This window comes from Mytilus trossulus, chromosome 7 (assembly GCF_036588685.1).
Source record: "Mytilus trossulus isolate FHL-02 chromosome 7, PNRI_Mtr1.1.1.hap1, whole genome shotgun sequence".
Classification (NCBI taxonomy): domain Eukaryota; kingdom Metazoa; phylum Mollusca; class Bivalvia; order Mytilida; family Mytilidae; genus Mytilus; species Mytilus trossulus.
Genome location: NC_086379.1, coordinates 79032869 through 79177047, shown reverse-complemented (window position 1 = coordinate 79177047; position 144179 = coordinate 79032869). Strand labels below are relative to the sequence as shown.

The following is a 144179-nucleotide window of genomic DNA, read 5'->3' as shown; positions in this document are numbered from 1 at the left end:
CGTTTTAAGGTGCACTAAACATTTTCTGCGGTTCTCTCATCTCGGCTATTTACCTGTGTAAAAACGTGTCTGATTTAGTCATAATTTCAAAATCGTAAAGGACTAACTTTTCAGCAATATTTAATTCAGTATGTCTCTCTGGCAATTCACAGGTACAGTATCCCAATTACAATAGCCTCGTTTCCTAATTTTCGGCGTTTCATAGTTTTTGATGTTTCCCAACTTTCACCAAATGCTAGTTGAATCCATTGTTAATATATGTATCATTGTCATTTTGCTGTTTCTTCTGTTACATATTTTGACATTGGATAATAAATGAATTGCAACATGTAAAGGTTTTTGTTTAAATTTTGTGTACTCCATTTGACGTAGCATTCCATGTATCCATGGTTAATGAAACATTTTTAACATTTATCAGTTCAACAATCCGATTGTCCTTTTGTTCATCATACACATCATCTATCCTATTTATGATTGTGTTCAGCTATGGTTCTTTATATTCTGGAATCATAATTTTCATTAGATATAGAACACTTCTTGTATGAAACTAAGTGGTAGATAATCCTTCACAATCATATCCACGTTTTTTGAGATTATACAAAACTGGTTTGGGAGAAATCTCTATTTTACTTATTGCTTTAATTTATACTTCAGCAGGATATTTAGCTTTACTATGATGTAACCTGTTAGTTTTCCCCCAACAATAAGTCAGTCAAACTTCATATTAAACATTGACATTTTATATTTTTATAGTAAATACTGTGTTTTAAAAATTTCCAAACGGCCGACAACTCAATGGAGGTTAAAGCGAGACTTAGATAAGCTGTTTTGGCGTAGGTGGATTCAGCGTAAAAAATGTATTAGTTTGTGAATACTAGTAGATCCGTTTATGGGGAACTGTTCAACTAGGTATTGGTCAATGATATTTGGTATGCAGTTAGTTAAGCATTGGCATGTCGCATTTTCATGGAGATTATTTGGCCTTGCCCTCTCGGTCATGATCTATTGACTATGAAATTTTTGCCTTCTTTACACATGCCAACTTTACGTGTACTAGTTAGTGATACTTGTAGTAGAATATTGATATGTAGTATGTAGATGCATAAGTGCGACAGCGAAGTATCGACACTTTTCGATTTCATAAACGCTACTCCGTATTCAACTCTCTCCTTGTGTTATGTTCTATCGACTATGAAACTTTATCTTATCTTGCATATATAAATGTATAAGTTTAATTAAATTAATGGGAACCACTAGTGGTAGGTCAGTGATAATTGATATGTAGATGCATAGGCATTGGCACCTCTTATTACCTTGAGGCTCCTCTCAGACATGATTTATTGATTTTGATTGTTTTGTATAGTTTACATGTTTAGTTTGTGATTCGATCAGTTTTAGAATAGTTCAGATTGTCCGTTGCTGTGTATCTTGGCATTTGTTTTTGTTGTATTTCAGTGCTTATGTATCTTTGTTTTCATGTTTTAGTTGACGCATTTCACTCGATTTTAGTTTGTGACCCGAGTATGTTTTCTTGTAATCGGTTTGTAACTTTTGAACAGCGGTATACTACTGTTGGTTTTATTAGAGAAGCCCTTAATGTTAAAGCTAACGATAATTTTATGTAGATTTATTAGCATTTGCATGTCTCTTATTCGTGTGATTATATGGCCCAACCCCCTCATCATGGTTCATTGATTTTTATACTTATATTACAGATTACAAATTAAAGTTTGTGTTTAGATTATTGTAGAGGTAACCACTTACGATAAGTCAATATTTATATCTTGGTAGGGTGACCTTCTGCTGTTGTTTATTATATGGTCGGGTTGTTGTCTCTTTGACACATTCCCCATTTCCATTCAAAATTTTAGTTTTATAAGCATTTTGATATCTTTAATCTTATTGATGGTACTGGTTCCCATGTTTTAAATAGAAGCCATGCCTTCAATAAAACCGAATGGAATTTATTGTTTAGTGCGTCTGCCTTAGATGTATTGTCTTTAATTTATTATAAAAAAAAGAAGATGTGGTATGATTGCCAATGAGACAACTATCCACAAAAGACCAAAATGACACAGACATTAACAACTAAAGGTCACCATACGGCCTTCAACGATGACCAAGTACCATACCGCATAGTCAGTTATAAAAAGCCCCGATAAGACAATGTAAAACAATTCAAACGAGAAAACTAACGGCCTGAATTATGTAAATAAATGAACGAAAAACAAATAATTTACATTGAATGTTGATACACCACTACTGTCTTGTTTTCTTGACTGCAATTCTCCAATCCTTTGGTGATTCATCTTTAATTTATAGTAAATTTAAAAAAAAAAATTCTGCTACCAAGTTGAATTTTTCGAAAAACTACGGATTCAATGTGGTGGTGGTATGTCTAAAATACTTGATTTGAGCGTCACTCATAAAACTTGTGTAGACGAACCGCGCATTTGGAGTATTAAATTATAAGCCTTGTACCTTTGATAACTAAAATAAACTACACAGATGTTCTTTTAAGAACGAAATTTTAAATTCATCTACAATCAAAGACGTGTGCTTTACAGAGAGTCATATAGTAAAGAAACATATCATAACCACATTACGGTGTAATGTCCCTTCTGGACATTTGAAAGTACCTACTATGTATTGGTTACCACAACAACACAAAAATCAAGTAAAATATCGTTTCATCCCGGCCTCTAGTAAGTGTTCAACAACTAAACTTTCAGTGCTTTTAACTAGTTTTCTAAATATACTGTCGAAATTTACCAAAAGAAACTTACTCTTAATAATTCCCTATTGTTAATTTTCGAACGGTGATGTTCCTTTGGTACCATCTTGCGGTGTTTATATTTTTTCGCAAATCGTTTGCGTTCGTTATGCACGTGTCTGTTGTGAGTTTGTAGACTTTAACGAACGTTATCTATGTACTACTGATAAATACTTAAGCCAGGGAGTTCGTAATCGCACATTACTTAAACAGTTTACTCAATTTATCGTTTGAAGTTTGGTTGTACCTGTAGAAAACTTATTTCAAACACATTTTTATCGAAATTTTGTGTACCGTGCCTGAAAATTCAGATTCCTGTTAAACTTTTTGTTCCTTTGAATAAACTTATTCTAAAAGGATGTTAATTCAACACTGTCATTATAATTTTGAATATTGCATTTATTGCTTTTTATATTGATTTTGTTATCAGTAAATTAAACGCAAACAAAATATCATTGTTATATACATATGCACTTTCATGGATCTAAAATCTGTCGATTCCTTTATCTTGGCATTGCACAATGTTTTGTTTCTCTGACTGCTTATCACGTCTTTACACAAAATTCATTGGATGTTGGGTGTGTACTGAAAGATAACTTAGTGTAAGATACATGATATGTATTATTGGCTTTTAACTAGCAGTCAGTAAAATCACACAAATTCTGAACTTTGAGGAAAAGTCCCTAATCAAATGGCAAAATCAAAAGCTCACTCACATCAAACGAATGGATAACAACTAACATATTCCTGATATGATAAAGATATTTTCTTATGTAGAAAATGGTGGATTAAACCTTGTTTTATAGCTAGCTAAACCTCTCACTTGTACGACAGACACTAAATTCCATTACATTGACGATGTAACAAAAAAGCATAAAAAGACATAGATCCAATTAAACAACCTCATTATTTTATTCTACGATTTTATTTATCTATGTAAAATCCACCCATAAAGAGATAACAGATTATAAGTACTGGGACCGAATCCATACCCTGACAAGTATAGAGTCACATTAAATGGATATCACGAAGAAAAAAACAGAATAAAAAATAAAAGTAATATTGATAAATAAAAATAAAAGAACTGCGAGTACGCTCAGATCTGTACTTATTGTCTATTTGTTGTTGAGATAGTCAAGTACCAATCCACGTCCACTCTGCGTTTCTATTTTCACATTTCTATTTGTATCCATCTAATGAGTTTAAGCCTTTTCAACTGATTTTAACAGTTAATTCTTGAGTTGCACTGTTGCACCACTGTCCCAGGAAATGAGAGGTTTTGGATGCTACTAAGATGTTGAACTCAGTATGTATGTGACTGTCCAATGTCAGGAGCATGTAAATCAGTGGTTGACATTTTTTGCGAGTTACATGTTTGTTTTAAATATATGATTTCGGAGCGTTTAAAGCTGACTATGCGGTATATTATAGTATATTATTGAGGGCCGTTCGGTGACCAAAAACTGTTACTTTCTGTATCATAACGTCTCTTGTGAGTCGAGGGTTTTCGCATTGGCAATCATACTACATTTTCGTTAATATAAATAAGACAGCAATTATAATTTATTGACCAATTAAAAATCCAGAAAATGTTGAGTATCCGTATCCGTGAATTATCTGTTGACTCTGTCCGCCCATGTGACGGACAAATACAACATCGCCTTGGATGCACCAAACTACCGTGTTAATTGTTGCTGATATTCCTGAAGCAGATCCATAATTGCTACCTAAGATTTGTTGATTTCTTACTATCTGGGCATGTAGATTTCCAGAAGGGGTAAACATAGTAAGAGAGAAGTGATAAAGTCCCGTCCTTGGAATAGTAAACACCCCTGTGCTGTTGTTATAGCTGTGGGAGGTATCAGTTATGATTTTGTCGAAGTCTATAATTTGTAGCTGTCCAAGAGTTGTGTGGGAACTTAAAGTTGTGTAAAACCCGACAGGCGTACTAGTTGAATTTGCTGAAAGGAAATAATATTCACATCTGTAATAAAACTAAGAATAAATCAATCAACTATTAGATATAGACACAAAATATGCAATATACTGGGCTTTGGTTTGTTCTTTGGTTGTTGTTGAGTTATTTTACTGATGTTGTTTTGCTTTGTTTTACTAGCTAATAGAGAACAAATGGAATGACACTACAACAGTTAGGAGAAACTACCAAACATTTGAGTCAGTATATATGCATCATGTCAAATAAAGCTTAGACGACTAAATATTATCCAAAGACTAAGTATTGGCTTTTAGTCTTGTAGTACATGTAAAATATCTACGGATTATTAAACGCTAGGCTATCCCATGCTTTATGTCTACCTGTGCGAATTTCAAACGCTCAATATCACACCAGTACATTTAAACTTCCATCCTCTATGGGTGGATTGTACATAGATAAATAAAATCGTATGATATAAGCAAAATGAGAATGTTAAATTTGATGTGTGCGTTTTTGTGCTTCTTCGTTACATTTGTTGTTTTTATAGTTATTAGGACGATAACACAATGTTGACTGGTCTACCCCTATTTTTGACATTTTTACCTATTGTGTCTGTTTGTTTTGTTCACTCAACTTTGACAATATAATGGAATTAGATGCGACTGTCATACACGTGAGCGGGTTAACTAGCTATACAACCAGCTCCAATCCACCATTTTCTACCTAAAAAATGTCTGTACCGAGTCAGGAATAAGACAGTTGTTATCCATTCGTTTGATGTGTTTGAACTACAGCATTCAGAGCAAATCTGACAAAAGGGAAAAAAAACGTTCATCAAGTTAAGATCTATCTGCCCTGGAATTTTCAGAAGAATTTTTTCTCATTTTTTGGTTATCTTAAATATTAACAAAGATATAGATATAGATAAACTGTAAACAGCAATAGTGTACAGCAAATTAGATCAACAAATACATCGAAATGGCGAAAATGGTCAATTCACCACTAAAGGACTTATTTCCCTTTATAGTAATTTTTTTTACAATTTATTTACAATTTCTTTAATACTAAAAAAAAAACTGCTCTTCTTAATCTACTGGGGCAAATATTGTCATACTTGGCAACAATTTTCTATAGTGCACGTTGATTGAAAAAAGTATCTTATGATTCTGTCTTTCAACCAACATGGCCGACTTGGCTAAAAGTAGAACATAGAGGTTTAATATAAAAGTCTATAGGAATAGTTATCAAAGGTACCAGGATTATAATTTAATTCGCCAGACGCGCGTTTCGTCCACACAAGACTCATCGGTGACGTTCAGATCAAAATAGTATGTATAAAGCCAAACAAGTACAAAGTTGAAGAGCATTGAGGACCCAAAATTCCAAAAAGTTGTGCCAAATACATCTAAGGTAATCTATTCCTGGGATAAGAAAATCCTTATTTTTTTTTAAAGTTTTGTAACAGAAAATTTATAAAAAATGACTAAATAATTGTTAAAAAACAATTTAAAAATTGATAAGTGGTCTACAGTTACTACTCGGATTTCAAATGTCTGGCTTTGAGCGTTCCGGGTGAAGGTAAATACAGAAAAGCGCTTCGGACACATTAAATTATTACACCTGTTGTTTTCAATACTTTTCTATTGTAAGAATACCCTTAGATGACCTGCTTTTAATTTAACTACTGGGCCAAATTAAACAAAATATGTCTCAGTCTTTATTAGGGTACCATACTATTTATTATCTTTTTAAACCTTATTTTACATGATTTTTTTTAAGTCCACGGTAGATACATGTGAGCGACACAGACTCTTGAGAGCATGTAAGCTGTAAGTAAGAGCGTTTCTTGATGTGTTTTGGTGTCGAATAGTGGATTCTCATAGAAAAAAAAAAAACAAGTAGAAAAACATACAATTTATGTTTTGGCGCTAAAATAAAAATAGTATTAGATTAGGGAGTACCTACAATGGTAAGAAAAGGGGGCAAATGACACTAAGTAGGCAATCAAAATCATGTTAATATCAAGATTGAACATGTAATTTTTAACTTAAATATACAGTATCTTGTGGATTAATAGAATCCATTCCCCTTTTCATACATATGACCTACTGAGTTAGACTACTTACCGGGTTTGTAATAACATGAGCAACACGACCGTTGCCACATATTGAGGAAGATTTGCTTTCCCTTACAGAGCACATGAGATCACCCCTAGTGTTTTGTGGGGTCCTGTTGCTAAGGTTTTAGTTTTCTATGTTGTTTCTTGTGTACTATTGTTTGTCTGTTTTTTTTCTGTTTTAGCCATGGCGGTGTCAGTTTGTTTTCGATCTGTGCCTTTGAGGGTCCCTGTGATATATTTTGCCCTGTTTTAGAAGTGTGAAACATTGAAAAGCAGAAATAAAATTCTCTTTATCAACTCAACTTCACATAGTAACTGTTAAGGATTGATAGTGTTACACTCACAAAACGAATCCAGTAACGAATGGTTAGATATGGTTCTGGAGTCTTCAAAATCCTATTATTACCTTTTCAACCCCGCAAAACTAGTTGAAATCCTGACTTTGTATGTTGACCGTTTCCTTCAAGGCTGGTATTTGACTATCTTTTCCCGTTAAAGAAGGGGTATATGCGGTTTTGGAAAAGTAAAACTTCTAAAGCATGAGCAACCCCTCCCCCGTAAAACTAGTTAATACCTGACTTTTGAAGTCTGTTGACTGTTTCCGTCAAGGATTGTATTTGACTATCTTTTTCTTGCATTCTTAATTCAAGTTGATGAAATCGGTAATCAACATCATTTGCAAGCAGCCTACGATTTTCCGACCATACGAGTGAACACAAAATAAAAAAGACACACAATCTGAAACATGCCATTTTGACAGAATAATCCTGTAGACTTTAGAATAAGATAAGAAAATTGATAACAGTTGATATGTAGATTTCCCCAACTAGGTAAATTGCGGCTAAGATATGAATTATAAATTTTCTCGGTCAGAAGTTCGTGGAATCAAATCCTTTTCATTTTTGTGATAGATTGTGTATATAGACTCACTAGTAGTTCAGTCAATTTCAATCTTTGCTGCGATGGTCTGACATTTTAAAATACTAACAGGCCTCTTGAATATGACGCCGATTTTTGATAAATTAGATCTTTTGTTCTTCCTAATGACACTGTTGTAGTTTTATTGTGGGTTTGGAGCACAACTCAAATGGAGTTAAAAACAAAAATAATAAACAATGCGTCTCATTATTTTTTAATTTTTTGTCTAATTTTTCTAATTTTTCAGGATTTTAAGGACTATACCCTCCATACACTGATTCGATATTTGTCCCGTTTTGTCAATTGTATTTTGCTAAAGATTATGTAGAACACTTCAAAAATAAATTACTGGAAAAATCTGCAGATTTTGTATGAAGGTGGTTTTTAATACCGCCGAAGTGAAAAGTCTTTAAGACTAAGCTAATGCCACCAATTGATCAGATATAAGAACTTGGTGCTTCGAATGATTTTAACGTATCATAAACAGTGAATTTACAGGGAAAAAAAACATGTTATTTCATGTCGTTTATACAGGACTCATAACTCGTACCTAGTGTCCGAATCAAACCAGAAAACCAGCCTTTATAAATTTCATTCGCCGAAGGGCTTTTCTGGATTTAAATTCCTTAGAAAGTCAAAGTCGAATATCTAAAGAATACAAGAATACCAAAGATGTTTTAAGAACGAAACAGTTGAAAAAAATACCTTAAATTTTAGGAATACAGTACAGAAATTAAAGACCCATATCCTCAAAAGTATAAATCTACGTTTTGATAGCCATAATGAATTTGACCATATTAAAACTAGAAAGTACCTCACAAAAACTCATAAATAAGCTATATAGTAGGGTCAATATGTAAAAAAAAATGTTTAAATTCAGTTCAAAATGAAACCTGTGACGTCATTTTGTAGCGTAGTGTTATTCTGTAGTTGACAAGGCAAGGTTATTTTGTATATTTGATGTAAAGATTCAGCGTGCTGATGTTTGTTTATTATTTTAACAACGTGCTATATTGTTCTTACATTTGTCTTGATGGTATTATTAATATTACTTTGACTGTTGGATTGTTTTCTGTGATATACACCTAACGTGGCTTTGTACTTATACAACCCGTCAATTTGTTTGTATTATCTTTCATTTTTGCTGGTGTGTTTTGTAAAAGCAACTTTTTGTGTTTCTTTGGTTCTTATAACGTTACTCTGTACTTTGAAAGGTCCTGTCAGTATGTTATTGCTCTATAAAATGTCATTATGTTGTCATTTCAATGTTATATTTAACTTTGCCATTAAAGTGCGAGGTTTGGCATGCCATAAAACCAGGTTCAACCCACCACTTTTATTCCCCTTTAAAAGTGTCCTGTACCAAGTCAGGAAGATGGTCATTGTTATATTATTGTTCGTTTCTCTGTGTGTTTTCTCTTATTTTGAGATATTGAGATAAGACGTGGCACGGTACTTGTCTATCCCAAATTCATGTATTTGGTTTTCATGTTATATTTGTTATTCTCGTGGTGTTTTGTCTGATGCTTGGTCCGTTTCTGTGTGTGTTGCGTTTCGGTGTTGTGTCGTTGTTTTCCTCTTATATTTAATGCGTTTCGCTCGGTTTTGGTTTGTTACCCCAATTTTGTTTTTTGTCCATGGATTTATGAGTTTTGAACAGCGGTATACTACTGTTGCCTTTATTCATGATATATTTCTATTATAATTAAGAAAAAAATGTTGAACCACAAACGTCAAAATTATTCATTCATGCAGTGGAATGAATCATTAGTGGATTCTTATAAATTCTATAGAACTTTTGGACTATTTTAAATCTCGGACTATTTCTTAAATTAATTCTTACATAATTTTGAAGTTTCAACACTGTATGCTAACATTGCCAACGTGAAAATTTAAATTGTTTGTAAACATTGAACGACAAAAATATGTGGTATAAATATTCTGACGTCAGACACAGCAATGAATGCGTTTTTAATTTGATAGATGGATTTCCACGTGACTTCCGGTCGGCATGGTCAAGCTTTTTCTGCTGCTACAAAAAGTCAAGAAAAGATAAGTTTTCTGTGTGTTTTTGTCAGTTAGTTGTCAAACAAGTCAAACATTTTTTTTCCGGGAAATTTGAAACTGAATTTTGAATATATATATATATATCCGTAATTGACATTGATTAATTAACTTGTAATTCATGTCAGTGAATAAGATTATAAAAGAATAAAAAAGGGTTTATAACCTATTTAAAAGGCAGGGCCTTTCACGAGATACCGTACTATTCACGGATAGCAAGGGGTTCAGTCTAGATAGAATAGTTCCAGACAGCATCAGTGACAAGTTTCACATAGTAGCAAAGAGTGGAGCTACAGCTTCCAATAATGAACATCTAAAAACCCTTTTTGCAAAACTAGAAGAGTTGAAAATTAAAGATCCAATCATTTTAATCTGGTGCGGAACTTGTGAAATAACAACAAAGGGGAAATACATATACTTAAGGAACTACCCTTATCAAAATATAGAGACAATACTCACAGGATACAGAGATTTAAGAGACAAAATATTGGCAAAATACAAATATGTCACTATAATCTTTCTGGATTGCCCTTACTACTCGATAACAATCTTTAACAAAAAAATCAGAGATAGAGAAGGGAAGAAAAACAAAGACAAACTAGATCAAAACAACAACCAAACAAAATCAACAAACTTCTCCCTAGCAGTGAAAAAGTATAAGGGTACCAGAATTATAACAAAAAAGGACAAAAACAAAAGGCACTATCCGGCACTGGTAATCGGCAAGACAAAAGGGTATAGATCAGTAACGCAAGCAAGTAGCCTGGATAAAGAACTGTGCTATCAAGTAGACTACTACAATAGACAGCTAATATTACTAAATAAGAAGTATAGAGCACCTAGATTCTCACAAGACCAAATAATATCTAATAAACCCAAAAACAAAACCAGGGTGAGATATAGGAAAAATTATAAACTACTGTCAGACGGCATCCATCCAAATAGAACAATAGCTAAACTATGGGTTTATAAAATGGTGGAACTGTCCCTAGAAGTGTCTGAAACCTGTTAAGGAAGTATCAACAAAATAGGGAAGCCCTGTTTTTAGTTGCATAAGGTAACGGTTATTATACAGATATATATTAATAATACCAGACAGGGAAGCCTTGTCTAGGTACAGTAAATATAAGGGAGGTAATACAGAATAGGGAAGCTCTGTTCTGCAGATATCGTAGTGAAATATTGTCTCTATAGATAGGTAAATAGTTCCGTAGACAAGGAAGTCTTGTCTCCAGATTTAAAAGGTATAAGCATATTCTAACAGAGAAATAATAGTAATAGGGAAGCCCTATTAACTAGAGGTAAGCATAGTTTTATTTAAGAAGGGAACAAAACAAAACAAAAAACAACAACTAAAAAAACAAGGAAGCCTTGTTTTCTGAGCGAAGGAAAGGAATATATATAACAAGGAGAAAATTAAAAAACAAAAAAAACAAAGGAAGCCTTGTTTCTTTTATTTTTAATAAAGAGGTCAGTGCTATTAATCAACTCTAGGAGGATAAGGAATTCTTGTCCTATTAGAAAAGGGAGATAATTATTGAAGAAACAGGGAAGCCCTATTTCTATCATTCGAGAGTGCAGTCTATGTCAAACGGATGAGGAAGCCTTGTCCCGATAAAAAATAAAACGCACGATAGTGAAGCCCTGTCAAAATTAGGATAGTCTAGCTTCATTCGACAATCAAATATAGTCAAGGATAGGGTAGCCTTGTCCTTTAAATAAAAAAAAACAAAAAAAAACTTAAGATAGTCTAACTTCGGCTGAAGTACAACAATCAAGGATAGGGAACCCCTGTTCTTTAAATTAAAACAGTACAAAATAAAATACTTCATAAGAAATTGGTGTAAGGAAGCCTTATACAATCTCTCAGACAGATAAAAAAAAATAGGGAAGCCCTATTTTATTTAGTTAAAAGTATGACAACTTGAAAAGGTAGTACAACAGGTCCCAAATCGTCACAAAAATTAAATCAAGACGAGGGGGAAGGACATGCGCTTAATGTACCAAAATCTTCAAAGAGCCAGAGGCTCAACTTATGGAATGCCAAAGGTGCAAGGAACATTTTTGCATATCCTGCCTAAAGAAAACAAAAGCGGAATACAGCATGTTATGTAAAACAGATGCAATGTGGTTTTGTGGAAAATGCAGGATAGTCATGGAACAACACGCAGTTACCGATATTGAGATAGAAAAAAGGTGCAAACAGATAATGGAGAGTTATGAGGAAAGAATTACATCACTCGAAAAAACAGTTGAAAATAAATGTGACGAGGACAAAGTCAAGCAGATTATTTGTGAGGAAATTAAGAGCTGCAATGAAGAGATGGTAAAAATGATGGTAAAAGAGGAAGTGAGCAAAATAGAGGCACCAATCACAGAAGAAGGTTGTGACGAGGATAAAGTGAAAGCCACAATAACAGAAGAAATAAGCAAGATACAAAAGCCAGATATTAAAGGAGATAGTGACTCCACTAACAGCGAGATAGATAAAGCAGCGAATAAAATATAACAAGGAAGGAGATTGTTACAAATGTCCTCGAAGAAATCAATGAGAGAAAGTCCAGAGAAAATAACTTGATCATCTTTGGGATTCCGGAAATAGACGAAGAGAACAAAGAAGAAAGAAAAAACACTGAAAAAGAAAGACTAAATGAGCTATTTAAAGATTGCAAAATACAATTGGATAAGGAAAACTTGAAGACAATTAAAAGACTTGGGAAATTTAACAAAGAAAAACTAAATAGACCAATCCTAGTAAAATTACCAAGTGCAGAGCCTAAGATAACCCTATTCAGAAATATACACTACATAAAAACAAATCCAAAATATGCAAAAGTGGGAGTTAGTAACGACCTAACCCAAGCAGAAAGAGAGCAAGAGAAAAGATTATGGGACCAAGCAAAAAAACAAACTGAGGAAGAGATTTCGGGGGACTACCACTTCAGAGTAAGGGGCCCACCTTGGGTAAGGAAGGTTGTCAGATTAAAGAAGCTAGACTCCTAAAAGGAAAAAGAGGAAAAGAGGATGTAAATAATTTTAATGGTAAAAAGGTTTTTAAAAATGTAAAAACAGATAATTTTACAGTTTTACCTAAATTGAGCTGTATATACACAAATGCAGATCAGTTATTTAACAAGCTGCCTGAACTAATAGTACGAACACGAGACGACAAACCAAAAATAATTGGTATCACAGAGGTTAAACCAAAAAATAATCGTTATAAACCAGGAATCTCAGAATATTCTTTAGCCGAGGTATCTGACTACAACATGTTTGGTAAAAACCTAGACGTCGACACAGGCAGAGGTCTTTTATTGTACATAGATAAACAACTGGACGCATCACAGGTCCATATGAATACAGAATTCCAAGAAAACTTATTTATTAAGATCAATTTAAATCAGTCAGACCAGCTATTATTAGGCTTAATATACAGGTCACCATCAAATAGATCACAGGAGTACACTAAACAATTAAATTTACTCACTACTGAAGCGTGTAATAAAGGCTACTCACATATCTTAATAATGGGAAATTATAATTATCCAGAAATAAACTGGGATAGTTGGAATTCACCAGGTGATAGTACAGAAAGTAATGAATACAGATTTTTAGAAAATCTACAAGAAAAATTTCTTATTTCAACATGTTACAAGACCAACAAGATGGAGAGGCACCAATACACCACATACCCTGGACCTGATTTTAACCAATGAGGAGAATATGGTCTCAAATTTAGAATACCAAAGTCCACTAGGAAAAAGTGATCACTGTACCATGAAATTTGACTTCAATTGCTACACAAATGTTAAAAGCAAACCTAAATTAATTAAATTATTCAGTAAAGGAAACTACATAAAAATAAAAGAAGAATTAAATAAAATTAAATGGCCAGAATTACTACAGAAAGAAAATGATATAAATGAAAACTGGAAATCAGTTTTAAGTATAATTCAAGATATGGACAAAAAGTATATACCAACAAAAGAAAGGAAACAAATCGGTAGAGGGAAAAATAATTTCCCAATGGACAAAAACACCATAGACAAAATTAAAAGGAAAAACATCTTGTCAAAAAAGATTACCCATAATAACGACCCAGAAGTGAGGAAGGAATACAATAAGATAAGGAATCAAGTAAAAAGTAGGGTAAATAAGTTGAAGAGGGAATATGAGAAAAATCTATCAGAAAAAGCTAAAGAAAACCCTAAAGCTATCTGGAGCTATATCAAGTCAAAAACAAAAACCAAAGAAGGAATTGGGGACTTACATTTGGATACAGAAGACACAAAATCAGATAAAACGGAAGATAACAGCAAAAAGGCCAAATTACTAGTAGAATACTTTTCCAGTGTCTTCACAAACGAAACCTGATGGCGAGGTACCATCACCAACGCCTGTATTAGTAATTAATGATATGCCATATCAAAAAATTAAGGAAGAAGTAGTGCTGAAACATTTAAATGCATTAAAAATAGACAAATCTCCAGGGATGGATAAACTACACCCCAGACTGTTAAAAGAGATCGCTGAATCATTTGCAAAATTTCTATGTATCATTTATAATCAATCACTTGAAAGTAAGACCGTACCCAACGATTGGAAGAATGCTATGATAAGTGCAATATTTAGAAAGGGTAATAAGTCACTAGCCAAAAACTATAGACCAGTCAGTTTGACATCAGTAGTATGTAAAATAATGGAGAAAATATTACGTGAATTTATAATAGAGCATATGAAAAAGAGCAACCTATTCTCTAAAAAGCAATATGGATTTATTGCAGGAAGGTCAACTGGTCTCCAATTATTAGAAGTGATTGATAAATGGACAGAGGCACTAGATCAAGGATTAGACATAGACTGCATTTATACAAACTTTATGAAGGCCTTTGATAAGGTACCACATAAAAGGTTAATAGCCAAAATCAAAAATCTAGGTGTCCATGAAGATATAGTAGGGTGGATAACGAGCTTTTTAGAAGATAGGAAACAAAAGGTCGTAGTGAATGGTGAAGAGTCAGACTGGGCTAACGTTACATCTGGGATACCCCAAGGATCAGTATTAGGACCACTCCTATTTGTTTTATATATAAATGATCTCCCAGACCAAGTAGATTCTGATGCATACCTATTTGCAGATGACACTAAGATCTTCAGAATAATTAAAACACAAAATGACAGACAAATTTTACAAGAAGATCTTAAAAAGATGGAATCCTGGAGTGACAAATGGCTACTAAAATTCCACACAGAAAAATGCAAATATATGAAAATAAGTAAGAAATCTAATAGCACTGACCATCCACCAATATATAGCCTACTAAATCATCCTATAGCACAAGTTAAAGAGGAAAAAGATATTGGAGTTCTCATTGATGCAGAACTCACATTCGAAAACCACATTAGTGAAAAAGTGGACAAAGCAAACTCCATATTCGCAGTTCTTAGAAGAACATTTAAATACCTGGGAATAGAGACATTCATGCCACTATACAAAACCATGGTTAGAACACACCTAGACTATGCCAGCTCAGTATGGTCCCCATACAAAAAGAAAGATATAGACAAAATAGAAGGTGTCCAAAGAAGGGTAACAAAACAACTACCAGGGCTAAAAGACATGAGCTACCCAGAGAGACTAAAAAAACTAGGCTTACCTACATTATCCTATAGGAGAATAAGACGAGACATGATCGAAACCTTTAAAACAATGAACGGATACTACGACAAAGTAGTTAGCTCATTTTTAAGAAAGGCAGACGATTCTCAACAAAGATGTAGTAGTAGGACCAACAGTAATAAAGTAGTTCATCAAAGATTCCAATCTAATATCCGTAAACACTATTTCTCTGTTAGAATTGCTAAAACCTGGAACAAACTACCAGATAAAATAACAAAGTCACCATCGATAAATGCATTCAAAAATCGATTAGACAAATATTGGTCAGACGAAAAATTATACTATAATGACTATAGAGCAGAAATATCCGGAAGTCACGGTCAAAATAGTATAAGAAACACATTAAACTACGAGTCTGGTGAAGAGGAACCTTGAGGGATCCTGTACTGGAAATCAACTATAAGTAACTATAAGTAAGTAGTAAGATGCCTTTGCGCTCTTTTGAATTGTTTCTTTTAAAATTGTATCAGGATAATGACTGCTGTACACATATTTTGACTATTTTATTTATTTTGTTTAGTTCACGCATCATTGTAAATATAACGGGATTTGATGACACTGTCGAACAAAGTGAGAGGTTTAACGCTATAAAACCAGGATTAATTCACCATTTTCTACATTTGAAAATTCCTGTACCAAGTCAGGAATATGAAAGAGGGGCGAAAGATACCAGAGGGACAGTCAAACTCATAAAATCGAAAATAAACTGACAACGCCTTGTCTTAAAATGAAAAAAAAAAAACAGACAAACAATAGTACACATGACACAACATAGAAAACTAAAGAATAATATGACAGTTGTTGTCCATTCGTTTTTGATGTGTTTTGTCGTTTGATTTTGCTATGATTAGGGACTTTCCTATTTGAGTTTAGTATTTTTGTGATTTTACTTTTTTTTGTACTGTTTTATGTGGTTCTGTTTCTTGTTTAACGTGTTTATTTTTTTTCTGTGGTAAGTCACCACTTCGGTGTAATAAACATCAATTATTTGTTCTTTTTTATATAAATTTACTGTATGCAAAAGTAAGAAATATTCTAAATTCTAAGGACTTCCTTATCCCAGGAATAGACAACCTTAGCCATATTTGGCACTACTTTTTAGAATTTTGGGTCCCCAATGATCTTCAACTTTGTACTTGTTTGGCTTTCTTTACTATTTTGATCTGAGTGTCACTAGTGCGTCTTATGTAGACGAAACGCACGTATGGTGTATCAAATTTTAAGCCTAGTACCTATGTCCTATAATTGTAATGTTTATTTGTATTTTTTTGTCCTGAATGTTCTTGCATTTATTTGTACTGTAGTCCTGTCATGTATTGTTGTCATTTTAATGTTATATTTAAACGTGTTGTTTTCGATTTTTTAACATTGAAATAACAGCACGAGGTTTGGATAGCCGCAAAACCAGGTTCAACCCACCATTTTTTTTTCTTAAAATGTCCTGTACCATGTCGGGGAAAATAACCATTGTTATATTATAGTTCGTTTTTTGTGTGTGTTTCATTTTAGAGTTGCGTTCTTGTTGTGTCGTAGTTCTCCTTTTATATTCGATGTGTTTCCCTCAGTTTTAGTTTGTAACCCGGATTTTGGTCTTTCTCAGTCGATTTATGAATTTTGAACATCGGTATATTACTGTTGTCTCTGTTTTTCTAATGGAATGTCCAGCATGCGAGCAATAACGACAAGTATGGTTGAAATCGGCTTTTAAAATGTAATAATATTTTTTTTAAATCGAAACATAGAAACATGGAAAAAAGTCAAATTACAAAAATACTGAAAATTGAAAACGGAAAGACCCCTCTTTCTTGTATGCCAGTCGCTACTAATCGCTGTGCATTGTTTTGTTTACTTTTGCATTTTGTCCTTTATCTATATTTTTACTATTTTGTCTCTTTTTGACTGGCGCGGGTATCTAACATCCAGCTTCTGTTTTCATGTCTGATGCAAGTAAGTCCGAAGGGGCGCTACTGTCGAATTTCGCTAATTAACATACGAAAAAACATTTTTAAATTTTCTGTTTACAAAACTTTGAATTTTTCGAAAAACTAAGGATATTCTTACCCCAGGAGTAGATTACCTTAGCCGTATTTGGCACAACTTTTTGGAATTTTGAATCCTCAATGCTCTTCAAATTTGTATTTATTTGGCTTTTTAACTATTTTGATCTGAGCGTCACTGATGAGTCTTATGTAGACGAAACGCGCGTCTGGCGTATAAAATTATAATCCTGGTACTTTTGATAACTATTATCCATAAAAACATATAAAGCAAGATACCCTAAATGCTGAAGAACAAATACATGTTTTATGCGTAAACAACTCAATTACTCTTTTAAATTACTAAAACAATAACTTGTTAAAGTTTTATCTGATCCTATCACTAAAAGACAGTTATAGGAATACGTACTCTTGTCTATCTCCTTCATCTCACTCGAAACATATTCAATCGGACGCGCGAAATTTATAAAGTGTCATTTTTATTGACCATACGATTTTTTCGTGTAAAAACTGTGAGAAAACAAATGAATGATAATTCAATTTTAATTTTAATTTACTTAATGGTGGATATATGGTATCGTTTCAGTTGTTTTTTTAACCTGGTTTTAATTTTCACACAACAAAAATATATATGTCTCTCTCTAGGACATATATTTAGACTAATAAAATCACGAATAAAAATAATAGCCTTTGAAATTCAGGTTTCAAATGTTTGCCAAATAAGTTTTTTTTACAAGCACATCCTAGACATACCTGAAGGAAACCCTTTAGCCTTATTACATTAAACAAATTCATTAAAGATTTATTTCCGAATACTGTTTAAATAAAATGAAATAATAAAAATCTAATATATATTTCAATTTTCATAATCACGAAACCTTGAGGCGTTTTATCATTTAATCTGTGTAACAGTCATTTGTGATTCTTTATTAAATACATTCCTTTATTAATTTAAAATTTCTTGCCACCAGCACATTTAACAAGTTAAAATTTCATAATCCATGTATGACCTTTCTTGATTATCTCGTCAAATGGAAGTTTTATTTCTCAGATGAGATGCTCTTTTTTTGCGAGAATTTCAATTGTGCGAGACTATATAACCTTAAGCCAATAAACTAAACCATTTGTAAAGAGAAAGCGCAGTCTTTAGTTTTACAGTTGTTAAAAATGAAAGAACATACCAAAGGTGAAGCCAAACAATTAAATCAAGAACGAACTAACAATAGATATAGGAAGATGTGGTGTGAGTGCCAATGAGACAACTCTCCATCCAAATAACAATTTAAAAAAAAGTAAACCATTATAGGCCAATGTACGGCCTTCAACACGGAGCCTTGGCTCACACCGAATAACAAGCTTTAAAGGGCCCCAAAATTACAAGTGTAAAACCATTCAAACGGGAAAACCAACGGTCTAATATATTTATAAAAAAAACCCGAGAAACACATAAAAAAAGCCATGACAAAAACTAAAAACGACCATATATCAACTAAAAGTGTATGTTCTACATGTGGAACCCTGTGTGTTGCTCATATAAGTAGACACACGATGACAAGTTTAAATTCGGTAGGGTAAATTCGAGAAAAAAGAATGGTATGAATGCAATTAAGACTGTTGTCATTTTAGTGTTTAATTTAACTTTACCATAAAGTGCGAGGTTTGGCTAGCCTCAAAACCAGGTCTGTACCCGGTCAGGAAAATGGCAGTTGTTATATAATAGTTCGTTTCTATGTATATTGCATTGTCGTTTGTTTTTGTAGCACTTCAGTGTTCTGTTGTTTCGTTGTTTTCGGGGTTTTTTTTGTTGATGTGTTTTCATCGGTTTTAGTTTGTAACCCGGATTTGTTTTCACTCAATCAGTTTATGACTTTTGAACATCGGTATATTACTGTTTCCTTTATTCGCGACTTTTTTTTTTAACTTGGAGCTTTCTTTTGATAATTCCGACCATCCTTAGAATGCGGAAACGTTATGACTATGAAAATAAATGTAGGCATTATGTTTTATGGTCTAAATGTCCTTAGTTCTTGTATCAGATTAAAGTTTTGGTTTGATGTAGGCTGTGCTAAAATCAACATGTAACTGAGTACATATGTTGATTATGAACTTTACTTTTTAAATAAATTCCAAATTGGCAAATTGGCCGTACTTTAACCTATACTGGTTTACTTTTTAAATTGTTATTTGGATGGAGAGTTGTCTCATTGGCACTCACACCACATCTTCCTATATCAAACTAGATTTTTTTGTCACGGTGTCTTTTCGTACTACCATTGAAATGTGATCGTACAACACACATATCAAGTTAAAGTCTTGTTACGTTTGGTTTTTTAGTTTAAGGTGAAAGGAAAATTCAATGCTCTGCTTACTCAATCTGATACTCCTATACACTTAAGTTTTATAGTTTAAGACTTTTTTTTTTCATTTGTTCTCTCATTATACATTTAAACCATCCTTTCCTAAAAAAAAATGCAGTCGTACTCATTACTTCAGTGACTAGTAAAAAATGAAAAAAAACAAAAATACCGAACACTACGGAAAATTCAAATAAAAAATCCCTTCACGAATGACAAAATGAATAGCTCAAACACGTCAAACTCATGGACAACAAATGTCATATTCCAGCCTTGGTATAGGCATACTCTTATGTAAAAAGAAACGGTGAATTAAACCTGGTTTTATCAACCTTGAAGATGTAACACAGTAGATTAACTACTTAGAAAAAAGTCTTAAGAAAAACTCCGTATTCACGGGTAAATTAGGTCTTTAAATCCTGACAAAATCATACCGAACCAGACATATCATGTTCCTCTATATCAACCAACGGAATAATCAGAAAACAACTGTCACATTCCTGTCTTGGATCAGGCACTTTCTGGGGAAAACTCGGCCACTGAGGCCCACAGATAACTCAGAATATTCAAAAATATGCATAATTATATTGATAAAATTTCAGTGAATCGTGAAAAGAAAAGATAATATTCACGATATGACGAAAATATTAATTAAAAAACTACAAATTAAACATTTTCTTATAAACTGAAACGTACACCACAAATATTAACAGACAAATTGTTTTTCTAATTATGTCTCAAAAAGTCTAATAAAGTTCTTTGGTTGATGTTGTTCGGTTTTTATGGTAAGCCATATGTTACATCACCCGGCACCAAATAAATGTTTGTAATTTGTAATTAATACAATAAAACGTTTCCAGTTCATCACTTATAATGTTGTTTTTATTTGAACAAACTAACACGTATCAAGGGGAATCAAGTGGTTGGGTGTGAATACAAAACGTTTTATATCATAAAGTAGCTTTTTATACGTCCTGTTTATTTAATTTAGTCGTCTTTTGGTGTTCAGCTTAAAAACGCATCCAACACATTATTTTATGAAATAACTCGAGGTGGTACACCATAAAATGTGTAAGCTAGCCCACAATTTAATGTCTTCGAGCTGATAATATCTCACCCTCTTACAGCGAACTCGTTGGTTGACGGACGTTTATTTCTTAGTCTGTCCTACGGATGACAGCGAATTGAACGAGATTGGACTCTTAATGACATTAATACAGATAAAATGTGTCCAACAATCCCAAATGTATGGAAAATTATTTTTGATTAACAGGTATCGTTGACACCAGAACTAATGCGGTAATGGGTTTTAAATCATTTATTGGCTTATAATCAAATGGAATCACTTACAACTATCAACTGGTTTATCTAATGATATCACTTAGAATTTATATATAATGAGATAGGTCTTGATATAATGTAATGAATCTTGATTATCTACTATATTATATTATTTCATTAACTATATCTGGTGCTAGGATGCCTTGAAATTCTTCAGTGTATGTTATGCTGTATAACTAGAATAATAAAAATAGCAACCATATTGAACCTTTTTTGCGAAGAATCGAGTCTACAGTTTTCATGCTTTGTATGATGTGACTGCCTTAATGCGATTATCGATCAGATATATATTTTTTTACCTATCCAGATCATCTATCCCCATACAAGTGTCGCGTATTTTAGAGTGTGTTTTATACGCTGTAACCAACAATTTTTCCCGAGCGATTCATTTTCGCAAAATTACGGCGAGTAGGAAAATAACGCGAATATTAATCGTCGCGAATTTGTAAAACTTGGATCTTACCTCATTGGATTACATCAAGTAATTTGAAAATCGCGAAATTGAATCGCCGCGAAATTGGTATGAAAGGACCTAACGCGAAATATTGTATCTGCGAAAATAAGTTGGTTAACAGTATATATAGTTTTTTTTTTTTATAATACTATGTGTGTGTATATTTCAACTTAAATATACCCAACACAATGGTTTGTCCAATAGTACCACTAATCTTTGGGTTTGTCCAATAGTCAGGGTGTTCCTGATAATAAGATGCCTGTAATCTAGTTTATATTTAAAGTTGACATTAATCTTTTGTTTCTCAAACGTTGACGCAAACACAAAAATAAAAAATCCATAAAGCCAACTTAAAAATAATATTTTAGATTCATAAGTTATTTGATGCTGAGGTTGTTCGAAACTCGTTAATCCATTTTAAGATGAAAATCGTGAGAACTCAAAACGGTGCAAAACCTGATACAACGACAACGTAACTTTAGGTGTCTTGCTATGCCTGCACCAACCGCCATATAAATCAAGACCAATGACCAGCCAACATTTCACAATTAGATATAATTGGAAAATAATTAAGGAAATGGAATGGTGTCGGTTGGTTCCCAATCTGCTCCAAACTTCGTTTATTGGAAGCAGGAAATATAAGTAGTCCGTAAAAAGAGAAAGAAACTGTTTCCAACATTTTAAACTTTTTGGGATTCGAGCGTCACTGATGAGTCTTTTGTAGACGAAACGCGTGTCTGGCGTTTATACTAAATTTAGTCCTGGTATCTATGATGAGTTTATTTACAACCACTGGGTCAATGGCAATGCTGGTGGAGATTTATTTCCCCGAGGGTATCACAAGCCCAGTAGTCAGCACATTTGTGCTGACATGAATTGTCATTGATATGGTTATATTTATAAATTTACTGTTTACAAAATTTTTGAATTTTTTGAAATACTAAGGCTTTTCTACCACAGGCATAAATTACCTTAGCTGTATTTGGCAAAACTTTTAGGATTTTTTGTTCTTTAACTTCGTACCTTATTTTATCATTTTAAACTTTTTGGGATTCAAGCGTCACTGATGAGTTTTTTTGTAGACGAAACGCGCGTCTGGCGTTTATACTAAATTTAGTCCTGGTATCTATCATGAGTTTATTTCCAACAAGCAAAAGAGTAAAAAAAAATATCAACTCACCTAAAGCCAAATTGAAATTTCTATATAAAAGTTCGCTTGATGTATTCAATTCTTGTAAGATGATGTTTATATAAAATATCAATGAAAGATTGTGTAAGTGGTAACTTCCAAAATAAAGGAGTTCCAATTATTGCTACTTAGATATGGCATAGAGGCGGGTGCATGTCACACAATTGTCTAGTTTTACAGGATAGTAACCAGTTGCTAAAGTGAGCTTTCAAATGGTGAAATTAGTATAGCGTTCATTATCAGGAACATGTCTGTAGATTCGTATTGCAAAAGGTTTAAATAAAGATTGATTAATTATTAGCTTTTAAGGCATACAATTGTATTTTCAAAATTTGACATGTTTCGTTTTCAGTGAAATTTGTTTTTTCTTACTTTATTCAACGTCTTTGATTTATAGAAGAGGTTTTTATATTTTAAAGTAGAGTTTATGTTAGGTGGTCCTGACGTTATTGCAGTTTTGTCAAATACGCTTTTGGAAACCTGTATCTGGTGTTTGAGAGTATATCTGACAAGCAAATCAAAAAAAGTATGTATGATACAACATGAATTGTTATTTTTCACTTAAGATTTAATGGATATTAAAAACTTTTGAACTCTTTTAAATATCATTAAGCTATTTTGACGAGCTCTATTATTACGCGGAACCAGGTTGCGAGGGGTGCAGAATTTCGTGATCAAAGAATATACACGGAATATACCAAGTCGAAAGCCAATACTAGGATCAATATGTAAATTTTGTGTTGTTTCTGTTTAACTCGGAGATAAAAATATTTTCAACAGCTAACAAATATTAAAAACCAACTGATAATACCCGACCACTGTCTGTAATGCATGTCGTGATTGGAAAACGGATAAGACTCCCTTTGTGGTTTAAACAATACTTGATATGCGATAGTATAAAAATGGCGTTATCATTTCTTAATTATAAAAATTATTAACAAAACAGTGATCAATTAATGTAAATTATACTTCATCGTGACATATTGCTTCAGGTAAATTGAAGTAGTTACCAGTTCCCAGGGGACCAGTCTAAAGAACTACTCCATTTATCGGTCCTGTTCTTATTGTGTAGTGACTATTATCTTCCTTCTGCCTAAAAGACTTAGTAAACATGCTTGACTTATGCTTATTATAGTAGCCTAATGAAAGGAACAAATTATGTCTGACTTCTGTGTTTGTAAATGTATCTTCAGTCCCTAATCTAATACCCTGACTACATTATTTTAATGAATTTATGATTTGGGAGCATGATATCTATAAGACTTTGCAGATGCTTTCATGTAACGTTGGTATTCCCATGTCGGCTTAGGGTAGCAAACGTTCTGTATATTAATTTATTAAATGTAAAGACAGCAAATTACATTATGCCTCGTTAATTTGTATAGAAAATCTAAAGCCTATTAATACGGCATCCTTTAGTAATCTGATAGAGGGAGATCTATTGAGAATTAACGGGAAACGGGCCGTGAAATGTCATTTGACTTCTGAGGGCTATGTTATGGCAATATGGATTATTAAAACTCTATATGAAACAAAACTAGATTGATTAATTTAGTTTCCAACGCAAATTCAATAAATACATATCTTAATTTAGTTATAAGTAATTGTATCAAATTCGTATCCAGCATCCACCATTGGGTCTGGTATTCAGGCAAGCTAAAAGTGCTTTAAATTCCAAATGAGCCGAATGGCTAATCCTGAATATTTTACGCATATACATTCATGTCAAATGATCACATCGTTGTTATAAGGTTGGGGTTGGGGTTTTTTGAAAAGAAAATGTTTGTAAAACGACTAGGAAATAGATAAGGCAAATAAAATAAGAAGTTGTGGTGTGATTGTCAATGAGACAACTCTTCGACAGAGACTAAATGACGTATAAGCTAACAATTATAGGTCACCGTCACCGTACGCTCAAAGTTACTTATTGTCATACTATTGTCGCAAAGGATAAATGAGTAATTGAATATGTTTGATATTTCAAAAAAAAAAAGATAAAGATATGATACAAGTATAAAATCGATGGTTGTAGCATAGGATATTATATATAAATGAAAAGTCTAAGGCCGCGTTCACACCAAACGCCGTGTACAGTAAACATGTTTACATTTGGTTTAATGTGATGTAAGCTAGTTTCACATTAAATTTGTTCACATCTATACACCTTGTTTAGCTACCTGTACACACGATTTGTTCACACTTGTAAACTATATGTCATTTAAATGTTCATTACGTAGAACCGAATTTAAATTTTCGAACATCTTTTCTTGCAGATAGGGAATGACCATTTGACTTTAAAAAAAAGGGGGATGGATTTTTCAACAATTTGATTAAAAACCAATCGGGTCATTCAGATGATTAGAATGAACAAATATTCTGAATCCAAAGTTTTCCCATACATTATAGTATTAAATATTGAATTGGTACCATCGAAAAAATCCAACTAATTTTAAACTTTCGCGCGAGAAAAATTCTGACTCAGAACCCCCCTCCCCTCTTTCTTTTTGTGAGAAAAGTGGTTGCTCTTTAAAGAAAGTCATTTTGGATGATTTGCATTTAAACGCAGGCTCGCCGTCAGCGTGCTTACAGAAGAAGAAAAAGAATTGCGATGTTAAGGATCACTACATTTATATCTTTTCTGTTTGTTTCAAATTCTCCAAGGAGTTTTTGTCAAAGGGAGGGGTAATGTTTTTTTTTTTTTATTATTTCTAATTGTATTTTAACGGATCTGAGATACTACACAAACAAACAATTAACTTCACCCTTTTTTCAGTAATGCATGTATGAGTGAATCGTTGTTTGAGTATAAAGACCAGTGGCAAATATTTCTGTCAGTGTGTACGTCCAATCGATTCGGGAAGACCTTTTCAAATGAATCATGTGTTCGGCAATTATAATGGATGAGTCTTGATTCGGGGTTAATAAGGCTGCGTAAAGTGTTTTTATAACAAATAAATATATAAAATTTAGACAAATAGTTCTGCAAAGAACTTTATTTATAAGTGTCATAAGTATCAATTTTATATAAAAAATGTTTCTTTTTTAAATATACATGAGAAAATTAAAGTTCTGAATGCCTAGTTTTGTGTACTACACTTAACCTACACAAGGCCTACATCGACTATCGACTGCATGTAGACAAAACATGATTTACACTACATGTAAACATTAAGTTTTATCAATGGGAACGTAATTATGTTTAGTTTATGTGTGAGTTACACTAATACAACACCGAGTTTAGGTCAATGTGAGCACGGCCTTAGTTTTTGATAAATAGGCAATACTTTTTGTCTGATACTTAAACAAACGTTTTGTTTATTCTGGAGGATATTACCCACCAAGTAGCCAGTAATACTTGCGTATATAAGCATGATTAAGATCGTGGATTAGCATGGCGGGTAGTACATGCACAGCTGGAAATGTTTACCCCGTCGACGAATACAGTATCGCTCCTTTAGGGGTTAATGCGATTCCTCCATTTTTAGTGTGTAGATATAGGAAGATGTGGTGTGAGTGCCAATGTAACCTTGATTTGTCTCTTCCTAATCATTTCATTGTCATATAACGATTCTAAAACTAAGATGCAACATCCTCATGTTAAGTTTGATCTTATAATATATAAACGATTTGATTTTTTTTAGCTGCGATATGTTTGACAATTTGCTATCCATAGATCACCAAAAAAGCAGTCACCAGAAAGACATCTATGTCAAAATAAAATGGCTGAACATGGGAACATACTGGTGATATTATTCTTCTTACATATTAAAATATATTATTTACATATATACGGCTAAGAATAAACTTTCCGCACAATATTTTTGCAATTGACAAACGTAGTTTAATTTTTTTTTTAAACACACTTTTACAATACTTCCTACAAGGTTAATAAAATAAAAAATGATCGGCTTTTCAATACAGAAAAAACATGTTCCTATCGATGCTGTTGCCAAAAACCAGTTGATCAAAGTTGAATACCTATTTGAAGCATTTTAATGGTATATTTGTGCTTATGAGTTCGTTTTTAAAAACAGTCATTGCTGTACGACTGTTTTGACAATTTAACATAATATGTCCAGGCACTTTCACAACTTAGGTCGTGCTTTAACAAAATTGGAATGAACAAAACTGTGTTAAAGAATAGACAACTCCTTTGTACTCTTTTTGCAAGGCATAGTATCTAGAATACAAGTTATAGCTTCCATCTTTTTCAAATAATATATATCTACAAAATTAACTCTAGCTTACTGTTGGACGTTAGTGTTTATATATATTCTTGGCAAAATTGTATTATTATTTGATGTAATCTTTAATTTTGAATCAAACGAGCAAAAGAAAATAAGGATATACATGATGTATGAAATCTTAAATATGTCCAGCAGCCGATATTAGAGTGTTGGACGACATGCTTCTATATCATCATTACTGTGTGCTTGCTTTCAATAACTACGTGCATTCGTAGATACGGTTTACTATTGCTAATTATGTTTTTGTTTTTACTGGTACGTGGGTTTTTAGTTCTGTATTATACAATTATATAAAGCTTAGTTAATTTCCTTTTGCAATTTTTAGTCGTTGTCAGTCCACAAATGATCGAGAGTAAACGAGGGGTTTTTACAGAGTGAAAGAAAATCATAGTTTTTACTCCGCCCCATACTCACGTGTCAGTGGTTGTCCTGTGTCATGTCTTTATGTTGTTGTAATTTTAATGTCCTTATTTAGGCCTTTTGTTGTTCTACTCGGATGGATCGTTATGTGACTGATTCTCAAGTAAAGTAAACTCGGGGAGAGCCAGAGCTTAACAAATTGTATATGGGCATTTATCTCCTGATGTAAACTATGTGTTACCGTCTTGTGTTGGAGGTTTGCTGTCACATTAATGTTCAAACACAAACCATGAACACATTTTTTTCTGAGTGTAGCGTTTTTAGTGTATAGCCCCATGTATCTTAAATTCATTAAACAAAAATGTTTTCTTTATATCAAACATGTATGTAATGTCTTACTTTTCATTTAAAAAAAGAAACAATTGTTATACAAAATGGCTTTAAATTGAGTAACATTACAATTTTAATCTATATTAATGTGAACAAGCCATCATGGTTTACGAATATATATACATTCTTAATATGTATATTTTTGCATTCAATTCTGGTTAATATACATTTTTCTCTTTTTGTTGATCAATAAATCGACATTAATCTGATAAAATTATAAACGATATAATAACATTATAGAACGCCATTATAACATTATAAATATGAAACAAAGATGTAGGATAAATTATTTATCCCATTTCGCTTTATAATTTAATATTTGTGACAAAGTGCAGAAATTCCCCTAGTCTAGCTATAATAGGAGTTGTTTCTAACGTCAAACTAATTGTGTCCAATGATCAGTCATTCGTTTGCATATTAGTCTGAATTCTTTACTAATTCAATTTTATTTGTTCCATAACAAAAACAAATTGCTCTTTATTCCCGATGTTTTCGCAAGTAAACTGGCTTACCGTGTCTTAGAAATAAAACCAGATTAACAGGTACCAGTTTATATACTTGTGTTTTTATAATGGCTTTTAAGTTTAACAATGTGATAAAACTGCATATTTCTGACTCTCTGTCATGCTTCATATTTCATATTTTACAACAAAATGTCATTTAAGGATAGAATTATGCCTTTACTAGAGATTTTATTCATGTAAATGAAGTTTTATTTTTTGATAAATGTCGAAGAGTTTCACAAAGGCAAACTAATGTAATCTAAAAATGGCTGATATTGTTTTATTTCTCTTTAATATACCACGACATTACATGTTGATTAAGTGTACTTTAATAAGTTTATTCACAATGCATGTAAGGAAACCATATTTCTTGTGGTTTTTTTTTTCTATAATATCAAGTACAACTCTTTTTAGTTTTGTTTAAAGACGTGAAAGTGTGAGGTCTAATATTAGTTTGCTAATTTTATAGTTTCTAAACTTTCAAAACTTTATTAAAGAAGAGAGGCGAAAGTTACCAAAGGGACATACAAACTCACAAATCGAAAAATTAACTGACAACGCCATGGTTGAAAAAGAAAAAGACAAACAGACAAACATAAGTATACAAAACACAACATAGAAACATAGAGACTAAGCAACACGAATCCCATCAAAAGGGGGGCCTCAGGTGCTCCGGAAGGGTTAGTAGATTCTGCTCCACATGTGGCACCCGTCGTGTTGCTCATGTCAATACAAACCCGGTGATAAGTCTAATTCTGTAGGTTACATTCGCGAAAAGGGAATGGGACTACAGTTACGACAAAAGAAAAATACATATATCCGCAAACATCTGTGAAATTGATATTTCATAACGATCAACCAACTTGTGATGGCGTCCGTAAGATTTACGAACAGATGATTTCAATTTCACCCTTTGGAACTCTTGTGAGCAGCAACCCTCTAACAAGGGAAGTTACTGGTAAACAGATGCTACATATATACTTGTCGCCTGTTAAAGACTGTAGTTTTTAAAACATTAACTATCCTGGTGTTTTATAGCGTTGGGTTGTGGTCTCATTGGAGTTATTCATTTGTTCATTAGTACTGATTGCAGAATAAATGTAATCCTATCTCAATAAATATTTGAATGGTGAAAAATTTGTACAAGAATTTTACACGTCATTTTTTTTCTCTCCCTCTTTTTTACTTCAATTCCTATAAAATCTTCAAGGAACTCCAATTTGGTCATCTAAAAGGTGTCTTTTTCAATTTAGATTTTTTGCATCTAAAGATTGATCTATTGTTATACAGTATGTACATAGCTGTCTTTGTAGAACTTTCGAAATTATCTGTTTATATAGACATCACTTTTCAATATGCATATTTTACATTTTTTTTTCCTTTACTGTTTTATAAAGTTCTATAAATATGTATAACAGTTTTTTATTTCTAATGTCAAGATTCTAGCTTTTCATTGTTCAACGATTTGAATTTTAATAAATAACATCATTTCTCTCAAAAGCCTGAGTCTATAAATCATATTGTGTTTCATTAATTTTATGCCTTTATTTGATCAAGTTTAAAGTATTTTTCTAAAGGATCTTTGAAGCAGTGAAATTGAATTTTATACAAATTTCATTCCTTAATCCGTTTTCGTACATCTTATAAATGTCTTTTGATATTATCATTAATAAGTATAATTATAATGAATCTGATGATGCTAAATAGATTTAGATAGCTGTCCTCTCTATTGTTACATTGGACGAAAGTTTAATAAGATTTGGAAAAGCAATATGAAGTAGTAATCCTCTAAAAAGATGAAACCTTATTTGTAAATGACATAAGAGGCCCTCAACTCCCTAAGCAGATTACGTTTAGACAGGAGAATTCTAGTTTATATTATTATTAAGATGATAATTACCCGGATCAACGGTTGGCCATGCTTCATTATAAGCCATCAAAGGAAGTTTACACCTCAAAAACAATCTGAATTTATTAGGTAGTCAAGTATACTTACTAATCAACTTGAGAGGAGGAATCAAGGAAAAATAGGATTTCTTTATTTATTGGCTTTTATCAACCCATGTTACTAAGAGTTCTTTAGACACTCAAACTTGGTATTTACTGTACAATTACTACACGTTTTGTTAGTATAGATTTTATGTCCTCTTAGAAATAGTTAGAGGGTATTGTTTTACCTGCTATCGCCACTTCTTTCTTATCGAGGATATCTCGTTTGTCTAGCTTTTCTTGTAATTTCCTTTCAGTCTTTAGATCTACATTATAAAATTTTGTTGATATCATGTTTATAATAACAGTATCAAAGAAATTTATACAAGATTAAGAATTTTATTATGCTCCTCCTGGGTTGTTGCTGTAATGGCATATAGTGTCCGTCCGTCTGTACAGTATCTCAGTGTATTTTGTTACATTCTACTCATCTTTTGTATGGAGTATTGATTTGTTTATTTGATGGTATTTTTTATAAAGTTGCCCTGCGCTGTGCCGTGTTGTCGACTTTTATACCTGTCCAGGGCAAAATCTTACTGTTTTACACTACCTTGAAATTAATGTATCCCACCTGAACATAGACGTTTCCTCACTGTTTAATACTTTTTACTATATCGCATGTTACTTCTTTTATTTTTGATGGTGTGTTTTGTTTATGCGACTTTTTGTACTTCAATGGTTTTTATAACATGAATTTGTCAGATGCTTGTGTGTTTTTTTTTTGTAAAACTGCTCGTTTTAAGATTGTAACACAGTGATGACTGTTGTACCCATATTAAGTCTGTTTTGTTCACACATCGTTGTAAATATAACGAAATTTGATGAGATGGTCGTAAAAGTGAGAGGTTTAGCGGTATAAACCCGGTTCAATCCACCATTTTCTGCATTTGAAAATGCCTGTACCAAGTCAGAAATATGACAGTTGTTGTCCATACGTTTGATGTGTTTTGTCTTTTGATTTTGACATGTGATTAGGGACTTTCCGATTAAATTTTCCTCGGAGTTCATTTGTGATTTTACTTTTTTCTTAACAGTTTGAAAAACAAGGTTTTAACATATACCATATCTTTCAATTATACGAGATCCCAATGGTTGACTGGGATTATATAGAAATGTTGTCATTCATATTTTCTAATCTGTCAGTGTAGAACAAATGTTAAAACCATCCGTATTTTTTGCCAAAAGGAGGTACGTACAATGATTATTTTAAAAGAACCTTTCAAACCTTCAATATGTTCATATGACTGCTCGAAATCAGGAGCTTTTTTAATGGTTGTCTTTTTACTTTGTTGAACGTATATCAATTATTGTGCCTGTTAAATTGATTTACAAGCCTAGACTCGGGGCGGGGCGATATATATCTTAACATATTGTAAATATAATTTTATCTTTTGTCGAATAACGTTTGCCAACCTTAGCGTTTCATTTCAAGTTATATAGTTTCGCGAGGATGCTGTCTTATTCTCTTACCAGACCATTATTAAGAATCCTTTTTTGTATATTTCGCTTCATTTATCTTTTTCCTTTAGTATATAATGCCATTATCATAATTATGAAATATGACTATACTTATAGATTATAACATGTACTTTTGCATATCTGTCATGGTATCATCCCTAGACCCCATGTTAGTCCAAGGTGTTAGCCGAGGAGTGATAACAGATCCCATATGGAAAAGGACATGTTATAATCTATTTATAAAATATCAGAATCAGAATCAGAATCAGAATAATTTATTATAGTGTCACATACCAATGCTGAAAAAATATGAAGAATCTGATTATTCTGTCTGGCTAGATAAGACATGTGTTGTCATCCATTGATATATCAGCTTTGCACATAATCAGTTCTGCTGTAAAATTGGTACTGTGAGTGTTGTTACCCAAAACTTTTGGACCGTAGAACAGTTACACAACATAGCTGTATCGGTCCAAAAGTTTTTTAATGCATAACTTGTATTTAAATTCTTATTTCAATAAATAAAGTTATCCTTTATTTCTATAATTCCTCCCCTCAAGACTTCTTGCTTTGAACAGGTACATTATTTTTACTATCTTAGGATAATTTTCATATTGCAGGAAAGCTTTACACTTAATAGATAAAGAATTCAAAAGTTGGCAATTTTCATATTGCAGGAAAGCTTTACACTTAATAAATAAAATAATTCAAAAGTTAACATTTTTTCAATAAACTTTTGATTTTTTACCTGTTTTTTTATTTTAATTTTTATTTATCAATATAATTTTTTAATGATTATTATATTGGCAATACTCTTGTTTACAAAAAAACATGTCAATTTTTTCTGCAAAATGTTCAATGATGATAACTAAAAATGATATATGCAACGTTATTGACCACAGGTTAGGTTTGTGAGAAGAAAGCACATGGCCATCCATATTATTTTGGATGCGTAAAATTGTTTTTGTAAATTGTTAATAATAATCGTAAAACATTATATGAAATTTCATTATTACATTAAGAAAACAAAGAATAGCGTTGATATTAAATGACCCATTTTAATTTCTTCTTTTACTGTTCATTTTATTTTTATATGAGGCAATTATTATTCCTTTTCTGTAGGTCATACAATTACCACTTCATGATACTGAATCAAATGGAAGCCTTTATGTGAAATTCAAATCTAAAAATAAAGAATTTTTATTTTGATTCAGCAACGTGAAATCTATTCCAAAGTTACAAGAAAATATTAACAACGATTCTATAATTATTGTAAAATAACGTACAAGGGTTTCTTGTTAATTGTGATCCCGAACGTTCTTGACTTTATATAACTTATTTACTGGAAATATTTCTTTTAAAAAACACTAGTTTTAAAAGGAAGCTAGATCGACGGAGATTATTCTGTTTTTCTATTTTATGTATTATTATTATTATATAACTGTTTGTCTACACAACATAATAAATAGTCTTTTGTAAGAGCTATTCGATATATTCATTATATTTATACTTTGTCTAAGAAATCAGACAATATACCTGCAATTTAGAGAAGAAGCTGGTAAAATTTACTCTTATTTCCAACTCAATTTTCAGTACGACTCTGGTATCATTTTGGTTTGTTCCTTTTCTTCTAATCTAATTGTAGTGCTTGATATTCCATTAAGGAATTGAATGTTAAACTAAAATATAATATAATTACCTAATCTTCAGTGATTTACGGGATGGTAATGTAATACCACAGTTATTGACAAGTAAAACAAAAACAAAGTATTATTTTTGTTCTATTCAGCATCAGTTATTTCCTAATTCAATTATTAATCGATGAACACGTGTAAGACAGTGCGTTCGTGTTGCCATTCTTCCTCCGGTAAACCCACTTTGTCAAGCACATTTGATATGTCACCAATGATTATCCTCGTAATCATATGGTGGGCATGGCTTAAAGCCTGTCTTTGACTGTCTAATTGAAGATTACATGCCATAAACTGAATTACTGAAGATGTTTGCAAATCGGAATCAGCAATATTACAAATTATGATAAAACACTTAGTGAAGTAAGACTCACTGATGCTTGGAGATAGTGAGTAAATTATATTATCTACGGAGAAGAGATCATTCTTTGGAGTTCGCCATTTAAGGTAAGGCAATTCTTTATCTCTGACAAAATAAATGTGATCTTACTTTGTGTTTAAACATAATTCAGAAATTATTTTTTTCATTTTCATTTCTTCACTTGTTCCTATACAAGGTAGTTACTATAATTTTCTTTGATGTATTTTAACTTTATTTTTAATCCTTTTTAATCATTCTGAAAGTGATATTTTAACTATTTTTTAAAGAAGTCTTTTGTTTACAAATTACAAAAATCATTTAAAATTATAGAATTTTACGATTTATTTATGTCAATATTAGTTATCTAATTTGTTGATTTTTTTTTATTCAGGTTGTAAGATTTGTTGTAAAGATGTTTTGCTTTCACTGTCCACCAAGCTTCCACCCAGCCGCTCGTCAATATGGTATGGATCTAACACCTTACCAACATCACCACAATCCTTGTAAGTATTTACTCATTATACTTTTTTTTAATTCTTTTTTTTAATTACACTTTATTTTCTTGTATTATTCTTCATACAGTAGTTAGTGTTTACAGGAATCATCATTGATATGGTCATTGTAAAAAATATAACTGTTTACAAAACTTTTAATTTTTCGTTTTACTAATTATCAATAGTATCACAAAATTAAAGGATTATCTACCTAAGGGAAAGAATATATTAGCTTTACAGGGCAAAACCTTTCTGAGTTTTTGTTCTTTACACTTCGTGCTTTATTTAGCCTTTTTTATTCGGGCGTCACTGCTGATTTTTTAAAGACAAAACGCGAGTCAGGCATACAAATTTCAATCTTGGTATTTATGATGATTTTGTTTAATGTAGTTTCAAATCTTCAACCTTGTCCATATATTTTCTGTTAGTTTCCTATGGTAATTTGCAGATCTTTTCTAAACTCTAATAGGTGAAAGCGCTTCTAAATCAAAATAATTAAATGATACGAAATACAAAATATATATCAATTCGAATATTTCAAAGGCTCCTTTGAGTGATGACATTTTAACCAGAAACGGTTATCACAAAAAACAAAAGTTTCATCTCTTTCTTTGGTATACTGGTGATTCGGCTGCAGTTTGTCTTTTTTCCCTTTTCCTATTTTCGTAGTTTCCTTTTACTCTTTCATTTGTTACCGTATATGCAATATCTGAAAACATAATCTAAGAAAATTTGAGTTTTCTAAATGTACTAACTGCATAAATAACTGGACTGTTTTGTAAGGTACGATTTCACACAAAATGGCATTTAAAGAGAAAGTTTTAGAATACTTAGTGGAAAGTAGAAACAGTAAATCGAAAAAAGATGAATGATCGCATACCTTTTTATCTACTCAATTTCATTTATACCTATATATGATTTTTTATTTAATTTTACATTTTCGCATTTTCACAACTTTTGCTCATATTGAATACTTTCAGTATATCATCCAAACATTTAAATTCAAAAACTGTTTTTTTTTTTAATTTTGTTTGTTTGTTCTTCATAGTTACATGTATTGTATAAACTAGATAGTGTAAAGGGGGGGTTAAGAATAATAATAAAAGGACATGTTATGGAAGTACCCTTAAAGTCTCATCATCTGCATCATCATGTACGACCCTAAAGTCTTATTCACATTGCTATATTTTGTTTTGATAACAGAAGTAGAAAATGTATTTATTTGAATAAGAATAATTTTATCATCAGTAAAGTTCGTGTCTTGATATATGTTGTCTGTACCAAAAAAAAATCGCTAGCTTTTTATCGTCGTCTTCTAACTAAAAGGAGATGCTGTTAATAAGAACATCCCGAATTTCGAACAGCGGTTTACTATTATTGCCTTTATTTATGTTCCCTGTATGTTAGAACATTTGCAGCAGCTCTGTGAGGGTTTCTTAGGTAACTTGTCGCAAGTCCATTTCTAGTCATTTCCAACCTACTGTTTTTCCTGGATGTATCTTAAAAAGTAAAATCACAAAAATACTGAACTCAGAGGAAAATCAATTAGGAAAGTCCATAATCACATGGCAAAATCAAATAACAAAACGCATCAAAAACGAATGGACAAGAACTGTCATATTCCTGACTTGGTACAGGCATTTTCAAATGTAGAAAATAGTGGATTGAACCTGGTTCTATAGCGCTAACCCTCTCACTTTAATAACCGTCTCATCAAATTCCGTTATATTAACATGATGCGTTAAATAAACAGTGAAGACCTGTTGGTGACCTTCTGCTGTTGTGTTTTTTTATTTTGGTCGGGTTGTTGTCTCTTTGACACATTCCCCATTTCCATTCTCAATTTTAGTCACAATTAATAAAATAGTCAAAATATGGGTACATCAGTCATCATCGTATAATAATTTTAAAAGGGGACAATTTAACCGAACACAAAAACATCTTCTATCTACGAACACATTAATTGATTTGAGTGTCTGACGTCAGAATGTGATGCCGTTCATGTTCCTTTGCATTAATAGAAGTATTTGTTCCTTCATGAATGTATAGAAAATATTTGGCAATTAGCAACAACCTATTAAATCGGAGAAAACTATTGCAAATGAGGTTTGTCCAATATCAACCGAATGTGTTTAACTAACGTAGTCAACACCATAAGTTCGTGAAATCTTGCTTTATAATAACAATAAAATTCCTAAAATTAGTGAAAAATTTGATATTCAAGCATATTATGATATTTCACCCTTTACACTTCTTTTTCGATAGAATCTTGATTGTACATGGAGTCAACGGAAATAGACATCAAAATGGCAATTTTAAACAAATACGATATACATACAGGTTCAGATAAACGACAACAGTTGAGACGTCACCAACGTTCACACATGAAGCCATCTAGTTTAATTTGAAACTTATTTAATACATTGCATAGGGTATCACTTTTCTTAAATTGAGTGAACTACGAAATCCTTCATATCTAATTTCTAATTCATTTGTTAGGATAACGTAATCCCAGGGGTCCTGTGGATAAGGTACTTTATTTATTCGAGCAAAACCTAGGCATAAAAAATATTTATTTCCAGCTTTTTTCCCAAAGCAAGTGTTCGTCATATTTAACATGATAAATGTTGTTCAAAACAAAACATCGAAAAAATAATGATAAAAATTGCCAGGAGCACCAATTTCATACAAGTAAAATTATGTTCTAGAAAAGTATGGACGTTTTAATATAATTTGTCCACATCTCATGGGGTATAATTCAATAACAAGTGAATGAAAATATAGAACTTAAATTGAGTATACAGTCAATAAGAAAACAAATATGTAATGTAACTTAACTTGTTTTACATCGTACCGTGCCCTCATTAAATTTCTTTTGGGTTTTTAGCATAAAAATTGGTTTATCTTTACTGTCGGTTATGTTTTTTTTTTTTATTTTATCACAGAAAATTTAACGATTGAAACATGAAGAACATGAGTTAGAAAAAAAGAAAACAAAACAAAATACTAAACTCCGATGAAAATTCATGAAGGAAAGTCACTAATCAAATGGCAAAATAAAAAGCTCAAACACACCAAATGAATGAATAAAATATTCCTGACTTGGTACAGGCAGTTCTTAATATAGAAAAGAGCGCATTAAACCTTATTTTAAAGCGAGTTAAACCTCTCGTATGGTAGTCTCAAATTCCAAAGCCAATTTTAATTTTTAACTTTTAATATATTTTGTTTGAATTCATGCATGATTTCTATACATTTTTGTTCAAAAATGATATTGAAATGATTAACACAATTGACATGTTTTACCCCCTTGTCTGTCTGTCATTTTACTCTGGAGACTATAGCAGTCTCAATTTTACTCAAGCACAAGAAGCGATTGCGCTCTATATTACGATGATATTTGCATCGCAAGTTAAGTGATATTCTGCAAATAGCTACCTAACCTGTACTTTTTTGTTGCAATCTTTCGACAGTTTCACACACAAATATTCGTTCAACTTCTTTGGTTAATTACAGTATACCATTTGACCCTGAGCATGACATTTGTAAATACTGTATCGTATACCGAGTTTTTTTAAGCGATTTAGGAAACTTACCAGTATTGACACCATCGTGTACATGATTCTCATTAGATTAAACAAGATAAAGAAAATATAACTGTCAACAAAAACCGTTGTTGTTGTTTAATTCCATTCAAAGTCCCTGTAAAAATGTGCAGGTATCTACTTCCATTATTCAAACATCCTTGGAACAAGAGTTTATCAAATGTCTTTACTAATAGAGAGAGGAAAGCTAACAAAGGGACATTCAAACTCGGAAGTCGAAAATAAACTAACACCACAAAGACAAAAAGAAAAGATGAAAGATAAAAACAAAAAAACAAATAAAACAACAGCATAGAAAACACAGCATCGGAAACTAAAAACTGAGCAACACGAACCCCACAAAAATATCAGACTTGACCTCAGATGCCATTGTTCAACATGTGGCATCCGTCGTATTGCTCATATAAGTACAAACCAGTTGAAAGTCTCATCCTGTAGGTAACATATTGGGGGAAAGGAGGACAGGGTTATGGATATGACGATTGGAACATATTAGTTGCTATGTTCGAAGGGATGATTTTAACTTATAACTCTTTGTATATCAGCTTCCTTATGACAAATACTTGATATAAATGATATAAAGGATATAAATCTAATTATAACCTTTGTCACATAATTACTATGCATATACGTTGCAAATAAAGGCAACAGTAGTATAACGCTGTTCGAAAGTAGTAAACCGATAGGAAAAAAATCCGGTTTGCAAACTGAAACCGAAGCAAATACATCAGCTATAAGAGGAAAATAACGAAACAACAGAAACAATAAAGTGCAACAAAGAACAAACGACAATGCATCACACTCAGAAATGAATTAAAAGATACCAACTGCCATTTTCCTGACTTTGAACAGGAAATTTTAACTAAAAATGGCGCTTTAATGGCATTTTTGAATATAACACTAAAATGGCAACATTACATGACAGGAATACAGTACAAATGAATGCAAGAACTTCAAGACAGTGAAATACACAAATAAACAACACATGATATACCGTATAGCGGGTTATTTTCGCGGGGTGTTAATTTTCGTTTATTTTCACGGATAGAACAAAATCGCCAAATTATAATCCGCCAATTTAAAAGTGCACATGCAAAGGTATTGATAAAAGTTTAGAATCCGCCAAAATAATAACCGCCAAAATATTTCGTAGACCTTCATCAATGAAAATCGCGAAATTTTACACCCGCGAAAATAACCCGCTATACGGTATTTCGACACGCTAACCACAAAAGAAAAACGAACACGTAAAACAAACTGAAGAGCACATACAAACAGAGCAAACGTGTGTAGTTTCAACGATTTTTTAGCACTACCTACTCTGTAGCAACTCACAATCAAAATAATCCCTCGAGCAGAGCTCTCGGGATTAAACTGCTGTCTCGGGTTGATACAGGTGCAATATTCTCTATATTATAACGTGTAAAATTAATTTGGAGTTTGAAATGAATGTGCGCATATTACTTTCCCTCAAAGCTCTTCAACTTTGTCCTTGTTTTGCATTATAACCATTTTCATCTGAGTTTCAATGATGGGTTTATGTAGACGAAACGCACGTCGGGCGCATTAAATTATAAGCCATGTACCTTTGATAACTATATTCTTACACAATTGTCCAGTAAAATATACACATATGAACACTCCTCTGAGTTAAATTTTATGGTCATGTCAACTTATATTCATGAGCAGTCAGAGAAAACTGTCTGTTGGTATTTCCTTTATACGAGAATATAATGACTTAATTTAAGATAATATGATTGAATATAATTACAATATTCGATTAGTTTCTCGTTATGGTTTTGAAACTTTATCCTATAGTCATGGTAGTGTTTCCTTTACAGTATAAAGTAGTACATGTTATAGAGATAACTTATATTTGTAATATACAATTAACTTCAATCTTCCTAGTGTTATGTGTATATGTGGTTTCAAATTGTATAAATAAGGCGTAATTATATATATTAAAAAAATGATAAATCCTCTTCAATGTTTATAGGAATTAAAGTGTATCTTCATACTATATTTCTATTTGTTTATTTCAATTATCTGTAAATAACAGATAAAATGGTTATTTAAAAGTACTCTTTTGGCACGTACACACCGGTTGACACAAGTGGAAAGCCCTGCTTTTCAGAGCACCTGCTTTTATTCCTGGGTTTTGGTGGTGTACCTGTTACTCATTTTTTGTTTTCTGTGGTATAACTAAGGAATTTTGATGGACATCCCACTTAGTTTCCAATCTTATCTTTTTAACCTAATATGAAACTAATGAGAACACATTTAATTTCGTTAAGTACTTATGCCATACCCAGTCGAAATACAGTAATCGACAATGAAAAATAAGTTAACAATTTTGTTTTATATGTTTGTTGTGTTAAAGACCTTTTTCTATACCGTTCTAAAGAAAAATAGTGCCTACTCATGGGTATGATTTAGCAGGGAAAAGTGTATAAAGAAATAACATAGATTTATCTATTGTTAGTTGTTTTGTGTGTGAAATAAGGTAAAGTTCTTTTTTTTTACCGTCAAGAATTCTTCAGCGGTTTGATTATTTCGAATTATTTGATCCATGATAAATAAGTTTCGAGTCTGAGGTATTTCATTCACGAAATCCAATGTCGCACATGATTCAGTCAAGTATAGATTGAGAAATATATACGACAGAAATAGCTTTTGGTTTTTTTTTTCTCCATAAACTCACTAGATTTCTCATCACAACACACTAGCGTCTTCTAGACCAACCAAACTCTCAGAAGGCGGCTTTTCTGTGACAATTTGAAGCTGGAGCTTTACAGAGTCTAATCTACGTCGCTGTTTGATAACAAAACATATATTTTTTCTGAGGAATAGTGTTTCCAAATGTTCTATTGCAAAAGTAACAAGATGTGGTCTTGGGGAGATAATTTGCACCATTGTCTTTGCAATCTTGTTTTATAGATTGGTAATGCAAATGACATTTTCTAGCATTGTAGGAGATCATAGTTTCACAAGTGAAAATAAGTCTCGAGTTTTTAGGCTTTGTTCTTCTTATTAAGTTCAGAAGTATTTAAAATCCAGAGTGCCAGTTAAAAGCAAGTCTAGCTGGTTGTTAATTTATTGCCTAAGTTCATTGTCTTATTTTTTCTTCTAATGCTTTGAACTATTGTTATTATTGAAATGATTAACAAATTCCTGCGACATTTCGTTTCTGTAGGCAATAAAATTATGTTGCTTTTTATCACTAATGAATTCACTATATTGATATTTTATAGTATTTTATCCGGCTTCGCTTCTGATAGAGCTTTTAATTCTACTCTTTGTCAGAAAAAAAGTGTCTAGAACATATTGTGGCTTGTGTTAATTTCGATAGAAGCTAATATTTCTTGGCTATCCTAATATAATTTATCTATTAAATGAATCCTGGTCTAAACACGACGTTTAGCACGTTGTTTTATTCAATCAAAGACCAATCGTTAAAGCATCTCTCACGCTACAATCCGTATGCTGTGACAAATAGATCAAACTAATTCCTTCTGGCACGCAAGCGTGTGCAAATGGAGAAATGTGATAGGACTTTAATCATATTTACACACACTATTAAGGTATCCTTGTTGTAAGAAATCTTATAACTCCCATCGGTTCAATTAAATTACCTTTGAAAATTTAAACCTTGTAAGACACAATTAATGTAATGATGACTGTGAAAATGTCATACAAAAGCCGGAAACCAGAAAGCACCTGCTTTCAGCTAATTAACTCAACAGGAATTTCTTACCTGTCAGAATCATACAGTTCACAGATGCTTTGATAAAAATTAAACAGTGCATATGAGCTTTGAACGGTTCTAGGTTTTCTCTTAGATTTCAAATATCAAGGAGTGAAAGTAAATATTTCCTTTGACGTCTTTGTAATGTAATCTAATTAACGGGACTTTTTCATTTAATTAAAAATTCTCGTTCACTCTGACATGTTACTTTACTTTACCAGAAACCTACAGTTTTATATGTCTCTGTTTGAACATAGAAATGTCACGTCTTCTACGTGTACGTGTATATGATATGTAGGTTGGGCTGGGAATCATAAATAGAAAAAAGACCTTACCCGGCCAGTGAAAAAACCCAAATATTTTCTTAAAGAAATGTGGAAGATACTAAAAGGCGTACTCATAAATCGTTGACAAACCGATAACGTCGTGTCAAAAACAGAAAAACGATCAGAAGAAAAACAGCCATTTACAAAACACAACATAAAAAAACAACACGAATCTAGCCAAAACAAGATTGATCTCGGTTTCTCTGGAAGAAAAATCAGGTCATTATATAAATCTTTATGATAAATAACGCTTTGCGAACATTAATAAGATCGCTTTGTGACGAAGGCTGAATGATTGTTAGAAGTAATATCGCAAAAATGCTAAACTCCTAGGAAAATTCAAAAAGGAAATTCCTTAATTGAATGGCTAAACCAAGGGCTCAATGAATAACAAAAAACAAATGAAATTAAATTAGTTATTTTTTTTGTTAATTTTAGATTCAGGATATGGTTTACATACAGAGTTCCAGGATGACAGTTTTGCAAGACGCAAACAAAGAAGAAATCGTACAACTTTTACTCTTCAACAGGTATTCATTTTTCTACCGAGCATAACTATGTATCTACATGATCTCTTTATTTTTATGACCATTCAGTGAACATGGAGATTCGATATTGTGAGTGGGGCATGATGACAAATGTATGCATAATCGAATATTTCTAGCACATATGTGTCTCATTATGTGAACTTCTGTGATAGAACTTAGAATAATTATTTTGAAGATTTGTAAAACAATTGTAGATAAAACGTATCTCTGACGTAGTGTGCTAAGAACAATTAGACACAAGAACAAAACATCAACAATGAATATGGTATCAAATACTTATTAGATATCAATTACATTGAATCGATCAAGTATCACTTCTTCATTTAAAAGAAATAAATAGTTTGTTGAGAAATGAAGATTCTATGAACGGGTTTACAAATATAATTGTTTTGTAACATGACCTAACGAAAAAAATAATTAATATTGTCAGATGTTATTACTCATAATATACATAGAATATGTTTAGTCCCGAACTCTCTGAATCAAAGGTTCATTTGTTTAATTCAGTATATAATGCAATTTTTTAAAGCATCTTAGTCCTTTACATTACTTCATTTTGCATGTTGAGACAACGTGTCACAATTTCCGGTTTGAAATGTGACAGGTTCATATGCAAAATATTTTAATTAAAAGTTCGAACCTAGCGTTCATCTGGTTTGTTTTATTCTTCTTAGCTTGAGGAGTTGGAGAAAGCATTTGCACAGACTCATTATCCAGACGTATTTACACGAGAGGATTTAGCCATGAGAATAAATCTAACAGAGGCAAGAGTTCAGGTATTAATAATAATAATAATAATAATAATAATAATAATAATAATAATAATAATAATAATAATAATAATAATAATAATAATAATAATAATTATTATTTTAATGTTCCAATTTTTCTTAATATTACCAATACAGTAGAGCTTATTTTTATTTCATTTCACCGTTTGCAAGTTATGCCTTCAGTCTTCTTTTCAAATCTTTATGTTTTACGAACCAAAACAATGCAGGATGAGTACAACGCTTTTTTAACAAGTAGTCGTGTGCCATTGCAAATCAAATAATGTTACATTGTATATTTGAGAAAATGTATGTAGTTAAGTAAAGTTTTCTTTTGCATATCTTTTTGGCGGTTTATCTAATTTTATCTATCGTCCTTTATTGATACGGTGAAATGACGAAAATAAGAATTGTACCACTATCGCCGTCCAGTAATTTTTATCGAAGAAAATGTCCTATTGCCATTATTTGGGGAGGGGTATTTTTGCATCTTTATATGACCGCAAATCAGATCCAGAGATTCAACGATTTATTTGTTTTTTTTAAATGAAGGTTTGGTTCCAAAACAGAAGAGCTAAATGGCGCAAAAGTGAAAGATATACTGGTCAACCTAAGCATAACAAAACTGAGATGATAGATGTTGGAAACGAGGAATCACATGACACAACAATAAACCCTTTGTCAGACGATCAAAGTGACATTGACCTTGAAAAAGTAACAAGCTCTGAAATTTGCGTTGACATGTGTCAGTCTGATGACGATCATGACGATGAGTTTTTGAATGAAGAACCGGGATCAGTTGAAACGGCAGAAAATAATTCTAATAGTGCAGAAAAAACAAATGAATTGGAAAATGAACACTTTCAAGACGAACATAAATCAAACGACATATCACAAGAACCAGACCATTCTAGAAATGACAATACAGAAGATGAGACATCATCAATATGTAATGATCAGTCATCGGCAAGCACATCTAAAGACAATGATATCAAACCTCCGACCCCTCCAGCTCAGTCATCATCTTTACGGACGGGACTTAACTTCCTGTCAACACCTCAGCATATGTGTCCTTCGTCATCACTTCTGATGAACATGGCAAACCAATCACAAGACAATATCTTTCTGCAGAAACAACAACCATTCCTGCAAACATCTTTCATGCAGACATTGATAGCTCTCAATAATAATGCCAGCACTAGGCCTCCAATGATGCCACTTATGGAAGGGTAAGTCATATATAAACTTTTATAACAATTATATTTTAAGCTGTAACAACACCCGTACACTGAGATCACAAAATAAAGTTGAGAATCTTATATTTGCAAAATGCATATGAAATAGAATATATATCAGAAGACATTTCCAATGTCGTTAAAAGGGAAGTATAAAATTATTTTTTTCATTCTATCTAGATGTTTTATATATACATCAAGTTTAAACATAAAATGTTCCTATGTTGTTCCTTGAACTCCGAAAGATTTTTTATTTCCAAATCTGAAGCCTTTTTAGAAAAGTAATTTGTTATACTAGTATCTATCAGATTTATAGATATTTCTTAGCAATTGGCGTTGGGTATGCTCTACTGCTTTACACTCAGTAAGACGACCTGGTTGCATATGATTGGTTGTTATTATCATATAATTGGTTCGACTTATTGTTTGTCTTTTGCTCTATAACTAAGATTAGCAATTTCTTGACGTCTCTAGACGCACCATTCTATAAATTGTTTGCAAAGAAAGTGAATAATTCATTAAATTGAAAGACAAATTATTGTAATCCCTTCATCAACACTTCATATGTCAATTGAACACGAACTGTAGAATTAAATTTATATTTACTTAGCCATTGAATGTGTTTTTATGAAATTGCCGTCTTACAAGATTATATTGTTAATTGGTTTCGTTAATTTTGAAAGTCGATGACCTAACTTTCTTAATTAAATGATAAGATTAAAAAAGAGATGACGAGTTGCTTAATAATTATGTAAATACTTCATATCTTTCAGAAATCAGTACAAAAACTACTTTGAAAATTACTTTACACCACGACATTTTCTACCAACCATGACTCATCCAGCTTTTAAAGGTAAGACACTTCACAAAGCAGAAACAAATTCTTTAAGAGACAAAAAATCAAACACCGCTTTCACAAAAATTCAAAAGAGTTCAGAACATGACTATTCACTATGGAACCATACATAAACAAGTTTTCTCTGTCGGAACAACTTATAAACTTCTAGATTTGCGGGTTTTTATTGTTATACTATTTCAAAAATTCACTTCTTTCTATATCGAGATTTGTTGTTTAAACTTGCGTTTTTAGAAATTTTCCTGACATCAGAAGTGAATTTCTTTTTTTCTTTTTTTGTGGATCCTGTAAGTAAAATTAAACATAATTTTGTAGTACTCATTTTTAAATGAAAACAACACGTTCTACATTTCATGCGTGCACAGCGCATTTTATTGATATCTGTAAATTCTCTCCAGTATCATCTCTGGTGTTGTGGGGTCTCATATGCCACCCATATTATATCCAGATTTTGATATGATTCAGTATGTGAAAACTGGTAACGGTTGGGATTGTCTTTAGTTTTCACAAATTGAGGAATATGGAAGAATAAGTTATGAACTATGAACTATTCTAGGACCATAGAAAAAGCTTTCAGTAAACAAATATAACATAAGTAGTTTTTGTTTGGAAGAGGTAAATTATGTGCTAATATGATTCTCTTTTTTAATGTATTATAGCGGCTTGTTTACCATTTTGTGGATGCTGCAATAAGAAACCAGAAATATCAACACCAATGCTACAGCCAGATCAAAGAACATCTAGTGTAGCAGAACTACGAAGAAGAGCCAGGGAACATTCCGAATCACTATGTACGACACCGATACATGAAAACCATTGAGCTGGAGTACTATTGATATAATATAGGCAAATCCTGGTACGATCTTTTGTTAAATTGTTAGTGGTACTGGAAAGACGTTGATGAATTCAAAAACCATTGCTGTGATAGAAAATGTAAAAATTGGGCGAATCAATGTACACCCACAGTTGTGTATAAGCCATTTGCTTTAATGAACAAGTTTATGGTTAAATCGTGTATATTTAACTTTAACATATTGAAAACAATGTCATTTCGAATATTTTTGAGAAAGATAATTTAGATAGATATTTTCCATGAGTTATTTCTATTGAGTATTTGATATTTGAAATTGTGTAATTAATCATAATATGTATTGGATATTAAAGTGAAAATTAGTAAAAAGGTATTTGTTTTATTGTCCTATAGATGAATCAGATCTTTTGTTTGTTTCTTTTGTGTATTTTGTTTTCTCCGGAGTAAACCTTGAGGACTATATAGGAGAATTAACAACCGGTCGTAATGACGTACAATAGTATTCTACTTATGCGAATGTCATACAAGTGAGAGGTATAGCGCTTTAAAACCAGGTTCAGTCCACCATTTTCTACATTTGATTTTGCAAGTTCCAAGTCAGGTATATGACAGTTGTTGTCTATTTGTTTGATGTGTTTTATCATTTGATTTTTCCATTTCATTATGGACTTTCCGTTTGGACTTTTCCTCGGAGTTCAGTATTTTTGTGATTTTACGTTTTACACCCATTTAAGGGTTTGTTACTTTTCTATCTAATGTGATATTTTTGTGCGAAACAAAACATCAGACATTTGCAACAAAAGTTAATTTTGTCTGTTTTCTCTACGCCCTTTTCCTTTATAGTTTCTTGCGTTTTATATCCATGGCTTGTGGTCAAGAACCGAATATAGAGTATTGCAGAAACTTGCAGACTGGAATCGTTATCAATCATTTACTATTTAAAAAAAAAAATCAAAATCACAAGAAGAATCATCAGTGTTGCCTTCAATGCCCCGGCTAGGGCTAATTCCAGAAAAAAACCCATGATGAACGTATAATCCAAGATAAAATGAGGGAATAGGAGGATCTTCGAGACTGGTTGTGTCGAGTGTAAACTTCGTCTACTTGGCATGCATCACTCGGCATACGGCAGATAAGGTCAGAATGTCACGATATAAATAAAATAGATACCGAACTCGAATACAAGGGAAATTTATAAGGGAAAGACCCTTATAAAATTTAAGAATACATAAAACGAATTGAAAACAACTGTAATACAGGTATTCCTTATTTGGTGCAGGCATTTCGATTTCCCTATGTGGAAAACAGGTTTTACAAAAGTACAAAGGTAACCAAAAGTTCATAATCAAATGGCAAAAGTAATCGCTCCAACACATCAAACTAATTAAAAACAACCGTCATATTTCTAGGTACAGTCATTTATTGTAGAAAATGACGAATTAAAGCCGGGAACCCAGTTGGTAAGTTTCAAATCGGGCGACTATTATGGTATCTTTAGATCCAAGACAACAAATAAAGGCAACAGTAGTATACCGCTGTTCAAAAACTCATAAATCCATGTTCAAAAAACAAAATCAGGGTAAAAAACTAAAACCGAGGGAAACGTATCAAATATAAGAGGAGAACAACGACACAACATTAAAATGTGACACACACAGAAACGGACTAAGCATTAGACAAAATCCTATGAGAATAAGAAATATAACATCAAAACCAAATACATGAATTTGGGACAGATAAGTACCGTGACACGTCTTATAGTAATGTGAATTCACACTGGTAAGTTTCAAATCGGGCGACTATTATGATATCTTTAGATCTAAGACAACAAAAATAGGTGTCGAAAGATGAAATACCAACACATTGTATAGGTGAACAATTTCATAATTCGATAGAGAGAAAACAAATCTGGGTTAAAACCGTTCTTCTTTATGTGGCACTTTAGTATAATTTTGGCCCATAATAATAGATACTTTTTCTCGTCCTTTTTCTAAAAACATGTTCATTGAAAGGTACCAAGACCTTTTTGATAAACATTCTATATTAACTGCTCAACTAATGCACGATTGTCTTGAAGCACAGATTCTGAGTACTGGCGGTTTTTTTTTTTCATCTTAACAGCGCGTTATCATATTCGTGTGCTTGTCATTTTGAATATTACTTTAACTGTTAAGTCTTTTTTTTTGTGATATCTATTTGGCATGGCTCGATATCTATTTGGCATGGCTTGAAACTTACTAGTTTTTGGTGGGGTTCGCGTTGTTTATTCTTTAGTTTTCTATGTTGTGTCATGTGTCCTATTGTTTTTCTGTTTGTCTTTTTCATTTTTAGCCATGGCGTTGTCAGTTTGTTTTAGATTTACGAGTTTGACTGTCCCTTAGGTATCTTTCGTCCCTCTTTTATCATCCCCTCATTGTGTTATTTTGCTTTGGTATTTTTTTTTCATTCTTGTCTTTCATTTCTGCGTATGTGCTTTGTCTATATTCTTTCTTGTGTTTCTTTGTTACATTTAAAAACAAAAAAGATGTTATATGATTGCCAATGAGACATCTTCACAGGATATTAATATTACTCATAAATTAACAACTCTTTTTTTGTTTTGATAGTGATGAAGACTATAACACCATGTTTACTGTTGTACATTTGTGCCTATTATACCTTTTTTGTATCGTTGTCAATGTAATGGAATTGTAAGTGGCTGTCATACAAGTTGGAGGTTAATTTAGCTATAAAACTAGATTTAATCAACCATTTTCTACATATGAAACTGCATGTACCAAGTCAGGAAAAGCGTTTGATGTGTTTGAGCTTTTAATTTTGCCCTTTGATTTTGGACTTTCCGTTTTAAATTTTCCTCGGAGTTCAGTATTTTTGTGATTTTACTTCTTTGTAATGATGAATGAGAAGATGCAAGCATTATCATTTACTCCACTCTCTGCAAATAGATATTGTCACTGAATGATTCAAAGTGTGTTGATACTTTTGGTCGTATCTCGGACAATGAACGGACGTACTAGTAAAGGATACCACATAAGTATTGTAATTTGCTTCATAGTAATGTGCAACCAAAAAATTTCAGTGATAGTTGGTAATTGTGGTTGGTTGAGATCTAAACCTTGAAGACGAAGTTAGTTGTATATAAATGAAAAGTACGAACGTATTGATTTTCAGTAAATTCAAACCAAATTGGATATTTTTGTTATAAACATATGCACATTCACGATTCTACAATATGTTGAAACATTTATCCTGTCATGAGGTCGTGTTTTTTCTCCGACTTTTAGTGAGTCATTACACTTAATTAATTGGATGCTGAATGTATCCCGATTGATATTTTACTTTGCGATACGTGATTTTTATAAGATGTTTTGGCTTTACACGAGCTGTCAGTAAATAAACTCATCATAGATACACGGATGTGAAATATTGTATGCTAGACAAGCGTTTTGTTTACAATGAATTCATCATAGATACCAGGATTGATATTTCATATTTGCGCCAGACGCGTGTATTGTCTTAGAGAACTATTAGTGACGCTCGATTAAAAAAATGTTAAAATGGCGAAACAAAGTACGAAGTTTAAAAGCATTGAGGACCAAAAAGTTTTGCCAAATACAGCTTAAGTTTATCTATTTCTAAGGTAGAAAAGCCTTAGTATTTCAAAAAATCTAAAGTTTTGTTAGGAATTATTATTTATGTCAAAAAGTTTTGTAAACAGTTAATCTATAATTATGACCATATCTATGATAGTGCATGTTAAAACAGACTCATCGTTGAGGCTCGAATGAAAAAAAGTGAAAAAGGCTAATCAATCGGTACGAAGTTGAAGAGCATTGATGACTAAACCTAAAAGTTTGCCAAAGTCACCTATGGTAATCTATTCATTTGTAGAAAAGCCTTAGTATTTCGAAAAATAATAAAGTTTTGATAGCAATGATTATTTATGTCAAAATTTAAGTACTGACTTGTGGACTATCAACTGCTAGTACTCTCATATTTGTTATTTTTGTCTTCTTTGTTATAGAGGCATGAGGAATATGTGTGTTAACGAAAGATTTTTCCTAAGCCCTAGAGGAAAGAGTTTAATAGTAACTCTGGTTTCAATTGCTGATAAAATAGGCGTTCATGAGTTCGAAAGACGTGATATCTTTTGTAGGTCCAGCAGGATATGAGGCACAATTTCAAGATAATTGATATCTTGAGTTGTATTTTGCATTTAGAAAATGTATTTCTCTTTTCCATTATTACAAGTACCAAAGTATTAAACGTTATAGAAAAAATCATGAGATCTCAAATACGCGATTAGGGAAAATACGAATTTTAGACATCGGCGAACTATTGTTACTTTTTATATAATGGAATACAACAAGAAACCAAACATATGAATTTGATTTATCATTTGTGCAATGTAGTTTTAAGTGCTTTACTATGGTGCTCAAAACTTGTTAGAAGTTCGTCAACATCAAATTTTGATAAGCAATAAACAAAAACTAATACAAAATTGGACTAATATTCCAGCTAGAGGGAGGACAGTTTTACCTGTACTTTTTTTAAAATTAAGTTATGAAGAAAAAAGTGTTTTAAAATGAAAGAAAGAAAAATGCATGTAAAGTCGTGATTTTATTTTCATTGATTTTATGTGCTTTCTATATTCATCTATTTGAAAAACAATCATTTATCAAAAATCTATTTAAGAAAATAAATATAGATTTAATCCACTATTTCCTACATAAGGAAATGCCTGTACCAAATCAGGAATATGACAGTTGTTTTCCATTCGTTTGGTGTGTTTGAGCTTTTGATTTATAATTTGATAATGGACTTTCCGATTTGAATTTTTCATGAAGTTAGGTATCTTGGTTATTTTACTTTTTACTTTGTCTTGACCTTGAATATACAATTTTTTTAGCAAACTTTAGAAATGTGGAATTAGTTTGCACGTACAACAGGATTTAGCCCCATATCAGGCTATATTGGCCATGTGTGTCTGGGTTTTTTTTCGAAGATGTCGTCTATTCTACTTTTTCAACTTTAATGATCACATTATTTATGTTAGCTGATTCAGAGGCAACTTTAGCTTAACTATTTGGCACAACGTTTTGGAGTTTTGAATCCCCAATGCTCTTTAACTTTGTACTTGTTTGGCTTTATAAATATTTTTATATCAGCGTCACTGATGAGTCTTATGTAAACAAAACGCGCATCTAGCGTACTAAATTATAATCCTGGTACCTTTGAGAACTATTAGCATCAGAGAAAAGTAAAAACTGGTTGTAAATAAGGTGTATATTCATTGAAGTAATTATAATTGGAGAACTTGTACTTGTCATTTTATTCTTTTCTTTACGAAAAAACAACAATTATTAAGATCGAAAAAATAGTTAAGGGTTTTGAAAAAATGCATTTGAAACAAATAAGACATCGGATAGTGCGAGACGTTTGAGATCATTGATAGGAAGTTGCCATTGTTTTTAAATAGTTTGCGCTCTTCATGGACATTTGCGCTTTAACATCTTACATTTGAGATTTGGTTATTGGATTAAAAGGTTAAAAAAAGTTATTTGATATCAAAATAGTGCTACTTTGTGTTTATATACAGCAAAAAAGTTAAATTATAAAAAGCCTTTAATTCATCACAGGTTAGATTTGACATGATACATGTAGCCCAAAAAAATGAACACATTTTGCATGTGTGATTTAATCTAAGTATCTGATTTTTGTTCCACATCTCAATTATATTTTTTATTTATTTCTTTCAATTCTGGCCTAGTATCACAGTTATTGTCCTTCGATTTCAATCCGTCGTGAGGACAACGCTTTGCTAGCCAGTCATGCATAAAATTATTCGTAGGGGAATTAGAGTATCTCTATAAAGACACTTTGGTCATGAATTCAAAAATGAAGCAGTGGTTTTAAAAAAGTAAAACCTTGATTTAGCTGAACTGTGAAGATAAATTAAATGCTCTTCAACTTCGTACTTTATTTGGCCTTTTTAACCTTTTTGGATTCGAGCATCACTGATGAGTCTTTTGTGGACGAAACGCGCGTCTGGCGTATATACTAAATTTAGTCCTGGTATCTAGTTTATTTAAAGACGAAATTAACATTATTTTCAGCTACAGCTGTTTGACTTTTCTATAATTGAAATATGATTTGATGTTATTTGTCCAAAAAGTATTACTGTAAAAAGGTGGCATATGTTATAATTTGCATTTATTGTTTGTTAGTAAATTCATTGGTGTCGGTTTATCCATTTGTCTAATTATGACGTAGTTGACAAATTGTTGTTCTACGAAATCGAGAGTCAATGATTATGCAATTTTCTATCAGATAAATTGCAATTTGGAAACATCTAGGGTCTTATGGGGCTTTATATCCATCATACATCATCAGCAAAAGAGTATTTAGTATTCAACGTCTTAGTCTGAAAGAAATGTATATAACAATTTTCTTTCTTAACATATACACTCTTTACATTCCTTAGACAGTCCCAATGATGGATTATGTAATAATCGGATGGATAATGTAATAATTGGAATGATTATAACTCCTTGAAAATTACATGTAAAAGTTAATAGGTATGCACCGCAATTTTCTGGTAAGTATGGTACATGTGTATCGAAATTAAAAGCGCAAATGTTCATCTTGTTATGAGCGGTCTTAAATAAAACAATTCAGTTGTATATTTTTGACTTATGCCGAATCAAAAATATTTTTTCGTATCTTATCTTATTGTTCCTTTCGATATTTCTTATTTTTTTTTCCCAATTTAAAAAAATCATCAAAGACAAAGATATTGTACTTTAACTTAGGTTTCCTGTTAAAATTGAATAATCTCAATAGTTGTATAGACTAGCATTCAGAAACTGTATCTGATAACTTATCCTTTAAGTACAAACATCAAATGTTAAATGCAATTATCTTATAAAAGTTGACTTGTTTGGGTTTTAAAACTTAACAGTAATGCTCTAGCAAATACAAAACAGAAGCAAATTCTATCCCAGACGAGAAATAAATTGTATTTTAAATGTTATCTCAATGGGAGTAAATGTAATATTAGCTTGGTACGCTTCGTATTTGATCAATTTGCAATTTCAAGTAGGTTCATAACTAAAATGGTATTTTCTAATTTAGCCCCGCTTAACATCCCTAATCTAATATGTTCACTCACCAACTAAAGACATTATGTTGGTTCTGTGAATTAGAAAATTTATCATCTCTAAAGAGGCATTAATAGAGTTGAGCGGACAAACACAAGCTGTATGTTTAGTTACTGGTTCTATAGGGATTCCTTAGCTTATTAGGTACTTTACCACACTTCGTATCGTTAGGCACAATTTTGGTTCTGACTAATAGAATGAAGAGGGATTTTTCTGCTTGAAGGCATTGATTGAGAGAAATCATTTAGCATTTGATTATTATCAATAGATTGGATAGCAACATTTATCAGTAATCCCATCGTTGGAGTATTTCCCCTAATTCGTCTAATGATTGTTGATAGAATGTGTAAATACAATTTATGTTTCTGATGAATACTTCACTTTCTTATTTTGTTAGGTTTCGTCTTTATTACAACAGATACGTCAGCTCAATATTTTTTATGATTGTCTTTATGAGATTTCAAATTTCAAATTGTTTTTTGTTGCGCTTAACACTTTATAATGCACTTAATATTCTAATCTGCTAATTTTCAATCAAATCTCGTCATGTCAATTTATTCTTTTCATTTCTTTATCTTCGTGCAAAAGATTTATGCATTGAAATAGGGATAGCTAATATTCATATTTGAATTGGTTGTTCATTTAATCAAGGTATTTTTCGTCAAAAAAATATTGTCTGAAATGTAACATTAACTCCAACTTATTTGTAACTTTTAGAAGTACTGTATAAACAATTACGATGCTAATTATAATATCTTCTTAAGTTGATTAATTAAAAACAGTGTCGAAAAACTAAGTCGAAAGATATCGAAGGGACATTGAAAGTCACAAGTCGAAACATTCTGCTAACGCCATTGCAAAATACTAAAAACATCCAAAAGAATCACGACGGTATACAAAACACAACATAGAAAATTAAATAAGTTGTTCTCTTATTTAATATTTAAAATTAAATTTCAGTCAAAAGCATATTCATTTGTAAAATAGAGGTAAAGATGAAAGAATGCCTGCAATATTAGAAAACAGCACAACGTCTAAAATCGAAAATTTACTGCACTTGTTTAGGTGCTGCCTGCCTGCACCTTTTTTGGCTGATGGTAAAAGGTTTTGTTGTATATCTAAGTTTTAAAAATAGAATGTTTGTTTTACTGTTAAAACTGCTTGATATACTATTTTCTAATGATTTGACACAATTTGAGGTCTATACACTTTTCATTAGAAATATGTATATACTGAAAATCATTTCATTAAAAATTGAATAAGGTATCTAAGTTTAAGCATAGCATAAACGACAAAATCGCAGTGGAATTGAATAGGAATGGATGATGACAATGAAACAAACAACTCTACACAGTATCTAAATGGATACTCAGACATCGCCAGACAGACAGCCAACGATGCCTGATTGGTAAGGGGTGCGTAACTTCTTCAGATTTTATTCACCAACCAGTTCTTGTGGGAAGTTAAGAATATTTTTGTTTTAGTTGAACACTAAGAAAAAGAAAGTAAGATAGGGTGAATGCCTAAACAGCCTGTAAATAGATGATGTATGTACTCTGTGCTCATTAATATATCTGTTGTACGTGTTCTGTACAACCGTGAATTGTGCGAATTTGATAAAGTATAATTATGCTTTATCGAAATGTCGGAAATGGAACCCGAAAAATGAACGGTTCTCAAACAACTAGTAAGTAATCGTTTTCATTGCAAGCGATTTTGAAAAACATTAAATAAGTAGTTGAAAAGTAAAATCACGAAAAATACCGAACTCCGAGGAAAATTCAAATCAAAATCCCTAATCAAATAGCATAAAAGAACCTTAGTGAGCGCGTGCACATACCCCACGTCCCCACATTGTAACTGGAGAAATTAATTAACTCATCATAGATACCAGGACTAAATTTAATATATACGCCAGATGCGCGCTTCGTTTACAAAAGACTCATCAGTGACGCTCGAAACAAAAAAGTTGAAAAGGCCAAAAAAAGTATGAAATTGAAGAGCATTGAGGACCAAAATTCCTAAAAGTTTTGCCAAATATAGTTAAGGTAATCTTTGCCTGAGGTAGAAAAGCCTTAGTTCTACAAAAAATTCAAAAATTTGTAAACAGTGAATTTATAAATATAACCATATTAATGACAATTCATGTCAGCACGAAAAGTGCTGGTTACTGGGTGTGTGATACCCTCGGGGAAATAAATCTCCACCAGCAATGGCATCGACCCGGTGGTTGTAAATAAACTCATCATAGATACCAGGACTAAATTTAGCATATAAGCCAGACACGCGTTTCGTCTACAAAAGACGTTTGAATCCAAAAAGGTTAAAAAGTACATAGTTGAAGAGAATTCTTAAGATAAAAAAATAGTGGTAATTTCCGGTCGATATGCACATCTACATAGTATGTCTTTATTATCTAAAAAGGTTTCATAAAATTCTGTTTATGGTTTTAGAGGAGTTGTGATGGCATGAAAAAGGACTGATGGACTGACGGACGGACAGACATACGGACGGGTCAAAAACAGTATACCTTCGGCAACTCCGTTGCGTAGGGTATAAAAATCAAAAGCTCATGTTATTCGATGAAAATATCTTTGGTATTGCTTTACATGTGCATATCCGGATCAATTTTAGTTATAAGTCCACCTCAGGTATCTTGCATTATAGCCATTACCCCTACCTGTACAATTTGAGCGCAATTGTTCTTTTCATTTAATATATTTAAGACGACTTCGTTAACTGAAGGTAGATTTTTCATTTTGGCCAATAGTATGTTAATAGTGTTCAACTGTACGTTATTTGCTATATCTTCTTTTCGAATCACGCACATTGAAGAGTAAGTTCATATTTGAAAGACCATAGGCAAATATTTAGAAAATAAACACACGCATCAAAAAGAAAAATCACTAAAATACTGAACTTCGGGTAAAATTCAATCGAAAAGTCTGTAATTACATGGCAAAAGCAAATGACAAAACACATCAAACGAATGGACAACAACTTCATATTCCTGACTTGGTACAGACATTTTTCAAATGAACAAAATGGTGGATTGAACCTGGTTTTATAGCACTAAACCTCTAACTTGTACGACAGTCTCATCAAATTCAGTTATATTTACAACGATGCGTGAACAAAACAGACATTATAAATAAAATATTAAAAAATATGGGTCATCACTGTGTTACAATCTTTAAACAAACATCTTTACACAAAAGCACAAAAGCATCTATCATATTAAAAACACATTCATTGTTTCGCGTTTCTGACGTCAGAAAATTTTAACGTCACATAGAAAGAAAATTTGTTGGTCAATGTTTACTCAAATAAAGGCAACAGTAGTATACCGCTGTTCAAAACTCATAAATCCATGGACAAAAAACAAAATCGGGGCAACAAACCAAAACCGAGGGAAACGCATTAAATATAAGAGGAGAACAACGACACAACACAGAAACGGACCAAGCAACAGACAATACACCACGAGAATAACAAATATAACATCAAAACCAAATACATAAATATGGGATAGACAAGTACCGTGCCACGTCTTATCTCAAAATTAAGAGAAAACAGAAACGACGTTAAAATGCAACACACACACAGAAACGAACAATATTATAACAATGACCATCTTCCTGACTTGGTACAGGACACTTTTAAAGGGGAATAAAAGTGGTGGGTTGAACCTGGTTTTAAGGCATGCCAAACCTCGCACTTTAATGGCACAGTTAAATATAACATTGAAATTAAAACGATTTTAAAATTTCACATGGGGAATGTTGGCATACAGAGTTAAAAATTCAAAAGTATGTAAGATTTCATTTCAGAAATAGATCGAGATTTAAACTTGTCCACAATTTCTTTTAATTTTAAGAATTCACAAATGGTTAATACCACTCAGAATTCAAAAACTTTTGTCTGTTGTCGTTCAAAGTATTTTCCAATTTATAATAGAACTATAACATAATGACATATAATAGAACAATAATATAATGACCGGATCTTTTTAAGTAGAGAGTCACGTTATAAGAATTAAAGAAACACAAAAGGTCGCATATACAAAACCATCCAGCAAAAATGAAAGAAATACAGACACATTGGCGAGATGTATAAGTACCGAGCAACGTCAAATGGATATCACAGATAACCAAACAATAAAAGTAATATTAATAATAGAACAAAGACAAATGAAAAGACAAGATAACACGTATAGCAAGGACGTTTAGCCTTACTATCTTATGTATTGAGATCTCCAAGTTGGAAAATTGTCGCACACATTTTTGTTTTTGTTCGTTACTTATTGGACATGAGGGTTTATATCTTACTTGTGGTATCACTTACTCCGAAAATGAAAGTAATTTGTTTTTTTAACTTTTATTCTTGTAAACTGTTACAAATCGCAGTTTTATTTCCCTAAAAGGATATTTAACTTAGTATAACAAAATAGTGTTCGAACCTCAAAAGCACAAATGTTGCCCTTTTCTGAAAACTTAATTCAAGATTAATTTTTTTTTTAATGACCCTGAATAGAACAAAAAAAGGCCGAAGGAATTTTTCTATAGTATCTGATTTGGACTCTATTAAACAAGGTTCACCATATAACCAATCATGACAACAAAGTTCTGTGATTTGGGATAAACTGATAAGACTTGTTTTGAACAAACGCTGAGATAGAGTTACATAAAAAAAAATACCTTGAGGAAAAAGAAAACATTTATTCCAAAAGTTTAAAGCTGACTGTTTTTGAAAAAAAAAATGTTGTGAGATATATAATTGTGGAATATTAGTGTCTTTTATTTACCCCAACCATAGATATATCCTATATTTCATGTTGTAAACTTGTAATTTTCAAAGACTGGTAGACTTGAATATACATACTTGTTGATTAGAAAAGAATAAGTATACATAGAAAGTATACATCAATTTTAATTATTTTTGTTATAGAATTAAATAAATCATGCTAGATCATTTTTGAGAGTAGAATCGAAGTTAGTTGTTAGATATTTAAATTAAGACTGGTTAATGTCATAAACGGCGCTAATTGGGACACGTGATAGGTCCCAGTGGCTATTCCGTCCATCTTTTCCTTCGCCAAAACTCGCTGTAATCGAGTTACAACACGAAGCGACCGGTATTAATTCAATAGTAAAACACTATTCCTCATTTAGCTTTCTGCTTTAACTGAATATTCACTATAATTTGGTGCACTGGAAGAGAAATTTGTCACATTTTGCAAAAGGAATTGGTTAATTGGCCGTCCAAAGGTCTAAAATTATCCCTGTAATTTATTAAACTCATAGTAAAGTAATTGGAATTGTCTCATTTTCAGGCGTAATTTATGGGTTTTCTAGCTCTAAATGAATTAGACACCTTAATTAGTTCTAAAATCTCTGATGGGTAAATTTGTTTAAATTATTGATAACATAGTTGTTGTGTGGTGTTCAGTCGGACTTTATTTTATTATTCACATTAACTATTTGTTGCCTTAAGCCAAATTGATGTACGGGAGAAATATAGTGGACAATAATGTAATTGCCAGACCACAAAATGTAAAAACAACTGTGAGATGGAATTAACGCGGGAATATTTATTGTAGATAATGGCAACTGGTACTTTTGATATAAGTGGAATGACGGGAACCTTTTATATAGAAAAGACATTGTCTATGTATCTTTCTTCTGTTTGACGTATATCAAAGACATGACGTCAAAAAGTGTAAATTACAAAACACTTTCATATTGATGGAATCAGGTCATCGGAATATGTTCACCCGTGACAAGTGTCATCCCGACCCTTGTATAGCTAACTACGCGGTTATAATTCGATTTAACTAAATTCAATATAAAAATAAACGATTTTTTTGGCAAATTAGTTATTATTGTTGAATATAGAAAAGGAGCGAGTTATTATCCAGCGAAATTTATTTCTCACTAGTACTTGAACCTATTTATATTGCTGTAAATAATTCAACTCATCATATATACCAGGATTGAAATTGTGTTTATGCGCCAGACGCGCGTTTCGTCTACAAAAGACCCAACAGGGACATTCGAATAAAAAAAGTTAAAAAGGCCAAATCATTGTTTTTGTCCTGTTCAATTCACTGTTTTTTCATTTTGAATTCTCCACTTAAAATATTAGTCCCCTATAACATAAGGTTGATAAATTGTGTCAAGAATCTAGACAAACATTTTGTTGTCAGCTTCAAATTGGAATCGAATTAATTTGAAAGAATATTTTCCGATGAAATATGAGAATGATTTGTAGAATATTGAATAAATCGTTTAAGTCCATGTTGTGTGTGTGTGTGGAGGGGGGCGTATTTGACCCCACGAGTTACCAATGAAAATGTTACAATTTCGTAACACATACCAGGATAGGTATTAATACATTTTTGTATCACACTCCGTTTATGTTTTATGAGAAATATTGCTTTATGAATGCATCAACTACATGGGGATGAATTTTACATAATCTCATCACAGTTCCGAACAGTTAGTATATCTTCGTTGCAGAAGAAGGCTTTATATGCATTACAACAAATAAATCTGCAATCAGAATTTTCAAAGGAACATTTAAGAACTTTTGTTGGATGAGATTATGCCCCGGGAGGTGATGTGCACAGAGTCAACAAGTCATAACCGTCAACCGATTTAAACACACCATCAAAAGCACGCAATTTATAAATCCATGGCATCTAAAGAGATTTTGCAATTCAGAAATAATCAATTCAATTAGTTTCATATGCTTTATCATAAAGATTTATAACAAGACGTTATTAAATTGTAGGAAACTAGTGAGAGCATAAAAAAGACTTCTAACACTTTATAGAATGCGATTTGAAACGAGGTTTCCCGTTTTTTTTTTTATGTACAGTAGTTTAAGAAGTCAATGGTTAGGCGCTTATCTGGTAACTTTAAACGATAGCTCAAAAACAACAGCAAATCATACAAAAGGGTGTTCAAAACATATGTCCCCATACAAAAGTATAAGATGTCAAACAAACAAACAAATGAGGTCAACTCCGTCTTTACTCTCTGGAGAGTTTCCTTCAAATTTTTTGATTGCAGGTTTATTTAAAGTCTTCTCCTGAAACGAAAAATAATGTATATATATTATGCTAGTTTATTAAAGTTGTGAATGTTCTCTTTGAAAGTTTCTCTTTTATTAGACTGATTTTTTCATTCTGTTTATTTTTATGAAGCTCTTCCATTGAAAACAAGAAAATAAATATTAATATTGTTATCATTTGGAATGGGGCATCAGTAGTTTAAATGAATACTAGTATACACAATTGAGAGAAAACGTATATTCCTCATTAATGCTGAAATATAGTACGAGTTATTAAATTAAGATACATAAAAGGTGTATTGAAGTTGATACAATTTTTTTAATTCTCTGGAAATCGTGTTTTGTTTACAGAGACAATGTCATATGCAATTAATCCTCAAATGTTGTTCAATATCCACCAAGTTATATTTGTTTACCTTTACAACAGCACTTTATTCATTGTTTATTTGGCTGCGAAATTTTGATCTAGATAAATTATTTTTCATACAACAGAAAAACACATACACTATAATTGATAATTAATATAGTGAAAATTTTAGTATTCGTTTTTCATTATTTCCCAATTTAAATCAATCATTCTTTTTCAAGTCTAGTTAGACAGACCTTGCAGAAGTGTGAACTAAAACCTAAAGTGTGTCATTTTCTTTCAAACGTCTTTTGAAAAAGACAAAAGGAGATCTATTTAAATGTAAGAATGATATATGTTACAGTACTCCATTAATTTATAGTGCATTAAATCAAACTGAAACAGAATGAAGATTAAATTTAATAAGAAAGTAATCTTATTCTGTCCGTCTTATTAACAATCCTTTATTTAATGTATCTGAAGAAAATTTTGTCTTTTACCAATTATATCACTGACCCTTACCGTCTTCCCGTCAATCAAGCTACATCTCGGGTCTGGATTGTGTACACCACACAAATTATTGTTTTAAAATATGATTTTCTATAGTCTCTGAGGCGATTAGTCTTTATATAAAATATAAACCCAGAAATAATTGTGTTAGCTTCGCCAATAAAGACAGTAGGGAATGAAATATGACTGGCATTCTACACGATTATTAAATTGTTAGCCTGCTTGTTCTTTATCAAGATTCTAAATTAACTCGATAATACAATCTAACTTGAATAATTTCTACTAATATCCACTTATATTCGTTTTGTTTATTACATCACAGACTTTATCAATATATCTTCCAGTCTATGAAATAACTCTATAGAAGTTATTTTTGCTTCCTTTTTTGTAGTTTTATTTTCTCCTTTTCACCTTGTTTGTCAATACTGCAATTTCTGTCCTTAGGAAAAACCATTAAACTGCGGGTTTAGCTCATCAAGCATCAGTGTTCATTTTATATGTTGATCATAATCTATTGTATTCCCACCATTCATAAACTGTTACTTACATGTTAATAAATTATCGTTCATGTAATTTGTTTTCTTATCACTGACAAAAACTTATCGTGCCACCGAAGTGACGGTTTCCTGATTTTACTCCGTTAGAAACTCTCAATTTCACGAAATTAAAGACCAAGACTGCTGTATACTGCTGTGACAAAAATGGACCTGAAAGAAAGCAAAATAAAGGCAACAGTAGTATACTGGTGTTGAAAAGTCATAACAAGAATAATAATCACATAGAACACACAAACAAATAATATAAAAAGAGAGGCGAAAGATACCAGAGGGACATCCAAACTCATAGATCAAAATCAAACTGACAACTCCATGGCTAATTAGTAAAAGACAAAAAAAATAAAATAATAGTACACAATACATAACACACACAATACATAACACATACTAAAGACTTGGCAAGACGAACGCCGCCAAAACTGGGGATACTCTCAGGTGATATCAGATCCCAAAGAGATGACTTGAGATGGTTTTAGCATGGTTTGGCGATTATTATTAAAGAATATTGTTTGTTTTTAAGCCATGGCGTTGTCGGTATATTTTTGATCTACGAGTTTGACTGTCCCTCTGATATCTTTAGCCCCTTTTTTTGGGACAGAAGCAGTTAACTAGTATGATGTTGCCAGATATTTCAATCCGTTATATCCCATGTTAATAGCAGTACTTTCATTATCAAGTTCCCCTACCTAAGTAGCAATATACCAACTTCACCTGCAAATTGGATATATATTTTCCAACTCTGTTGGCTAGTGATACCCTCGGGGACGAAACGCCTACCAGCAGTGGCATCGATCTAGTGGTGTAAATCTAGGTACTACCAACAGGCACTTGTCTTAGAAATTTTCTTTCTTTTAAAGGTATATAGGAGGAATAACGTTATTGTGATACTGTGTTATTCTTGAATTTTGTTTTTTGCTTATGATCTTTGTCTATGAGCCTTTTTGTGTTTTCTTTTTTAACCTTTTTGTTTGTTTAATAGTGATTAAGATATCCCAATATTGATTGCTGTACCCTTACTTTTGACATTTTTACCTATTATGTCTGTTTATTTTGTTCCCATATTGTTGTCAAATAATGGAATTGTATGCGATAATACAAGCCCGGGAATATCGGTCAATTTTGGAGATATTTACTCCGTATAAATGCGCTGCTGGAATGTTGCTTAATAGAAATGGATTCACAATTTGGAAGCTGAAATCCTCTTTTGTCATAATTTTGTTTTAAACATTGTCAATTTCTAGATTTAAGTTAAGATATGAGGAAGACTTAACTGCTGTATTTTTTATCTCTAGTTGAATGGATGCGTTCAACATAGTCACCAAAAACTTGACTTATTCAGCGAGAGAACATCACGTTCACTTGTCGTTGCAATTCTGTTAGTATCATCAGACCTATCTGTATTGCTAGCACTTAAAGCTCAACGGAGTACTTCTCTTTTTTTTCTTTTAATTTTGACTATTAATTATAAAAACTAAAAGATGCATATGATTGTCAATGAGAACAAAAAAAACATTGGTAATAGTTATCAAAGGTACCAGGATTATAATTTAGTACGCCAGACGCGCGTTTCGTCTACATAAGACTCATCAGTGACGCTCATATCGAAATAGTTATAAACCAAACAAATACAAAGTTGAAGAGCATTGAGGATCCAAAATTCCAAAAAGTTGTGCCAAATACGGCTAAGGTAATATATGCCTGGGATAAGAAATCCTTAGTTTTTCGAAAAATTCAAAGTTTTGTAAACAGGAAATTTATAAAAATGACCACATAATTGATATTCATGTCAACACCGAAGTGCTGACTACTGGGCTGGTGATACCCTCGGGGACGAAACGTCCACCAGCAGATATAATAATATCTTAAAATTAGTTTTTCAAGATAGTAATTCTCTTCAATTTTTTAATCGGTTGCTCTTTTCACTTCTTACAAAAACTGTTCGATAATTGATTTCGGTGCTACTAACAAAAGGTTAACCCCTTACTCGTAGCAGTAAGTGCTACGAGTAAGGGTTAACCTTTTGTTACTAGCACCGAAATCAATTATCGAACTATTCATAAATACTTTTTTCTTTCGACTTTGTTTGCTTAATTTAATCCGTTTGTTACCCGCTGTGCGAAAATTCCACTTAATATTTCCTATTCTATTTTTTAGCCAATCTTAAAGTTCAATTTCTTCTCCTGTACTATTCGGTTGATATTTGTTTCATTTACATGAATTACTATTGATATTGTTATATTTATAAATTAACTGTCTACAAAATTTTGAATTTTTTGAAATACTTAGGCTTTTCTACCTCAGACATAGATTACCTTAGCTGTATTTGGCAAAACTTTTAGGATTTTTGATCCTCAATGCTCTTCAACTTCGTACTTTATATGACCTTTTTTTACTTTTTGGGGGTTCTAGCGTCACTGATGTGACTTTTGTAGACGAAACGCGCGTCTGGCGTATATATAAATTTAGTCCTGGTATCTATGATGAGTTTATTTAAGGCATTCTTAAAATGACAGCGAAATCTGAATAATTTCGTCAGGTAACGTTGATAAAATTGCCAATTAGTCAAAAGACCCTATTTATTGATCTACATTATTATATAGCTATAGGAAGATGTGGTGTGACATTATTATGTCTGTTTGTTTTGTTCACTCTTTTTTGTCAATAAAATGAAATTGTATACGACTGTCATAAACATCTGAGGTTTGGGTAGCTATAAAACTATGTTTAATCCCCAATTTTCTACTTAGGAAAATGTCTGTACCAAGTCAGGAATATGACACTTGTTATCCAGTTGTTATATGTTTGTGAGCTTTTTACCTTGTCATTTGATTAGAACGTTTGCGTTAAGAATGTTCCTCGGACTTCGGTTTTTTCTCACTTTATACATCATGAAAAGAAATTGAAAACAGCTTACCAAACGGTGAACATTGGGAAAGGTAGGTTATAGACTCACAGATAATGTAATCTAACAAAATACAAATATATACCCAACTGCACATATAGATGTTTTAAAGATATCCGTAGTTTTTGAATGAAGGTATTTTAGAGATGATAAAGGATGCTCAAAACCCAGAGGTATAATTTTGCGAAACAAACAAAAAGAAAAGTGGCGAAGTCACCTATAAGACAACTTTACAACATACACCACTGAACAAGAATTAGAGTGAAAATTTCCACGAGGAGAACTTGAAAAGTGTAAATGATAGACACAAGAAGCCAGACTCATACAAAAGACAAATACAAATACTAGTACGTGAAAGCATTAAGAGTTTGTACTAATATATCCTTTCGAATAAATTGCGAATCATTTAATTTATATATCATTATAAGCATCAAATGCCATATAACTGTCAATTTGATTACTATTGACAACCGGTATACCCCATGGTAAGAATCTGAACATATGCTACAATACAAAGAACTTGAAACGAGAACGTTTTTAACTCGAAAAGACTGGATTCTGATTAAGTACAAATATTAACACACTTGCAAAAAAATAAGTAGTATGCTACGGATATTCGTAGTTTCTAGTTCGTGAAATTAAGGAATGATAGAAATTGCTGGGGAGAATATGGCGAAGGTTCAAATACAAATCAAATTTGGTCCTGGTATCTATGATGAGTTGATACACCCTGGATTTTAACAATCTATAAATTATTATAAAATTACCTAAAGACGATATACTATAGATAAACTTAGTTTTGAATTATAACTTTTTGTAATGTCAGCTGGGGCAAAACATTCTTGTAGTTTTGACAATGTAAAAAATCAGAAAGTGTACTAGGATTGTACCCTACATGCCACAAGACAAGACATTGGCTGTAGACCAAAAAATGGAAACTTGAAAAAAAATCTTTTTGTTTATGTAATAGAGAAAGTGAGGAAATTTAGTATGATCAGTTGCAAAATTTTAAAAGCCATGATAACATAGTCATATAATTCCTCAAATGTTTAAATTGTATGTGTTTTAAATACTTATATGGGTAAGATATATTGTAAAATTCCTGTGCAATATTCCTTGAGTCAATGATCAGTTTCCTTTGCTTGGTGACAATAACAATCAAAACCAAGGAGTTAACAAAGACACACAAAACCGAAAGACATTGACATTAACAGTTGATAAATAGATAAATAAGAAACAACACGAACTCCAATAAAACAGGGAGTGAAATCAGGTGAAATCAGTATGTCCCTTCACTATTTTTTACTGGTTGCTGTATTAATTTCTTACCAAAATGTCAACAATTTGTATTAGATTTCAGTGATAGTAATCTATACCCCTTACTCGTAGCTGACAGGTACGTGGAAACCACTTTTTTTCGCGCAAGTGTGTTAGGTTAACTTAATCTTTTGTTGTCCGCTGTGAATCAACGTATTATATTCCAATACCACTTTAGAGACGAACTGAATCCCGCTTCCAAGTACGGATTTTTTTCGCTGTGTTAAAGACCAATTGGTGGTCTAATGATCTTGTCTTCTCTTTAGTTGGGTTGTTGTCTCTTCATTTCATTCCCGGATTTCCATTCTCAATTTATTTTTTCCAATCTCAGGGACTTATAACTTTTTACCTAGGAGGGGGAGGGTGGTCATAATGTGAGGAGTCATGTTTTTTTTCTGTTAGTGGATAAAGGGGTTTAAATATAGGCAACAGTAGTATACCACTGTTCAAAATTCATAAATCGATAGAGAAAAAAACAAATCCGGGTTACAAACTAAAACTGAGGGAAACGTATCAAATATAAGAGAACTACGACACAACAGAGACACAACACCGAAACGTTACACATGTGTAGAGAAACGAACTATAATGTAACAATGGTCATTTTCCTGACTTGGTACAGGGCATTTTATGAAAAAAATGGTGGGTTGAGTCTGGTTTTGTGGCATGCCAAACCTTCCTATTCAAACATATCATTATGAATTGAAAGCGAGAGAATCAATTTCATCTCTCATGTAACATTTGTTAACTTTTGAATCTTTTTAAAAGTATATCCTTCGTCAGTATGATATTGTTATATTATATGTCATAATGATATATTTCTATTATCAATTACAGTATACGTTGAACCACAAACGTCAAAATCATTCAATCGCGTAGTGGAATTAACTATTTGTGGATTCTTATAAATTCTATATATAACTTTTGGACTAGTTTAAATCGCGTTCTATTTCTGAAATTTATTCTTACATACTTTTGATTTTTTAACCCTGTATACTAACATTGCCTATGTAAAATTTAATTGTTTGTATGCACATTGAACGACAAATGTATGTGACGTATAAAATGTTCTGACGTCAGACACTCAAATCAAGGAATGTGTTCGTAGATAGTAGATGTTTTTGTGTTCTGTTAAATTGTTCATTTTAAAATTGTTATACGATGGTTACTGATGTACCCATATTTTGACTATTATATTTATTGTGTCTGTTTAGTTGTATCAATGTAAATATAACGGAATTTGATGATGTCATTAAAGTGAGAGGGTTAGTGCTATAGAACCAGGTTTTTATCCACCATTTTCTACATTTAAAATGCCTGTACCAAGTCAGGAATATGACAGTTCTTGTCCATTCGTTTTTGATGCGTTTTGTTATTTGATTTTGCCATGTGATTATGGACTTTCCGAATTGATTTTCCTCTAGGTTCAGTATTTTAGTGATTTTACTTTTACATATAATATGTGTCAAAGGTAAGTGTTTTCCGTGTTTTGATAATAGAGAGGGACCACATTTTTCTTTAATTATTTAGAACGGATCAAGAAAATTTTATATGATTGATTTATAAATGACCGGCAAACCTCCTAGGTAAGTTTGAATCTTTTTTTCCCGCTTTGTAACATTAATATGTTCAATTTCTTGTCCTGTAGTTTACTCTATGCATTTGAGAGGTGAATGAGAAATATGTAAAACAAGTCATGTAATTGTGATCCAAAAAAGGAAAAAAGAAAGATTTCCAATCACAGAACAAAGATTGCCACGAGGAGAACTCGAGGAAAGATTATTAATTGACAAAAAGAAGCCAGATTTTATCAAAAGACAAATATATGCGCAATTAAATTAAGGGTTTGTAATAAAGTTATCGAATGTAGGCTTTTTCGAAGTGATGGCAAGTACTGAAAACAACTACTGTTATAATATAAACATATCAAACGTAGAAAGATAGTTTATCAAACTTCTATCTTCCACCAGTACCCAAAATGGCAAGAAATTAAACATATCTATCACACTGAAAACTTTACGGAAGGTAAACTATAAAATCGAATGGTTGGATTATAACTAAGCACAAAAATAATATACAACGGATATTCGTAGCTTCGAGTTTCTGCATTTAAGGAGACGAAAGGGCTGACTGAAGTGATAAAGAACGCTAAATATATGCAACAGTAATTTATCGATGTTTAAATCTTATAAATATATTAAAAAGAAACTTGCAATAACATAGAGAATAGCAAAACTACAAAACGGATTAATACCTGCTGTGTGGACGGATTAGCGTCATCCACAATGTAAATCAACTCCGTTTCGATATCAATGCTCAAAAACATTGGTTTCTAGCATCAAAAGAAAATATTTAAACATACAAGAAGAGGGTATTCTAAAGAGATATGTAGTTTCAAATCATACATTTTCGGAGTGATAGAGACTGATGAAAAAACAACCATATAGTTTTGACAATATGAAAATAAAGAAAATCTTCTAAGATTGTCAGTGAGAAAAACCGTTTTATGTACATTATATAAATATATATATTTATTACCAAAGTCTATATAAACTATAGGTATATATGAGGTGTTTCTAATGAAACGCAGTTTCGAATTTAGTCAACTTCGAGGTGATAAAGACAGCAAAAAACTAACTGTCTATTTTTTAATTAGAAAATCTGGCAATGTCCTTGGAGATTAATGATATGAGAATTGTCTCCCAAATGCCACAGGGTAAGAAACTGACCATAGACTACCAAATGAAAAACTTAAAACAAAAATAGCCTATCGACTAAACCTGGACTCTATCAAAAGACAAATGTACAGATTTACACAGACGGTCGTTTCATAGAAATGTGTGGTTTCGAATTAAGGCTATTTATGACAGAGAATGAATGCTTAAAAACGGAATCGTTTATCTTGAGAAGAATAGTTACCAAAGGTACCAGGATTATTATTTATTACGCCAGACGCGCGTTTCGTCTACATATTAAAACAGTTGAAAAGCCAAACAAGTACAAAGTTGAAGATCATTGAGGACCCAAAATTCCAAAAAGTTGTGCCAACAAAAAGAGGAAATGAAGTATGGTTGCAAATCAAAAACTTAAAAAAATGTCTTTGTGCATTAATGTATAGTTGATCTCTCCTTAGACTTTGAGCATACATAAATTAAGTTCTCCAACATCTAAATAATCAATATGTAATTCAACAATAAAAATTGTTTCAAGATCAAATCGAACTTCAACAACTTCAAATCATGATATCCAACGAGCACAGTTTAACTCTTATTTATAGCATCGTACAAACAGATCTAATTATGAAAACTAAACGTTTAGCACGTAACCATGAACATGAGGCCAAGTTAGGTGAACATTGTCAAAAGAACATGTTATTCTGACAATCATTAATCAGGCAAATAGTCTACATTCTGTGTAAATGTACTTCTGCTTGGTCTTTTGTTAATAGTGGCTCATCGGTAATCATAACACCTCTTTGTGTGAATCAACGAACCAAGAAAAGGAAGTCAAGGTTAGATGAAAACTATCAGTACAGCTTACAGTCAATCTATAGTTCATACAATGTATTCAGCATCTGAGTAACTGGCCTCATCAGGAAAACTATATTGATAATGGAATAAGTAAAATGAGGCCAATGACAAAGAACATATGCCTGAATGAAGCCTCACACCATATGGTCTTTGTTTCCCAGATATGGATTATCAAGCTTTTGAAATAGGAAGCTGTATTCACTAACCTTATGCCAGCGCCCCCTTAGTCTCGAATTTTACATTTTGTGCAGGTGATTCAAAAATGCATTATTCAACAATTTTGTATACAACTCAATGAAGTTAAATAATACACTATTTAAAACCTGCTAAAACATGTATCCCTTTTATACAGTAATAGTTAATTATTTTTTCATGGAGAACTTTGACAGTAAATCAAACCTAAAACTTAATAACTTGAGATCTTGGGCATTATCAAATCAAGTTTGGTACCACATGTGGAGCAGGATCTGCTTACCCTTCTGGAGCACCTGAGATCACCCCTAGTTTTTGGTGGGGGTTTGTGTTGTTTATTTTTTAGTTTTCTATGTTGTGTTGTGTGTACTATTGTTTGTCAGTTTTCCTTTTTAGCCATGGCGTTGTCAGTTTATTTTCTATTTGTGAGTTTGACTGTCCCTCTGGTATCTTTCGTCTCTCTTTTGCCAACTTTGGAAATGATTGTAGGATTTAAACAATAAAGTTCAAGCTTTGCATCAAAGTACTATTAAGAAAATCAGTAAAATTATGCATTTTTCTTGACATTTTCCTTGAATACAGGTGAATATGCTTTAAAAAAATGTTTGACACAGGTTTGTTGTGCATTTTTATTATAAAGATAGAATGTCATTAAAATACAGATGATCCACATTTTAAAGCATATATAAATGTGGAATAAATAATCAGTCCTTAATATTCTTGATAATTTATTCTAACAACACATGAATGAGTACCTTCTAATGCTCATATTTCTCTATGAAATATAATGCAGCAAGAGGATGATTTACATACCCAGTCAAATGTACAGACTGTATCAGCATTCCAACTGTTCAGTAAATATATATTAGTCATGTAATGTTACAACTAAAATTGTTGAGTTTTAGTTTTGTTGATTGCAATATATTTTTTTCCTGAAGATATCCTAAAAAACTTGATATAGATATATTTTTTATACATATGGGAAATTTTGCATCTTTTTCACTGAAGTGCTCTCTATTGGAAGCTTTCTGAAATTGTAAATATGTAATACTGGAAGAACTTGTTCAGTTTTGTCATATATTAAAATTATCAAACAGAATATTTTAGTGGTACAACTGAAACAAGTGACATGCAGGAAATATTTTTAAATGAGCCACAAAGGAGTAGGTTCAGTAAGACCCCTGTTTGGCCCCAAAATATAGCAGTTTTACAAAAATGTAAAATGTAATCTTTCATCTATTTACTGGAAAGTAGAATGCTTCTGCTACACAAATATTGGCTGTTTTTGACAATACAATGTACATATATCGGGATACTAGCATCATTAAGTCATGCTAAATTACTGAAATCTTTACAATTTTAGCATTATAGTTAAATTATAGACGGTTTCCGTCTTAAATGAAAGTGGCTGTTTTCGTGTTCATTCATAATATTGAAATGTAAGTTGTATTTGATGATAAAACATAACATATATAAAGGTTGAGGATGTACATGGATGCGGCCACTTTCATTTTTGACAAAAATCATCTGAAAAGTGACATTTTTTTAGCATATTTGATAGATTTTTTATATTTAAGCTTGAATTGGATACTTTTAAATGACTAAATCAGTTGAAATCTTACACAGAAACTAATTGAATCAATTGAAATAGACACTCAAGTGTTTAAAAAGTGTCCAAAATCTTTCGTTAGATGAACCTGAAATTTGAGGCCAAAATCGTCCCTTCCCAGACCTACTCCTTAGAGGTTCAGGAAACTTTATGTTGACCAATTTACCATGAATATGGGTACAATTCAACCCTGATAAATGGATGTTAGCACTTTACAAAGTAAAATCAAATAAAGAAAACAATAAATAAACAGTAATAAAGGCAATGTGAGCATAAAAGTTTGACATTGATCATTAAACAAGGAAAATTTGGTCAAGATCATTTGACCTCTATAATCTTAAGATAATTTACTTGATCAAATATTGTTGACCTTCTATATATTAAAATCACAAAAATCAAACAACAAATCATTGAACCATTAACATGAGGAAAAGGACAAATGGTGATTCCAAAAACAAATTCAAACCACATCATATAAATACTAAACTTGGCTTGTCTTAATATTGTATCTTTTTAGATATTAAACTTAACACAAATCGTTTTATAATGTACTCCTTTTGGAATTTGCTATATTTTATTTCATCATAAAATTGAGAATGGAAATGGGGTATATGTCAAAGGGACAACAACCCGACCAAAGAGCAGACAATAGGCAAAGGCCACCAATGGGTCTAAATGCAGCTAGAAACTCCCGCACCTGGGCCAAACGTAAGTTTCTACCTTAATGTTTTCTAGATAAAAAATAATTGAAGTAAACTCCAACTTCTCTCAAACAAATAAAAGATTAACTTCTGAATTCCATTACAACATAAAATCTAACAGTAACTGTCATGTTATATTCAAGCAGCAACAAAAACAACATTCATTCCTCTCAGAAAAATTAACAATAAATCAAATAACTCTAAGTTTACCCCTTAGTCTTAGATCAATCAAAATGCTCTGTAGCCCATTCAGTCACATATATATTTGAAATATAACTTCAAAAATGTTATTTGTAAGCCCAGCTATATCACACACAAACAGACAGATTTAACACAACAACAAAATATAAAAGTTAAAATCTATTAATCAAACAGGTCATGTAATCAAAATTTAGAAAGCACATACAATCACAGTAAGTCATCAAAGTTTTAATACTGCATCTAAGAACCTAAGTATTTGATCTTAGCTCTAAAAAAAAACCATACTTTGTTCACTGTTAGATGCTGTTAGAACAACTTTGTGTAAATTCAGCTTTGTTTTTTTTTAAATGTTACAATTTAACTGACTGCAAAACACTATTGTTTGACTGTATTTGATTTTTATTGTTAGTCTTACATCCAAAGGCAAATCAAATCAAGCATATCTAAGAATTCCTGATATCTATTACCAATGTTATTTCAACTGATCGGGCAGAGCTTACGTTTTAATTTGCATAAGGTCAGTCTATTTGAAGATGTGTGTGATAAGGATGATTGCCGTTATAACTATAACTGATTTCTGATCACCTATCAGTGTCATCAAAGGAATTTGCAAAAGAATGACTGGACACTTCATTGATGAGTTTAAAATACCTATCTATAGATGGACTGGTTTATTATGAGCGAACCGGTTAAACTCCGCCCAGTCAAGTGAAATAAATTGAGTAATATACCTTATTTAAAATTACCATTAATCAACAAAAACAAGGGGTTAAATCAACATACATAAACAAGAATTAGCATGGATATAGTTTGCATATAAGTTACATAAAAAATATCAAAAATTTGCAGTCATAACAAAAGAGGTACAAGAAACCTTCATTTAGGTTAATTTAATTTTAAAAACTTATTCTTGTTTGATGGAGGCAACAATAAATTTAATACGGAGATACAATATTCACAATTTTCATTTGCTAAAAGTTTATATTTATATATATTTGATATGTAAAAAGTAATGCAGGCAATATTATTGTGGTCTTTCCAAGGCTTTACATATATAACTGAATTATATGATTAAATAACAAATTAAAGACATACATATACAATTATACCGGTACGTACATATATTTTTAAATATCATGTATTTTGGCCTTTTGTTTGTTATAAGCAAACGAATGGCAATTTTGAAAATTACCTTCATAAAAGGAATCCTTTCCTATGCCAAATGTGACTATAAAATAACAAAGAAGAAATAAACAATCAAAAATAAAAATAAGGCATATACTGTGCTTTTCATAACTTGTGTTCAATTAAAAAAAGAAACTCTGTTTTTCTATATATAAATCAAATACAATTAATTTGTTCCCAATTAAATCAATTCTCTATTCAATTTAATTCATAATAAATTCCACTTCCTATGTCCTTTATCATGTTTCTTGATATATAATTCCTAACATTCAAACATTAAAAAGATGAATATTTTTATGATCTACTGATAAAAACTTTTAAAGAAAAAAGAAGAATCAGAGTTATTTCAAATAAAAACCCATATGATAAAAAAGCTTATATGAAAACAATATATCCCAATATGAAATTTACATAAAGAATTTTTATACATAACAGAACTCACTAAGGAAGACTGTTTCATACACGAAATTTATTTTTTTCCAATATTAAATCACTGGAAAGTCAGAATTTTTCATGTGCATTTACTATTGCATTTGTTTGTCAATGGACAAAAATATCAAGATTAACTATTGCCATTTCAGAAAATGTGGCCTACAAATAATAATAAAAAAATTCAAAATGGATTTCATTTTTGCAAAAGCTGTTCCCTCACAATTATAAAAAAATTACAAAACAAATTCTGAATTTACAGTTCTTCTATATTATTGCTATTGTCTTTTGTATTTTGTGTCTATTTGACAGAAGCTAAAAAAAAATGTTGCTGGTATTGTTTTTCTTAGGATGATTAAAATCTGTGGCTGACAAAGTTTAAAATGAGATATGCCAGATATGCATCAAAAACTTTAAAACAACCACATATCAAAGGAACGATGCTTTTATTGTTGTGCTTCATCTTACAGTTTACATATTACAATTTTGATTAATTTGTCTTTGGTTGAAAAACACCATTTGTTATCCTTCTTGGAAGCTTGATTTTGTGATTGTAGTCATAAGAGTAAAAAAAGAAGACATTTTTATATACTAAATATGTCTGCAGGAGGAAGACAAATTTGGATTTTGATAGTGAATAAAATTGGTTTTGATATACTCAACTGAGTATCATGAAAGTATCAAATTATTTCTAAGGTGCACTGATTCAAGATAGATTACCAAAATCACCAAAATAGAACATTCACCAAATATGATTTCCTATAAGACACTATAAAATTAACTAATTTTAGTAAAATCAATTACTGACAGTGCAAGTATTAGTGAGATAAGTAAATATGACATTGCATTGAGAAATCCCCATTCCTTGTAATAACATCTTCTAGAGTATATTTTGAGAAATATAGACCAACCCTTTTCAATTACAAAAATCACCAAATAGAACATTCACCAGATGATTTCCTAAAAAGAAACTATAAAATTTTACAAATTTTAGTAAAACCAATTACTGACAGTGCAAGTATTAGTGAGATCAGTTAACATAACATTTCATTGAGAAAATCTTCATCCCTTGTAGTAATAACATCTTCTAGAGTATAGAGAAATATAGCCCAACCCCTCTCAATGACTAGTATTCATTAAATGGTTTCTACAGTTAAATGCTCTATGATTTAAATGCTCCTCATCATTTGTCTTTCTTGTTTTCATTTATATCTTCCCCTGCATGGTTTTGATCATCACATATAACTTCTACAGCACATCGTCTAGGAAACCAACCTCTGTATCTCTTCTTTGTACTACCTGCAATTCATACAAAAAATTTAATGAAAAAGGGGGAAACTTAATTACATATAAAATTTATGATTTTATTTTAGGATCTTTAAAATTTTTAAAGAGAAATTGGTGAATAACAGCCATCGTGTGTGATACTCAAATTAAGATATGAGAAAGAAGTTTGTCCAAATCATGTTTCTGGAATGCTCAATCCAAAATATTGATGGCCAAAGATGTAGAAGTACTTTTATACTGCTATCATTCTATTAGATTTCAACATCAGGATTTTTTTGGAAATGTAACAACTGTATTGAACGAAAGTATTCAACCAAAGTATGAGTACTTTTCTAGGGTGAACCTATAAAACAGTTTAAGGTGGTACCTAACACTACAGGGAGATAACTCTGTAAAGTCAGCTAAACGTTTTAATTACGTTGTGTTGTAAAAGGAATATTAAGCTTCTTAATGATCAAAATTGTTTTTTGTCAAAGTGCTATATAACCAGTATAATTTTTCTGACAAAACGGTTGGTTCAAAATTTTTGAAATTTTTATATTTTTGTTTAAGGGTCAAAGTAAATAATTTGACAAAATTTCATGGAAATTAAACGAGCCAAATTAATTTTAGTGAAAGTGTTGGGTACCACCTTAAAAACAAAATAATAGAAAAATAGGTATAAATTGATCTAGATAATGATTGCAGTATAAAGAGAACACTAGCATACTGACTTGATAAAATATTAATATAAGGTTTGAAGGTTACATATACTAATTACTTCAAATCACATCACACATTCATACCTTACTTGTAATTGGTAAGAAAATGTGAAAATAATTATTCTGATTTTAAATTATCAGTGTTTTTGGGTGTCTTATATTTACTCAATACTTCTTTTCATTCATATATCCAGTAAATCAACCTTCAGTATCATAAATATCACTTATTAAGAATCGATGTGTAAGTCACAAATTAAATTTTGGTATGGAAGCACAGAAGCTTTCATGGAAACAAATGAAATAAACACAAGAGAAGATAATATCATCACATTAATGATAGTTGTTATCTTGCAGGTAAGTATGACTGTGCTTCTTTGGGTCAAAACTTAAATGCAGCTGAATACTTAATGTTTATTTATCATCAAAATGAATATTTTATGTTATTTACACCCTTAACAGATTCATAGATTCGTAAAAGCATCCATATATGTAATCTCACCTTCTTGAATTTCACCTTCCCTTTTTAATCTTGTTCCATATAACCAATGTCTACACATAAAAGAATTTGAGATTAAGTTATGAATAATAAAATTTCACCTGAATCAAAAAGGCATATACTAGCATTTTGCTGAATACTTTTATTAATCAAAATTGTACTACTTTTCTAAGTATATGGTATAGCATACATTTAAAGTTTATAACAACAAAATATCAAATCTTTGAAGGGGCTGTAGCCAATCTGTAATGCAAGTTAACAAACAAACATGGCTGCAGAAGCGGATTTAGGGAGGAGGCCCTGGTCCCGTGCTGCCCCCCCCCCCCCCCCCTTTTGTGAAAAAATTTAGTTGCTTATATAGGGAATCACTGAAGCGTGAACGAAGCGGGCCCCCTCTAACGCAGTCAATGGGCCCCCTGGATTCTCCACTGGGCTGTAAGTTGACTTATAGTTGCTGACCTTGAAGTCATTTGGTCTCTTGTTAATCATACCACATCTCTTCATTCTATTATGAAGAGGAAATAGTCATTTATTGATATGAACATAAGTTTGTCTCAAACTTTGCTATTAAATAACATTTCTCTGATAATATATGTTTTTAGACATGAAGTTCACTATGTACAAATGTTCTATAGCAGTTTTTATTTGAAAGTTACCATTTGTTATTTTCGTATCTGCTTGCAATCCCCGTGACAGATCTAATGAACTGCAAAGATGATGAGTGACCTTATGAAGTAATATATAGCTATTAACAGGTTTTTAAATGGTTCTATTACCTTTTCCATCTTGTTACTAAAACTTTATCTCCCTTTGTAACTGGTATCCTAGGTTCATCTGTACATGGAAACCTAATGCATACCCTACAACCTTTAGTTATGGGAAACCAGGCACCAGAATAGTCTTCTACTATACTATATTCAAAAGTCCTCTCTCTTTTTTGTGCCTTTTGTTGTATCTGCTCAATCTGTAAAATATTGTAAAAATAAAAGATAGCTAAAAGTATCAAATGATTCCTTTTTGTAATTTTATTGGAGTGTAAAAGCACTCACTAAAAGCTTATTGAAAATGTGTGTAAGTTCAATGCTTTTACAACCTAATATAATTGGAAAAATAAGCAATTCTTATAATTGCATTTTACGCTATAATCTTGAAATTATACAAGTTAAATAACATGGTCACAGAGATCGCATTTAAGTAATATATATAGAATAAGTGTGACATTTCTTTGTGATTACTACTGTTTTCAGTTTGAAAGGGTAAAATTGACAGCCTTAGTCTTAGGCTCATCAAAATTCAATGGCCCTAAAGAATGGAAAATGTTTGGAAACTCTTTTTAAACTTTCATCAACAATACAACAGGCAACTGATCATCATATTCTCTCTAACTTGGACCAGGCTTTTCTAAATGCTTTAAACTAAGGTTTTTTCACCTGCTCAACTTATCACATGAATGACAAACCTTTCCAGTTTCTTAGTTGTAATAAATTCATTATATCTCTTTCACTGGTGGTACTTACAGTAAGTGTAAACTGATTGCATTCCTCCCTGACATTCCAGACAACCCCATCTGACTTAGGATACCCTGTCCATGTGAATACTTCAGCTAGATTAGCCTTCCAGCCTAAGTTATAGGGGTATATAAATTCTTCATCATCATCTCGATCTCTATCTAATGCCTAAAATTTAAAATAATCAAATATATACAAATAAGAAGATGTGGTATGATTGCCAATGAGAGAACTCTCCACAAGAGACCAAATGACAAATAAATAAACAACAATACTGCATAGATGCCTATAGGCTGTGATAAGTTTTCAATTATAATTATGACTTTATTAATTTTCTGTAATTGTAATTCCAATGTCAGGTCTTGTTCAAATCTAATTTACAAAATTTAATGCGAAATATATATCTTCTAAAATTTCATTTACTGGTACAGAGATTACAGTGCAAATCATTTTTACTTCTTTGAAATATTGAGTTTATAAGCTGGCACATTTGATCATCTACCAGTAGCGTATTTTTAGCTTACAATTAAGTAATTGTTTTATTCATTGTTGAAGGCCAGACAGACACCTGTAATTGTTAACATCCATATTCTTCAGTCTTTGCTGGATAGTTGTCTTATTGAGAACCATTTTTTTTTATTTATGAATATATCATACAGAAACAAATGTATTAATGTATTGCCCTCTTTTCCATTTTCATTGTGGTTTTTGGTAATAAGAACATCATAATTTTATCATTTTGAGACCATGTTTAAATGAGATAATGAGATGAATATATTTACTGGTACCCATCAATTTTAAACCACAAAAAGAAAATACAATCGAAATGTTATAAAAATGCAAATTAATCATTATATTAATGCAAATCACACTTCATTATTCAAACTCTTAAAAATGGAGACAACAAAAATGTATCCAAACATAATCATATTTTTAGAACACTGTTTCAGATTCTAATTTTCTGATTGGTTACTTAAATGATTTCAATTTGTATTGCAAACTGCATCAACTTGCAATTCGGAAAAAGCATATCATGATAATTTCAAATGTTGTAACAGACTGATTGTAATAAAAGCAATTATTTTCCAATATTATCTTAGTTTTTTTATATTGAAGAATAAATCACTATCATAGCATCCCAGTGTAATTTCATTACCTGTTGCAGTTATTTCACAAAACATGCCATAATATTGAGTTTTGAATGATAAAAAACAGATCCAGAAAGCTTTCATTTGCTTGTGATTCTCAAATTGTTTATGCTACATGTACTTTGCTTTCTTCTTCATGCTATTGACTGGTAGTTCAGGTTTTTAGAGTATTGTGTTTTCATTAAAATTCCAATTTATAAATCATACTACAATTATAACTTAATTCGACAAAGATTTTTTTCAGGATGCATTATATCAAAACCAGCATACTGTAACTGTTTGATTTTTTACAAATCATTCCCATATTATCAAATATTGGGGAAAATTTCAACACATATTTAACATGTATCTTTCATTATTAAACACAGTTGCATTCTGAAAAACTTGTTGGATTAAAGGTATAAATATTTACAGGACAAATATTATTCAAGATTAACTGTTTGGATACTAAGACCTCCTTTAATATTACTAATACTGTGTGTTGTACTTACTTTTTCTATGATCCATGATTCTATACCAGTTTCATTTTTGATTATACTCCTCATCTGTATGACATACAACATTCCTACAGCTAGAGTTACACCTACTGCTAAACCTATAGCAAACATGGTACCAATAAATCCAAATAGTCCTAGATATACTACAGGCTCTCTTGTATAGTAGAAATAATATTGCTGAAAATGTAGTACAAACTAATAAAAGTAACATGACATTGTTTAATAAAAGTTAGAAAAACATTTTGCAGCCAACACATGTACATGATAAACTTCATAGGGGGACCCTGGGGGGCCTGGGCCCCCCTTTTGTGGGAAAAATTTGGTTGATTATATAGGGAATCATTGAAGCATGACTGGAGCGGGCCCCCTCCCCTTAGGGAAAGTTCTGGATCCTCCACTGAACTTCCTTATTGCAGCATGTTTAAAGGAGTTGATAACAAGGTTCTTTTAAAGCTAACTTGTTTTTAAATCAGTACACAGAACAAAGTAATTATTTCAAATTCTGTAGAGCATGGCAAATATATATGTTAGGTTTTGATATAATCAAATAATAAATAACAAATTGTCTATCGCATGTGCTTTAAAATGTGATTAATAAAAGTACTCAAGTCAACCTTAATGCTTTGGTCATATATTTTACCTCAACTGTTTCGTTTTTGTTTGTTTTTATTACATATTTAATTTGGCTTTCAAGTATTCGGCTTAGTTTAAACAAATAAATATGTTTAAACTAAGTATTCAGCTTTCCTTCCTGCTGAAGGTAAATCCAGAAAACACTACAGACACATGAAATTTATAATATTTTTTTTTTAAATGCAATCAACCTGAGGTTAATTCACAGGTGATGTAAATAAATCTGCCAGGAGCATTATGGAAAAAATGGAAAGAATTCACATTCTTAATATTTTCTTAACTTTGTATTTGATCCTTTGTTTTAAATTCATACTGCATGTATATGCTTGTGATAGAAACTTCTATATCATCTCTAATCACAGGATCCCTATTATTTCATTCAAATTTTGTACAACAACAAAATATGTATTGATGTCTATCATTAGTTTATGTTAATACACAAATTCTTTTTTAAGATTCTTTATACACTTACCCAATTAATTGCCCTATATGTAGATGGAATTAAAATAAATAGAGCGTGAACACAGCCGATTGGTGCAAAAAACAAGAACCATGTAAAATTACCATGGTTAAAATGTCCACAGCAAGTGTTAATCCATGGACAGTGATGGTCCATCTTAATAACACACCTGAAATATAAAGAGTAATACTCATGACATAGCCCATTTATTAAAATTATGTTGAAATAGAAAGTAAAATCATCTAAATCATACCAAAATTGCTTTCTCTATTATCATAATTATAGATTTTTTTATTTTTTTTCACTGTTTTGTGTTTGCAGTATTTGCAATGTATTAACTGATTTGCTTCAACATTCCATATTATGTTTTCTAGCTTAATATTCAGGAAGCTGTGGAACTAAGGTTCAAAAATTGTAAAAAAAATATCATCAGTACCAAAAAAAATCTATGGTTCTGCAGTTCATTAACTTATCACAATGTTAAGGTACAATGTTTCAATGAATATGAAAATGTTGCATAAATAATTTTAAAAGACCAATATTTGTTCATTTCTATATTACTCACTTTTAATGGTTTGTACTATTTAATTTTTTAGAAAATGATTTGTTTAAAAAGTTTATTGACTTTCAAAACACAATTACATTTACTGTAATTTGACCTACATGACCTTTTTCTGTTTTTATTTTTACCTGTCACATTTCCTACAGTGATGTGATCTGGGAGATTTGTATCCTTCACACAGGTTACAATATTGTAAATATTGTTTATCTTCTTCCTCTTCCTGTGAATAAAAAGTGTTTTGTTTATATAAACACATAAATAAAACAAGCATTCTGTGAGTATTGCATGGCAATACATAGTCCCCTACCGGTTAAAAAATCATTGTAATGGAACTAATTCTAACTTGATCTATAGCTTGTCATGGTGTAAACTACAGAATAGAATAGAATATTTTTATTTACCAAATTAGGGCCCCGGGACAGCATATCATACAGACAATATTATCATAAACAATAACATATGCAAAACACACAATAAAAGATATGTAACAAGTGTTATAAAAATAATAAAATAAAATAATATACCACAGAAAATACACTCAACAAAATAGTAGCAATGTATTATTATTCAATGACAATGAATACCATGTTGAAATTGACTCAAGTGCACCCGGTAAGTGTATTTTCACTTTGAAAAGACAAACATGAGGCATTAGTAGTTTGTGCGGAGAAATGTCAATATAAAAAATACAAAAAGAACCCAATAAAAAACAAAACAATTAAGAACTACCACATTTGACTATGAGGTATACCGCAAATAACAAAGTATATTTAATAAAGGATATATTATATGACTTATCTGCAGAAAGCACCAAGAGTCGGTGCTTAAAGGGGATTCCCTACTTGTACTTAATGCAGATTAGTCAAGCTCCTAAATTATTTAAAATATATTTTAAAAACATATTTAAAAACTACATAAAATAACAAACAAACCTACCACTAAATTCTTCAAACAATTTACTGAAGAAAAGGAAAAAAATCTGAAATGTCATTGACATTGAATTGTCATACAAAGTATTTTACAAATCTTTTTAAAAATGAGTTATTTCCCTTTGAACATAAATCTAGTAATAAATATTTCATCAAATATTTAATTCTAGGGAATAGACCACTTTCGAGTTCATCCGTCACCGGAAAAATCTCGTCAATTATACGCGCCTTTATCACCGTCATCTGTGCGTTTAGGGGCGTCATCACTTCCCTTCCAATGTTGAGCGAGTGGTTGGAAAATTATACTATATTGTACGAATTATTCGGCAAATTGCATTCTGAAAATAGACAATCAACACTGCTGTCATTAGGGAATTGTCAGTAAGTAACTACAGAGCAACCATTATTTCTAGTTTATCCTGCACAAAGACGATCACTAAGACGCTTGATGAACGTAAATAGTGCAGGGATACAGGCGAGCCCCTCTATCTGGTAACTGACGTCATAAAGGCGTGCATAATTGACGAGTTTTTGCCGGTGACGGATTAACTCGAAAGTGGTCTATTTCCGGAAAGGGCTTTAACTGAACAAAGAGAAAGCTAAAATCGCGAAAATCAAACTTGACATGTAACTTGTCATGATAAAACATGAATCAAATCAATATCTTCAAGCATGAAGAAAAAAGTTTGGAAAACTGATTTGCTGGACTGACGGATGAACAGAGGGACAGAGTGCAAACCTAAAGTCCCCCTTGACTTCGTTGGTAGGGGACTAAAAAGTTGTTGATCTTAGACTTTGAAAAATACATGAATTTAATTGGTAACACTGGTTTGACAGTTGTTATTTGTGCATACATGTACGTGTATTACATTACCAGACAGACACTTGGATAACTATAACAATTGTCTCTTTATCACAGACAATGATAAATTTATGCTACTTTATAATTGATGTATGTGCATAACCAGTATTACTCAATGCTATGGTTTTTGAATAACCTATATATACACCCTTGTGAACAGACCAGGTTGAACAATGTGGACAGGTAAACAAGAATGTTTAAACCTCCCTGCATGATATGGAAGTGTTTAACGACCTTCACTGGCTTTTCAGCCCTCGCACAGTGGACTTGGTGCCGGAAGGCGTTTCGTGAGCTTTATCATATTTTGATGTGTAGGGTCAGGATCAGGTAAGGACGCCATATGTAGGCATCAATCTTGGTTTTGGTGTGTTATTTTTCTTTCGTTGCCTATTTTGATGTTTTTCTTTAACTTTACAACGACCTGCATTCAGTATGGTCATTGTATGTATATATGTTCCGTATCTCCCTCCTTTAGTAGGAGCACCACCATGGGTAATGGAAACATTATGTGCGTCGGCCGTTTCATTTAAACTTACTGGTTCCCATCCTAAAGGAACAAATCCTGGTCCTTTGAATGCTGCTAAAAGATAGTTATACAGCGTCAAAACATTCCAGAGTAAAAATGTCATCAAATTTATCACTCCTCCTAGTGTAAAAATTGGCCACCACATCAGAGTGTTTCTCACTGAGGCTGCTGATATCAGGAAAATTACTGATAAAGCTATTATTGGACCCCAGTGCAAAAGTTGCATTGGGTTAATTTCTATCCTTTTCGTCGCCATGGCTTATATATATGTTTTTAAAATATAACTTTTAATGTGTTTGAATAAAATTAACTATTGCAATCATATTACTGGTCTAAATGGCATTTGTTCATGTTTTTTGTGTTTTGACTTGTTTTGGTTGCAAACCGGAACCAGTGCGAGCTTTCGAACTTCTCGTGTAAATTTTCCTGCTCTAAAACCCAGTAATCAAATCTGATCTCAATTGTAAATCAAAGGAATACAAAAAATCCTTTGAAGAGAAATGAACTATCTGAAAAAATATTTAATTAAGATTTGAGTATAATAGAATATATTCAAATGGATGATATATGCAAAATAGACCAAGTAAATTCTAAAAGAAGGTTCCATTTTATAGCAATTTTGAAAGACCTTTCGTTACTTCTCGGACCTTTTATCCTTCATCAAAGGGAATCCAGAACGAGGCGTTGCGATCAACAACATGGCGAGCTTGGACCAAAATTCCAATGCCACTCTGCAAGGAATTGCAAGGCATATCAATTGCCTGACAGAAGATAACAGAAATACCAGAAAGAGAGCTTTAGAAGGGATAAGGAAGGACACTTTGGATAGAAATCCATCGTTGCAAGTGTCCGAATTAACTCATATATTAAGCGAAATCATTAAACCATTGTTGAAAGCTTTTTCAGATCCAGTTGAAAAATGCAGAAGCCTGGCAATAAGTACAGTAAAAGATTACTGCAAAGTTATAGAGAAACCAGTGAGATTTTTACCATACATTATGCCAGTGCTTGTACAAAGATTAGGCCAACAAGACATCACAGAATCTTCAGAAGAATTGAGATTGTTGTTAGTGGAATTCTGCTTAGATATTGTAGAATTTTCTGGAAAAGATATTCATATTTTCTTAGATGACTTTATAAAGATCTTACAAAGAACCTTAATAGATGCATACCCTGAAGTAAAGAAGGAAAGCTGTAGATGTTCTTCTGCCATAGCCAAATCAGTACCAGAATATTTTCACATGCAGTCTGAAACTTTAATCAAACCACTGTTGATGTCCATTACTCACCAGCATTCAAAAGTTAGAACACTTGTCATTCAAACAATAGGTATGTATCTGTTCTTAAAGAAGAAGAAAGTTCACAGAGAATATGTATCTATCTACCATTTGTCTATGTTTACCTACCTTACAGTCTAAGCAGTCTTACATGTAGGTTAATAATATACTGTGGATTCCTTTATTTTCGTGGATATCAATTTTCGTGGATTGCTGAAAACTTGCATATTCATGGATATTGGATTTCACGGTTGTGTCAATCTCTGTATACAAAGCCGATTGAAAAGATGATATTTGTTGAACATTTGATTTCGTGGTTCCACTGTACCCACGAAATCCATGAAAATTGGTATCCAACGAATAATAATGAATCCACAGTAAGAAAGAACATGTGGTGTGTATGTTTGCCATGGACACAGAAATTTACAATTATAGGTCACAGTACGGCATTCAACAATGAACAAAGTCCTCTGTGCTACATATTGCGGTGGACATAACAATTCTGATTGTTTGTCCATGACCATCCAACCATCATTGCACCTGTCTGTAATGTCTTGTTAATGCTTAGGAATTTTAAAAAGGTGAAACACTTTTGATCTTAGACCATGTATAATTATACTGTGTGCAATATACATGTATCACCATAGCCAAATACGAACATTGCTACAAACTACATATTTCCACTTGAACAGGACTTTCAACAGATGAAGTGTAATGATTTGTCTACCGATTAAAGAAAACTGTTGATTTCTGAATAAAATATGTCTATCTTAGAGCTCAATAAATTTGCTTCAGATAAACATTTCCATAACTTTACATACAATGTTCATTGTTGGTACTGGCTAGAGGCAGGTAGTTTAAGACAAACTTCATGATAAATAAACATGTGGACAATTTTCTTATCCTACATTGTCCTAAGGTACAAAAATGTACCATTTTAACTTTATTTTTTCCACAGATTTGCACAAATGTCAGGTAAAATTTAAAAAAAACAAATTCGACAACAGAACAACTAAATATGTCAAAATTGAGGAATAAAAGTAGAAAAAAATCAATAGTAAAGTAAAGCCTATTCATACTAGCTGTAGTTCAGAGAATATGCATGCATGCCAGTTGTATATTATATTTCTATTTTACAGGTGATGTTATTCAGTATGGTAATGGAAAAGCAGTAGACACAATTGTGTCTCATTTTGCCCAAAGATTATTTGATGATTCTCCTGCTGTCAGAAAAGCTGTTGTTATGGTAACAGGTCATTGGTTATTAGATTTGCCTGATAGGTACTCATTCCATCATAAGTTAATGCCACTCTTGTTGACTGGAATATCAGATACCCAACCTGAGATTCAGGAAGTGGCAGACTCATTGTGGTATGATGTAGGTGAGTACCAGTAACCAGCTTTCAATAAATGTTCATGAATCATGATACTAAAAAAGGCAAAGAACAATAGAAAGTCATTGAAAATAAGATGAATTTATTTACTATCAAAATATACCTTTAATCAATAGGCAGTGATTGTATCTTTTAAAACAGTTAAATGTTATCATGTTTTTCTAATAAATTTATCATGTTTATATTTTGTTATAGATATATTCTGTTGAACATGTGAAAATGAATGCATTTTTATACGCCCGTTGTCTTTTAGACGGGGTGTATAATGGTATACCGATGTCCGTCCGTCGTCCACACTTCGGACAATAACTCAAAAAAACTGTCACCAATTTCCATGAAACTTGAGTGAATTGTTTATATCTATTGACGTAAGCTCCCTTTCGTTATTTTAAAATTTCAGATTTTAAGTTTTGGATTTATGGGGCTTTATTCATAAAAAAGGGGGGATTTTCAACACTTCGGACAATAACTCAAAAAGGCTTTCACCAATGTTCATGAAACTTTGGTGAATTGTTTATATCTATTGATGTAAGCTCCCTTTCAATTTTTATAAATTTCAGATTTTAAGTTTTGGATTTATGGGGCTTTATTCATTAAAAAAAGGGGTATTTTTAACACTTCGGACAATAACTCAAAAAGGCTTTCACCAATGTCCATGAAACTTTGGTGAATTGTTTATATCTATTGATGTAAGCTCCCTTTCAATTTTTATAAATTTCAGATTTTACATTTCTGTGTTATGAATTTTTATGCTTTAAAAAGGGGGGATTTTCAAATTTTAGGACAATAACTAACACTTTCACAAAATTTTATGCAACTTTGATAAATTGTTTATATCTATTGACCTTAATAATGCCAATTTTTTTGTGCATTTTCATTTATTATTGGGGGGGGGGGGGGGGGGGTATTTGACAGGGCTCACACTATTTCTAGTTATAAATAAATTCATTTAAAGCATAAAAGACAAGTTAAAAGAGCAAAGGGCGTATCATGCGCCAAACCGCAGCCCTTTATTTTTTTCTGTCATGATATTTCCAACAAATATTCATGTATATTCTGTATGCATGTTTTGATATATTTTCAGGCTTAAAATTTGAAAAAGAAAATGAAAAAGACTTCAAAGACAAACTTGATTTTGAAAAAGAGGCTCCAAGTCATTATCCTCCAAATGGTTAGTATATAATATATATGGAAGCAAGTTAACTCGTACCAACGAAAACTCGTACCATGCTAACTCGTACCAAAAAAGTTTACTCGTACCATTGGGAAGTTGTACCACTGCAAACTTGTACATGTACCATCAAAAATTTATTAAAAATTACGAATATTTTATGGTATTTTTTTGTAAACTTAATAAAACTAATGTTGAATAACTTGAATTTTATACTGGATTTTATAGACAAAAAAACGAATGTTTTTCTAAAAAGCTTTATTTTTTTTACGCTATTCTTTCAAAGTAGTTATAATCCAGAAGAAAGAAAAAAAACAATGCTTTAACTGTACCTTAAGTTGAATGCTTTGTTTACAATTGTTGAAAGCCATGCGCTTTTTGGCGGGAAAATTCGGGAACAGGAAACGGTTACATTTCATTGTAACTTGTTTAAAATTATAAAAAGTAAGAATTTCATTTTGGAAATAATTTTGATTAACTGTTAGGATTTATTCATGAAAAATTACTTTGGAATGATTAAAAATTAAATTCAATAATTATCAGTAAAAGTTTTAAAAAATCTTTTCAAAGGAGACAACAATGCAAATCTGCCAGGGTATTTTCTATCCAATAGACAGGGAACATTAGCTACAAATTGGTCATTGTACTTTCAAATTATATACATTTTACAGACTTGAGATGTATTGAGTGAAAGTAAATTACATACATCATTTAACACCATTTAAATAAGTTGGTACGAGTTAGCAGTGGTACGAGTTTGCAGTGGTACGAGTTTGCATTGGTACGAGTTTTTGTAAAGTGGTATGAGTTGACGTTGGTACGAGTTTACAATGGTACGGGATAACTATAATTCATATATATATATATATATACATAAGTATGTCTGAGTCAGTGACAACCCTACAACAGATGTATCCATCGGATCGCCATCAATGATGGTGATACATGGCTGTGTACATTATGTATATACAACTCGTCTAAACATCAACCCAACAATGTTAGATCTGTAAATTTGCTTTCAAATTTACAGATCTAACATTGTTGGGTTGATGTTTAGACGAGTTGTATATATATATATATATATACTAGTATATAAATATACTTTTCACTTTTTTGGTCTTTTGAAAAATGTTGTTTGTGGTGTTTCTTAATCTTATTTGATTAACTGTGTAGTAAGAAGAGAAATTATTAAGATATTTGAATTTGAATCTTATTAATAATTTAGAGATATTGTCTTTGTTATCAAATATTGGTGTAGAACTAGATTCATTGAACAATCTTTTTTTGTGAACTATAATCTTATTTAGTGTTGATTTGTTTTAGTGGAGAGACCCAATCTTGGATGTCGAGTATTAGTCAATAGAAATCTATCAAAGATCGTCAATGGTTTAATGAGAGATATCGTGGACTGGGTTGCACCCACCCGACTTAAATCTGCATCACTGCTCTATGTACTACTTCTAAACGCTGAGGATTACATAACACAACACATGACACCATTGATATCTGGCATGAATAAAGCATGTGCAGACCAGGAAGTACAAGTTGTCAAAGATGTAAGTATTATAACTAATAGTTCTCTATATGATTGACAATAAGAAAATGTGGTTTAAATGCCAATGAAACAACTATCCACAAGAGATGATATTCAAATATATAGCACAAGCTTTAACAATGAGCAAAACCCATACCTGACACAATGTATAACAATTCAATCAAGAAAACCCATTGAACAGCTTGATCTGTGTACAAAACAATAAATGTTGTCTTTTTTCTATATTAAGATACAAATGAAGCACTTAAAAAAATATATATATATTTCACAATTCATTCAATTCTTTAAGACTTTTTACTAGAAATCATCTGAAAACTACTGAAAAGATAAGAGATCTTTACAACTTATGGTTTAAAATTAAATCATATTTATTAGTACACCAATTACATATTTGATCTAAGTTGATGAATATTTGTTTGCAGGTACAGAGAAGTGCAGAGCTTGTGGGTTACTTTGTGGAGCCAGAAGTCTGGTGGAAACTAGTACAAGGCAACATCAAATCTACACAGTCATATACCTCACTTATGATTCTAGCAAACATCATGAAAGGAACAGAAAGGAGTAAACTGAAGCCATATCTATCAGACATATGTTGTACTCTGGCAAATCCTGATATATGCTTAACCATCACGGTATTGAAAAAGTATTTCTTCTCATACTTTTGAAATTGTAGAATATTAATGGCTCAAATGTGTTGTATGCGTAAACTAGTATACAAATACTATATATACAATTCAATTACAGAAGAACTTTCACAATTTACTTCACATTATATGACCATTGAATACATAAAAACAATTTTACACAGACACAGGCCATTGACAGGTATTGGCTAATCTGATCAAATCCTTTTTTTCCACCACAAAACTTTAAAACTAAAAAGAATCTGATTTAAAGACATTTTGTAACTTCTTAAACCGAAATTAAATTGTTGATTTTACTTTCAGACTCCACTACAGCAACAGTTATTGAAATGTATGGGAACAATGATGGCGGTTGGACAGACAGATGTCAGGGATGTCAGTCAGATCATATTCAACGTACTGATAACTGTTATAGCTCTCAAACAAGCCGACTCAACAGCTGAAGAGGTATTCAATATTAGTTAAGCAGGTTTTTGTATTAAATGGTAAAGAAAAATTTACACTGATAAATCCTACTTATCGTATAAGACATTAAATATCAGTTCATTTACAATCTAATGAATAAACAGAGAATTGACAAACTAAAGCTAATCACTAGTGCACATATTCTTCTACAGAAAGTGAAAACATATGGACTTCATCCAAAAATACTCTTTTCTGAAAATTCAAATGGTATACTTAACTGTAAAAATTGTGTGTTTTTTTTTTTAAACACATCTTACTCTAATAGTTTTACTTTTTTGTTAACTTTGGAATATTTTTATTTCTACATGTGTTAAAAAGGTATATCGGCAAGTAATAGTAAATTTCCAAATAGATTTTTCTCTCTCACTTCATCAAAAAAATATCTTGGTAACTGTAACATACATTGTACGTCATATTAATTTGAATAGAATAATGAGGGGGGATAGGAGGGGTCCTAATCCCGAAATCCCGGGCTTAAAAACACGAAATCCTGAGGTCTCGAATTTAAATAAAGTAAATCCCGACGTCCTGAAATTTCGAAAACAAGAATTCCCAGATCCTGAAATCCCGAGCTTAAAAACATCCGATCCCGGAGTCCCGATAAAGGTCCTATCCCCCCTCAATAATGAGTTTCAAATTAAAAGGGGAGACAACTGAATTCAATACTCAAAATTAGAAGAAAAAAAATGAATGTACAACAGAGAGATGGTATTTATTTCATAGAATTTGTAATTTTTTTTAATTTAAGCAATTTTTTTAATTTCTGTTACAGGCTCATACTTTGCTTGACAAGTTGTCAGAGGTGGAAGGATTTTCAACAAAAGATGAATTATTCAGAAAACATACTAAGCCATTGATTAATTCATTTGAAGATAGTTATGTTATGTGGAATACACATACACCAGAAAGACTTGTATTAGATACTCTACTGATCGAGTCAGGTATACTTTGAATTTCTTCATTGAAAATATTGAGAATAGTGACAGTTCTAGATATTTGTAAGTCATGCCTAAAATTCTGACATTCAGATTAAGGTCACGTTTTTTTTAATTTGTTGTTTACTTTGTTGGTCTCTTGGCCAGATTTTTATGCCCCACCTACGATAGTAGAGGGGCATTATGTTTTCTGGTCTGTGGCTCCGTTCGTCCGTCTGTGCGTCCGTTCGTCTGTTCAGGTTAAAGTTTTTGGTCAAGGTAGTTTTTGATGAAGCTGAAGTTCAATCAACTTGAAACTTAGTACACTTGTTGCTTATGATATGATCTTTCTAATTTTAAAGCCAAATTAGACTTTTGACCCCAATTTCACGGTCCACTGAACATAGAAAATGAAAGTGGGAATTTCAGGTTAAAGTTTTTGGTCAAGGTAGTTTTTGATGAAGCTGAGGTCCAATCAACTTGAAATTTAATACACTTGTTGCTTATGATATGATCTTTCTAATTTTAAAGCCAAATTAGACTTTTGACCCCAATTTCACGGTCCACTGAACATAGAAAATGAAAGTGGGAATTTCAGGTTAAAGTTTTTGGTCGAGGTAGTTTTTGATAAAATTGAAGTCCAATCAACTAGAAACTTAGTACCCTATAATATAATCTTTCTAATTTTAATGCCAAATTAGATTATTACCCAATTTCACGGTCCATGGAACATGGAAAAGGATAGTGCAAGTGGGGCATCCGTGTACTTTGGACACATTCTTGTTTAATCTTTTTTTATTCAAAGAATAAAAATTTATAGTGAAAGTAAATATGGAGTATGACAGAAAAAGCTACAAAATATCAAAAATATGTACATGACATCTAGGGTGTTTTAAACAAAAAGTTGTATTTATGGATTTTTTTTCTTTCAAATAGGACCAATTGTTGGAGAATTGTTAGATGAAGTCATGGCCATATTAGTACCCTGTCTCGACCCAAAAAAGGATGCTGAAATGAGGGTTAAGTTCTTCAGCCTTCTATCCCAACTCCTGATGAATGCTAAGGAGACATTAGACTCACAGGGAAAGTTTGGAGACATATCAGTGATCGTGGTCAGGGATATAGTTATACCTAATATGGTGTGGCAAGCAGGAAGAATAGCATCAGCCATCAGAACTAGTGCTGTGTCATGTATGTGGGCATTGTTACAAAGTGGAGTCTTGGATAAAGAAAAGGTTTGGAATTTTTTTATGTTTCTTATCTTACTTTTATTATTGTCTGAGAATGTTAAAGAGTATACAAGATTTTGAAACTACATTTGTATTTCCAAATGCATTTGTATGTTACTTAACGTTACCTGAAACTGTTATTTCTGCCAAAGTGTTTTTCACATAAATGATAAATTTTCTACTTTTCACAAAAAAGTCTTATGTTATTAATTGCTTTTAAGAATTTAGATTTCTTATTTCATCCTTGTTTTCAATAAGCAGTGAAAAAATTAAAGGATTATATTCCGTCATTCACAAAGTCATTTGTTACAAGGTAATGTATTGGACGTATAATTGTCATAGAACCTTTTTTCACTCAATCAAAAATTTGTTCCAAAAGATGAGTATATTTAGTTCAGTTCAATAAATTTGAGGCTTTTCCCATAAATCCTATGACATCTACAAAGTAGAAAGAATCACTAGCTTATATGTTATGCTTCAAGGATTCAAATTATTAATTATTCTTAGATGTGATCCTAAGATACTAGTTATGACTTTAATTTCTGGTCATTTTCATGTTGAAATTCGATTTAACTGTAATATTAGCTTTTATTTTCTCATATAAGTTTGCATCAAGCCAATTTTGGAGCAAAGCTTAATTTGTAATTGAATATAATTTACGTATTTTCAGATGCAACCTGTTGTTGAAGATCTAATCACACAACTTAAAACCTCCATGGACAGTGACAACAAGAATACACGACTGGTTTCTTGTCGTGTGATGACCAGGCTGCTAGAGCTCATGAATAACTCCCTCGACCAGGACAATCTGTACAACTTCTACCCAGAGTTACTGAAGCGGTTAGATGATAGCAGTGATGAGATCAGAATTGTTGTATCTAAAACATTCCTTGCATATTTGGAATGTTTTGAAGGGAAATACAAGGTAGATCTGTATAGGCTACACCTAGAGTCTATTTATAAAGGTCTACTAGTGCATCTTGATGATCCTGATGCTAAAATACAGAATGCAATACAAGGTAGGTGGATTATATTAAAAAATCAATATTATACAGACTTGAGCAACTGAAAATATTTATACATGTATATAGACATATTTCAATTATATTTAAAAACATATATTTTACATGTGGATATAATGTGTAAAGAACTACTTAATCAAGAACATGTTTGACAAAAATGTGCATAATCTTATATCTTTAAATTTCATTTTATTGTTACATCTAATTTCAGAGAATCATGCTATAATGAAACAAGTGTAATTTTTTTAAAATTATTTAAAGGTCATTACATTGATGATTATATATAGGACGTACTTAATTCAAATGACTTTCCACATTTAGACTGTCCTTAGTCATATAAATCCTCATCAAAATAGGAGTAGATCATATTCATGTCATCTGACCAACATCTCTTATGATTTCTCAGTGTTTCCTGTTTGGCTTAAATGATTTAAAAAGATGTTGAACAAAAATGTATTTAAAAAATGTATATGATTACTTTTTCATGTTTTTTATTTGTTTTTGTGTTCTCTATACAGAGGTTCTGAAAGAAGCAGGAAAATTCTCTCCACAGATGTTAATCACAGAAATAGAAGGTGTCAAACACAAGCATCGGACAAATAGATATTGTGAAGAACTTATAAAGACATTTAAATCTTCTTAATAGAACTTTATTAAAGATTTATATACAAATGTATTAATATATAATATGCTGATGTGTTCAAACACCATATCATGTCAAGTTTTATTGGTATTCATAAAATCATTTCAGAACTGAGTTACTGAGTTCTTTGTAATCCACAACTATTTATAAGTACCTGGTATTCAGCTGCAGTTTTGCTATTGCTATGTTTTATGGACTGTTATGCAACAGACATGTATATCTCTGCAAGCTTTTTCTTAAATAGACAGTAATTTAAATGAGATTAAACTTGGAATTAATCTTCTAATGATGTATCCAAGAATATTATACAAATAAATAAATGATTTTAGTTTTTGACTCACCTGTGATGAATTCCACAAAGTAAGATAAGTTACTCTTCCAAGCATAAAATTAATTTACTGCTCAGGTCCATTTCAGAATAAGCACTATAGAAATATTGTTGATATTTGGTATACTATAAGATGAAAGATAGTTTTCTGATTTAGTAGATAGATATATTAAGAAGATGTGGTATGAGTGCCAATGAGACAACTCTCCATCCAAGTAACAATTTATAAAAGTAACCATTATAGGTAACTCTCCATCCAAGTAACAATTTATAAAAGTAAACATTATAGGTCAAAGTACAACCTTCAACACAGCAAGCTTTAAAGGGCCCCAAAAAATAATAGCGGAAAAACATTTAAACTGGAAAACTATTAGGCTTATTTATGACAGACCATTTATTTCTGTGATCTTGGAATATAATTATCAATCACTCAATATCAAGGAACATATGTCTAGCTCTGAATGTGAGTTCTAGGGATTACAATCCGGCAGCAGCTACAACATAAATGTTTGTATAAAGCTTTCTTATTTCAGAAGTCAGAAAACTTTGATGCTCCATACCTTGTAGTTGCCTTATGTTATGAAGTTTCCATTAGCTGGGTCTGTTTGAAATTGTTCTCATTTTCATGGTTCAATGAATGCATGGAAAAAAAATATGATTTTATTTTTGTCATGTAAAATACTCATTATTTATGAGTAATAGAATAACTATATTTGAGATATGGGTTTCTTGCAAGGTCTACAAGCGATAGGGTCATTCTATTTGAAGGATGGAATCATTATAAGGTATACATGTCTGTATGATAGATTTTATGAACCCATGACCTTGTTTTCATGGTTCATTGATCAATGTTAAGTTTTTGTGTTTTGGTTTGTTTTTCAATTACTAATCGCAAAAAGTCAGCTATATTCAATGTATGAAATAATTGTAAGTTATTCATATCTGTCTGTCCGGTATCATCTGACCTTGGCCTCATTTTCAAAATTCAGTTGTTAATGTTAAGTTTTTGTGTTATCTGTTTTTAAATTAGCATAAACAATAGGTCAACTATATTTGGTGTATGGAATAATTGAATGGTGTACAGGTCAAACAAAATTGATTTGAAATTCACCACAGAAATAGATCTTTGAAATGTTAAATTTATGTTATGCTTGTAGTAAAACCTTTATATTGAAGACATTTTGGCGTGTGTACTCTTATTCACACAATTATTTCTCACATTTTCTAAGGAACTACTTCCGAATCAGTCAGACAATTTCATCCTTATTCTAAGTACTATAGAGAAGAATAATTTTACATTTAGTCAGTGATGAATAAATATGTGTGCACTTTTCAGAATCTGTCAGACACCCACTTCTTGTTATACATTACTTTGCATTATGAGTGGGGTATGCTTAGTACTACAACTGGTGCAATCTTGTGTGCCTGTTTAATGATGAAATAGGATGGCTGTAACATCAAGCAACAAATGTAATAGATATAAGATGTGGTATTCATGAGTGCCAATGAGACAACTCTCCATCCAAGTCACAATTTGTAAAAGTAAACCATTATTGGTCAAAGTACAGTCTTCAACACAGACCCTCAGCTGTCACTGTACAGTAAGCCATAAAGGGCCCCGAAAATGACTATAGCATAAAACCATTCAAACAGGAATGCACATTTAGGACGAACATGTTACTTCAATATGATATAATATCTACTTGGTATTGAACCATCATTCTAAGCTGTATTTTGAACATGCTAGTTCAGAAGGTAACAGTCCCTATAGAAACTTTGTCACACTATTCTGATTCCAAGCAAAACAGGATATGCTTTTATGCCTTTATGAGGCTATGCCCAGCTTTACTTTACCTAGCTGGGCATGCAAACCACAACCTACCACATTCAAAGAGAGCATGTAACCATGAGACTTACAAGTGTGTGTAAGCTTCAAGACCAGGATGACTTTATTTATGAATACATTCCTGCATCTGGAAAAATTCTTCTAAAATGAAATTAAATCCTTGGTATTCAAAGATCATATCATGAATGAGATAATGTTCAATGAGTTTTCCTGCATGTGAACAAAGACAAAAAAGAAATTAGTAGACTATTTTTTACTCTGTATATTTTTAACAAATACTGTAAAATACATTCACAGACTAGTTTCAACAAGCATGCATAATTAAATGATATACTGTATAAAGGGACATTTCTTGTTTGTCTAGCTACGATATATAATCATTATTGACACCTTCAAAATGCAAATATTTCACCTTCGAAAGTTTCTTTTGTAAAAAAAGATCAGGCATAAATATCCAAATATACAGTATACATTTTTACAAAAAGTTTCTATTCACAACATTTAGTATCAAAACCTATATAACTAATAGCAGGTCCATTACCATATTCAGAGATTCTCTAATTCTGTTCAGATTTTAAGTGTGAAATTCATAAAATGTTCTGAATAAATATTTATCTAACAAGATTTTTTTTCTACCTAAAATATAAAAAGCTTATAAACTCAGAATTTTACATTAAATTTATAATTTATTTTGATTAAACATATCTTTTCATTTTAGCCAAGAATAAGTTTCTGATTAACTACATGTTAAGCTACTTTTAAACATAAACAATACTAAAAAAATAACATTTTCACTGAAATACTTCAGTGATAATTCACAAAAACATTCTGTTTAAAATAATTACATGTAATGTTTTTGTTCCCTTCAATATTCCAATTGTATTTTGTTTTTAATATTTCAAACCATTTTGAATTGAAAATTATCAAATTATCAACTTGTAACATTTTTATCACAATATCATTCAATAAATAAAATTTCATCCAAAATGAACATGTATTACCCAAAACATGATAAAATGTTATAAAATATAAAATATAAATTGCCTTTTAATAAAATATATCACAGACTGTCAAATAAGATCTTTTCTCCATATAAATGTTCGAAATAAAAAGATCTCATTCAAAAATAAAATGCACTATAAATGTCCATCAACTTCCAACTTTTCATCTGGCTGAAGTCCTTGGTTTCCCTACTATGAAAGGGGGAGCATTTCCTGGAAACAAAGAGAAAAATAAATGATTAATATATAACATTGATTTCTTTATCTATCTTACTTATTTTTTGTCATAATTATAGATTATCGGTGATCATCTCAACGAGATTGATTTTCTCGCTTGAGTCGGGGCGGTGAAAGCGAGAAAGGCAATCAAGTTGAGATGAACAATGATAATCTTTTGATCGCTATTTTACCTATGACGACGTTGTCAATTTCATGTCAATTTTGTTAGCAACGTCACGTGCATGCTTAGTTTCTAGCGATAATTTTCCATCTCAAGCAAGTAGCATATGAAAATTATCACAAAAAAAAGATCATAGGAAAAAGGCACAAAATAGCGATAATAAATGAAATTTAATCCTTCAATTTTGTATATTTTCCAAAATTGAAAAGATATTCTAACCCTTGTTACAATTTTTTCAAATTCTTCCAAACCACGCATCTCTATTATATTCAATCTTTCCACAAAGCTTCTTTATCACGCAATATGATTAAGAAGGTAATCAATTATTTAATGACAAAACAATAACTAAACAAGTCTGTTGTTATTTATGTATTATTGTCATTTTGTTTATTTTCTTTGGTTACATCTTCTGACATCAGACTTTGACTTCTCTTGAACTGAATTTTAAATGTGCGTCTTGTTATGCGTTTACTTTTCTACATTGGCTAGAGGTATAGGGGGAGGGTTGAGATCTCATAAACATGTTTAACCCTGCCACATTTTTGCGCCTGTCCCAAGTGAGGAGCCTCTGGCCTTTGTTAGTCTTGTATTATTTTAATTTTAGTTTCTTGTGTACAATTTGGAAATTAGTATGGCATTCATTACTGTAAACCAATTTATTTATTTTTGCGACTTTCGCGTGTAGAAAAATATTGCTAATATAAATCATCGCGAATATGTGATACTATGTCTTATTTCTTACTTTACTACATCAAGTTTACTGGAGAATCGCGAATTTAAATCGACGCGAAATAGACATGAAAGGGAGGAACGCGAAATAAAGTATCCGCGAAAAATAAGTTGGTTTACAGTATCACTGAACTAGTATATTTGTTTAGGGGCCAGCTGAAGGACGCCTCCGGGTGCAGGAATTTCTCGCTACATTGAAGACCTGTTGGTGACCTTCTGCTGTTGTTTTTTCTATGGTTGGGTTGTTGTCTCTTTGACACATTCCCCATTTCCGTTCTCAATTTTACAGTCAAATAGAATTTTTTGACTCTATAAAAAAGTAATACATGTAACATTATGAAGTTGCTTACAATCCCTTTAATTTTGCCTTAGACATACAATGTTTGATAATACTCACCTTTATTAGATGCAGGCTTTTCACTTGTTGATACTTTTGATTGGTACAAAGATCTACAAGAGAATGAAACATATGAATACTTTCAAAGCAGAAACAAATGAGAAAAATCATTAATGTTTATATATCAAAATTTAAAAATAGCGTTGTATAAGAAACAATGATAAATCCATTTTATTCAGCTTTCGAGGCATCAGTTCTAGGTAATAAAATAGTCATTGCATACCTAAAATTACATTTATTACAAACTTTTATACACCTGTTTGGCATATTTGCCATGTCAAGATACTAATAAATATTTAGATCAACAAAACCCATAAAAATCAGCAATGCACATTAATTATACATACCTGTACTGTCTTGCCTGAGCCAAGTATTTTCTAGCAAGAGCTATTTCTTGTCCAAGTCTGCGTAGATCATCACCTTCAAATTCAGGTAAATGTGGATACTGAAAAAAATAACATTGAGTTAATTCATAATATTCCATAAGAATCAACTAAACACAACAGGAATAGTTTCAGGTGAGAAAAATCTATACAAGTGTATTGTAATAAAATATAATATAAAAGTCTGACTGTTGGACTAGAGTCATATAATCTTATTTTAATGGTATTCATAAGACGCTACTAAAGGCAATTTGAAATTACAAGATAGTCAAGTTTGCTTATAATTTTTTTTTTTACATTCTATTAAATAAAATAAACAAAAGTGAAACTTGAATATTTTCCTTTTCATCTCTGCAGGACTATACAACCTGATTATTTGAATACTTTAGACTTAATATATGGTTAACCTTTTTAAAAACATTGCAGCCTTCTTTATATATTTAACATATAGTACAATACTGTTCAGGAATTCATTGGTGTTCCGTTATATCAACCTATGACCTAAATTTCAATCATGTGTTTTTGGCTAGGTTATGACTTTTTTTTATTTACCTTTTTGCTAATCCCTGCTGACCCGGCTGCTTGAACTTTTGATGCATTCAACAATCACTTTTCGATTGTGGTGTCAGATATTTTGTTTTATAACGTCAAAATTTTATGGGAACATGTGTGATATCAAGTAATGGCGGACAAATAGCGATAAGGTGTATCATGTATGTCCCTTTCTTGTAAATCTATGGTAATGTAATGAATATTGTATTTTGGTATTCTCCCCCTTTTCAAGAATTTATATCATGTATATGTTTTTGTATGTATTTACAGTTATAGCAATAGTGTTATCATTTACTTTGCTCTTTTTAAGGCGGGGTAATCAAGTTTCATCATTCATATATATGTTTGTCAGTTATAATTAGTCACCCCACTGTTTTTTTAAAGGTTGTTCTTTGTTTCATAATTGTTATTTAACTATTAATGAACGACATATCCTGTTTTGTTGACCTAGTTTGCAGAGCCCTACCAGGTGCCCTACCAGCCCTACCACTGGAGCTGTAGTGCCCTACCAGGTGCCCTACTTGCCCTACCAAGTTATGTGTCACTTTTTCATTGGTTAAGAGAGTTAATTGTTTTATGATTATTCAGGTTAATTGGGGGAGTATAAATAGGGGGTTAGGCATTATTTTAGAGTAGTTAGAAGACAAGAGTTTTGTAGTCTGCAGGGTGAATTTATTGTAATACCGTCCGTATACTATGCATTGTTAAATTGCGTATATTCCACATGTCTTTTTAATACAAGTTGAACTTATCATAGACTTCGAGTTTCTTTTAGTTATACACTACTCAAGGATCCATTTATAATTTATGTGACCAGGAACATTCTCAGGACAACACTACCTGAAACTTAACAATACTTGGAGAATTAACCTGAGAGAAAGCGGAGTACTACAGGAGTATTAGGAAATTGCCATCACTTTCATTCGTCGTCGTCAGGTTCAGGCTTCGGGCATTCTTAGTTCTTCCTGTTACTCGACCGTCCTCTCCGTTTTTCGTCACATTGGTGGCAGCGGTGGGATTTTTATTGAGTGACTTTGATAACTTTAATGACATTCAGTTGTGATATTTTTCTCTTGGATTTATTGTCATGGAAACTCCAAGGATAATGCGGAGGTCATCTACTCGGGCTCCAAGGTCCGTTGGGGTAAGGCAAGATAACTGTAGATCTAGATTATTTTCACCTGCAGACTCGGGAGTTGAGGTTTCACCATTCCCCATGACTCCTCTGGAAGCACACTCTGGGAAGAAAGCTGGCGACCCGAGTTTTCGGAAGTTTATGCATTCGTCACCCAGGAGCTACCAGAGTATGGAAGTTGTTGGTGCGGTCAATGGTTTGGAGACCAAATGTAGTTGGGGTTGGTTTTGGTCTGTATGGATTTGCTTTCTTGTTGTATGCAGTGGCTGTGTAATTTTTGTGTGGATGTACTTCCCAGAGAATAAGGTAGTCCGAAGGTCCCAGGAATATGTAATGACTGGTCTTTTTATAATTATTGGACTCCTTGTTTCGACATTAGGCATCAAGATTGTTTGGCGCTCTAGTAAGAACGGTGAACGCCATATGACCGACTTGATGTATGATGAGGATGGTATATTCCCGGATATAAATATGGATCAATGCGTTAGTGAAAACCGTGATCAACCATGCGACAGAGAAGATTGTACCATTGGTGCCTCGATCCCTTTATTAAGGCAGTCGAAGCCCTCACAAGGTGCAGATGGAGCTGAAATGGTGGGGAATGCGAATGATGTTGCAGAGCGTGAACGGTGTGTCCCTTCCCTGGTGTCATACCAGGATGCTTCGGCTCCATCTTATATGGCAGCTAGTATCCCACGTTCCGGATCATCACATCATACAGAATACCCTGTCCGTAGAACATTCTCCGGGGTCAACGAAGACGTCTGGAATGAATTTCTGCAGTATTTCGAGAACATCGCCGAGCTCAACTCTTGGGATCCTGAAAAATCGAGACGGGTACTTCTCAGCACTCTTAGAGGACAAGCCGAAACTTTTGCATACGGGTTGCCATTGGTATTTCAGCGAGATTATACGAGGTTGAGACAAAAGATGGAGGAAAGGTTTGGCCATACAGCCATGAAGGAGAAGTACATAGCCGAAGCTAAGATGAGAAGAAGGCGGGATAAAGAGTCTTTACGAGATTTTGGACAGGCGCTTGAAGATCTATGCAGGAGAGCTTACCCTGGGAATCCTGATATAGTTGAAGAAAATGCTGTGAAAGCTTTTCTGGACAAGTGCGGTCAGTCTGAAGACTTTCGCCTGGCAGTTAAAAGGACAAGGCCTAAAAATTTGCAAGAAGCAGTTATAAATGCAATGCAAGAGGAATGTTTAAGAGTTGGAGAAAAGGATTTAGTTAAAGATAAACCTGTTAATAGGCCTATATATGAAGTGAGACATAGAGATAATATGATGATAGATGCCAGTGAACCTCCAAGGGCGGGTTCTACTGAGCAAACAAATGATTATGAATATAATAGAGGCGTCAGCCGAGGAAGATATAATTGGAATAATAATGGTAGAGGGTTCCGAGGGAGACCCTTTAATCGAGGCTTTATGAGAGGTAGGGGAGGTGCCCCACAGTTTGGTAGAATCCAAACAGACCATGGAGGCGGACAGCAAGAGCCGGCACCATTGTCCGTTGGAGCCGAGCCGAGTCCGTTAAACTAGATGTGACCGATACTGAGGGCCAAGTATCGGTTACCCAAAGGAGGCCTAATAAAGAAGTTGATGTAAAAGTAAAGAGAAGATGGAGGAAGAGGAGAAAGGTGAAGTTTAAAGAAGATTCAGAGGTTATTGTAAAAGAAACGAGTAGCAGCGACGGTCATGTAGTTGATACGCCCAAGGAACCTGAAACTCCTATTGATAGTCCTTCCCCGAAAGTTAAAGTAAGAGGAATTGCTAATATGGTTGTGAAAGGACAGATCGAGGGCACGACAGTCGAATGGAAAATAGATACTGGTGCCATGAGTACATTCATCACCAATGAAACGTTTGACTTAATACTGGACAAACCCATGTTAAGTCCAGTTGACAGTCATTTTGTAGCCGCTAACGGACAGCCGCTGCGATGTCTTGGCAAAGCGGAGATGATGATCACGTTTGGTGAGAATGTTTTCGAACATGAGGTTATTGTTGGAGGAGTGAGAAACAACTTAATAGGAGAGGATTTCATCTCGACTTATCGTTGTACCTGGGACCATGACGAGTCCAGTTTTGTTATTAAAGGTAAGAGAATACCTTTGGAAGGGTCAAAAGAGACCAAATCTAGGAGGGTTATAGCGTTGGAGACAGTTATGGTACCACCGAGACATGAAGCTATAATCAAGTCGGGATTAACGAACAAGGCTAAATATCGTAGTGCATCCAGCTCCTTGGGTATTTTGACGCCCGAGCGCCCTTTTCTGGAGCGGCTTGGACTGGCGTTGGCAAAAACGTTAGTTGATTCAGCGGATGGAGTGGTATATACCCGAGTGTATAACCCAGGCTCTTCAGATGTTATTGTATATAGGCATACACACCTGGCATTGTTTACGCCCGTGTGTCGAGTCGGGCCGGTTATAGATATGAATGAAATGTCGAATATTTGTGAGGTTGAAGTGGACGCTACAAGGAGCACAGGCAATATACCTGAGCACCTGCATCCAATGTTTGAGATTGGTTGTAGGAATTTAGATGAAAAACAAGCGGAATTGTTTAAGAATTTTCTAGGCGCCCATCAGGAATGTTTTGCCCAACCGGGTGAGGTTGGTCGGACCAATATGGGCACTCACAAGATAAAACTTAGAGACGATAAGCCCATTAGAGAACCACCTAGGAGGATTCCAATGTACAAGAGGCAGGCATTGGAGGACGAAGTTAGGAAGTTAGAACAGAAAGGTCTTATTGAAAAATCCGAAAGCCCGTGGTCATCACAAGTTGTGATGGTACAGAAGAAAGATGGATGTTGGCGGATGTGCGTAGATTACCGAAAATTGAATGAAAAGACCATAAAGGACGCCTATCCCCTAACACGGATAGACGAAAATTTAGATACTCTAGGAGGGGCTGAGTGGTTTTCCTCACTAGATCTGGACATGGCCTACCATCAAGTGCCAATGGTAGAGGAAGATAAACAGAAGACTGCTTTTGCTACCCCTAGAGGAGGACTGTACCAGTTTACGACTATGCCGTTTGGGCTTTGTAATGCGGCTAGTACTTTTGAAAGAATTATAGAAAAGACCCTGTTTGGGTTACAGTGGCGAGTTGCTGTACTATATCTCGATGACATAGTAGTATTTGGCAAATCGTTCCAAGAACACCTTTTGAATCTTCAGAAAGTTTTTGGTCGACTTACAGAAGCAGGTCTGAAGTTAAAGCCGAAGAAGTGTCATATGTTGCAAAAAGAAATATCCTTTTTGGGGCATATTGTGTCCACTGAAGGGGTTAAAACCGACCCAGCTAAAGTTGTTGCAGTTAAGAAGACCTGCGACAGTGACACAAGTTCGTAGTTTTCTTATTTTAGCTTCCTATTATAGGAAATATGTGAAGGACTTTTCGAAAATTGCAAAGCCTCTGTTTGACCTTACAAAGAAAAACCAGAAATTTGCTTGGAACAAAGATGCAGAAGCTGCTTTCCTAGGACTGAAAAGTAGGTTAATTTCGGCACCTATATTGGGATTTCTGCAGGCTGACGGGTCCGAGTTTATACTGGATACTGATGCCAGCGCATATGCCATTGGAGCCGTTTTATCCCAAATTCAGGACGGGAAAGAGAGAGTAATTGCGTACGGTAGTAGGTGTTTGGATAAGCCGGAACGCAACTATTGCGTGACAAGAAGAGAAATGTTAGCTGTTGTTTATTTTACTAAGTATTTTAAACATTATCTTTTAGGACGTCCGTTCCGTATAAGAACTGATCATGGGTCTCTGACGTGGCTTCAGAATTTTCGGGAGCCCGATGGTCAGATACATCGATGGATTCAGCAACTGAGCCAATTTCACATGAAAATTGAGCACAGGCCAGGAGTGCGCCATGGGAATGCAGATGCGATGTCGCGGCTAGTAACTGATAATGGGGAATTTTGTAAACAATGCGAGATGCCTTGGGGTTATGGCTACGAGGGTCCTATCGAAACAGAAATTAAATATATGAAGGAGGGCGATGAGAAAAGCATAGACGTAGTTTCTGAAAACTCAGATAGTCATGATGACCATACGAGACCAAGCTTTGACTGTGTAGGAAATAACGATACAGATGTAGTAGTCAATCCTGATTCAGGAGAATCGCCTTTAGTTAGGAGGGGACGAAAGAGCAACAGACCAAAAATTGCCCAGCAAAAGCCGATGCCAAATATAGATCTGAGGTTAGAGACAGTAAGAGCCCGACAAGAAGCTGATATTATTTTAGGGAAAATTTTGAACTTTAGATAAAATTGAAAAGCCCGCCTGGGAAGAAATTTGCGGTTATGGTTTGAATTTAAAATTTTGGTTAGCCAAATGGGAGCTTTTGGAAATTAAAAATAATGTATTGTGTTTGAAGTGGGTTGAAATGGCCAAACAGGCCGATGGAAAATTTGCGTACCCGAGTCATTAGTAAATCCTATTCTCTGGTACTTACACGATGCTCGAACAGGTGCCCATTTAGGAATAAAGAAAACTTATGAAAAGGCGAAGCTATCTCCCTTCTACTGGCGAGATATGCAGGGAACCATTAAGTTATATATACAGCAGTGCGAAATATGCGGAGAACGCAAAAGCCCGATGGCAAAGAAACGTCATCAGATGAAGTCGTACGTAGTTGGTGCCCCATTTGAACGGATAGCGAGTGACATTGCTGGACCTTTTCCTACATCGATTAATAAGAATAAGTACATTTTGGTAGTAGGGGATTATTTTTCGAAATTAACAGAAATTTATGCCATGCCTGATATGCGAGCAGAAACCGTAGCTGATATTTTATTTAGGGCATGGGTAAAGAGATATGGTTGCCCGGTGGAAATTCACTCTGACCAAGGCCGACAATATGAGAGTGCTATTTTTAGAGAGTTATGTCAGTTATTAGAAATAAATAAAACTAGAACGACACCCCTCCATCCAAGATCTGATGGCATGATTGAAAGAATGAATAGGACCGTCAATGATATACTTTCGAAGTATATTAAGAAACACCAAAAAGATTGGGATGAACATTTAGACTATATTGTTATGGCTTATAATGCAACGCCCCAGGAAAGCACTGGTATTACACCTCATCGCATGATATATGGTCGGGAGATGTCGTTTCCATTAAATTTAATGACTGAAACTGTCTCGGATGACAATGTGGAAGAAAACTTTATTTCGGAGTATGTTAATAAACTTGAACAAAATTTGAGGGAAGCACATGAATTAGCCCGTAATAATTTAAAGTCTGCTGCTGAGAGGCAGAAAAACATTTTTGATGCTAAAGTTCGTCCAGTCGTCTATAATGTCAGGGACTTCGTGTGGAGAAACCAAAAGAAAAATGTTCCCGGGATTAAGCTCAAGATTGCTCGTCATTGGACTGGACCTTGGGTAATAACTGAAAAGCTTAGTGACATCACATTTAAAGTAAAGTGTGCTAAGAATTCTCCAGAAGTAACTGTTCATGGAGATATTTTAAAACCGTATTTGGGATCTAAAAAATTGGATTGGTTTAATCAATCAAATGCCCGTCCTGATATGCCCGATGTGCCCGAGCAACACCCTGTTGAATTCCCGGATTTAGCCAAGTTTACAGGTGACTTCGATGATGAAAATAGTTTTGTGAGTGAAAATCTACCAGGAATTATTGGAGAAAAAGAAATATGCCCCCCTGAAATTATACCAGTTTCGGCAAATGAAAGTGAAAATCATTCTGATACAGGCCCGACTAATTTGGGAATCCCGGAATCAGGTACCTGACCAGCCCGACCAAGCGCGCGAATTAGAAATCACATGACCATTTCCGCATCAAGAAATACAAGGACAAGAACCATTAAAAAGCCTAAGAGATTTTTGGACATTTCTACCTTATACAAAATGCCAGAAGTCGTTTGTTCATATTGTGATTTAAAGTATGCCAGCAGGAGAAATTTAAAAAGATATATAAACGCCGTACATAATAGCAACGTAAGGTATGTCGGTTGCAATGAGACAAATTGCGACCGCATATTTTTCCGGAGGGAGTATCTGTTGATTCATCTACAAAGTACTCATAAGAGAACAGTAGAGGAAGCAAGGGGCATGTCCCGAGATGCTTACTCGGGTTATACCCCACGAGAAAATATCGAGACATGTGGCCCACAAGAGAAAAAATTAAAAGTAGCGGAAGAGGAAAATGTCCCTGGAGCCAGCAGCCCAGAAGTTCCGGAGGAACAGGAATTTGTGGATGAGGTAATCCTCCAGGAGGATGCCTCCGAGTTCGATATTGAATCGGCACAGGAGGGTGCTGGTCACAGTGGCAGTGCTTCAGGAGGAACTAGTTTAGAGCCTGATGACATTTATATTTCTGACTCAAATAGTAGTACCACGGCTAGCAATTCAGATGAGGAAGGAGAATCCCATATAGATAGTGTAGAGATTGTAAATTTGTCACTGATAACTATTAGATCGACTAAAAATGGAGTCTCCTCAGTGAGAAGGGAACACAACTTCGCCACTTCAACTCATTATGATCCCAGAAGTTTCGATTGGCGCGGCTTTATTCGCCACATGGAGGAAGAGCTGTGCGAACATGCCGAGGCTTTGCGCAGGACGGAAGTTGTGGTTGAACCTATTGATTAACTAGAGACTTATTTTGTTTGCACTATGTGCGTGGACAGTTTTTTTTTATTATTATATGGAACTTTTTATATCTTACTTGTAACTGTACGTGTAAGTATACATGTAAAGAAAAGGGTTTATCATGTTTTTCTATATCTATTTTTTTTTTGTTGTTGTTGAATTTTTGTACATTGAATGTCCTTTTTGGTGCATCAATGTTGCTTAATACATATTTCGATTCTCATGGTGCCTAGGTCCCTATGATTGGTGTCCTAAGTCCATATATGTGCCATATATATAGTTTATTTCTAGTCGTATAAGGAGATTTATACCGTCCTGTGTTTTTTTTTTTTTATATAGCTTTACTGTTTTATTAACATGTATAAAAAAAGCATAATGTGAGTACACATTCCATTTATTTTGATGTGTTTATACTAATTTTAGAGAAACAGAATAATTTATTTTATTCAAGTGTGTTAAGTATTACATTTTTTTTTTAAACTTAATTACATGTATCATTCCGGTGCTAACTTAATTACTTGTATCATTCCGGTGCTAATTTATTCACCTTTATCTTAAAACGGTACCATATTTTACATTTTCATTAATTTCATTTATTTATGTTGTTTTTAATGAGAGAGAGAAATATAATGCCAAAAAAAGTGTTCCATACTAAATGTATAAATATTTGACAATCATGACAATTGATAAATATTTTTGTTATAATTAAGTATCATGATTATATAATGTTAAACGTGCCAAAATCATATGTTAATACTCAATCCAAAAACTATCTCACATATCTTTTTTTTTTTTATTATTATTATTATGATCGATATCAGGTACATGTATCATATTCATTTTTATTGTGTCATTTTTCTTGCTGAACAGTGGAAGTTCAGGGCTAAGAGGGGGAGCTGTGTAATGAATATTGTATTTTGGTATTCTCCCCCTTTTCAAGAATTTATATCATGTATATGTTTTTGTATGTATTTACAGTTATAGCAATAGTGTTATCATTTACTTTGCTCTTTTTAAGGCGGGGTAATCAAGTTTCATCATTCATATATATGTTTGTCAGTTATAATTAGTCACCCCACTGTTTTTTTAAAGGTTGTTCTTTGTTTCATAATTGTTATTGAACTATTAATGACAGACATATCCTGTTTTGTTGACCTAGTTTGCAGAGCCCTACCAGGTGCCCTACCAGCCCTTCCACTGGAGCTGTAGTGCCCTACCAGGTGCCCTACTTGCCCTACCAAGTTATGTGTCACTTTTTCATTGGTTAAGAGAGTTAATTGTTTTATGATTATTCAGGTTAATTGGGGGAGTATAAATAGGGGGTTAGGCATTATTTTAGAGTAGTTAGAAGACAAGAGTTTTGTAGTCTGCAGGGTGAATTTATTGTAATACCGTCCGTATACTATGCATTGTTAAATTGCGTATATTCCACATGTCTTTTTAATACAAGTTGAACTTATCATAGACTTCGAGTTTCTTTTAGTTATACACTACTCAAGGATCCATTTATAATTTATGTGACCAGGAACATTCTCAGGACAACACTACCTGAAACTTAACAATACTTGGAGAATTAACCTGAGAGAAAGCGGAGTACTACAGGAGTATTAGGAAATTGCCATCACTTTCATTCGTCGTCGTCAGGTTCAGGCTTCGGGCATTCTTAGTTCTTCCTGTTACTCGACCGTCCTCTCCGTTTTTCGTCACAGTAATATATCTATGATATACTTAATTGCAGTGTTATTTTATAGTACAATACAGTAACATTTGACATTTGAAGTACCAGTATTTTTACAGCATATGTGTATAATGTATTGAGCACTGTCTTACCTCTGTATCTCCAAAGCCTTCAGTAAGTAGTTTGTGTGCAAATAATTGAGCATCAAAATCACTGTGGCACATGTGGAATCTTCCTCCTGTTTGTGTAGCTAATAACTTCAGGAAATTGTTGGCAGTGCTGTAATTTATAATGAAAAAGTATGAAACTTTTCTGTTAAAAAATACCCAAATTGTCTTACTAGCATATACAAATAAAAATCTGGCCATAAAAAGGTGACAGTATTAAGAAAATCTAAACTATTGAAGTTATCATAACACTTTTTCACATATGCATCAACTCGAGTTTCAATTACATTCCGGAAACTTCAGTTATTCCTAACTTGTACATGTTGTCACTGAGTCAGGAAATTTCTATGTATAAGTGATGTACTAGCGTGTAAGTCTTACCTGTCAGAACAGTTAAATGATATTGTGTTGATCTGGATGTTTCTTTCATTATTCCATTCTCCGACCTCTCTCAGTATAAGTGAGGTACTAGTATCAGGTTTGCCATCAGTTAACATGTAAATAGCTTCTATCTCTGGATCATCAAAAGCCATCTGTCAAATAAACATAATAAAATGCTCATTATTGCAATTTTTAATATCTCTGTGACATTTAAACTTCTCTTTTGACCTAAGCTATCAAATTTTGTATAGAATATTTGATTACATTGGTGAGCATTTTAAATTTTTTTCTCATTTTGTCACACATAAAGAATTTCATATTAAGGGAAATGAGTTTGTTGTTGTTTTCATTTACTTTAGGGGACCCTTTACTTTAGGGTAGGGTTTTTCTTACTTTTTTTAAGGCAAGTACTAGGGTAAGGTTAGGGTTATTGTTAGTTTTGGGATTTGAATAAATTGAGTATAGCCCATTGTGGGTTGGGTCCTATAAAGTAAATAAGAACTATTGATATTTCTGTCATTGTTGCCAAAAAACATTGATAAAAAAGCTGAATTCCATTTCAAAACATATTTTCCTTTTTCGAAAAGGTTTATAAAACAAATGCTGGTTGATTGTTTCTTAGTAATCCTGGTAATTCCTAAAACTTAAGAACATATGTAGATGTGATGGAAGCTTTTCTGCACATATAACTCTCAACTTTCCAAGTAAATATCGCACCTTGAGTGCTTCCAATGTACATGTATTGCCAGAAGCTTTAAACTTGGATGACCAGTTAACAGCATCATGACAGTTTTCTTGTGTTGCTGGCTGTAATCTGTCAAACCAATTCTCACAATTTCCAGAAAACCTCACAACATTGAATCTGAAATGAAATAAAGTCAGTTGATATTAAATCAAGTGTTTTCATCTTTATGAGTTATATCAAATGACTTTTAAAATATATTTAGTTTAATTCGTTCCATCTACTGTAAATTCAGTAATTATTGCGTGCATTTGTTATTGCGATTTTTGTATTTTAGACTTAAATGCGATTTTAATCTTATAATATAGTTCGAAATGCGAGTTTAAATTATTGTGTTTACTACTCACATTTTTGCCAAAAATAAAAACCTCGCAATAATTTCTGAATTTACAGTATTACAAATGTTCATCATGCATTAGGTATTTAAACAAAAATTAAGGCATACTCATTTAGAAAAGTAATACTTCAATCTTATTCAGATATTCATGCTACTGGTACCATACATGTTCTAAATAAGAGCTATCAAAAATTGAATGTTACAAAAATCTATTTCTCTAGAGTGTTTTAAATGAACACTTTTTATTGCTGAGTGCAATCATTGTTTTCAATAGTTCTTTGTTTAAATTTAAACCCAGCTGAACAATTTCAATATACTGACCTAGCACCAAGCCTGTAGAGTTGATCCCATACAAGTGATGCCAGTTCTTGTTTGAGCTCATTCATGTATGGATCCATAGAGCCTGATGTATCAACAAGGATCATACACTTTGTATGAACTATATTTCCAAACACTCTCCTGCTACCTGAAACATAAAATTACAAGTCAGCAAATTGATTGTGTACTGTAAATATTCTGAAACACCTGTTATTTTATCCTTGTTCATGGTTAATTCATTTACATTTCATTGACAAAGATATAATATATATGTAAATTACAGATCACAGAAATATTTCTGATTGTCTTAGAGATTTAACATATTGGTTTATATCTGATGTAATTTTTGAACCAGATCTGGATTACACCAAATTCTCTTTGGTTTCAAAGATTTTCAAACATGTATAAATAAATGATTCCTGTTTTGGTGTACTATTCAAATTATTTAATTATTTTACATACCACTTAGAAGCCATTGTAATCTCTTTAAATATCTCTTCAATACTTTCTCTGTTTGTGCCTCATACTCCTTCAGTTCATGTGGTAGTAACTGTAGATGTTTTATTGTTCCTTTCACATTTATACTTGGGAATATTTCACAGTATCTAAATAAAGTAAGAAAAGTATTTTTAAAAAAAGTGACAATAATTCTAAAGTCTCTAAATTACATTTACTATGCTGCCCCATTCCTATCTTCCAAAAAAAGCGTACATGATTACCTGTTTAACATACAGGTTCCAATTTTGAAGGATCAATTATTAAGCACAAGGGAGGTTATTCAATTTTTTTTTAAACTTTGGGAATTTGTTTTTGTTGGCTTAGCTAAGTTTTGTAAAATTGTAATGTCAGTTTACAAATGATATTTACCTTCCCATTTATTCATGCATTTGTAAATATGTTTGTTCATGCATTATATCTTATTTGTTATATTGTTGTACTATCATGCCTCATGTGAGGCCTTTAGTGAAATAAAATGTTGCAATGGAATTTTAACTTTCAATATTTTCCTCCAGAGTTTTTGTTTTTTCCCAGTTTTACAGGTCTTTTCAAGTTGTTTTAACTTGAAGTCTACTGGATAATAATTAATGAAACTATTTTTTTATCAAATTATTATGTATAATATATCAGGTTTCAATCATATGCATACATACTTGGCTGAAACTTGTTTATGTAAAGCTTTGACATTGTCTTCTGTATGTTTACAATCAGGTCCAGAAATCAGCTTGTTCAGGTCCAACTTCAATCTTGATAAACTGTACAATCTCATCCACTAAAGTATATAAAATCATCTATGTCATAAAATTATTCAGCATTTTCCTATATTGTCTCAATATTGTTCTTAAACATTAGAATTGCAAACCAAATTAAATTTATTTGTCATGAACTATCCCCCTTATTTTACTTGTATGAACTGTATATTGTATCGTTATTCTAATTCCTGAAGACAACATCAAATGAATACTGTCTGAATTATGAGTCAACTAACAGGAATGACCAGTTCAAGTACCAAATCTTCCCAAATTCTAAGTTTACAGTTTTGAAAAACAACTTATATAGAGATGTAAACACGCTGTTATCTTCTTGTATTGATTCTGCCACTATTGATGACCTATTTATTACTTATTTAACCTTAAAAATAATATATATAGACCTTGAAATATTTCTGCCAAATCATACCCTAAGCAAAATGTTTTTGATAAATATAATACATGTGTATAAGTTATTGGGATTTTCTTTATTAATCTTTTTCTTATCTTCTGAAAATATCACTACCCTCTAACTGCTAAATACTAAGATCTGCATTATACCAAAACAAAACAAATAAAAATGATTACCAAAGTTTGCACCATATAAACCTTTGTTAAATTTAATAACAATTTGACAAGATTTTGTGCTTTTAACATTAAGATACTAACCTCTTTGGTAGTTACAACATCTTCTATATCTGGTATAATAATGCGGTTGATGTTCTTTCTTACAGATTTATTGCCAGGATATTTCTTATATACAGATCCTGTAAACAAATATAATAGAACATAAACTTTAGGTGGGCTTATATTATTGTCATTATCAATGAAACATGATCTCATTTTACTAATCATTCTACAAATCAAGATTAATACTAATCTGAGTTCTGGATCATTGAACATTGCTTACCTTAAAATATTTTGAGCATTTTTTTTTTTAATTCTTACGGTCCCTTAAAAATGTTCTTCATTTCATAATCACCATTCTTGAATTTAGAGAGATATAAATCATTAAAATATTTAAACAGAATATTCACTAATGCAACAGAAATTCAAAATTCATGATAAATAATTATTGTTAACCAAAGTACGTCAGAAATATATCAAAGTCAGTCCTAATTAAATCTTCTGGAAATGTCTAAAAACTAATTGATTTCAAGTAACTGTATACAAATGTATCTGCAACTAAATGAACAAAGTCATTAAAACAATGTTTATAATGAAAATAACTTAAATCTATTTAAGGAATGACTGTAATTTTTTTTCTGTCTATGAAGAAATAACATAAAAAATTTGGTACACACTGAATAATGCACGTAGCGGGTTATTTAACAAGGTGCACCACATTTTTTATGTTATTTCGAATAGAAATAAAAAATATTACAGTCATTTCTTATAATTTAATTCTAAATTCCATTTTAAATCGTAGAAAACCATGAAAAAACGTTGATGACGTCACGGTCACATGACTTAATTATGTCTATGATAACAAAATAACGTCAGCCAATCAGAAGACGTGTTACATCCAAATATAAATTATTACAATCTGAATGAAGACATATTAAATATTGACCTGTTCCATCACCACCAGGCTGTTTATTATCCAGGAAGAAACTTCCAGTCATTATCTTTTTAGATTTAACATGTTTCATTGGATCTTTAGTTGCTGATTTTGGTCTTTCTTTAAAAACTGAAACATAAATTATACATATCTTTATTAAAAATTGCAATATTATAGACAATTATTATATATGATGTGGACAAGGTTATTTTACAGTTGCATATTTTAATGAATGGATTCATAATTTCCACTAACATTCAATATTACAAATTAGTTTTTGCAGCTTTAGTATCCCGGCAACCAAGAAGTAGGATGATACTCTGAAACAATTAAAATCCATAAGTTATAGAGAAAGAAAAATTGAAATTGACAGCAATGTACCCCTAAAAAAAACAGGTCAACCTTTTTTAGGGTCTTGTTCTTATATTGCATGCTATTATTGTTATAGTTGTTACCCTTACCTTCAGATTTGGTCTGATCCCTGATCCGTGGAGCACTCATTGGACGTCTAAGATGAAGGGCACGTTTGGCTTCTGTTTCTGCTGTCTCCTGTTGATAAAGTAATTTAAAAGATTGTCCTTTAAAATTATATTAAATATAGAGCTGTTTAGGTGTAATACCACCAAATCATGGTATGCCACATCCGGTTGCATACAAAAGTAGGCCTAAAAAAATATTCCCTTGAATTTGACAGTTGTAGAAAATTAACCCTGCATTTCAAAGCACTTAAATTTTTCTGAGTCGTAAATATGTATGTTGGATGTCTGAATGCATCATTCTTTTTTTATTTGATGGTTTTATAAAATATTTTGGAACGTTAAGGTTACATAGTTACCAGATCAAGTAACCAGTAAATAACAGTGTAAAAATTGGGTTGTTTACTTCCGGTGATGATTATTTTCTTATATGCAATGAAATGTAGTGTGAAATTTTCACTGTGTCACTGGAAAGGATTAAACTTTACACATGCAAAGTATTTCTTTGGTTGAAATAAAGGTAAATACTGTACAATTTTTTTAAAAGTGCCAATTTAACAAAGACTAATAGGGAAAAATCAATGGTAGTATTACACCTATTTAGGGAAACCATATGTGCACTCGTGACCTTATTGTACTTTCATTTTTAAAAGTTATAAATAAACCAGTTCATACATTGTAAACATGGACAATTCGGAATGGATTTAGACACAGAAAGCACGTTTGAGGTAAAATTGCCTTGAAATGGGGGTTTACAGGTGTTTTCTAACCCAAATGGGTGGACAGACAAAGCTGTATTTAGTTTACTGTGTTAAATTTTAAATTACCTTTACATTTTTGTTTATACAACATGTGAATTTTTTATTTCAGTGTTAACCATGTTCTGAAGAGCATTCTGTTGAAAAATCTTATATGTGAATTGGTCTGCAGATGACACTTTAGCATTACAGTAAGTATCAACTATCATCATGTTTTTTGGGGTTTTTTTGGCCGCAAAAGTTTACAATTTGCCATTGTGCCGTCTACATTTTGCACAGACAATAAATCATCTAAACACTTATTTGCCCTGGATTTATACACATCAGAATCCAGTTTCACATACTTAAACTTTATAATTCTTACCAATTATTTTTAGTACCAGCATTCCAAGGGACATACCCCTTTTTAAAAACATTTTGAGGTTTTTTTTTTATTACTCTTTTTCCCCATTTTTTAATGTAAAATACAAGAAAGTTGACTCTTTGTATAAATCTATCAGAAATATACTGTTATGAGTAAATAAAAAGACTTTGATACCAGTAACAATAAATGATTGACTGAAAGGGAACTGTTATTTGTCACACTAGGCGAACAGACCAAAAACTCAAGTTACAAACAAGGGCTTATAGAAACCTCCGTGTAGACTGTTAACATTTATAGAGACAGTTCTCTCAGCTAAAACACTTTAATTATTGATTTAACATTATATTTATTTAATTTTTGTGGGGAAATAATCACATTTGTTTTAATTTTTAGACAAAAGATATCAAGTTTTGATGAAAAAGGAAGGAAGGAGGAAAAATGGACCAAAACAGACCAAAACAGACCTTCAAATGAACTCTAAAAGGTGCAATAAAATTGTTTATCATCTTAAAGTTGTCTTTTGTATTCTATTTAATTGTTTGAATGCATAGATCATGAGTTTATCATCAGACAGTAGTCAACACTGCATTTTATAATGATACACTGAAATGAGGATTTTTCGAAGAAATTAGACTGAAATTGCCGTAGGATATGGCCTTACATTATAGTGATATTCTCTGAAACTATAGCTCTGACTGAGACAAAACTTGACAGTTATGCTTGAAATAACTTGCAATTGGAGGGAAAAAAATTACATTAAGTTTATTTGATATTTAGGTGTTCTTTAGGTGTAATACCACCAAATCATGGTACGCCACATCCGGTTGCATACGAAAGTAGGCCTAAAAAAATATTCCCTTGAATTTGACAGTTGTAGAAAATTAACCCTGCATTTCAATGCACTTAAATTTTTCTGAGTCGTAAATATGTATGTTGGATGTCTGAATGCATCATTCTTTTTTTATTTGATGGTCTTATAAAATATTTTGGAACGTTAAGGTTACATAGTTACCAGATCAAGTAACCAGTAAATAACAGTGTAAAAATTGGGTTGTTTACTTCCGGTGATGATTATTTTCTTATATGCAATGAGATGTAGTGTGAAATTTTCACTGTGTCACTGGAAAGGATTAAACTTTACACATGCAAAGTATTTCTTTGGTTGAAATAAAGGTAAATACTGTACAATTTTTTTAAAAGTGCCAATTTAACAAAGACTAATAGTGAAAAATCAATGGTAGTATTACACCTTTACAATGATTGTAATGAATAATATGTTTTCCCAATTAAAAAGGCAGCAACAAAATGGAAAAATAATTATTTATTTTGTGGGAACTCTATCTATAACTGAATCGACAATAACCTTTTACAATGGAAATTTAGTTAGACAATTTTCTCAGTCAATAATAAGAAAAATTAATAACCAATATGAAAAAATGTTAAAAAAAATCAGGAATCCTACAATTTTTACCTGTTTTTCTGATCTTGCTGAGTGAGAATGGTTTGGAGATCCACCAGACATAATGGCTCTAAGTTTGAATGACTCAGGGGCTGGCAATGCTTTTATGTCATCCATATATTGGTGGTTCTATAATGTTAAGCAAGTTAAACATAAGGGAACATGTTATTGTTTAAAAGTTTTCACCCCTAAAGGTTATTCTGAAAAATATATTCCAATGACTATATAAAAATATGGAGATGTGCTATGATTGCTAATGAGACAACTATCCACTAGAGTTCAAATGAAGAGGATATACGTTATTTAAAGCCACAGTATGGCTTTCAACAATGAGAAAATCCATACTGTATAGTCTAATGGCCTAGTCTATAACAAAAAGATTACTGTAAATTCCCTAATTTGATAATGTGAAGAATAACACTGTGTGAGTATGGCAATAATAAAAACCTGCATTCTAATATTTGATGCACATATCTTTATAAGCATCATAAAACTAACAAAACAAATATTTTTTATATTCACCTTAGGACAAAAGAAAACATTTAAATATGATTTCAGTTCATTCTGATTAGCTTTTATTGCTTAAGGAGTTTTGACAACCCTTAAAATATACACTGTAAACAAAACTAACATATTTATTTCTGTACAAACAAAACTTACATATCTATTTCTGTACAAACAAAACTTACATATATATTTCTGTACAAACAAAACTTACATATCTATTTCTGTACAAACAAAACTTACATATCTATTTCTGTACTTCTTTTTGACAGAATCAATGAGGATTTGTACTTTTCTGGAGAAGTTCATAGCTTTGTCTATCTCTGTTGTTATGTATTGGATATCATCACTCTCTATTATACCTGGGAAATTAAAAGATTTAACTCATTAGAGGTAATATTCAAAACATCTCTATAGTTAAAATTGAATTTTGAAGGTTAAAAAATAATTAAAAGCAGATTGCATTGTTTGTAAAATGCTGTGTTGGGTTATCAGCAATATGATATTATTGTTTGTTTCATTCAAGCCTATATATTTTAGGCAAAGAAGTTACGGTAATATTATCGACTGCACAAATAAAATATAAATGCATTAAACCATGAATTTTCTGATGACTTAAAACAAGTGTTTTTATTGGTTTTTACCTGTTTCTCTAAACCAATGGAATCTACCACCACTACAATGTGCCATATTACGTAAGCATTCTCCCGTCCGTGTGATGTTGGCATAGCGACCAGGTATAGCACCATTAGCATCATAATCATCAACATTGAATAAAATGCAGTGAAGTTTGATCCCCCGCCCACTGGTTGCCTGTTCAATGTAGGACATACACATATCTTGACTTTGATCTGGAACTCCACTGGTGAAAAGGTAAATGCCTTCTGGAACTATGAAGCAGAAGTAAAACGTTGAATCAATATTGTATATTTTGTAAAATGGAAGTTAATTTAAACATAAATTCAATTATACTTTCATGGAGTTTCTTTTTATTATTCTTTCATCCATAAAATTACCATTGTAACTGTAAAATTCATCAACAAGTACAGTGACTATTTCAAATCTTAGATATCACATGTTGACAATACTCAATAAGACACAATAAATTCGGTGGTATGCAAGTACTGAAGTAGTGACAATTTTCTGCATGTGATGGTTAAATCATACCACATGATTTTTATATCAAGTCTTTGTTAATCCCTCTCTCACATATGTCAGTTTAAAACCATATAATACCGGAGAATTTATTTGTACAAAAAAAAAGTTCAACTTGGCAAATAAAAATCAAAAGAATAAACATTCAGCCTCACAGTGACCTTTAGTTCATTTCTTTGTAATTTGGTCTCATGTGGAAAGTTTTCTCATTGGCAATCAAACTACATCTTCTTGTTTTTATAAAACAAAAATATGAGTGATTTATATGCTACATGTTCCCAAATTAATAAGATAATTAATTGGTCAGTTTCTTACAAATAAAGAAATCATTTAATTTCACTTTCATAATAAGCTTGCATTTGCTTGTTTTTTCCAACAATAATAACTTACTGATTTTATGTTTGATTTCTTCTTCATTTTCTACAGCCAATTTAAATGCTGACAGGAAATTCCTGCTCCCTCCACACTGCAAGTCTAAAATCCATCTGGAAATTTAAAACAGTATTAATATCTCATAGTTATACGATAAAAATCTACACAGATGAAATTGTCTGTGACTTAAGAAGCAAATCAATATTAATGGAATGTTTAACTAAAATTGAAAGATATTCATGTACATTCATTGCTATTGCCACTTCTGACAGCTTGAAAATTCATGTGACACAATAATGAACACATGAATCAACTAGGGAAATAAGAATGATATTGAATGGGTATCTAATAATCATGATTAACCCTTTTGGGTTTTAGGTGAGATGAATATAATGCGTTTATGTAATCTCTAGATCTTTATAAATTAATTTATAAACAAATTTTATAAAAGTGTTATAAATAAGTCACAATTACTGCATTAATTTTTGAATTCTAAATTTTCTCTTAACCAAATTTCTAAATATTCTTTGTGTATTGTAAAGCTTACTTCCATGCAGCTTGTAGATTCTGTTCTGTAGGTTTCATCATTGTGGGTTTCCATGCAACAGCTTTACTTCCAAAACTAGAAACAAATGGAAATGTGAAAACAGTGAAATTCATCAAATTGTAAGTACAACTTAATCTTATTACGATTCATTTAATTAAAAAAACAGACAGATAATGTAGATCTGACTGAAAAAAACAAACAAACATTTAATAAAAAGACAAGAGTGCACACACTGAAATGTCTCGCCTTCTTTACTAATCCTTGATACTATCTTGATAGACCTAAATATAAAGCTTTATTACAACTGTCACATAAACTCAACATTAACCAAGAAAAGGAAGCATTGATCAATCAACCATGAAAATGAGGTCAAGGTCAGATGAACCATGCCAGGCAGACATGTACAGCTAACAATTCTTCAATACAACAAATATAGTTGACTTATTGCTTATAAATAAAGAAAAACAGACCAAAACACACAAACACTTAAAACTTAGCAATGGACCATGAAAATGAGGTCAAAGTCAAATAAAACCAGCGTAACCGACATAAAGATCATAAAATATGTCCAAACACCAAAAATAGATGAATGCATAAAGTATTAGAAAAATAGACCAAAACTAAAAAACTTAACTTTGACCACTGAACCATAAAAATAAGGTCAAGGTCAGATGACACCTGTCAGCTAGACATGTACACCTTACAATCATTCCATACACCAATTATAGTAGACCTATTGCATATAGTATAAGAAAAACAGACCAAAACACAAAAACTTAACCATAACCACGGAACCATGAAAATGAGGTCAAGGTCAGATGACACCTGTCAGCTAAACATGTACACCTTACAATCATTCCATACACCAATTATAGTAGACCTATTGCATATAGTATAAAAAAAACAGACCAAAACACAAAAACTAAACTATAACCACTGAACCATGAAAATGAGGTCAAGGTCAGATGACACCTGCCAGTTGGACATGTACACCTTACAGTCCTTCCATACACCGAATATACTAGACCTATTGCTTATAGTATCTGAGATATGGACTTGATCACCAAAACTTAACCTTGTTCACTGATCCATGAAATGAGGTCGAGGTCAAGTGAAAACTGTCTGACAGACATGAGGACCTTGCAAGGTACGCACATACCAAATATAGTTATCCAATTACTTATAATAAGAGAGAATTTAACATTACAAACAATCTTAACTTTTTTTTCAAGTAGTCACTGAACCATAAAAATGAGGTCAAGGACATTGGACATGTGACTGACGAAAAGTTCGTAACATGAGGCATCTATATTCAAAGTATGAAGCATCCAGGTCTTCTACCTTCTAAAATATAAATCTTTTAAGAAGTGAGCTAACACCGCCGCCGCCGGATCACTATCCCTTTGTCGAGCTTTCTGCAACAAAAGTTGCAGGCTCGACAATATACTTACGCAATGACGTTGAAGAACTTTTTGTTGGCCATTTGTTGTTCCATCAATAATCTAATTGAATGTTGTATGTGGACTAAATAGTTGACATTGGATACAGACATATCTATCAGTATAACTACACTGTAATAGAAACATAAAGGTAAGGTAATAACAGGATATAAAATGAACACTTCAGCAGACACAAAAAGTCTCATAAACTTAACGCTCTCAAGAGCCTGTGTTGCTCACCTAGGTCTATACACACCTTCAGTTGCAAACTTTTGATGTGTTTGAGCTTTTGATTTTGCCATTTGATTACAAACTTTCCATTTTGAATTTTCCTTGAAGTTTGGTATTTTTCTTTTTTTTTAAATAAAGATCAGCATTTCAAATAAGAAGTTGATTTACAATTTGTACCACAAACTTAATCGTAGATTTTGTCTTGCCAATATTTAAAGTTTCTACCTGTATCTATTATACTTTACTTAAAATATCGACATTAAATTGAAAATATTAATTTGGATGCATTTTTAAACAAATGTCCCTCAATATTTGTGTGAGATAAAAACAATAAGTAGACTTACTTTTTATCTACAACAGTTCCAAAAATTCTACGACTACCAGTGGCCAACCAATCAATTCTTTTTTCATACAGGCCAACTCCAGAATTCAATTGTTTCTGATATTCAAACAGCTGGGTCATATCCACATGAACATTCTTCATAGAACCATCATGCCATTGGAACTGTACCATAGCTTTCTGAAAAAGTTTTTAATTGCGTTCATATTAAAAACTATTTATGCACCAAATATTTACTAAATCTCATATCTTCAAATAAGTGCTCAATTCTCATTATAAATGCAAATATCAAAACTTTAATATCAATTTTTATTACAACTTAAGGGCTGTCATCAAAATTGCATCTGCAAGAGCACTGTCATCAGAATAAGAAGCAGACTTTTCTTTTGCTCAGATATAGTTGACTTATGAACAAAAATTTTCAACAAAAAGTCATGTTTAAAAAAAAAGAATTGATGTAAATATTTCTTGCTTCATTTTTCACAGAAAACATTAAAATTCCAAATCCACCTCTTATCGTTTTAAAATGTAATAAATTTTATCATTTTTCAGTAAAATGAAAGATAACTAGCAGCTGAAATTCCTAGATATATAACGTCAGTAAGAAAAGAAAAAAAGAAAACTATGTAGTGTATAGATCAGGGGGAGATAATTACCTCATGAACTTGGGACTGAACTGCTTTCTTTATAACAGGTATAAATTCTTCTTTGTAAGAGTAGGCATTGGGTGCTAAAACTTGATACAAATCCAATTTTCTTGCTAAAAATAATAAACATATGAAATAGTTTAAACAAATTTGGCACTGAAAGTAGAAAGTTTAGATTTTAATAAACTGCTTACATGTTTTAAACTAAGGCTAGCACAATGAACTTTAAATAATTTAATTCTAAATAGTTCTAATTACAGCTATCCATGCATTTGATGCAATGCAATATGTCACATCAATCCAAATCAGCTGTACACTATTGCAAAATCCATTGTACTGCAATGGCAGTTGGAAACACATATGTTGTAAACAATAGTTTTTTTATTTTAATCCTATTTTATTTGCCATAATAAAAGCTGCTAGTAGTAGTATGATGTGACTATTTTAAATAAAGCATTATTAAGTTAATTGTCATAATCAAATGTAATAAATAACCAATTTGAATCAATGTTTACCTTTCAGTCCATGTTGTTTGATCCATTCAATTGAACATCTAGCTAAGAATTTTGGTACTTCTATTTTAAGCTGTAAGTCATGACCAGGAGGTCTAGGTAAGAACCTGGACTGTGGAAGTTTGGATACTTCTGTTGATATCTGAATAGAAATTATAAATTCTTGAGATTTATGCAACAAACTGAGTATCGTCAATTATTAGCATTTGGACATTTACCTTGTTTTTTTCATTTTATCAAAAACAATTCAATATTTTGTGAAGAAAACACATATATTTATTGTTTTCAAATAACTATAGAGTTTCTAATTTAAATAAAATGTAGCAAAATTTAACACTTTAGTGTATTCTTATCTTTCATACATGTAAAATAAAAAGGAAAACTGAAGAACAAAACTGATCAGACTATCTTATTCACATGTTTACCTCATTTATAATACTGACTAGAGCACTTCCCATCATTCCCTGTCTCATTTCCTTTATTTTGTTGATCACATCCTGGGCTTTCTGGATTTCCTTTAATATAACACTTATCTCTGTTCCAGTATAAATTTGTTCCTGTAATGACATTGTTTGAGAACAGTATAGAAAATAAATTCAATGGCTTTCTTTAATGACAAACAATAGGCTCTCAAGAGCCTGAATCGATCACCTTAATTTTTTTGGTTAAATCTCTCATCAATGATTATTTTGGCTTTTCAATTTATTTAAATGTTCTTTGAATCGTCCTATTTTCTTCAAAAGCAAAAAAAATGATCATTTTCTCCTATGTTCTATTTTAGCCATAGGAGCTATGTTTCTTGACATACAAGGAAATAAAAATAAAATTTATACTAGATACTCTGAAACTCATTTAGCCTAAGTTTGGCTGAAATCGATACAGCAGTTTCAAAGGAGAAGATTTTTTAAAGTAAGTCAACATGATGAACAAATTGTGAAAAAAGTCTTTAAAGGGCAATAACTCCTTAAGGGGTCAATTGACAATTTTGGTCAAATTGACTTATTTGTAGATCTTACTTTGCTGAACATTATTGCTGTTTACAGTTTATCTCTATCTATAATAATATTCAAGATAATAACCAAAAACAGCAAAATTTCCTTAAAATTACCAATTCAGGGGCAGCAACCCAACAACGGGTTATCTGATTCATCTGAAAATTTTAGCAATGGTGACCATGTTTGTTGATAGATCAAAACTTCGGATACAATTTACAAACTAGATACCCTAAGGATCATTCAGTTTAAGTTTGGAAGTATTTGGCCCAGTAGTTTCAGAGGAGAAGATTTTTGTAAAAGATTACAAAGATTTATGAAAAATTGACTATAATGGGCAATAACTCCTAAAGGGGTCAACTGACCATTTCCTTCATGTTGACTTATTTGTAAATCTTACTTTGCTGAACATTATTGCTGTTTACAGTTTATCTCTATCTATAATAATATTCAAGATAATAACCAAAAACAGTAAAATTTCCTTAAAATTACCAATTCAGGGGCAGCAACCCAACAACGGGTTATCTGATTCATCTGAAAATTTCAGGGCAGATAGATCTTGACCTGATAAACAATATTACCCCTTGTCAGATTTGCTCTTAATGCTTTGGTTTTTGAGTTATAAGCCAAAAACTGCATTTGACCCCTATGTTCTATTATTAGCAATGGCGACCATGTTTGTTGATAGATCAAAACTTCGGATACAATTTATAAACTAGATACCATTAGGAACATTCAGTTAAAGTTTGGAAGTATTTGGCCCAGTAGTTTCAGAGGAGAAGATTCTTGAAATAGTTTATGACGACAAAGGACGACAACAGACGACGGATGACGACGGACGCCAAGTGATGGCATAAGCTCACTAGGCCCTTCGGGCCAGGTGAGCTAAAAAGTCTAAATGAATAAAGAATCTTTAATTGGCATTTTAATCTTTTCTACTAAACATCTATTTTTATAAACAGTGATAAATTTTGAAGATTCTAAGATTTTCCAACTCTCTTTGACAACAGAAATTAGCACAGGAAATTAACTGAAAAATTCCATATCATCATATCACCTTTTCACTGTAAACTGAAAATCATTGAAAACATTGCGCAATAACCATTTATTTCTGTGTCCACAGGATGCACAATTTTCTCCCTGATGTGTATTAAAAACTGACCTTTTTATGTGCAGTACTTTTTTTCCACATGCTTTAGCTTGATTTATCATATGTATGCCTAATGTAATTATAGGGCAGATAACTCCCTACATACCTCACAACTAGCTGTATAACAATGATATGAACCTCCTGACGCTTCTGCCAAATTTCTTAATGTTAACTGTCAAATATGAAAAAGAACAATTTTTCACAAAGTTTTTAAATATTCACTGACATTATACAAAACACCATCAAACATCATATCAAAAACAAAAGTAGTTTATTATTATTATTATGTAAAACATTTCATGAAATATAAGTCCAAATGAAAACTAGTTATTTCTGTTCATCAATTGCTTCTTTTTCTGTATCTTTTGTTTTACAAAGACTAAGGTGAATGCAGTGCACAAGTTTAACTTCAAATTATCAAAGTTTTAAACAGAATTATATATATAAATTTATTATGCATTTTCCCCCTGTGGCAACTGACAATATGCATGATTATTTTTAAGGCAACTTACAAACATTTAATCAATTCTAGACAAGACAAGACAAGACAATTTATTACAACTTAGGCACACGTATGGTGCTACAAGAGGATAACAATTATACATTAACAATTACATATAAACTTATACATGTAAGATGTTATACTTACATTTGTAAGCTGATTACTACAATCATAGGCCACACAATTTAATTCAATATGTTGACCAACACCCATCTGATGTATATAATCACATAAAACTTCTGTTGTTTGGTCTGGCCTACAAATATAATAATCTTACATTAAACAATTTATTCTAATGAAAGCAGTAAATCATTTAATAAAATAAAACTCATAAGGTAACAAGTGAATACTACTAGATCATGTAATCCTAGTTTCCTCTCTTGAAAATAATTAATAAAAGTTGCTTGGTTTTGAACTACAAATAGAAATCCAAATATTTTAAAGAAGTGAAAATCTATCAATCATATTTGAACAATTTTTCAAAACTGCTTCAAGTTAAATCAAAGATAAAATTACATAGTATTTACACACAATACAGATAAAATATAGAATATTTCAAAAATACTTGGTTACACAAATAACGTAAAAATGAAAGCCTACAAAGTTACAGGTATTTTTTTAAACTAAGTTACTATCTACTTACACACTGCCCAAGATGAGGAGAACTGAGTCAATGTCTTTAAGCTTCATGACATGTTTCATGGCCTTCAATAGATTACATCCTCCACTCTGTCTTATACGTAATACCCATTCTTTACCTTCCTCTATTCTGTAATTAATCATATACATTATGTTATTTATTAATTCAAAGAAGTAAGTTCGGTAAGTGCCATATTTGGCCTCAATTATAAAGTTCATGGTTACAAAACAATAATTGTTTTAAGTTGCCTTAAAGACATGTGAGAAAACTAAACTGAGCTGTTTTTGTCAAAATTTAATTTTAACACGTTGATTTTTACATCCAAAAAGGTCAAGATAAGGGATTTTGGTTAAATTTGACAAAATCAGCTGGATTTCAGCCATATAAAGGACCAGGAAACATAGAGCGCATGCGTCGACAAGCTTAATATTCAAATAAGACATTTTAAATTACTTCAGAAACATTATTTAAAAAAATCTTTGTTGTCGACGTATGCGCTCTATATTTCCTGTCAAATAATCTTTGGAAAATTACCCATTTTCATTGATTTTTTTTGTGAAAAATCAATATGAGTACAACTTATGACGTCATAATGAAACGCAGAAACATAAAATTTTCAACAAAATGGCTTATATCCTATCTTGTCAATGTATTTGCTATAATTTATCGTGATATTGGTAAAAAAATCAAAATTTTAAATTTACGCTAAAATAGGGGGCCATTTTAGGACCTTATCGAACATACTCCTTTGCATGCACATAAAATACTCAATCTAAGTATTTATTCTTTCCTAATGTTAAGACACTTATGATCTAGAATGGATTTCTGGAAAAATTGCAGGCCATATCAAATTATATGCGAAAGGAATTTCTTTAATTTCAAATATATATGATCATGAGTACCAACAAAAATGCAACACCTACACATATTTATAATATTGGACTTTTGTATTAGTAGTAGCATTTTAAAGATCAATAGATATAAATCTTTGATATTTTCAGTAAAATGATAAGATGATACTTTTATTGGGTTTTTTTAATGTTTGAGGACAGTTTTCTATATATTTGTAAATTTTCTGTATATCTGTACAATTTCTCAAATAATGTATATATTTTCTTACATTCTGATGTTGACATCCCTAGATACTGGCCACAGTGGGTCAACATCGGTTCCAAAGGACATCAGATATACAGAAGTTGCCTTTGATAACTGTTCATCAAGCAAGTGCTATAAAGAAAAGTGATACCATGTCATTTAAAGCTAATGGATTAAACTTATACTAATCATATAAATAATGTTTAATGTGACTTAAACTTAGATTTACTTGAGTTCAATATTGTAATGCACCTTACAGCAAGTAAAATTGACCTTCTGCTAAACATCAAGATAAAATGTATTTGATTTCTACTGGAACCTTTTTCATGTTTGCCTGCTGAAATCACTGTCAGTTCCATCACAAGAAAATATTAAATTATTTGAAAGCAAACCAATAATGATATTCCTTTGCAATTAAACTTACAACAAGATTTTCCTGTAGGGTCTGCAGTCTTCCAAATCCTGCATTAGCGTCTGACATGTCAACAACAACAGCTAATCTTTTGGCTCTAAGATTTCCAAATATCTGAAATATATCAAATTTATGATGGCATAAGGGTTTTAGTTTCTAAACACTTATTCAAGCCTCTCCTCATCTTTTTTAACATCAAATATCAATAAATATGAAGTCAATGTATAAACTGTGTAGAAAACAATCCGTTATGTGAAAAGATTATCCCATCTGCCATTTTCAATTACCAAATTGGCAATATTCAAAACTACTTAACTGAAAAGAAATTTGCTTACAACAGTCTTTTTCTTCAAGTCTACTACAAAAAAAAAATCAGATTTGATGTCATATTTAAATGTATAGTGTTATTTTTTCCCCTAAGAAAACAAAGAAATACCTACCCTTCTACTGCCTTGTAAATTCCATTTGATCCTCTTTGTAAATTGTTCTATAGCTCTGTAAAAATATGCAAAAAATATCAAATTAAAATAACACTTTATATTTTTTTTTATACAAAGCCTTTTTCTTGTTGAACCTCTATTAGAAACATTTAAAAAAAAAATAAGAGGCAAGGATGAATAAATACTTGAATATGTGAAGACCTAAATGGTTTATGTGGATTAATTAAAGAAACTATTTAATGAGATATAGGGTTTCTCTATAAACTGATGTGGCATTCATAGATCCATTCTAAAATGATACTTAAAATATAGTGGTTGATCTTTGCAAAACATTATTTTTCACAATTAAATATATTTTAAGATTGTAAAATGACATTCCAATATTTTCAAAACACAGCAGTTTATGAATGAAAGATCTAGTGTGCTTCAGGACAAACATTCTAAAATTACTGCTCCCCTCTTGGCAACTTTAAATCAACCTCAGCATTTAATATGTTGAGGCTCATATCTTAACCATATAGTTTTATAAATGTTGCTGGTTTATCTGGGGCCCCTTATAGCTTGCTGTTTGGTGTGAGCCAAAGCTCTGTATTGAAAGTTATATTTGACCAATATTGGTTTACTTTTTATACATTTTGACTTAGACATTGTCTCATTGGCACTCATACCACATCTTCTTATATCCACTGATAGATGTCACAAGTGACTTTTATCTCTGATAACTGCTGCATAACAAATTTAATGTGTACTGATGATGATTTAAGCTTATAGTACTAAATAATGAACTTACACATTTAATTTATACTCAAATTCATTGACATCATAAGCATCAAACTGTATATGTTGTACTGCTTTCCCTGTCTTATGATCTGGTTTCAGTCTGAAATGGAAATAGTAATTATTAAAATTTACTTGGCTACAGAACATTCTCTTCTTCAATTTTCTTTAGGATAAAAACATCAAATTTAAAGATTATTATTTTTTTCATATGCTCTTGTATTTAAAACAATCAAATGAATAAGGCTATTTGAAAATCCTTTTTCTATTTTTTCTAAAAAGGAAAATAAAGGGGATAAAGGTGATCAAAGAAATTGCCATGGCAAAAATTATAATTCTCTGGACTGCCTTTAAAATTTATCAGTTAGAACCCTGTATACCCCAAAACACTCTTTCTTAAACACGAATGTCACAGAAGTCTCATTAAATAAAATGTTTACATTAAAAACCTACCCAGAGACTTTTCCTTTGTCAACCAGATCTTTGAGTGTAAGTTTCATGTATTCTATAGAGTGTGATTTTAACCATTCTTCTGATGTTTGTAAATCAGCCTGTAGTGCTGCTTCAGCATGTTGTAATCTCTGAAATGATAGGTTTTACACATTGAAGTCGATAAATCTTTATTGCATTAGCAACAGCATTTATGTAGCAAATCAACAAGATATATATGACAAATATGATAGAATACAGAACCAATCAAATTATGCAGATATATTGATTTATCCTGCTATCAGCTAACTCTTGTTCAAACAACAGGTACTCAAATACATGTTTGCTTTATTTGTACATTTACAATTTAAGTCTCCTGTTACCTGCTTCCAATTTGCAATGTTCAGCAAGATGTAAAATGGATATTTCTTTCTGGGTAACAGTTTATTACTCTTTTACTCCCGATGAAATATGAGTTTTTACAGCTTGTACAAATAAATTTTATATTTTCTGACAATGTACATACATATGCATATGTATATACAATGTACTATGTATTGAATTTTATTGATTTCACCCAGCTTGTTATAAATATCAGCAATAAAATGTGTGGTCATCTAAATCAAATGAAAAGATAATACTAGCAAATGTCAAGTAATGTTTTTAAAAAGAGTTAGTACAAATGAATTTCCTGAATTTCCATATACCAAATCAATTCTAATATAAAATAAAGAGATTTTGTATGAATGCCAACGATACTTACATCCAAAAGCATCAAAACATTTATAGGTCACTGCACATGCCTCATATTTACTCCTTTCATAAATGTTAAATGGCATTACTATTTTATCATACAGAGGGTTGAGATCTAACAAAACCTGTCCTGTGCCTGTCCCAAGTCAGTAGCCTCTGGCTTTTGTAACTTGTAAGTCTTGTATGGTTTTCTTATTCTTAGTTCATTCATATGTTTTGGAGTTTAGTGTCACGTCCATTTTCATTGACCGGGTACATAATTTTATTGAGGGGCCAGCTGAGGACCACCTCCGGGTGTCGGATTTTCTAGCTGTATTGAAGACCTATTGGTGGCCTTTGGCTGCTGTCTGCTCTTTGGTCGGGTTGTTTTTTCTTTGACATATTCCCCATTTCCATTCTGAATGTTACGCAAACTTACCAAAAGATCTCTTGTCTGGTTTACATTTGTTATTGCTAATGGATGTGGTGCCTTAGCATTCTTTGTTGTAGGGTTTACCCAAACAATCTCTTTCTCACTGAAATAAATACAAAAACATACTGTAGATACATTTAATTTTGTGGCCTAGCTTTTTGATTATTTATCCTATGAAGATAATCTAATTGGATACTTTTCAAGGTATTATATTTATACAATGTCGGCAGATATCATTGTGTACAAACTTTAATTTATATGTTTTTCTGCTAAGAAGCATTTTTTTCCAAATATTTATTTTTATATCAAATATATATTTTTTTCAAAATATCGATGTTGACAAAAATAAGACTTCACAAATACATGTATACTGTGTAAATGCAATGTGACTTTTTGTTCAGAGTAAACAGGCATATTGAGAAGTGCAATTAGCAAACAACTCCAATAAGTTATTATCAGTGTTCTATATGGGATGTAATGTTATGCTAAAAATGTATGTTAGTGGCTTATCCAATTGTAGATATTTTTACAATAAAATATCATCTAAACAACATAAATCTATAATACTTAGGTACACATATCCACATGGTTTATTGTCCATACATGTATACATGCACCTGTCCTAAGTCAGGAATCTGATGTTCAGTAGTTGTCGTTTGTTTATGTAATTTATATACGTTTCTTGTTTTTTTATATAGATTAGACTGTTGGTGTTCCTGTTTGAATGGTTTTATTCTAGTAATTTTGGGGCCTTTTATAGCTTGTTGTTCGGTATGAGCCAAGGCTCTGTATTGAAGGCCATACATTAAATTATAATGGTTAACTTTTTTAAATTGTTATTTGGATGGAGAGTCATCTCATTGGCACCCACACCACATCTTCCTATATCTATGTAGTAGCAATTATTGATCTTACTCAGGAATATCTTTCAGTAATTCATTTATTTCATCATCATCATCTTCTTCATCTTCATCTAGTTCTGATACTTCGAACTCTTCCTCTCCTGGTGGTTCTTCATCTGTTAAAACTTCCTTTTCTCCTTTTTCTTTATAATTTTCTTCACTGAAAAAATTTTCAAATAAACACTTTCAAAATTTCAACAACATGGTAGCAGGAGCTGCTCTAGCTCCCAAAAAGTTGGAGCCAGAAAAATAGCCAGCTGTTGTTGACAAAATAAGGACTCTAGCTGGCTCTAATACTGGTTCGAAGTTTTCAAAACTACATGTAGCGACATAGGTTGTATCAAATTAAAGATTTTATGATTGATCTACAAAAGAGGGACTAAAGATACCAGAGGGACGGTAAAATCTTCATGATAAGTGTTGAGCCACAATGCTGAAGCTAAATGTGTATTTTCTATCTTGAAACAATGAAAAAGTATTATTTTTTTTTATCTGACATGTAAAAATGTACATGTTTACTTTTTAAATTGTTACTTGGATGGAGAGTTGTCTCATTGGCACTCACACCACATCTTCCTATATCTATGTATATCTATTTGATGATAAACTATGTTATTATGCAATTGGATAAAAAATACAAGTACTGGAGTTAACAATAATTGCACATTTGGTGTTATATTAATTTTCTAATCAGCAACAATCTTTACAAAAGTACTGTGTGCCACTGTAAATAACTACTGCAGGGACAACAGAAATATTTGGAAGGTGATGCATCATATTTGACTATCTATATATTGAAGAGATAAATCAGTGTTCTCTCGAGGCTGTTGTAACCCTGCGGTATTCAGTGCTATTGCATTTCAACGTATGGCTAATGGGCATACAGCAGCGCTATCAGTTTTATATTTTTCATTTTGCAGTGTATAGCTGTATAATATCGATCACATGATCAACTGGTTGATTTGTCGGAGCATACCCGTAGCCATGGGGGTTCAACATGTTCAAGGAGTCCAAATACTACCCCCTTGAAAATTCTTGCCTCACACCTTTTGGAGACATATACCTTTCAAAGTCTAATATGGCATGGATCAGTTCATTAGTTTTTCACCTACGAATATTTTTTTTTTTTTCAAATATTGACAATATATACCTGTATAGGATATAAATATCTAAACAAGTTTCTAAATCATTAATACTATTAACCTTTTTTTCTATAAATGTTAGGACATACGGGTACAAGTCAAATCGGCACGCATAGAAAAAGTCAAATCGGCACCTGGTTAACCCTTTCCTCCATTGAATTTTTTTTTTGGCATACTTGATTGCATAGGATTTTTTTGATAAAATGCTAAACTTATGCTTTAAAGTATTAAGGCATTGCGAAAAACAACTATTTCATCAAATAAATTTAAGTTGGATATTCCTATGATATTCCTTTTCATATTGGATACAAACTTTATTAAGTCAACTGCAGACACTTTGTAGTCAAAGTGTTTCAACTGAGGTACTACACAGGCGTCAAAAGGCGTCAGGGGGTGGCGTCAAAAGGCGTCATTATGGAGGAAAGGGTTAAATCGGCACCATGTCAAATCGGCACTCAGTATAGTCAAATCGGCATCCAAAAATATTTGAATTTATATATATGTATAAATAGTTATCAAAAGTACCAGGATTATAATTTTATACGCCAGACGCGCGTTTCGTCTACATAAGACTCATCAGTGACGCTCAGATCAAAATAGTTAAGAAAAGCCAAATAAATACAAAGTTGAAGAGCATTGAGGACCCAAAATTCCAAAAAGTTGTGCCAAATACGGCTAAGGTAATCTTCTCCTGGGGTAAGAAAATCCTTAGTTTTTTCAAAAATTCAAAGTTTTGTAAACAGAAAATTTATAAAAATAACCATATAATTGATATTCATGTCAACACCGAAGTGCTGACTACTGGGCTGGTGATACCCTCAGGGACGAAACGTCCACCAGCAGTGGCATCGACCCAGTGGTGTAAATAGTTATCAAAAGTACCAGGATTATAATTTTATACGCCAGACGCGCGTTTCGTCTACATAAGACTCATCAGTGACGCTCAGATCAAAATAGTTAAGAAAAGCCAAATAAATACAAAGTTGAAGAGCATTGAGGACCCAAAATTCCAAAAAGTTGTGCCAAATACGGCTAAGGTAATCTTCTCCTGGGGTAAGAAAATCCTTAGTTTTTTCAAAAATTCAAAGTTTTGTAAACAGAAAATTTATAAAAATAACCATATAATTGATATTCATGTCAACACCGAAGTGCTGACTACTGGGCTGGTGATACCCTCAGGGACGAAACGTCCACCAGCAGTGGCATCGACCCAGTGGTGTAAATAGTTATCAAAAGTACCAGGATTATAATTTTATACGCCAGACGCGCGTTTCGTCTACATAAGACTCATCAGTGACGCTCAGATCAAAATAGTTAAGAAAAGCCAAATAAATACAAAGTTGAAGAGCATTGAGGACCCAAAATTCCAAAAAGTTGTGCCAAATACGGCTAAGGTAATCTTCTCCTGGGGTAAGAAAATCCTTAGTTTTTTCAAAAATTCAAAGTTTTGTAAACAGAAAATTTATAAAAATAACCATATAATTGATATTCATGTCAACACCGAAGTGCTGACTACTGGGCTGGTGATACCCTCAGGGACGAAACGTCCACCAGCAGTGGCATCGACCCAGTGGTGTAAATAGTTATCAAAAGTACCAGGATTATAATTTTATACGCCAGACGCGCGTTTCGTCTACATAAGACTCATCAGTGACGCTCAGATCAAAATAGTTAAGAAAAGCCAAATAAATAAAAAGTTGAAGAGCATTTAGGACCCAAAATTCCAAAAAGTTATGCCAAATACGGCTAAGGTAATCTACTCCTGGGGTAAGAAAATCCTTAGTTTTTTCAAAAATTCAAAGTTTTGTAAACAGAAAATTTATAAAAATGACCATATAATTGATATTCATGTCAACACCGAAGTGCTGACTACTGCGCTGGTGATACCCTCAGGGACGAAACGTCCACCAGCAGTGGCATCGACCCAGTGGTGTAAATAGTTATCAAAAGTACCAGGATTATAATTTTATACGCCAGACGCGCGTTTCGTCTACATAAGACTCATCAGTGACGCTCAGATCAAAATAGTTAAGAAAAGCCAAATAAATAAAAAGTTGAAGAGCATTTAGGACCCAAAATTCCAAAAAGTTATGCCAAATACGGCTAAGGTAATCTACTCCTGGGGTAAGAAAATCCTTAGTTTTTTCAAAAATTCAAAGTTTTGTAAACAGAAAATTTATAAAAATGACCATATAATTGATATTCATGTCAACACCGAAGTGCTGACTACTGCGCTGGTGATACCCTCAGGGACGAAACGTCCACCAGCAGTGGCATCGACCCAGTGGTGTAAATAGTTATCAAAAGTACCAGGATTATAATTTTATACGCCAGACGCGCGTTTCGTCTACATAAGACTCATCAGTGACGCTCAGATCAAAATAGTTAAGAAAAGCCAAATAAATAAAAAGTTGAAGAGCATTTAATTAGGACCCAAATTCCAAAAAGTTGTGCCAAATATGACTAAGGTAATCTACTCCTGGGGTAAGAAAATCCTTAGTTTTTTCAAAAATTCAAAGTTTTGTAAACAGAAAATTTATAAAAATGACCATATAATTGATATTCATGTCAACACTGAAGTGCTGACTACTGGGCTGGTGATTTACATTATAAATAATTTTAAAATGTATAAATTCATTATCTATTTTGGGGTTAGGATTTTATCATGCATTACATCATTAAAAAGCATCAAGCAGTTAGAAAACATAGGTTAATTATTTAAAGTTTTCACAACATTCTATGACTGATGTTTCACAGTGTAGATACTATTCTGTACGCTATCCGGAAGTCGCGATTTTCGAAGCGAGGATTTCAAACTGGCTAACAGAACGGTTTTGTTTTGGTGCTTTTTCTCATCATTTGTTTACTCCTATATCTATAAAGTGCTTTGCACATCTTAAATGTATGTATAGCATCATAAATAGGAGTAACAGTAACAAAAACATGCAGTAGAATATAAAATATACGTGTCCATCACACCAACTTCATAGAAAAAAGTGAAATCGATTGACAATTTTGCTCTCGTAGTACAAAGCAAATAATCTTTTATTGCAAATATTTGCATCAGTTTACAGTTAAATATATACTGTTTCAATATTCCTATGGTATTTAAGTAGAATGTTCGCATTTCGAATACAAAATATGCTTTCCTTGAGGATCCCAATATAAATTACTGTACGATCAGTCTAAAACTGACTGTATTCTAGTAGCGATTTCAGATTTTTTGTCTGTATGACCAGTCGTGATTTTGAAGAAAAAACAACAACAAGTGGAAGTTTTTAACGACCTTGACTGAAAAACAACAGCAATTTGAAGGTGTTTACGTGTCTATGTGAAATTATGATTGTGTCCCTGGAACTATAACGTGTAATTTCTTTCATCAGACAATACAAATATATTTCAGATGATTTTTGTAGACGGCAAAATAATTATATTTTTGTTCCATCAGTCTTACTTATAATCAAATGCCTAAAAAGCAATACATGATTCGCTTGTGGACTTTGCATTAGTGTGTCGTTGCAGTTATCTGTTTAACTATAATTACATTTTTAAAGACTTTACACCGTCTGCCGTTGACCAATTGGTGATAACATACATCAAGCCTGTCTCTTTTAAAATGACAAAAAAATAGATAGAGAAAACTTTGTTTAAAAACTTTAGGTATTGAGGAAAGAGTTAACGAAATTATACCCCGCCACTTCTATAGTCCATGTTTTGGAATAAAATAAACCACCAGACTGAAACTAAATTATAGGTGCACAGGGGCATCATTTAATAACGAATATGAGGAAGTTTTATTAATACTAGTATATGGTAAGTTTTTGAAAGTTGCGTATAGTAAACGGGTACCACCCAATAGGGTAGTGGAAAAGTCCTTATCATGGAAATAAAAAACTGATGATTTTTCGAAAAACCAAATAAGAGGTACACAATTGAATTAAATGATAAGGAATCTGAAAACGATTCACTAAGTTATGACACTTGTTTGAAGGAAGTTGTGGATATAAAATAGGTACGCCCAATATAAGGTTATGACAAAGTCCGTATTTAAGATATAGAAACATCAAAAATATTTTTACCAAAAATTCGAAATAGAAGCTCCATAATACATTAATTGATTAAAAATAGAGCAATTTAAGAAAAGTTTAACAATTGGTTTTGAGGGTCACGGTTGGAAATACCTGATGGATGCCCCCATATAATGCAATGTTCAAGTCCGTATCTTATATAAAGAAACCCCATAAAAGATTTTTAATAAAATTCGAAATACATTCCTTTTTTTTTATATATAAATAAGGCCGTTAATTTTCTCGTTTGAATTGTTTTACATTGTCATTTCGGGGGCTTTTATAGCTGACTTTGTGGTATTGGCTTTGCTTATTGCTGAAGGCCATACGGGGACCTATATTTGTTAATGTCTGTGTCATTTTGATCTCTTGTGGACGGTTGTCTCATTGGCAATCATACCGCATCTTCTTTTTTATATTATAATTTATGATACGGAATCCGAGAAAAAAATAATTAATTGTTATACCAGTGAAGGATTCAAGAAAATTGGGATCCGGCGGTTTGAAACTCTTTTTTAACTTTCAATGCATTTGTATGGGAACATATATTATAATCCTCTTTTCTCCTGGATTGGACCCCCTCTCCATTTAAAAATGTCTGGAAACCCCAATGTATATTAAGTGGTTTATGAAGAGATGCGCTTGCAAAACCGGCGAAACATGTTGTACCGGTCCAACGGACGAACGGAAAGACGGACTTCATTATCAATTTTTACCTATAAACCATCGCTTTACAAAGTGGTGTACAATTGAGTGTGAAAGAGACAGATCTACATCCAAAACAAAGTGAAGGAACTGTGATCAATTTTATAGGCTACAGTACGGCCTCGAATAGATATAGGAAGATGTGGTGTGAGTGCCAATGAGACAACCCTCCATCCAAATAACAATTTAAAAATTAAACCATTATAGGTTAAAGTACGGCCTTCAACACGGAGCCTTGGCTCACACCGAACAACAAGCTATAAAGGGCCCCAAAATTACTAGTGTAAAACCATTCAAACGGGAAAACCAACAGTCTAATCTATATAAACAAAACGAGAAATGTTTGTAAATACATGAATTTTTATATAACAATTAAATTTGTGTGTTTGTACAATTTTAAGTATAACGGAGGACATTTCTGAATCTTATATAAACAAACAAACCTTCTTCTTATTTCAGCCACATTCAAACATCCTTATACTTAATGTAGTAAGTCGAGTACACCCTATCAAGCTAAAACATGTTTGAAAAGTTTACAGGATGTGAATTTATTAAAATATGTTTGTGTTATTTAGAAAAATGCCATCTTCTAATGTATCGTAAATAACTTTGAAATCACTACTAGAATACAGTGAAATAAAGACTGATCATACAGTTTCAAAATATACAAGCGAGACTGATCGTACAGTGCGAAATTCAAACAAGTGTAATTTTCTTATTTCTGGCTTCAAAGATCTGGCTGAAACTTTTACCACCACTTAAAATATACTTTATTTAGTAAATTAAGTCTGGATTTTACGTTAATTTGTACAGTAAGGGTGCAAAAAGATTGTTTTTAGGTTCACCGACTGATTTTCCTTAGTGATGCACTTGAAAATCTCTTGATTAAGGCAAAGATACGAATAATGAATGTGCACAATTTAATTATAAACCATTTGTGAATATCGATGTCAGCTGAATTAATCATTAAGCAATGTACAGATGAACATTTTACCGTTTAATATAGTATATCCGACAAATTTAAAATGTGATCCAAAAAGTTCTCGCTTCGAAAATCGCGACTTCCGGAAAGCGTACAGAATAGTATCTACACTGTGTGTTTTGGAAAGTTTTCTTTTCAATTAATTTTCATAACTTTAATCAAGTACATGGTATATGGTTGTGGTTCTAACTCAACAGTAGAATGTTAAAGGTATTTATTAATGTTTTATTTTTCAAAAACTTCATAAGAAACAAAGAAGCCCTTACACAACTTATGTTTAACAAAGAGACAAATAGAAGCAATAGAATGGAAAACTATGAGTCCCTTTCAATAATTCAAACTTTCATGCAAAATAATTAGCAATTTAAGGTGTTTTTTTTATGCGAGTTTAAACAGCATTAAACCAACAATCCTGCAAAATGTTCAACTGTTTAAAAGTGCATAAAAAATATCCAGTACCGTATCTCATATATCATTCATAGTGAGAACTATACAAATCCTAGATCATTGTATATATAGACAATAATAGTGCACTGACTTGACATATCAATGATATAAGGATGAGGCTTAGAAACGGGGAAATGAGAGGCTGTTAAAATATGTATATAAAACAAATCTAACATGGGTGCCGAATTGACTATATAAAGTGCCAATTTAACCAGGTGCCAATTTGACTAGGTGCCGATTTGACTATACTGAGTGCTGATTTGACCGGGTGCTGATTTAACCAGGTACCGATTTGACTAGAATTCGGACATACAAACCAACGCATTGGCAGATCCAGAAAAGGAGTGGGTTCCATTGGTTGTAACCCCCCTTTATTTTGGATGATCATTGCATTTGAATGGGGACATATAGATGTATGGATGGAACTGCCCTTTGATCCTTGGTTGGAAACCCCCTTTACAAAATGGCCAGACAACCACTACAACGTCTAACGGACCAGGGCCGAACTGACTTGATTCACGGCGATTGTCCAAATCCAATAACATTTTAGGTTGTGTGGTGGGATTGCTTCCCTTAGAAAACTTAGTAGATACTTAGTCAGCCGTAAGCGGTTGAGCTAAGGAAGTACTTCTTTAGCTCAGTCGGTTAGCGCGCTGCCTTGTAACACAGAGGTCCCGGGTTCGATTCCCGGTGGAGACAATTAATTTTGTAATGAAATTAGTGCTCTCCGGTTACATTGGCGCCCAACAATAATAACCCACGGTTAGAAGAATTACCTAGCCAGGTTAAAATATAAATATAAAAAAGATGAAAATATCATCATTATAGAGTATAATGACTCTTGAGGTGGGGGAAGTGTGGCGGGATTGCTTCCCTTAGAAAACTTAGTAGATACTTAGTCAGCCGTAAGCGGTTGAGCTAAGGAAGTACTTCTTTAGCTCAGTCGGTTAGCGCGCTGCCTTGTAACACAGAGGTCCCGGGTTCGATTCCCGGTGGAGACAAGTAATTTTGTAATGAAATTAGTGCTCTCCGGTTACAGTTGCAAAAGGTGTAAAAATTGCTTCTCTTTTATTTTCTTTTACCCAGAATCCTCTTGTAATGGATAAATCCTTCTTTGTCCAGATCCACCAAAACCAGAATTTCCGAATATATTATCCATTATACTGCAAAACAACGAACTTCAATCATATTAGATCAAATTCTTGGGGACAGCCATGTTGTTGTTGTTGTTGCCAATAGCCTGTGCAGACTCGCGCTTAAGTAATTCTAAACTTTTGATTGGACAAAATTCCGGGCACCTGCACAGTTGACTGACTGCACTGCTCGTTCCTTGTCAATTTATTATTCAGATAGTCTCCCTTGTTTTACTCGGAGCACCTCTAGAAATAAGAATTCCGAATGATAAAAAATCGTCTGAATTTATGATTATGCAAATATTTCAGAAACACACATAAAATATGGCAAATAGGTTTGTGCATTAACTATTTCTTGTTACAAACAAACTCTATATGACTTCAGCTATTATATAAAGCCTTCACATGAACAATGAAATACAGGATACAATGTTAACTTTCACTCTGCCAGTATTGGCAGTAAAGTGCAACATGTAAATAAAGCATTTACTTACAATAAATGAAAAATACAAGTTTTAAGAATCTAAAAACATGCTTTAAAATCTTAAATAATAGAACATTACTACCAAATTTACAGGTAGAATCATCTAAAAAACTTTCCTGCTTTTATTACTTGAATTATCAATAAAAGTTTATCTGGCCCATCCCTCATCCAATACACCTTATGCTGTTCCCAAATGACCCGAGCATCTGTACCGCTTGAACTATTGATGTCATGCAACAATCACTTTTCCATTTTGGTGTCTGATATTTTGTATTGAAACAGGAGAGCGTGATTCTACTTGAAAAATGGCATGTCTCCACCGGGACTCGAACCTGGGACCTCTGTGTTACAAGGCAGCATTTTAACCGACTGAGCTAAAGAAGTACTTCCTTAACACAACCACTTACGGCTGACTAAGTATCTACTTAGTTCTCTAAGGAAAGTAATCCTATCACACTTCCCCCACCTCAAGATTCATTATACTCTATATTATGATATCCCCATCTTTTTTATTTTTATATTTTAACCTGGCTAGGTAATTTTTCTTACCATGGTATTTTATTGTTTGGCACCAACGTAAATGGAGTGAATGATTCTACTTTCAAAATCGCAGGTCTTCACCAGGACTTTAACCTTGGACCTCAGTAACCTGGGAACTAGATGTGTTACAAGGCAGCATGTTAACTGACTGAGCTAAAGAAGTACTTCCGTAGCTCAACCACTTGCAGCTGTTTATTAGTAAAGTTTCTACTAAGTTTTTTAAGGGAAGCATTCCCATCATAGTATTATGATTTCAAAATTTTACATGAACCTGTGTGATGTATAGTATATAGTAAATTAATGGTGGACAAATAGCGATGTAACAAAAACAAAATTCTGGAATTTGCGACAAAGAAGCAGGCATCGTTACTTCCAACTTTTGTTGAGAGTGCAGGAATTGAGATTACCTACTTATTGAACATAAGTCTTTTCAAACTACCTTGCAGAATGATGATCCTGAAAATGCATCAGACTTAAATAAACTGATAGTGGAGGGATACAGGTGTGCTTTCTGTCTGGTGGATTGTTGTTTCATTGGCAATTTCCTTATTTTTATATACAAAACGAATTATGAATTCTGTTTAAAAGACTTTAAAGTTGTTTGTCATACATTACCGCAGTAAAAAAGACTTAATCACTAATTTATTTTATATTATTTTCATTCACGTTAACATGTATTATTAATTACAGACAATCACAGAAAAGATCTAGAAGTCCTGAATGTGAAGAATGTCTGCCTATATCAAAAAGAATAAACAGATTACAAATAGAGTAAGTTATGTTTACAGTGAATCCATGTGTGTAACAACTAACAAAACACTCACAAAAATGAATCTTAAAGAAGTATTTACATATAAGTAAATGCGTAGTGAATGATTATTAGACATTTACGGAAATTGTCATATGCCTTCGATTAGGATTACAATTACACTTCAAAACAATGAAACAATAGTGATGTTTTTCTGTAATTGAACAACATTTTTTTTCTCTAATATTTTATGCAGTAAATGTAAAATTTAGAATGTAAATGGGGAATGTGTCAAAGAGACAACAACCAGACCATAGAGCAGACTAGAGACTTCATTTGTAGCAATGTGTTTATATTAATTTATTTATTGTATACAGTGTTGTCCAGGTCAGAAATGGTATAATTGTAAGAAGTATGATAGAACGAATTAATATTATTTCAAAAATACATTCAACATGAGACACACAAAATATCGCAATTGTCATTGCAGTAGCTAGATTGGGACAATGTCTGAAAAAAAGCATGCATAACTTTGTGTTAGAAATGTGCAATCAACCATGAAGCATGTTATATAAAAAAGAAGATGTGGTATGATTGCCAATGAGACAACTATCCACAAAAGACCAAAATGACACAAACATTAACAACTATAGGTCACTGTACGGCCTTCAACAATGAGCAAAGCCCATACCGTATAGTCCGCTATAAAAGGCCCCGATAAGACAATGTAAAACAATTCAAACGAGAAAAATGTATAATGGTAATATATAGATAGAGAGCAGCTGTTACTCTTCCCTTAAGCGACCTTTATATAATTAATTCCATCTTATCTGCAGGAATGATAGAAGACAAAGTGAAGAGGAGAAAACTGTGGACTTGCAGGTAAAATAAAAATTGTATTAAAACAATTTCAAGCAATGTATTCCATTAAAGGGGGTGAGGATATTCATATCTTGAAGAAAACATATAACATGAAACGAAAACCATAGTTTTACTGAATACAGATATCAAAGGTACCAAGATTATAATTCAGTTTTGAAACAAGTAACTTTAGATGCAGAAATGAACTTTGTATCAGACTTGTCATTTGAATGGAGAAATTTTTAGAATTAAAAAAGATAGATAAGATACAATTGTTCAAACAAAGATATCATAATTTCTTTTTTCTAGAACAAAAATGTTAGTTATCTTATCATAATTCTGATGTCTTTTCAGCCAAACCAGTCAGCAGAACTATCCAGCATACAACCATCCAGTAGTAGACCACAGAATGTCTCAATGAATCCATGTCAGGATTGTGCCGGCAACAACAATTTACCATATGACATTGTACAGGGATATAACCCTGAACTTACCAATAGAGACAACCCAAATTACTATAGGATTAATAGCATGCTGTTTAAAGCCCACTATGAGAGAGTTCTGAGACATAAGGATCCTTTACAGTACCCTGATACATAGTTTTTGCTCTGTTGCATAGTGTTTAAATTATTGAAACAAGGGAATAGTTACCATTAACAGCACCACAAAACCAGTGATTTGTAAGAGAAATCCTGAAGAAGTGTTGCTTTTTTATTTATATTCTAAAACAATTTGGGATTATTAATGTATTCATCTCATGAAGTCATATAATTTCCCATAAGAGGGATTGAACATGTTATCATTATATTGTGTTTAAGTTTATTTGTTATGATTTTTCATTGCCTGAACATTTTCTAAGAAAAAAGTATTCAGATGTCATGTGAAAAATAAATGTAAGCACTAATTGAGGAATCTTTTTATTGACTTGATGACCAATTTTAATTCAATGATACTGATATTTTCTGTAGTTGTGTTATTCTGTGATATGCAAAAATGTAACTTTTTATACCAATAATTCGTACATTTTTGCAATTTTTGGTCGTATGTTGGTATCACGTTAGCGTCGTTGTAGTCGGCTGCTTGGCGTCTGAAGACTTTTGGTTTTTGCACTTTAACTTTAGTATAAGTAAATAGAAATCTATGAAAATTAAACATAAGGTTTATGACCATAAAAGGAAGGTTGGGGCCAAACAGTTTAGGAATTAGGGACCAAAAAGGGCCAAAATAAGCATTTTCTTGGTTTTCACACTATAACTTTAGTTTAAATATATAGAAGTCTATGAAATTTTGACATATGGTTTTTGACCACAAAAGGAAGATTTAGACTGATTTTTGGAGTTTTGGTCCCAACAGTTTAGGAATTAAGGGCCAAAAATGGACCCAAATAAGCATTATTCTTGGTTTTTGCACAATAACTTTAATATCAGTAAGTAGAAATCAATGAAATTTAAACACAAGGTTTATTAGCACAAAAGGAAGGTTGGGATTGATTTTGGGAGTTGAGGTCCCAACAGTTAAGGGGGAATAAGGGGACCAAAGGGTCCAAAATTAAACTTTGTTTGATTTCATCAAAAATTGAATAATAGTGGTTCTTTGATATGCCAAATCTAACTGTATGTAGATTCTTAATTTTTGGTCCCGTATTCAAATTGGTCTACATTAAGGTCCAAAGTTAAACTAAGTTTGATTTTAACAAAAAATGAATTTTTGGGGTTCTTTGATATGCTGAATCTAAATATGTACTTACATTTTTGCTTATTGACCCAGTTTTCAAGTTGGTCCAAATTTGGGTCCAAAATTAAACTTTGTTTGATTTCAACAAAAATTGAATCCTTGGGATTCCTTGATATGCTGAATCTAAACATGTACATATAATTTTTATTATAAGCCCAGTTTTCAAGTTGGTCCAAGGGTGGTTCAAAATAAAACTTTGTTTGATATCCACAAAAAAATAATCCTTGGGGGTTCTTTGATATGCTGAATCTAAACATGTTTTTAGATTTTTGATTATAAGGCCCAGTTTTCAAGTTGGTTCAAATTGGGGTTCCAAATTAAACTTTGTTTGATT

General features: G+C 32.1%; 5 protein-coding genes and 1 long non-coding RNA gene across 6 annotated transcripts; 4 read left to right on the top strand and 2 right to left on the bottom strand.

Annotated features, from left to right (window-relative positions):
- Positions 1-33717: 33717 nt before the first annotated feature.
- On the top strand, positions 33718-46439 carry LOC134727275 (diencephalon/mesencephalon homeobox protein 1-like). Its single transcript, XM_063591654.1, has 7 exons — positions 33718-33910; positions 34216-34327; positions 42433-42524; positions 43217-43318; positions 43865-44541; positions 45321-45400; positions 46063-46439. The coding sequence occupies exons 2-7, from the start codon at positions 34237-34239 to the stop codon at positions 46221-46223; spliced, it is 1203 nt and encodes a 400-aa protein (XP_063447724.1). The 5' UTR covers positions 33718-33910; positions 34216-34236; the 3' UTR covers positions 46224-46439.
- A 27917-nt stretch (positions 46440-74356) lies between these two features.
- LOC134725920 (palmitoyltransferase ZDHHC6-like) lies at positions 74357-83964 on the bottom strand. The gene is made up of 8 exons (XM_063590206.1): positions 83547-83964; positions 81348-81439; positions 80670-80826; positions 79559-79741; positions 77929-78087; positions 77188-77375; positions 76415-76464; positions 74357-75226 (listed from the first exon to the last, which is right to left on the bottom strand). The coding sequence occupies exons 1-8, from the start codon at positions 83790-83792 to the stop codon at positions 75111-75113; spliced, it is 1191 nt and encodes a 396-aa protein (XP_063446276.1). The 5' UTR covers positions 83793-83964; the 3' UTR covers positions 74357-75110.
- Positions 83965-84187: 223 nt separating this feature from the next.
- On the top strand, positions 84188-93964 carry LOC134725918 (dynein axonemal assembly factor 5-like). The gene is made up of 10 exons (XM_063590205.1): positions 84188-84865; positions 85953-86195; positions 87292-87378; positions 88702-88934; positions 89356-89565; positions 89881-90024; positions 90815-90983; positions 91893-92191; positions 92856-93204; positions 93726-93964. The coding sequence occupies exons 1-10, from the start codon at positions 84235-84237 to the stop codon at positions 93848-93850; spliced, it is 2490 nt and encodes an 829-aa protein (XP_063446275.1). The 5' UTR covers positions 84188-84234; the 3' UTR covers positions 93851-93964.
- A 2298-nt stretch (positions 93965-96262) lies between these two features.
- Positions 96263-139688, bottom strand: LOC134725915 (von Willebrand factor A domain-containing protein 3A-like). The gene is made up of 33 exons (XM_063590203.1): positions 139428-139688; positions 131016-131162; positions 130107-130203; positions 128960-129087; positions 128520-128609; positions 127730-127784; positions 127302-127403; positions 126903-127009; positions 125786-125911; positions 125290-125398; positions 124747-124812; positions 122924-123055; positions 122502-122640; positions 121996-122099; positions 121344-121519; positions 120781-120900; positions 119330-119404; positions 118801-118895; positions 117900-118145; positions 117499-117617; positions 116764-116880; positions 114156-114243; positions 113707-113823; positions 112803-112900; positions 112038-112156; positions 111349-111491; positions 110890-111034; positions 110207-110351; positions 109490-109641; positions 109094-109220; positions 98899-98996; positions 98552-98604; positions 96263-97238 (listed from the first exon to the last, which is right to left on the bottom strand). Exons 1-33 carry the CDS (start codon positions 139502-139504, stop codon positions 97189-97191), a joined length of 3762 nt encoding a protein of 1253 aa, XP_063446273.1. The 5' UTR covers positions 139505-139688; the 3' UTR covers positions 96263-97188.
- On the top strand, positions 114502-115856 carry LOC134725917 (uncharacterized). The gene is made up of 3 exons (XR_010108610.1): positions 114502-114690; positions 115041-115119; positions 115686-115856. It is a non-coding gene; the product is annotated as an uncharacterized LOC134725917 (long non-coding RNA).
- On the top strand, positions 139681-143019 carry LOC134725916 (uncharacterized). The gene is made up of 4 exons (XM_063590204.1): positions 139681-139813; positions 141193-141273; positions 142087-142132; positions 142466-143019. Exons 1-4 carry the CDS (start codon positions 139803-139805, stop codon positions 142709-142711), a joined length of 384 nt encoding a protein of 127 aa, XP_063446274.1. The 5' UTR covers positions 139681-139802; the 3' UTR covers positions 142712-143019.
- Positions 143020-144179: the final 1160 nt, after the last annotated feature.

Bases quoted from the DNA above. Each gene is read 5' to 3' on its own strand.
- LOC134725920 (XM_063590206.1), bottom strand. From the start codon at position 83,792: ATGGCGACGAAAAGGATAGAAATTAACCCAATGCAACTTTTGCACTGG. The intron at 81,440-83,546 runs GTAAGTTTAAAT...TTTTATTCACAG, and splicing joins TTCCTTTAGGATGGGAACCA to GAAGAGGAAGAAGATAAACA. The intron at 77,376-77,928 runs GTAAGTACCACC...AATATTTTACAG, and splicing joins GCAATCAGTTTACACTTACT to ATTGAGCAGATACAACAAAA.
- LOC134727275 (XM_063591654.1), top strand. From the start codon at position 34,237: ATGTTTTGCTTTCACTGTCCACCAAGCTTCCACCCAGCCGCTCGTCAA. The intron at 42,525-43,216 runs GTATTCATTTTT...TATTCTTCTTAG, and splicing joins CAACTTTTACTCTTCAACAG to CTTGAGGAGTTGGAGAAAGC. The intron at 45,401-46,062 runs GTAAGACACTTC...AATGTATTATAG, and splicing joins GACTCATCCAGCTTTTAAAG to CGGCTTGTTTACCATTTTGT.
- LOC134725916 (XM_063590204.1), top strand. The intron at 141,274-142,086 runs GTAAGTTATGTT...TCTTATCTGCAG, and splicing joins ATAAACAGATTACAAATAGA to GAATGATAGAAGACAAAGTG. The intron at 142,133-142,465 runs GTAAAATAAAAA...ATGTCTTTTCAG, and splicing joins AGAAAACTGTGGACTTGCAG to CCAAACCAGTCAGCAGAACT.
- LOC134725915 (XM_063590203.1), bottom strand. From the start codon at position 139,504: ATGGATAATATATTCGGAAATTCTGGTTTTGGTGGATCTGGACAAAGA. The intron at 111,035-111,348 runs GTATGTAAAATA...TTTATGTTTCAG, and splicing joins ATTACAATGGCTTCTAAGTG to GTAGCAGGAGAGTGTTTGGA. The intron at 98,997-109,093 runs GTAAGACAGTGC...TATTTTTTTCAG, and splicing joins AAGGCTTTGGAGATACAGAG to TATCCACATTTACCTGAATT.
- LOC134725918 (XM_063590205.1), top strand. From the start codon at position 84,235: ATGGCGAGCTTGGACCAAAATTCCAATGCCACTCTGCAAGGAATTGCA. The intron at 89,566-89,880 runs GTATTGAAAAAG...TTTTACTTTCAG, and splicing joins ATATATGCTTAACCATCACG to ACTCCACTACAGCAACAGTT. The intron at 90,025-90,814 runs GTATTCAATATT...TTTCTGTTACAG, and splicing joins CCGACTCAACAGCTGAAGAG to GCTCATACTTTGCTTGACAA.